The following is a 134,470-nucleotide window of genomic DNA, read 5'->3' on the forward strand; positions in this document are numbered from 1 at the left end:
CTAACCTCACCCTCTGTCTCTCTGCCCTCTCTGACTAATCCACTTTGCTTCCCAACCCCCTGGCTGAACCCCCATTCCTCCTTGGCACTGGGGTAAGGTAGGAGAGCCCTGCAGAGGGACCTGGACAGGCTGCATGGGTGGGCAGAGGCCAATGGGATGAGATTTAACAAGGCCAAGTGCAGGGTTCTGCACTTTGGCCACAACAACCCCAAGCAGCACTACAGGCTGGGGACTGAGTGGCTGAGAGCAGCCAGGAGGAAAGGGACCTGGGGGTACTGATAGAGAGTAGCTGAAGATGAGGCAGCAGTGCCCAGGTGGCCAAGAGAGCCAATGGCATCCTGGGCTGGCTCAGGAACAGTGTGGCCAGTAGGACAAGGGAGGTTCTTGTGCCCCTGTGCTCAGCGCTGCTCAGGCCACTCCTGGAGTGCTGTGTCCAGTTCTGGGCCCCTGAATTCAAGAGAGATGTTGAGGTGCTGGAAGGTGTCCAGAGAAGGGCAGCAAGGCTGGGGAGGGGCCTGGAGCACAAATCCTATGAGGAGAGGCTGAGGGAGCTGGGCCTGTTTAGCCTGGAGAAGAGGAGGCTCAGAGGTGATCTTATTGCTGTCTACACCTACCTGAAGGGACATTGTAGCCAGGTGGGGGGTGGCCTCTTCTGCCAGGCAACCAGCAATAGAACAAGGGGACACAGTCTCAAGTTGTGCCAGGGTAGGTATAGGCTGGATGTTAGGAGGAAGCTGTTGGCAGAGAGTGATTGGCATTGGAATGGGCTGCCCAGGGAGGTGGAGGAGGCACCGTCCCTGGGGGTCTTCAAGCAAAGCCTGGATGAGGCACTTAGTGCCATGGTCTGGTTGATTGGTTAGGGCTGGGGGATAGGTTGGACTGGATGAGCTTGGAGCTCTCTTCCAACCTGCTTGATTCTATGATTCTATGATTCTATGATTCTGAGGGGGGGCAGTTGGGAGCTGTTGTGTTTCTGGACTGCCTTTTACCTTGTCTGTTTCTGTCTCTAGCTGTGTGTGCTGTAAATGCCTGCTCCTACATTCTGCTGGCTGTCAATAGAAGCTTCTTGCATCTCCAGAGCCGGCTGAGTCCGGGCTGGGTGATTTCCACAGTGGGGGGAGGCACGGAACACCCAAACCATCACATCACCAGAGCAAGAGAACCCCCCAGATGCCCATCCCCAGGGACAGTGTCCTGTCCCCCCAGCGCAGCTCCCGGCTGGGGGTCAGCAGCTGAGGGTGCTCCGGAGCCCCGGGGCTGGAGAGGGCAGCCACAGGGCAGCCGGCGGCAGGGGAGCGCCGTTCAGCCGCGGGCTCCCGCACTGCCAGCTCCTCCTCTGCTCACCCTCTGCTCCCTGCAGCTGCCTTAGACGCTCCAGCAGCCCTGAGTGTCGCTGCGAAGGGCTGAGCAGGGCCCTGAGGCCAAGCCACACTCCTGTTTCCAGCCCTCAGCCTGTTTTGCTTTGCACTCCTCAAGCTATTTATAAGGAGTCTAAGGACATCCTTGCTGCTGCCGGGCAGAGGCAGCTCACTGCCACCTGGCTGCTGCCTGGCTGCTGCCTGGCTGCCACCTCGCTGCCACCTGGCTGCTACCTGGCTGCTACCTGGCTGCCACCTGGCTGCCACCTGACTGCCACCTGGCTGCCGCCTGGCTGCTACCTGGCTGCCACCTGGCTGCCACCTGGCTGCCACCTGGCTGCTACCTGGCTGCCACCTGGCTGCTACCTGGCTGCTACCTGGCTGCCACCTGGCTGCCACCTGGCTGCTACCTGGCTGCTGCCTGGCTGCTACCTGGCTGCTACCTGGATGCTACCTGGCTGCTACCTCGCTGCCACCTGGCTGCTACCTGGCTGCTACCTGGCTGCCACCTGGCTGCCACCTGGCTGCTACCTGGCTGCCACCTCGCTGCCACCTGGCTGCTGCCTGGCTGCTGCCTGGCTGCCACCTCGCTGCCACCTGGCTGCTGCCTGGCTGCTACCTGGCTGCTACCTCGCTGCCACCTCGCTGCCACCTGGCTGCCACCTGGCTGCCACCTGGCTGCTGCCTGGCTGCCACCTGCTGCCACCTGGCTGCCATCTCGCTGCCACCTGGCTGCCGCCTGGCTGCTACCTGGCTGCCACCTCGCTGCCACCTGGCTGCCCAGACAGGCGGCAGGGGCTGATGCAGCAGGCACTTGCGTTGTGCTCCATCCCGCACGTCTCCTGGTGCCACCTCCCCTCCAGCCTTGTGGCTCCCTCCAGCCTGCTGCCAGCTGCTGGGTTCGCAGGAGGTCAGTGGGGCGAGCCCTGGGGGCTGGCTCCTGCCCGGGGCCTTCCTAAGCCCACCCAGGCAGCCCAGAGGCTGTGTCTGGAGTGAAGCCTCTGGCTTCCAGAAGATCGCTGCTGTGTGGAGGGGTCTTGGCTCTGCGGTGTGTGCTGTCCCCTGGCTTCATCACTCCTTGTCCCAGGGAAAGGCTGGGTATGGGGCAGAGCTTTGGGGCTGGCTGTGGGGCAGGGCTCTGGACCATGCCCTAGTTCAGAGCCCCTTGTGCCCAAAGCTTCTTGAGCTGTAGCCCTGTCACCCAGAGGGACAAGTCATGGCTGGAGCTCAGGACCCAGCAGGGGTGGGCTGGGGTCTCCCCTGGTCCCAGATCTGCACCCAGAACCCTTCCTATCTGGTTTGGGGAGCTCTGCTTTGCTTCACTGTTTGAGATGTGAAATGCTGGGGAGTGCAACCCCTGCACCCTCCCCACCCCAGCTGCTTCCCTGTAAACCCAGAGATCTTCTCCTGTTTGTTTCTGCAGGAGGCTCCTTCAAAGCCACTCAGCAGAGGCTGGGGAAGCTCAGAGCAGTGAGAATCCCCTCAGCACAAAATAACTGAGCCAGAGTTCACAGCTGGGGCAACAGCTGCAGCAGACCCTCCAGGGACACCCCTCACCCCATCCCCCCCAGGCCAGGCACCTTTACCAAGTGCTGCTACAGAGGACTCTGCACTGAGGCACAGCTGTGGCCCCAGGTATGAACCACTGCATTTCAGTGCTGCCCCCCAGGTTCCCACGAGCTTTGCACTCCCCTCCAGTGCCCTGTGCCCTGCTCACGGCAGCAAAGCAGCAGGTTAAAGGGGGATTACTATTCTATGATGTTGTCCAAGCCCTGCAGGAGGCTGCTGCTGCTGGGGCAGGTTGTCAGTGCCCTGCAGCTCACTCCCTGCAGTGATTTCCAGGCTGCTGAGGTCAGCTTTGGAGCCAGCACTGAACCTGCCTTTGCACTCCAAGTGGTCAACACCTTCCTCAAGCCAAAGCCAAGACCAAAGACTGTGAGTGGAATCTCATCACACAGAACCTCACAGAGGGGACACTGCTCTGTGAACACCTGTAGTCATCTCCCAGCATGACAGAGTTTATCCAGTGTGACCTGTTTGTTGCTCTCCAGAGTGAGAAGAGAAATCCCAGGAGCTGGATCCATATCCAGATGTCTGCATGCAAACACTCAGGAAGTGCTCAGACAGGACCAGGCTCCAGGTAGAAGCAAGCAGAAGTCACCAATGGCATGAGAGAAGGCCCAGCCACAGCCCCAAGGCTTCCTCACCAAAGAGAAAGGCTCACTCCAGGCTTTGACACTCGCTGAGAGCAGAGCAGCAGCCCTGAGCTGCCTTTGTCTGGTGTTGAGGTTGCACACACCTCTGATGGGGAGCAGGAAGCATAACAGCATGGAGGCATGGAACTGTTCAGCTGGAAGAGACTTGTGCCGTTAGCAGAAGCCAGGAGGTGTGGAATATGTTGGGAATGCTGGTGGGGAACATCCATGGGCAGCAATGTGCCCTGGGGGCCAAGAGGCCAATGGGGTCCTGGGGGGCATCCAGCAGAGTGTGTCCAGCAGAGCCAGGGAGGTTCTCCTGCCCCTCTACTCTGCCCTGGGGAGACCTCATCTTGAGCACTGCCTTCAGCTTGAGGCTCCCCAGTTGCAGAGGGACAGGAACTGCTGGAGAAGGTCCAGTGGAGGGCTATGATGAGGGGACTGCAGCACTGCCTGGTGAGGAGAGGCTGAGGGACCTGGGGCTGAGTCTGGAAAAGACTGAGAGGAGATTGGATCAATGTCTGTAACTGTCTGAGGCTGGGGGTCAGGAGGGGGGGACAGGCTCTGGGGTCAGGAGGGGGGGACAGGCTCTGGGGCTAGGCCAAGCAGCAGTGGATGGAAGCTGCAGCACAGGAGGTTCCAGCTCAGCACAAGGAGAACTTCTTGCCTGTGAGGGTCCCAGAGCCTGGCACAGGCTGCCCAGAGAGGTTGTGGAGTCTCCTGTGGAGCCTTCCCAGGCCTGTCTGGATGTGTTCTGTGTGCCCTGAGCTAGCCTGGATGGTGCTGCTCTGGCAGGGGTTGGGCAGGATGAGCTCTTTGGGTCCTTTCCAACCCCTCACCTCTGAGAGCTGTGATCTGTGAGTTTAGTGAAGGTGAATCTCTGCTCTGAGAGGTGTCCCTGCCAAGGGCAGAGGGTTGGGCACAGGCAGTCTGGAAGGCTGCTTCTGAACCAGGCTGGAAAAGGACCTCACAGAGCAGAGGCAGCTGCTGGAGAGGTCTCGGCACTCCCTCGCAGCAGCCACTGAACCGCGGTGCCGCCAGTCTGCAGCGCTTCGAGACTTCGTCCTTTCTCCCCCGGGAGCTCTGCTCACCGAACGATGGTGGCGGCTCCGTGCTCAGGCCCAGGGGCGCCAAGCCCCGGGAGGGCTCCAGCCGATGCCGCTCCTGCAGCGGGCAGGGTTCTGCCCAAAGGGGAGCTGCCGTCACAGGGCAACTTATCGCCGGCTGCCCCCACCCCGGCCCGCAGGGACCCTGCCCTCCCTCAGGGACCCTGCCCTCCCTCAGGGACCCTGCCCTCCCTCAGAGACCCTGCCCTCCCCCACGGACCCTGCCCTCCCCCACGGACCCTGCCCGCCCCCACGGACCCTGCCCGCCCCCACGGACCCTGCCCGCCCCCACGGACCCTGCCCTCCCCCACGGACCCTGCCCGCCCCCACGGACCCTACCCTCTCCCACGGACCCTGCCCTCCCCCGGCCGCCACCACCCCGAGCGCCGCTCCCGCAGCCTGCGGAGCGCACGTCGCGTGAGGGGAGCCGCAGCCACGCGCGCGGCGCCCCGACCAATCATAGCAGCGCTCCCGGATGACGTCTGAAGAAAGCCCTCCCCCCCCTCCGCTCGACCAATGGGCAGGCGCCGCCGGGAGATGCCCGTGCGGAACCGCCAATCCGATGCCTTCGGCCCTGCAAGGGGGCGTGACCGGCCCAGGAGGGCCCGCCCAGTCCCGCCGCAGCGCCTGCGTTGCACCTCCCCCTGGCGGCCGCGGGTGGTAGCGGCGCTGCGGCGGTGCGGGCAGGCGGCGGCGGCAAGATGGCGGGGAGGGTAAGTGCGGGGGGTACGGGGAGGGTAAGTGCGGGGGGTGCGGGGAGGGTAAGTGCGGGGGGTACGGGGAGGGTAAGTGCGGGGGGGAACGGGGAGGGTAAGTGCGGGGGGTACGGGGAGGGTAAGTGCCGGGGGGGAACGGAGAGGGTCAGTGCGGGGGGTACGGGGAGGGTCAGTGCGGGGGGGAACGGGGAGGGTCAGTGCGGGGGGGTACGGGGAGGGTCAGTGCGGGGGGAGCGGGGATGGACCCTGCCGGTCCCCCCCTCCTCCGCTCAGCCACCTCCGCTTCTGCTCCTCGCCGCTTGCCGGGGCGGCTCGGGCGCTTCTCGGTGTGGTCGCTCAGCCCTGGGCGGTTGCGGGGGTCCCCGGAGGGCGCTGCGGGGCTGCGGTGCCCCCGGCAGCGGTGAGGGTGCCCTGGGGCCGCGGTGAGCTCTGCCTTCGCGGGGCAGGCCTGGGGGGTCCCCGGGTGCTGCCAGGCTGAGCTGGCTCCTTGCCGATGTGGCATGTGGCACAGACTGGGGGTGCCCCCGGAGCGGCCCGCGGTGCCCTGCCCCAGGGGGGGTGAGGCAGGACTGTAGGGGCCCCCAGGGAGAGCTCTGTGGGGCTCCAGTGCCCCCCGGTGCTGCTGTCAGGGTTTAATGCCCCCTGGGGGTGCTGCCAGGGCTGCCAGGGCCCGTGGGGAGCTGGGCAGGACCCTGGGGGGCTGTGGGGCAGGACCCTGGGGGGCTGTGGGGCAGGCTCCTGCAGGGGGCTGTGGGGCAGGACCCTGGGGGGCTGTGGGGCAGGCTCCTGCAGGGGGCTGTGGGGCAGGCTCCTGCAGGGGGCTGTGGGGCAGGACCCTGGGGGGCTGTGGGGCAGGCTCCTGCAGGGGGCTGTGGGGCAGGGGTGGCCTCTTGGTGCTGTGGGGCTCCCTGAGGGGCTCCCCGAGGCTGGGGTGACCTCTGTCACTGTGGGGGGCGAGGCAGCACCTAAGGGTGCTGGGGGCGTGGGGCAGGTTTTAAGGCTCTTTGAGACCCTAGAGACTGCCCTGTGGGTGCCAGCGCCTGGCCGTGCAGTGAGCCCAGGCTGGATGTGAGAGCACTGTGAGGGCCGTGCAGTGGGTCCAGACTGTGCAGTGTCAGAGCACTGTGAGGGCTGTGCAGTGAGCCCAGGCTGGGTGTCAGAGCACTGTGAGGGCCGTGCAGTGTCAGAGCACTGTGAGGGCTGTGCAGTGAGCCCAGGCTGGGTGTGAGAGCACTGTGAGGGCTGTGCAGTGAGCCCAGGCTGTGGAGTGCCAGAGCACTGTGAGGGCTGTGCAGTGTCAGAGCACTGTGAGGGCTGTGCAGTGGGTCCAGGCTGGGTGTGAGAGCACTGTGAGGGCTGTGCAGTGGGTCCAGGCTGTGCAGTGTCAGAGCACTGTGAGGGCTGTGCAGTGGGTCCAGGCTGGGTGTGAGAGCACTGTGAGGGCTGTGCAGTGGGTCCAGGCTGTGCAGTGTCAGAGCACTGTGAGGGCTGTGCAGTGAGCCCAGGCTGGGTGTCAGAGCACTGTGAGGGCTGTGCAGTGTCAGAGCACTGTGAGGGCCGTGCAGTGTGAGAGCACTGTGAGGGCTGTGCAGTGGGTCCAGGCTGTGCAGTGTCAGAGCACTGTGAGGGCTGTGCAGTGGGTCCAGGCTGTGCAGTGTCAGAGCACTGTGAGGGCCGTGCAGTGTCAGAGCACTGTGAGGGCTGTGCAGTGGGTCCAGGCTGGGTGTGAGAGCACTGTGAGGGCTGTGCAGTGTCAGAGCACTGTGAGGGCTGTGCAGTGGTTTCATTCCCTGTTTATGTAACGACTTAAACCAAAGCCTCTTGGCGATCGTTTGGAGGACAGCAGCGAGGGGCCAGGAGGCCCTTGGGCACGGGAAGGAGCAGGTTTGGTTGCCAGGTCGCTTGCTGCAGTGCCCTGTGTGTCCCCTCTGCCTTCAGGTGCCCACCTCAAGTGCTGCAGGATGCAGCTGAGGTTGCAGGCGCTCCCTGGTGCTCTGCTGCCCGGCAGCTTGTGCAGGTCACGTTGTTCTGCCTGCCTCGGGCTGAAAGCTTCCACCCTGGCCAAGTAATGCAGCAAGGCAGATCCTGGGGACGAGGTTTTGCTGCCAGTGCTTTGGTGTGCTGTGCTTTGGTCTGGCGGTGCAGTGCTGTGGTGCAGAGCCCCGGAGGCTGCAGCAGTGGTGGGGAGCTGGGGCTGGGGGGCAGCTGTGCTGCGGCACAGGTGAGAGCATGCACTGAGTGCCCGCTCCAGAGCCCTGCTGATGAGAGAAGGATTGCACCTTCCATGGTCGCTCGTTCAGAGCTTTCCTTCTGCCCCGGACACTTTCTTCCAGGCACCTTTTCCCCCTTCCCTTCCCCCTTTGCTGCCAGCCCGGGAGGAAGCTCTGTTCTGGCTGTGGTTTTCCGTCTCTCTGCTGCCAGGGACAGCAGCCCAATGCCTTCCCCAGCGGGAGGATCAGTTTAGCCGCAGTGGATGCTGTTCTGAGACTCCTTGTAGCCTAAATCCGCCTCAGTGGTCTTGCCTTGCCCCCTCCGCCCTTGCTGCCCCAGTGCGGAGCGGACAGGGAAGCCTCTCGGTGTAGCCTGAGCCAGCTCGCAGCTGCCCTGCGCGCTGGAAGGTGTCAGGGAGCGCCCCGAGTGCGGCAGGAGGTGGCTGAGGATGTGGGGAGCAAGGAGAGGACTCAGCTCCGACTCCTGCCTGCTGCTCTGAGCCTTTGCGTGACCAGCCTGGGGCAGGCGGAGGAGAGGGAGGATTTAGGGGGGCGGAGGGGCGGCCGGAGCTCGGCTGCCTTGTGACAGGGCAGCTCGAGTGGGTGATGCCTGCCTTGGGGTCCCAGGCAGCTTCTCCCTCCTGCCTGCGTGTCCTGCGGGCAGCGGCGGGTCCGGGCGGGCAGCGGCGGGTCCGGGGGGGCAGCCCGGGTCGGGGGGGGCAGCGGCGGGTCCGGGCGGGCAGCACGGGTCGGGGCGGGCAGCAGCGGGTCCGGGCGGGCAGCACGGGTCGGGGCGGGCAGCAGCGGGTCGGGGCGGGCAGCAGCGGGTCCGGGCGGGCAGCGGGCTCGGTGCCGTGGGGGGAGCTGCCGGGCGCAGCGCTGGGGGCCATGTTCTGCGCCGGTCCCGCAGCCCGTGGGCTGCTCGGATGCTGATTAAAGCCGAGCTGCCTGCTCCTGCCGCCCCCGCGTGGGATGCCGGCGGCTCCGGGGGGAGGGGTCGGGGTGGGCAGGCAGCAGCCCCCGTGTCGGCCGTGACCCGCAGGGGAGCGGTGTGTGTCGGTGCGGCAGGTGCGGTGCTGGCGCTGCTGCCGCCGCCGCCTCCGCCCGCGGGGCGCCGAGGGAAGGCTGCAGGCACTGCTGCTGCCGCGGGGCTGGCTCTGCGTGGGCTGTGGGGGACTGGTCCCACGTGGGGCCAATGTGAGTGGGTTTGTGTGGGACTGGTCTCATGTGGGGCCCATATGATTGGGTCTGCGTCAGACTGGTCCTGCCTGGGGCTGGTGTGAGTGGGTCTGTGTGAGACTGGTCCTGCGTGGGGTCGGTATGAGTGGGTTTGCGTGGGACTGGTCCCACGTGGGAGCCGGTGTGAGTGGGTCTGTGTGAGACTCGGTCCCATTTGGGGCCAATGTGAGTGGGGATGGTATGCATGGGTCCACGTGGGACTGGTGTGAGTGGGGATGCTATGCGTGGGTCCACGTGGGACTGGTGTGAATGGGGATGGTATGCATAGGTCCACGTGGGACTGGTGTGAGTGGGGATGCTATGCGTGGGTCCGCGTGGGACTGGTGTGAATGGGGATGCTATGCGTGGGTCCACGTGGACTGGTGTGAATGGGGATGCTATGCGTGGGTCCGCGTGGGACTGGTGTGAGTGGGGATGCTAGGCGTGGGTCCGCGTGGGACTGGTGTGAGTGGGGATGCTATGCGTGGGTCCGCGTGGGACTGGTGTGAGTGGGGATGCTATGCGTGGGTCCACGTGGGACTGGTGTGAGTGGGGATGCTATGCGTGGGTCCACGTGGGACTGTCGTGAGTGGGCGCGTGTGGGGCCAGTCGTGCTGCTCCCGTGGGTTTGGCGGTGCAGCAGGGCAGAGGTCTCCCGGGGGCAGAGGCAAAGCCTGCAGGCTGCAGTGCGCTGGGCAGGTGCTGCCCCAGCCTGGCTCCCTGCTGCTCTGGGCTCGGCTCATCGCTCCGCTCCCTGCGCTGCTTCCTCAGGGGCAGGGCAGGGACAGTGCTTAGCAGAGACGGAGCTGAGGAGGGACAGCTGAGAGGGGTCAGGAGCTGTGGCAGCTTCTGCTCTGCGTTGCTCTGTCCCCGCAGGGTGGTCACTGGGCACGCAGAGCACTGAGTCTTGCCAGCCTCTGCTGCAGAGGGGGAAGGGTGCAGAGCTGCCCCTGCCCACCCGTGGTCACGGATCCCTTGTACCAAGAGCAGACCTGCTGCTCTCTGTGGCTAACTGGCTTGGGCCTCGTTAGGGATTGGCTGTCAGAGGGCTGTAGAGCTGCCCGGTGAGCTCTGCCCTGTTCCAGCTGATGGCCGAGTGTGGTCTGCCTGCGAGCTGCCTCCAAAGCGAACCAAAAGGCTGCCAGGAGACACCAAAGGAAACAGGAACTCGCCAACAGGAGCAGCATCAGCAGCCCTGACGATGTAAAACTGTTGCAACATCTGCTCCTAATGAGTGGACTTCACTCATTAACAGATCATTATGCTACTGAGACACCTCCCCCTTGAGCCCCTTGCCTGCAGGACCCCCCCTCAGAGCATGCACTGCTAATGTGGGTGTAGATGTTGTGGCTGTAGTTGGAGACCAAGAAGCAGGCCAGAGGTAGAGCAGTAGATATGCACAGGGAGGAGGGCAGCTTGAGGTTGGACATCAGAAGAAGCTTCTTCATTGAAAGGTTCTCAAAGCCTGGCAGAGGCTGCCCAGGGAGGTGGCTGAATGCCCACCCCTGGAGGTGTTTCAGAGAGGCAGAGATGTGGTGCTGAGGGCTGTGGGTTAGCCCCAGCCTTGGCAGGGTTGGGGAATCATAGAATCACAGAATCAACCAGGTTGGAAGAGAGCTCCAAGCTCAGCCAGTCCAACCTATCCCCCAGCCCTATGCAGTCAACCAGACCATGGCACTAAGTGCCTCAGCCAGGCTTTGCTTGAACACCTCCAGGGACAGTGCCTCCACCACCTCCCTGGGCAGCCCATTCCAGGGCCAATCACTCTCTCTGTGAAGAACTTCCTCCTAACATCCAGCCTAGACCTGCCCTGGCACAGCTTGAGACTGTGTCCCCTTGTTCTGTTGCTGGTTGCCTGGGAGAAGAGACCAGCCCCACCTGGCTACAGCCTCCCTTCAGGTAGTTGTAGACAGCAATGAGCTCTGCCCTGAGCCTCCTCTTCTCCAGGCTGCACACCCCCAGCTGCCTCAGCCTCTCCTCATAGGGTTTGTGTTCCAGGCCCCTCACCAGCTTTGTTGCCCTTCTCTCAACACCTTCCAGCACCTCAACATCTCTCCTGAATTGAGGAGCCCAGAACTGGACACAGCACTCCAGGAGTGGCCTGAGCAGTGCTGAGCACAGGGGCAGAAGAACCTCCCTTGTCCTGCTGCCCACACTGCTCCTGATGCAGGCCAGGATGCCATTGGCTCTCTTGGCCACCTGGGCACACTGCTGCCTTCTCTGCAGCTACTCTCTGTCAGTACCCCCAGGTCTCTTTCCTCCTGGCTGCTCTCAGCCACTCTGTCCCCAGCCTGTAGTGCTGCTTGGGGTTGTTGTGGCCAAAGTGCAGAACCCTGCCCTTGGCCTTCTTCAATCTCATCCCATTGGCCTCTGCCCACCCATCCAGCCTGTCCAGGTCCCTCTGCAGGGCTCTGCTGCCTTCCAGCAGATCAACACCTGCTCCTAGCATGGTGTCATCTGCAAACTTACTGATGCTGGACTCAATCCTGACTCGAGGGTCTCAAAGGGCTTTTCCAACCCAGACAAGCCTGGGGCTCTGTGCCAGTTTGTGTGGCACACTGCAGTCAGGTTGAGCCATGGAGGTCCCAGCTGGCTGCCTGCCTGGGCACAAACAGCTGCACTCTGTGTCCTTGGGTCTTTGCACAGCAGGTGACAGCACCAAGCTGTTGTCCAGAGCGAGCTGTGTTTCTGCTTGTGTCTGTTCCAGGCTGCAGAGCTGGGCAGAGCACTGGAGTGGGAGCTGAAGCAGGGCTGTGTGGCTGCAGCATTAGCCTGGGAGCTGGCAGGAGCTCTGCTTCCTTCAGAGATACTCTCAGGTGCTGGGTGGTGTCCCAGTGCTGTGGATCACAGAATCAGCCAGGTTGGCAGAGAGCTCCAACCTAGCACCCAGCCCTGCCCAGTCACCCAGAGCATGGCACTGAGTGCCCCAGCCAGGCTTTGATCCAACACCTCCAGCCACGGGCACTGCACCACCTCCCTGGGCAGCCCATTCCTGTGCCAGTCACTCTCTGTGAAGGATGTTGGTGGTGGTCCTGGCAGAGAGGCTGGAGAGAGCTTCAGGGAGTGTTCCAGTTGCTGTGTAGCAGAATCCCAGAGTGCCAGGTTGGAAGGGACCCCAAGGACCCTCTGGGCCAGGCTTTCCAGGTGCTGGTGGAGCTGGCAGGAGCTGGCCCAGCAGCCTGCCAGGCTGAGTCTGAAAGCTGCCCAGTGGAGGGCACCCTGGGAGGTGATGCCAGTGCCTGTGCTCACAGGGAACCATTTCCTTCTGCAGTCCAAAGGGAATGTCCCCAGCAGGGACTTGTCCCCATCAGCCCCATCTTCTCCGGGGCACCCCCTGCCAAAGGGAGTCTCCATCCTCCTGGTAGCCTCCCTTCCTGTCCTGCTCCGTGGCTCTCTCAGCCTCTCCTGCCAGGGCAGGGCTGCCAGGCCTGTGGGCACTCTGGAGCAGGCTGTGGTGGGCAGCAGCAGTGGCTGCTCTGTGTGGCACAGACAGTGTCCTGCAGCTGCTGCCTGGGGCTCAGTGGCAGTGGCACTGCTGTTGGCTCGGTGACAGGAGGCACTCACCTGCTTGCTTCTCAGCAGGGACTCCCATCGGGGCTGGAGATGGGTTTGGTGCCAGCCAGGCCCTAGCAGTTTTCCCTGGCACAGTGGTGCTGTGCCTGCTCCAGCAGGGGCTGGCTGCTCAGAGCCTCTGGGGCTGCCAGGCTGCTCCCCACAGTGTCCCCTGGTGCCGGTGGCATCGCTGCTGTGCCTCTGCTCTGCTCCTAGCAGCCCGGCCCAGGGCAGGGTTGGGTTGCAGTGGCAGACTCTGCGCTGGGGAGGGCTGCGTTCTGTGTCTGGTTGGAGCTGTCCAGGCTGAGTCGTGCTGCCAGCTGGAGCCAGCCTGCAGGGCTGCGGTGCCAGGCAGCCGAAGTGCCTGTGAGTCAGCCTGGCTCTTCCTGGCGCTGTGGGGCTGGTCCTGCTGGCAGCACTCAGCTTCTTGGGTGCTCGCTGATGAAGAGGCAGATCTTCAGCAGTCTTGCAAGGGAATGGGGGAAAGCTAAAGCTGAATCCCTGCTCTGGGGTCTCTGAAGGGCACTGAGCTGCTGAGGGCACTGCAGCAGCTCTGAGGAGAGGCTGAGAGAGCTGGCACTGGTGAGCCTGGAGAGAGGAGGCTGAGGGGGATCTGGTCAGTGCTTAAAGGGCAACTACTGATAGGACAGGAGGCATGAAGCTGTGGCAGGGGGGGGTTAGGTTGGGTATTGGGAAGCAGTTGCTGATGGAAGGGTGAGTAGGCACTGGGGTGGGCTGCCCAGAGAGGTGGTGGAGTCCCCATCCCTGGCTCGGCCGTGGCACTCGTGGCATGGCTTAGCTGCTGTGGGGGTGCTGGGCATAGGCTGCCCTGGGTCACCTCAGAGCTCCTTCCCAGCCTCAGTGGTTCTGTGAGATATCCACGGGGTGGGTGTCAGGAGGATGGGGCCAGACTCTTCCCTGTGGTCCCTAGTGCAGGACAAGAGGCAGTGAGCATAAACTGACCCTGAGCAGGGAGTTCTGCACTCTGAGGCTGGCAGAGCTCTGGAGCAGGCTGCCCACAGAGCTGGAGGAGTCTCTGCCTCCTGCTTGGACATGCTGCTGTGTGACCTGCCCTGGGGGACCCTGCTCTGGCAGGGCTTGGACTGGATGACCTTCAGAGATCTCTAAGCCCCAAAGCTCTGCAACTCTGCAGCTGTCTGAGGCCACCACGGGCAGGCTGCATCCTTGCTACAGCACTGCTGTGTTAGAGACCCACAGGAGCTCCAGAGCTGCCTCCACGTGGTGCAGCCAGAGAATCAGAATGGTTTGAGTTGGAAGGGACCTTCGAAGCTCATCCAGTGCCACCCTGCACCAGCAGGGACCTCCCCACCCAGGGCAGGCTGCTCACAGCCCCACACAGCCTCCCCTGCACTGCTGCCAGCCATGGGCAGCTCCCAGCTCTCTGGGCAGCCTGGCACAGGCTCTCCCCACCCTCACTGCCAAACATTTCTCCCTTCTCTCCACTCTCAAGCTCCTCTCTCACCTTCCAACCATCCCCCCTTGGCCTGGCCCAACATCTCCTGCTCACAGCTCTGTCCCCAGCTCTCTGCTGGGCCCTTCCAGCACTCCAAGGCCACCAGAAGGTCTCCCTGCAGCCTTCTCTCCTCCAGCCTGCCCAAGCCCAACTCTCCCAGCCTGGCCTCACAGCAGAGCCCTTCCAGCCCTGCCAGCACTGCTGTGGTCTCTTCTGGCCCTGCTGCAGCAGCTCCCTGCCTGTGCTGGGGCCTCCAGAGCTGCCCAGCACTGCAGGGAGGTCTCAGCAGAGCAGTGCTTCCTGTACCTCTCAGGATGCCATCTCGAATCAGGGCAGCTCTCTGGCAGAGATCAGAGCTTTGTGCCTCACCTCCATGTTGCCCATCTCCAAAAGCTGTTTTGGCTTCTAGGAACTGGCAGGTTGTGCTGGAGGATGTGAACAGCAAAGTCCACCCAAGGGCACAGATACCACAGCTAACAGAACAGCTTCCAGTGCACTCTGCTGCTGCCCTGGGCCTGAGCCAGCTGCTCAGAGCTGTGCTTGTTGGCTCAAGGCTGAACTGGTCCTTTTCAGGTGCTGTGTGGCCCTGCTTTGCCCAGCCCTGTCTCCATGTCAGATACTTGGAGGGGAACAGCAAATGTTTGCAGCACAAGAAGCCTGAAAGGGCTCCTGCAGTCCCCTGGGCTGCAGTAAAGCTGTGACCTCCTGTGCACAAGCTGCAGCCATCCATGGCCTGGAGCTGTGTCACAGACACACTTGCAGGGTCTTGTGTGTTAAACACAAACCACTTGGAGCTGGCTGCTCTCTGGGGCATTACTCAGGGTCCTGGGGAAGCTTTGTGCCAGGTGCAGCCCTTTGGCTGCAGAGGAGGCTCCAGGGAGACCTCAGAGCAGCCTTCCAGTAGCTGAAGGGGCTGCAGGAGAGCTGGGGAGGGACTTGGGACAGGGGCTGGGAGTGCCAGGAGGAGGGAGAATGGCTGTGAGCTGGGAGAGGGAGAGTGGAAATGGGGAAGAGATTGTTGAGAGTGAGGGTGGGGAGAGGGTGGCATAGGTTGAGGGTGGTGAGAGCCTGGCACAGGTTTGCCAGGGATGTTGTGGAGCACAGAAGCACCCAATGTGATCAAAGATCAAAGATCACATTGGGTGCTTCTGTGCTCCACAACCTCCCTGCAGGTGCTCAGGACCAGGCTGGATGAGTCCTTGAGCAGCCTGTACTGGTGAGAGCTGTCCCTGCCCGTGGCAGGAGGTTGGAACTGGATGCTCTTGAAGGTCACAGAGTGCCAGGGGCTGGGAGGCACCTCCAGAGCTCATCCAGCCCAAGCCCTGCAGAGCAGCACCACCTGGGGCAGGGCACACAGGAGCACAGCCAGGAGGGGTTGGGATATCTCCAGAGGGAGACTGCACAGCCCCCCTGGGCAGCCTGTACCAGGCTCTGGCACCCTCACAGGGAACAAACTTCCCCTCGTGTGCCCATGGCACTTCCTGTGCCTCAGCTGCCAGCACTGCCCCTGTGCTGCCAGTGGGCATCAGTGGGCAGAGCCTGGCTGCAGCCTCTGCCCTCAGCTGCACATCTTCAGCAGCAGTGCTGAGGTCACCTCTCAGCTGCTCTCTCCCAGCCCCAGCCCCTCAGGCTCTCCTCTCCAGAGCTGTTCCCTTCCCCTCAGCATCTCTGTGGCTCTGTGCTGGGCTCTCTCCAGCACTTCTGTGTCCCTCTTGAGCTGGGCCCAGCACTGGACACAGGACTCCAGATGTGGCCTCAGCAGGGCAGAGCAGAGAGGCAGGAGAACCTCTCTGCCCTACTCACCACAGCCCTTCTGACCCAGCCCAGGGTGGCACTGCCCCTCCTGCCCCCCAGAGCTCACTGCTGCCTCATGCCCACCCTCCTATCCACCAGGACCCTCAGGTCCTTCTCCCCTTTGCTGCCTTCCATCAGCTCAGTCCCAGCCTGTCCTGCTCCCTGGGGTGGTTCTTCCCCAGGTGCCAGACTCTGCCCTCAGCCTTGTTGCCTTTCATTCAGTTTCTCCCTGCCCACCCTCAGCCTGTCCCAGTCTGGCTGAATGCCAGCACAGCCTCCTCTGGCAGCCACTGCACCCAGCTCGGTGCCAGCTGCAGACTTGCTGGCAGTGCCCTCAGCCTGGGCACTGAATACCTTGAGCAGAACTGCCCCCAGCACTTCCCACCCAGCCCTTTCAGTGGCTCTGTGGTTCTGCAGGGCCCATGGCAGCCTCTCAGCCTGTCCCTGGGCAGCTTCCCCATCCGAGGGGGGGTTAGCCCTGTGGCTGCTGGCTGCCATTCCTACCCAGCTGAACCCCCCCTGAGTGTCCTCCCTCCCAGCTGCTGTGTCACAGCAGCCCAGGCTCTCCTCCTGGGCCTGCCTGGGTGATGCTTCATTCTCCTAAGCATTAAGAGGTTTAGATGAAGCAGAACAAGGAGCAGGTCCCTGTAATTAAATCGTTGCTCAGCTTGGCTCAGAGGAGTGTGAGGCAACACCCAGTGCAGAGCTGGATGTGTTAATTACAGATGCAGGCAGTCTGGCTCCTTGCTCACTGATTAGGGGTGGAGTGGATGCTGGTGCTGAGCTGTGAGGAAACAGCTCCCTGGTTCTGGGGCCCAGCAGCACAGGACCAGGGAGGGGATTCTGCTCCTCTGCTCTGCTCTGCTCAGCCCTCACCTGCAGCACTGCCTCCAGCTCTGGGCCCTCCAGCACAAGAAGGACCTGAAGCTGCTGGAGAAGGTTCAAAGGGAGCCACCAAGATGCTCAGAAGGCTGCAGAACCTCCTCTGCTGTGGGGACAGGCTGGGAGAGTTGGAGCAGTTGAGGCTAGAGAAGGGAAGGCTCCAGGGAGAGCTTAGAGCAACCTTCCAGTGCCTGAAGGGGCTGCAGGAGAGCTGGGGAGGGACTTGTGAGAAGGGCTGGGAGTGCCAAGAGGAGGGACAGTGGCTCTGAGCTGGGAGAGGGGAGAGGGAGAGTGGAGATGAAGAGGATGGTGAGAGCCTGGCACAGGTTGAGGGTGGTGAGAGCCTGGCCCAGGTTTGCCAGGGAGGTTGTGGAGCACAGAAGCACCCAATGTGATCAAAGATCACATTGGGTGCTTCTGTGCTCCACAACCTCCCTGGAGGTGTTCAGGACCAGGCTGGATGAGTCCTTGAGCAGCCTGTGCTGGTGGGAGGGAGTTCTGTGATGCCTGAGCTGCTGTGGACAGTCACATCCCTGAGCACAGCAACCTGTTAATGACCTCAGAGCTGCTCTCTGGTGCTGGCAGCTTGTACAAGTCCTCCTGTGGTGTCTTTGTTCCTTCTGCTCTTTTTAGGTCAGGCAACACCTCCCTGTCCTGGAGCTGTAAATCATCTCTGCTGTGACTGCAGAGCCATGGAATGGGCAGAGTCAGATTCCCACAGCCACCTCCACCTGAGCTGTGCTGGAGCAGACTCTGCTGGGGCTACAGAGCTCCTTTGGCTGTAAACTGTGCAAGCAAAGGGTGTAAACAGCTGGCACCACCCTCAGAATCAATACCCTCTGCTTGCTAAGGCTGGCACTTCCCTCCCCAGGGAGAGAGGGGAGGGTCTGTGGCACTGCCCAGCCCTGTGAGGGAGCACAGCCTGCACTGGGGTGAAGGAAGTGGAGATGTGGGAAGTGTCTGCTGTGTGTGGAGTTGGCTCTGCACTGCTGACCCCCACTGCCAGCTGGGCCTGACCTCCTCTGCTGCGGGGGAGGATTCTGTTATCAGTGGAGAAGGAGGAAGTTGCTGATGGTGCCAGCAGGGAACCACCTGGGGGAGAGTGAGTCAGGAGGAGCTGATCAGCAGCTCCTGCAGCCTGCCCTGGGAGTCCAGGCTGGGGATGAAGAGCTGGGGAGCAGCCCTGTGGAGAGTGACTTGGGGAGTGCTGGTAGGTGAGAAGCTGGACATGAACTGGCACTGGGCACTGCCAGCCCAGCCCCAGCCCTGTCCTGGGCTGAGCCCCAGCAGGGGCAGGGAGGGGATTCTGCACCTCTGTGCTCTGCTGAGACCTCCCTGCAGTGCTGGGCAGCTCTGGAGGCCCCAGCACAGGCAGGGAGCTGCTGCAGCAGGGCCAGAGGAGGCCACAGCAGTGCTGGCAGGGCTGGCAGGGCTCTGCTGTGAGGCCAGGCTGGGAGAGTTGGGCTTGGGCAGGCTGGAGGAGAGAAGGCTGCAGGGAGACCTTGTGGTGGCCTTGGAGTGCTTGAAGGGCCCAGCAGAGAGCTGGGGACAGAGCTGTGAGCAGGAGCTGCTGGGCCAGGCCAAGGGGGGATGGTTGGAAGGTGAGAGAGGAGCTTGAGAGTGGAGAGAAGGGAGAAATGTTTGGCAGTGAGGGTGGGGAGAGCCTGTGCCAGGCTGCCCAGAGAGCTGGGAGCTGCCCATGGCTGGCAGCAGTGCAGGGCAGGCTGTGTGGGGCTGTGAGCAGCCTGCTCTGGGTGGGAGGTCCCTGCTGGCTGCAGGGGGTTGGAAGGGATGACCTTTAAATGTCCCTTCCCACCCAACCCATTCCATGGTTCTATCTTGACTCTCCCTCTCCTGCTTTCAGCTGTGGCCTCTGCCCTGGGCAGCAGCTGCTGCGTGGGCACTGCTGCTGCTCTCCTCGGTGCCTCCTGCACTGCCTGAGCTGGCAGCAGCAGCAGCCTGGCACTGCTGAGTGTCAGCTTCGGGTGCGTGGGAAGGAGGCTGCCATCTCCTCTGTCCTCCTCCACTGAACTCTCTGTCCTGAGGCTGCCTTGGTGTTGGCTTGCTCTGAGCTCTGCCTGGCACTTGGATATGAGTTCTGAGCTTTCAGCTCCCCTGAGGTGTTCCTCTCCCAGCAGGGCAAGAGCATTGCTGCTCCTGAGCAGCCCCTCGGGAGGAGGAGAGGAGCTGGCAGCAAAGTCAGCTTGGGGTCAGATGTTGCTGATGGAAAGGCCAGTCCTGAGCAGCCAGGCAGGGCTGCCTGTCCTGGGCACAGGGCACTCGACCTGCTGGGCACAGCAGGGCCCCTGAGCCCCTGCAGGGCTGCAGAGCAGAGCTGCCTGGCCAGGCCTGCTGCCCGCTGAGCCCTCTGGAGGTCTTTGCTCTCTTCTTGCAGCTGCAGAGCTCTGCAAGCTTTGTTCTTTGCTTCTGAGATGTCCAGAAAAGCCTTTGCAGCCTGGGAGCTTACAGCAGCTGGGGCATCATTGTGCCTGAGCCTGGGCCTGCTGCAGCCATCATCATCATCATCATCATCTTCCTCTCCTAACCATCCCTGCAGGCTGCCCGGGAAGGAGCTCTGGAGGTGTCTTTGCTGTCCCCACTGCAGCCGTGGCAGGTTGGGACCCACTCTGAAGTGCCCTGCTGACTGGTGCCAGTTTCTTCTGTTTGGCAGAGCAGAGCTGTCTGTTCTCCCCAGCGTTCAGCTCAGTGGTCTGTGGTGCCTGCAGAGGAAGGCAGTCATCCTCCTCCTCCTCAGGCTTTCCTGTGCTGGGGGAGCTCGCTGTGGCTCCAGGCTGCTACTGACTCAGCCCTGCTGCTGCTGGTGGCTGTCAGCTGCGTGCAGCAGCAGGGTCCTTGTGCTTGCAGTTCTGACCTTCAGGCTCTGCTCTCCCTTGGTCTGGTGGAGCTTTGGGCCCAGGCTGTGCTGGGCTCTGCTCGGTGCTGCTCTGTGCAGGTCCAGAGGAGGGCGAGGAAGCTGCTGAGGGGCTTGGAGAGCAGGCGTGGTAGGGAGAGGCCGAGGGAGCTGGGGGGGTTAGCCTGGGGAAGAGGAGGCTGAGAGAGCTCCTCTGGCTCTGCAGCTCCCCGAGGGGAGGCTGGGGTGAGGCTGGAGTTGGCCTCTTCTCCCGAGTGACTGATGACAGAGTCAGGGGAAGTGGCCTCAAGGTCACTGGGGGGGGATTAGGTTGGAGATTAGGACAGAAACCTTTGCTGTGAGAGTGGTCAGGGATGGGCACAGGCTGCCCAGGGAGCTGTGGGTCGTGGTTTAATGGTCCCTTGATGATCCCCGAGGGCTTTCAGCCCTTAACGATGCTGTGCTCCTGGACAGCTTAGGCTCTGCCTGTCAGCAGCTCAGCTCCCTCTTTATCTCCAGAGCTCTTTAGCACCATAATTCTTCCTTCCTTTCAGCATTCAAACTGCATTTCCTCTGCAGGCTTTTAGCAGTGAAGGAGAGTTTTTGCTGAGCACCTCTGAGGCAGCCACACAGGCAGCACACATCTGCTTGGTCCCTGCTAAATGGGCACCAAACCTTCCCCAGGGTAGCTCCTGAGCAGGAGCTGAAGCTCTGAGCTTAAGTGCCACAGTGGCTGTAGCAGAGCTGGGCTGCTTTTTGGAGTGGGGATCCCCATTTCATGGCATCCCAGAACATCAGGGGCACCCCCAGAGCTCAGCCAGTCCAACCCTCTGCCGGGGCAGGGCACCCAGGGCAGGGCACCCAGGGCAGGGCACACAGCAAGACAGCCAGGGGGGTCTGGAATCTCTCCACACAAGGAGACTCCACAGCCTCTCTGGGCAGCCTGCTACAGGCCTCCACCACCCTCACAGGGACAAAGATTCCCCCCCTGTTCCCCTGACACCTCCTCTGCTCCAGCTGGCACCCAGTGCCCCTTGTCCTGTCCTTGGCCATCCCTGAGCAGATCCTGGCTGCATCCTGCCCACCCTGCCCTGCACATCTTTAGCACAGCACTGAGGGCAGCCCTCAGGCTCCTCTGCTCCCAGCCCCAGCTCCCTCAGCTTCGATACTGTCCCAGCAGCCTGCCTGCTGTGTGCCCTGAGGGATGCAGAGATGCTTCTGCCCAGCTCCTCTGCCATCATCTGCCCAGCTCTGGAGCAGAGATGCTTCTGCCCAGCTCCTCTGCCATCATCTGCCCAGCTCTGGAGCAGAGATGCTTCTGCCCAGCTCCTCTGCCATCATCTGCCCAGCTCTGGAGCAGAGATATTTCTGCCCAGCTCCTCTGCCATCATCTGCCCAGTTCTGCAGCACCCAGCACGTTTCTGGGCTTGCCCAGGCAGCTGGGTGCTGTGCTGGGTGCCATGCCCAGAGTGTTCACTGCTCACCCTTTACCCCAGCAGTGCTTTGCTTGGTTTGAAGTCCAGGAGGAGCAGAGGTGAGCTGGGGTGTGGGTGAGAGCACCCAGATAAGGCAGCATTGCTCTGAGTGCCCTCTCCTGAAGAGCCAGCACAGCTCAGGCTGCTGGTTCTGTGCAGGAAGACCTCAGTCCATGCATAGAATCATAGAATCAGTCAGGGTTGGCAGAGACCACAAGGAGCAGCCAGTGCCAACCCCTGCCATGCCCAGGGACACCCTACCCTAGAGCAGGCTGCCCACAGCCTCAGCCAGCCTGGCCTCAAACACCTCCAGCCATGGGGCCTCAACCCCCTCCCTGGGCAACCCATTCCAGCCTCTCACCACTCTCCTGCTCAACAACTTCCTCCTCACCTCCAGCCTCACTCTCCCCACCTCCACCTTTGCTCCATCCCCCCCACTCCTGCCACTCCCTCACAGCCTCAAAAGTCCCTCCCCAGCTTTTTTGGAGCCCCCTTCAGCTCCTGGCAGGCCACAAGAAGGTCCCCTGGGAGCCTCCTCTGCTCCAGCCTGCACAGCCCCAACTCTTTCAGGCTGTGCTCACAGCAGAGCTGCTGCAGCCTCTCAGCATCCTCCTGGCCCTGCTCTGGACACTCTCCAGCATCTCCACAGCCCTCTTGTCCCAGGGGCTCCAGAGCTGGATGCAGGACTCCAGGTGGGGTCTCAGCAGAGCAGAGCAGAGGGGCAGAATCCCCTCCCTGGCCCTGCTGGCCACACTGCTGCTGCTGCAGCCCAGGCTCTGGTTGCTCTCTGGGCTGCAAGTGCACACTGCTGGCTCCTGCTGAGCTTCTGATCCAGCAGCACCCCCAAGTCCCTCTCCCCAGGGCTGCTCTCCAGCCTGGCACTGCCCAGCCTGGATTTGTGCTTGGCATTGCCTCGACCCAGCTGCAGGACCTTGCCCTTGGTCTTGTTGCACCTCCTGAGCTTGGCTTGTGCCCACCTCTGCAGCCTGCCCAGCTCCCTCTGGATGGATCCTGCCCTCCAGCCTGGCTGCTGCAGCACACAGCTTGGTGTGGGCAGCAAACCTGCTGAGGCTGCACTCAGTGCCTCTGTCCATGGCACCCACAAAGGTGTTGAACAAGCCTGGTGCCAGGACTGATCCCTGAGGGACTCCACTGGGCACTGCCTGCACTTGGCCATGGAGCCATTGGTAGCCACTCCTTGCCACGCTGGGAAGGGAAGGCTGGGAGAGCTCAGGTGTTGTGCTGACTGCTCTTGAGAAGCTCTTTGCTCTCCAGGGTGGCTTTCACTTTGTCAGTGCAATGTCTCAGCACCACAGAGCCTCCTGGCACAGGGGTATCATGGCTGGCATCAGCTCAGCAGCAGGGGAGTGGAGGCAGTGCTGCTGCTGTGTCATGAGCAGCCTGGGCCAGTGGGAAGTGTCCTTGCCCATGGCAGGGGGCTTGGGTCTGGATGGTCTTTAAGGTCCCTTCCAACCCAAGCCAGTCTGGAGGTGAGGTCCTTAACCCTTGCAGCATGAGCAGTGCCTCCTGTGCTCTTCTTTTCCCTCCTGGAGCACAGGAGGAGCATCAGGGCAGGGCTCTGCATGGGCACAGCTTTGGCAGTACAGGGCACTGTGTGCAGTGCTGCAGCCCCCAACACAAGCAGGGCATGGAAGTGTTAGAGGCCACCAAGATGCTGGGAGGGCTGCAGCAGCTCTGCTCTGAGGACAGGCTGAGAGAGCTGGGGCTCTGCAGGGTCAGGCTGAGAGACTGGCACAGGTTGAGGGTGGTGAGAGCCTGGCCCAGGTTTGCCAGGGAGGTTGTGGAGCACAGAAGCACCCAATGTGATCCTGGAGGTGTTCAGGACCAGGCTGGAGGAGTCCTTGAGCACAGGACCAGGGAGGGGATTCTGCTCCTCTGCTCTGCTCAGCCCTCACCTGCAGCACTGCCTCCAGCTCTGGGCCCTCCAGCACAAGAAGGACCTGAAGCTGCTGGAGAAGGTTCAAAGGGAGCCACCAAGATGCTCAGAAGGCTGCAGAACCTCCTCTGCCGTGGGGACAGGCTGGGAGAGTTGGAGCTGTTGAGGCTAGAGAAGGGAAGGCTCCAGGGAGAGCTTAGAGCAACCTTCCAGTGCCTGAAGGGGCTGCAGGAGAGCTGGGGAGGGACTTGTGAGAAGGGCTGGGAGTGCCAAGAGGAGGGACAGTGGCTCTGAGCTGGGAGAGGGGAGAGGGAGAGACACTGGCACAGGTTGAGGGTGGTGAGAGCCTGGCCCAGGTTTGCCAGGGAGGTTGTGGAGCACAGAAGCACCCAATGTGATCTTTGATCAACCTCTCAACCTGTGCCAGGGTCTCAGCACCCTCAACCTGTGCCACCCTCTCCCCACCCTCACTCTCAAGAATCTCTTCCTCATCTCCACTCTCACTCTCCCTGGATGGGCTCTGGAGGTCCCTCCCAGCCCCTGGCACTGTGGCTCTGTGTGGGAGGCAGTTTGGCAGGGAGGATTAGAGCTGCAGCTGAGCACTGGGGCTACAGAAGGCTTAATGCAGCAGCTTTGTGCTCCAGAAATATCCCCACTAATGCCCTTAGCAGGGCTGGCAGGACATGCCCTTCCCTGGCTGTGCCCTGGCACGTGGGGGGAGAAAGCAGGAAGTGAAGTGCCCACAGGTGGTGAAGCTCAGTGGGCAGCTGGGGGCACTGGTGCCCAGGGGACCACTGAGGTTGTGCTGCAGGAGCAGGGGCACTCTGTGCTGGGCTAAGAACTGGCTGCATGGCTGGGCACAGAGAATGGTGCTGAATGGTGCCACATCCACTTGGCAGCTGGCACTGGTGGTGTGCCCAAGGGATCAGAGCTGGGCACAGTCCTGTTTAACATCTTCATTGATCTGGAGGAGAGGATTGAGTCCTGCAGCTGTGAGGTTGCAGATGACACCAAGCTGGCAGCGAGTGTGGGTCTGTTAGGGGGCAGGAGGGCTCTGCAGAGGGACCTGGGCAGGCTGCAGAGATGGGCACAGTCCAGTGCCAGGAGTTTGAACAAGGCCAAGGGCAGGTTCTGCACTTTGACCACAGCAACCCCAAGCAGCACTGCAGGCTGGGGCCAGAATGGCTGAGAGCAGACAGGCAGAGAGGGAGCTGGGGGTGCTGGCAGAGAGGAGCTGCAGAGGAGGCAGCAGTGCCCAGGTGGGCAGCAGAGCCAATGGCATCCTGGGCTGGCTCAGGAGCAGTGTGGGCAGCAGGACAAGGGAGGTTCTTGTGCCCCTGTGCTCAGCACTGCTCAGGCCACCCCTGGAGTGCTGTGTCCAGTTCTGGGCTCCTCCATTGCAGAGAGATGCTGAGGTGCTGGAAGGTGTTGAGAGCAGGGCAGCAAGGCTGGGGAGGGGCCTGGAGCAGAGCCCTGTGAGGAGAGGCTGAGGGAGCTGGGGGGGTGCAGCCTGCAGCAGAGGAGGCTCAGGGCAGAGCTCATTGCTGCCTGCAGCTGCCTGCAGGGAGGCTGTAGCCAGGTGGGGTTGGGCTCTGCTGCCAGGCAGCCAGCAACAGAAGAAGGGGACACAGCCTCAAGCTGTGCCAGGGCAGGTCTGGGCTGGATGTTAGGGGAAGTTGTTGGCAGAGAGAGAGATTGGCACTGGGATGGGCTGCCCAGGGAGGTGGTGCAGTGCCCATGGCTGGAAGTGTTCAGAAGGAGGCTGCATGAGGCCCTTGGTGCCAGGGGTTGGTGAATCAGAAGCTGTTAGGGGCTGGGTTGGACTCGGTGATCCCAGCCTGTGGCTCCCAATGGAGTCTCTCTCTGCACTTCCATCCAGCAGGGGAATGGCTCAGGGCTGGCAGTGGGAACCTTTGCTCACATGCCAGGGGCCACTGAGCAGCACTCAGGGAGGATGTTCAGCAGTGCAGTTCTGGGGAGCAGCAGCTGCAGGGCAGTTGGTAGAGCACTCAGCAGGTTGCCCAGGGCAGGTTGTTGAGGTCCCATCCCTGGAGGTATTCAGGGTGAGGCTCAGCAGGGCTCTGGGCAGCCTGATGGAGTGAAGGATGTCCCTGCTGAGTGCAGAGGGGGTTGGACTGGATGAGCTTTGGAGGTCCCTTCCAGCCACAGCCTGGCAGAGAAGGTTGGGCTGGGGAGGAATTTGCTGAGTCCTTTCCCCAGCAGCCCAGAGCAGCAGGAGCAGAAAGGTTCTGCAGGCTCCCAGGTTGCTTTGGGCTGGAAAGGACCTTCAAGAGTACCCAGTACCAACCCCATGCCATGGGCAGGCACAGCTCCCACCAGCCCCAGGGTGCTCAAGGCCTCATCCAGCCTGCTCCTGAACACCTCCAGGGAGGCTGTGGAGCACAGAAGCCTGCTACCTTCACCCTGCCACCTTCACCCTGGCACCCTCACCCTGGCACCTTCATCCTGCCACTTCCACCCTGGCACCTTCCCCCTGCCACTTTCATCCTGGCACCTTCCCCCTGCCACTTTCACCCTGGCACCCTCACCCTGGCACCTTCATCCTGCCACTTCCACCCTGGCACCTTCCCCCTGCCACTTTCATCCTGGCACCTTCCCCCTGCCACTTTCACCCTGGCACCCTCACCCTGGCACCTTCATCCTGCCACTTCCACCCTGGCACCTTCCCCCTGCCACCTTCCCCCTGCCACCTTCCCCTGCCACCTTCCCCCTGGCACCTTCCCCCTGGCACCTTCCCCCTGGCACCCACCCCGCAGGTAGCTGCAGACACTGCTCAGGTCCCCTCTCAGCCTTCTCCTCTCCACACTCAGCAGCCCCAGGGCTCAGCCTCTCCTCCCAGCAGAGCTGCTCAGGCTCCCCAGGCACCCCTGCAGCCTCCCCTGGGCTCTCTGCAGCAGGTCCCTGTCCCACTCGGCCTGGGGAGCTGAAACTGGGCACAGCATTGCAGGTGTGGTCCTGGCAGGGCAGGGCAGAGCAGAGGGGGAGCAGAACCTCCCCAGCCCTGCTGGCCACCCTGTTCCTGGTGCCCCCAGGCTGAGGTTCCTCCTGGCTGCTCCTGCCCTGCTCTTCCTGCAGGACCTCCCTTGCCTGCTGCTGCTCCTTGGCAGAGCTCTCAGGGGGGTGAGTGGTGGCAGCTGCTGGGGGCACAGCCTCGCCCTGGCGCTGCCAGGCTGCCTGCAGCTGCAGGGTGGCAGTGCAGGGGGGGCTGCCCCCATCCCCTGCTGCCAGTGCTGCCAGGGAGCAGCCGTGGAGCTCGGAGCTGAGCACCTGAGGAGGTTTCAGAGCAAGTCCAAGCACTAACCCAGTGCCAAACCATGCCCCAGCTGCCACATCCCCACGGCTCTGGCACCCCCCAGGCCTGGGGGCTCCACCCTGGGCAGCCTGGGCCGGGCCCTGACAGCCCTGAAAGGGACAAAATTGTTCCTCGTGTCCAGCCCAAACCTCCCCAGGGGCATCTCGAGGCCATTCCCTCTTGTCCTGTTCCCTGGCAGAAGAGCCCAACCCCCACCTGGCTCCAGCCCCCTCGCAGGGAGCTGCAGAGTGAGAAGGTCTCCCCATGGCCTCCCCAGCCCAACCTCTCCCTTCCCCCTTCCCCTCCCCAGTCTCTTGCACCCAGAGGAGCACCCAGAGGCACCCAGGGCTCTGCTGGCTCTGCTCTGCCTGGGGCTGCTTTGCTTTACCAGCTTCAAAACCATGCCAAGGTCTGTGCCTGCCTCGGGCAGTGCTGCTGGGGGCTGCCTGCACACCAGGGGCCAGCAGTCCCCTGCCAGCCTCTGACTCAGGGCTCCTGGCTCACAAGGGGCACAGTTTTGGGTGCAGTATGTGAGAGGCTTGGCAGTGCCACTGGGCTCTGCTCTCTCAGTGCTCAGGAGGCAGCTTCACAGAATGGGCTGGGCTGGAAGAGACCTCCAAAGCTCATCCAGCCCAACCCCCTGCAGTCAGCAGGGACATCTGCACTAGAGCAGGCTGCCCACAGCCTGTCCAGCCTCTCCCTGGCTACCTGCAGGGCAGCCAGAGCTGGGCACAGAGCCCTGGAGAGACAGAGCTGGGCACAGAGGCACCAAGTGAGGCTCAACAAGGCCAAGTGCAGAGTCCTGCACCTGGGGAGGGACAACAAACTGCAGCAGCACAGACTGGGAGGTGACTGCTGGAGAGCAGCCCTGGGGAGAGGGAGCTGGGAGTGCTGGGGGAGAACATCCATGGGCAGCAGTGTGCCCAAAGAGGGCAGGGGGGGCCTGGGGGGCATCCAGCAGAGTGTGCCCAGCAGACCCAGGGAGGTTGTCCCCTCCCTCTGCTCTGCCCTGGGAGACCTCATCTTGAGCACTGCCTTCAGTTTGGGGCTCCCCAGTTGCAGAGGGACAGGAACTGCTGGAGAGAGCCCAAGGGAGAGCTGTGAGGATGAGGAGGGGACTGGAACTGCCTGGTGAGGAGAGGCTGAGGGCCCTGGGGCTGAGAGTCTGCAGAGGAGAAGCCTGAGAGGGGATTGGATCAATGTCTGTAACTGTCTGAGGCTGGGGGTCAGGAGGGGGGGACAGGCTCTGGGGGTCAGCAGGGGGGGACAGGCTCTGGAGGTCAGGAGGCAGGGGACAGACTCTGGGGGTCAGGAGGGAGGGACAGGCTCTGGGGTCAGCAGGGGGGGACAGGCTCTGGGGGTCAGCAGGGGGGGACAGGCTCTGGGGGTCAGGAGTAGAGGACAGGCTCTGGGGGTCAGGAGGGAGGGACAGACTCTGCTCACTGCTCCCTGGGCTAGGCCAAGCAGCAGTGGATGGAAGCTGCAGCACAGGAGGCTCCAGCTCAGCACAAGGAGAACTTCTTGCCTGTGAGGGTCCCAGAGCCTGGCACAGGCTGCCCAGAGAGGTTGTGGAGTCTCCTGTGGAGCCTTCCCAGGCCTGTCTGGATGTGTTCTGTGTGCCCTGAGCTAGCCTGGATGGTGCTGCTCTGGCAGGGGTTGGACAGGATGAGCTCTGTGGGTCCCTTCCAACCCCTCACATCTGTGAGCTGTGATGGGGACCCAAGCACCTCCCTGGGCTGTTCTCTGGACCTGCAGCAGCTTGGAGGCTCAGGGGAGGCAGAGCAGAGCTGACTGTGATGTGCTTCTTGTCCTCTTCCTTCCTCCCAGCCTATGCAAGCTGCAAGATGTCCCACGGATGAGCTGTCCCTGACCAACTGTGCTGTGGTGAACGAAAAGGACTTCCCATCTGGGCAGTAAGTGTGGGCTGGGGCTGGGCTGAAATGTCCAGGTGGGGAGGGGGACAACGAGAGGGTAGGTCACAGAGCTGCTGCCTCTCAGGCACCCAGACACTGATTGTGCCTCTTGCTCCCAGCTGGAGGCACTGCAGGAGCTGAGATTTCCTCTGCAGCATTTCTGCCCTGGGCTGGAAGCTGCTGAGGGCCCTGAGAGCAGGGCTGGGAGCAGCAGCTGGGGGAGCTGGGGGGGTGCAGTGTGGGAGGAGGAGGCTGAGGGAGACCTCATTGCTCTCTGCAGCTCCCTGAGAGGAGGCTGCAGCCAGGGGGGGTTGGGCTCTGCTCCCAAGGCACAGGGGATAGGACAAGAGGCCTCAAACTGCACCAAGGGAGGCTTGGGTTGGACATTAGAAGAACTTCTCAGGGCTGTCCAAGGGCAGCACCAGGGGCACTGGGTGCCAGCTGGAGCAGAGGATGTGCCACAGGAACAGGAGGGGGAACTCTGTCCCTGTGAGGGTGCTGCAGGCCTGGAGCAGGCTGTCCTGAGAGGCTGTGGAGCCTTCTGGGCAGACTTCCCACACACCCCTGGCTGTGTTGCTGGGTGCCCTGCCCTGGGTGCCCTGCCCTGGGTGCCCTGCCCTGGCAGGAGCTTGAGCTGGATGAGCTCTGCAGGCCCCTTCCAGTCCCTGAAACTTCTCACTCAGAGGGTCCTCAGCCCCTGGCTCAGGCTGCCCATGCCTGGAAGCCATCCAGGGAGGCAGAGATGTGGTGCTGAGGGCTGTGGCTTAGCCCCAGAGCTGGAGTGAGAGAATGGTTGGACTCGAGGATCTCAAAGGGCTTTTCCAAGTGCAGTGACTCTGACTCTGTCACCTCATTACTGTCACTGTGTTCATGAAGGCCTGCAGGCCTTTTTGCATTGGCAGTGCTGCTGCTGCTGTGCCAGACTTGGATCTCTGAGCTGCCATTAACTGTGTGTCTGGGGGCATCTGCTCACCCCCACATCCCTCTGCAGTGCTGAGCAGGCACTGGGAGCTCTCTGCTGTCCTGGGGGCTTTGGTGCACCAGGACAGAAGGGGAAGGCAGCCTGAGGGTGGGCACAGTCTGGATTCCTTAATGCCAGTGCTGGGGCAGGCTGAGGGGAGCTGGGTCTGGGCAGTGAGGCAGCAGGCACAGAGTGCTCCAGCTCAGCCCACACAAGGGCTGGGTACAGGCAGCCAAGGCAGGTGGTGAGCACCTTCCCTGCTGTGGTGGCTCTGGCTGCAGTGGGAAGTCATCAGCTGCAGCAGGAGGAGAGGATCACCTGCAGCAGGAGGGGAGGATCACCTGAAGCAGGAGGAGAGGATCAACTGCAGCAGGAGGAGAGGATCACCTGCAGCAGGAGGAGAGGATCACCTGCAGCAGAAGGAGGAGAGGATCACCTGCAGCAGGAGAGGATCACCTGCAGCAGGAGGAGGAGAGGATCACCTGCAGCAGGAGGGGAGGATCACCTGCAGCAGGAGGGGAGGATCACCTGCAGCAGGAGGGGAGGATCACCTGCAGCAGAAGGGGAGGATCACCTGCAGCAGGAGGGGAGGATCACCTGCAGCAGCAGGAGGAGAGGATCACCTGAAGCAGGAGGAGAGGATCACCTGCAGCAGGAGGGGAGGATCACCTGCAGCAGAAGGGGAGGATCACCTGCAGCAGGAGGGGAGGATCACCTGCAGCAGCAGGAGGAGAGGATCACCTGAAGCAGGAGGAGGGGAGGATCACCGGAAGCAGGAGGAGAGGATCACCTGCAGCAGGAAGAGAGGATCACCTGCAGCAGGAGGAGAGGAGAGGATCACCTGCAGCAGGAGGAGAGGATCACCTGAAGCAGGAGGGAAGGATCACCTGCAGCAGGAGGAGAGGATCAACTGCAGCAGGAGGGGAGGAGGATCACCTGCAGCAGGAGGAGAGGAGAGGATCACCTGCAGCAGGAGGAGAGGATCACCTGCAGCAGGAGGGGAAGATCACCTGCAGCAGCAGGAGGAGAGGATCACCTGAAGCAGGAGGAGAGGAGGATCACCTGCAGCAGGAGGAGGGGAGGATCACCTGCAGCAGGAGGGGAGGATCACCTGCAGCAGGAGGAGGGGAGGATCACCTGAAGCAGGAGGAGGGGATCACCTGAAGCAGGAGGAGAGGATCACCTGAAGCAGGAGGGGAGGATCACCTGAAGCAGGAGGGGAAGATCACCTGCAGCAGCAGGAGGAGAGGATCACCTGCAGCAGGAGGAGGAGAGGATCACCTGCAGCAGGAAGAGAGGATCACCTGCAGCAGGAGGGGAGGATCACCTGCAGCAGGAGGAGAGGATCACCTGCAGCAGGAAGAGAGGATCACCTGCAGCAGGAGGAGGGAACAAGAGAAGGCCACAGAGGTGATCAGGGACTGGAGCACCTCTGCTGTGGGGACAGGCTGGGAGAGTTGGAGCTGTTGAGGCTAGAGAAGGGAAGGCTCCAGGGAGAGCTTAGAGCAACTTTCCAGTGCCTGAAGGGGCTGCAGGAGAGCTGGGGAGGGACTTGTGACAAGGGCTGGGAGTGCCAGGAGGAGAGACAATGGCTCTGAGCTGGGAGAGGGGAGAGTGAGAGTGGAGATGAAGAGGGTGGGGAGAGGCTGGCACAGATTGAGGGTGGTGAGAGCCTGGCACAGGTTTTCCAGGATCTTTGATCACATTGGGTGCTTCTGTGCTCCACAACCCCCCTGAAGGTGTTCAGGACCAGGCTGGATGAGTCCTTGATCACCCTGTGCTGGTGGGAGCTGTCCCTGCCCATGGCAGGGGGGTTGGCATTGGATGCTCTTGAAGATCTCTTCCAACCCAACCCAACCCATTCTGTCACTCTGATTTAATTCCTGTCACCTCTGCTGCACTCTGCCTTGCTCTGCCCTGGAGAGTTGTCCTGGCCCTCTCCCTTCATCAGCTGAGCTGTGACTTCACAAGCCCAGCTTTGGTGTAAAAAGCCAACCCAACCCAAACCTGTCCCCTCTGGAAAGAGCTGCAGGCCAGCAGCACTTCTGGAGCCAGGAGCAGGTTGCTGCTGCCCTCAGATGTTGCCTTCCCCAGGTAGGTTTTTCCAGAGGTGCCTGAGCCATTGCTGTGCCTCATGCACCAGAAACAAAGAGTCAAAGGATCAGGCAGGTTGGCAGAGAGCTCCAAGCTCCTCCAGCCCAACCTAGCACCCAGCCCTGCCCAACCAACCAGACCATGGCACTCAGTGCCCCAGCCAGGCTTGGCTGCAACACCTCCAGCCACAGCCACTCCACCACCTCCCTGGGCAGCCCATTCCAGTGCCAATCACTCTCTCTGACAACAACTTCCTCCTAGCATCCAGCCTGAGCCTGCCCTGCCACAGCTTCAGGCTGGGTCCCCTTCTTCTGGCCCTGGGTGCCTGGCAGCAGAGCCCAACCCCAGCTGGCTACAGCCTCCCTGCAGGCAGCTGCAGGCAGCAATGAGCTCTGCCCTGAGCCTCCTCTGCTGCAGGCTGCACCCCCCCAGCTCCCTCAGCTACTCCTCACAGGGCTGTGCTCCAGGCCCCTCCCCAGCCTTGCTGCCCTGCTCTGGGCACCTTCCACACCTTCAGGTGTGGCCTGAGCAGTGCTGAGCACAGGGCAGAAGGACTGCCCTGGTCCTGCTGGCCTCACTGCTCCTGAGCCAGGCCAGGATGCCACTGGCTCTTCTGGTCAGCTGGGCACACTGCTGCATGGGGCAGAGCTCCCTGTGCAGGTGCACTTGGCAGCTGAGGCATCACTGCCAGGGAGGGAAGGTGCCCAGGACCCTGGGCCTGTGATGTTAGTTTGCTTCCCCCAGCCCTTAGCTTCTGCCCGTGGGTGAGTGCTGGCGAGAGGGAGGTGCCCATGGGTCGGTGCCTCAGGTGCCCTCAGGTGCCCTGTGGGCAGTGAGTGCAGGCAGGGGGGAGGGTTGGTGGGAGCTGTTTCACCATGTCCCCAGCAGCTACACAGAGTCCCAGCAGGAGGGGGCTGGCAGGGACCTCTGGAGCTCATCAGTCCAGCCCCTGCTGGAGCCCCCCCAGCAGCCTGCCCAGGGGCACAGTGACCTGGGGCTTGGCAGCTCTGCAGAGGAGGCCTCAGCCTCTCTGGGCAGCCTGCTCCAGGCAGCCTCACACCAAACAGCTTTCTTCAGATGGAACCTCCTGGGCTCCAGTTTGTGCCCTCTGCCCCTTGTGCTGTCCCTGGGCACTACTGAGCAGAGCCTGGCCCCAGCCTCTTGCCCCCCACAGTGCTTTAGCTCTTGCTGAGCACTGCTCAGCTGCCCTCTGGGGCTGCTCTTCTGCAGGCTCTCAGCCTTTGCTCCTCGCAGAGCTGCTCCAGGCCCCTCAGCAGCTTTGTGGTGCTCTGTGGGCACATTTCCTGTTCTGCCCCTGCAGGGCAGGGCTCCCCTGGGCCTCTGCAGTGCCTGCATCGAGCTGTGGGTCTAAAGCCTTTGGCTTCCCCTTGCTAGCAGCAGGTGGAGGCTGCCTCTTGGCTGCTGCCTTCCCGCTGGGAGCAGTGCAGGGCCCCCCGGGCGTGCCCTGAGCCCTCTGCTCTCTCTTGCAGACATGTCCTTGTGAAGACCTCTCCCAACCACAAGTACATCTTCACCCTGAGGACACACCCCTCGGTCGTTCCCGGCAGCATCGCCTTCAGCTTGCCCCAGGTGGGTACCGCTGGAGCTCCTTGCACTGCAGCAGCAGCAGCAGCACCTCTGTGGCACCAGGGCCGAGCAGAGCTCCTGCCTGGGGCAGATGTCTGCAGGAGTTACCTGCTGCAGCCCTGAGCTCTGCCAGCAGCAGGGCAAGGATGTTCCACTGGGACTGAAGCAAACTTGCTCTGTGGCTTGGCTCTTAGTGCCTGGGGGGGCTAAAGGCAGCAGACACTTTGTCACTTGACCTTTCCAAAGCCACCACAGGCAAACTGTGGCAGAGAGAAAAGCCTCAGCAGGCTCTGCTGGTGCTGGGAGTGTTCATTGTCCCCTGGCTCCCCTCACCCTGAACAGTTTTTCTTTGCCTTGCTGCTGTCTTAAGGAGCTGCTGGGAGCTTTCCTGACTGCCTTCAGTCATGACTTTTAGAGGAGGAGTGCAGGGAAGTGCCTCCAGGAGCTGTCACCTGCCTCCTCTTCATGTCACTTGTCTCCTCCTGATGAAGTTGTCCCCTGCTCAGTGCTGGCTGCAGCAGCAGCTGAGCACAGTTCACTCCAAAGAGAGCAGTGGAACTTAGAGCCTCTGGCTCCTGGCACTGGCACAGCTACCTGCATGGACTGGGCACCTCCAGGGACAGCTCCCACCAGCCCAGGGTGGTCAAGACCTCATCCAGCCTGGTCCTGAGCACCTCCAGGGAGGTTGTGGAGCACAGAAGCACCCAATGTGTGCCCCCGCAGTGTGCCCCCGCAGTGTGCCCCTGCTGTGTGCCCCTGCAGTGTGCCCCTCAGTGTGCCCCTGCAGTGTGCCCCCGCAGTGTGCCCCTGCAGTGTGCCCCTGCAGTTTGCCCAGCAGTGTGCTCCTGCACTGTGCCCCTGCTGTGTGCCCCCGCAGTGTGCCCCTGCAGTGTGCCCCGCAGTGTGCCCAGCAGTGTGCCCCTGCAGTGTGCCCCTGCACTGTGCCCCCGCAGTGTGCCCCTGCAGTGTGCCCAGCAGTGTGCCCCCGCACTGTGCCCCTGCTGTGTGCCCCCGCAGTGTGCCCCGCAGTGTGCCCCCGCAGTGTGCCCCTGCAGTGTGCCCCTGCTGTGTGCCCCCACAGTGTGCCCCCGCAGTGTGCCCAGCAGTGTGCCCCTGCAGTGTGCCCAGCAGTGTGCCCAGCAGTGTGCCCCACAGTGTGCCCAGCAGTGTGCCCTCGCAGTGTGCCCCCGCAGTGTGCCCAGCAGTGTGCCCCTGCAGTGTGCCCCCGCAGTGTGCCCCCGCAGTGTGCCCCCGCAGTTTGCCCAGCAGTGTGCCCAGCAGTGTGCCCAGCAGTGTGCCCAGCAGTGTGCCCCCGCAGTGTGCCCCGCAGTGTGCCCCCGCAGTGTGCCCCCGCAGTGTGCCCCCGCAGTGTGCCCCGCAGTGTGCCCAGCAGTGTGCCCCCGCAGTGTGCCCCCGCAGTGTGCCCCCGCAGTGTGCCCCCGCAGTGTTCCCAGCAGTGCGCCCCGCAGTGTGCCCCGCAGTGTGCCCCCGCAGTGTGCCCCGCAGTGTGCCCAGCAGTGTGCCCCGCAGTGTGCCCCGCAGTGTGCCCAGCAGTGTGCCCAGCAGTGTGCCCAGCAGGATGCCCAGCAGTGTGCCCAGCAGTGTGCCCAGCAGTGTGCCCAGCAGTGTGCCCCGCAGTGTGCCCCCGCAGTGTGCCCCCGCAGTGTGCCCCCGCAGTGTGCCCAGCAGTGTGCCCCGCAGTGTGCCCCTGCAGTGTGCCCCTGCAGTGTGCCCAGCAGTGTGCCCAGCAGTGTGCCCCACAGTGTGCCCAGCAGTGTGCCCCGCAGTGTGCCCAGCAGTGTGCCCCCGCAGTGTGCCCCCGCAGTGTGCCCCCGCAGTGTGCCCCAGCACTGTGCCCAGCACTGTGCCCAGCAGTGTGCCCCGCAGTGTGCCCCGCAGCGGTGCCGGTGCCGCCGGGCACTGCTGCCCCCCGGGGCGCAGCGGAGGCGGTTCCGCGGCTGCAGTTGTTTGCTCTGCCCTGCGGCTCCGGAGGGTCCCACTCTGCCCTCTGCTGCCTCTGAGCCGTGCCCGGGGCTGAAGCTGTCCCGAGGCTGCCGGCGCCGGGCCCGGCCCTGCCCTGCCCTGCCCTGCCCTGCCCTGCCTTGCCCTGCCCTGCCCTGCCCTGCCCTGCCTTGCCCTGCCCTGCCTTGCCCTGCCCTGCCCTGCCCTGTCCTGCCTTGCCCTGCCCTGCCTTGCCCTGCCTTGCCCTGCCCTGCCCTGCCCTGCCCTGCCTTGCCCTGCTCTGCCCTGCCCTGCCCTGCCCTGCCCTGCCCTGCCCTGCCCTGCCCTGCTGCAGTGTCTCAGGAGTCTCTTCTCTCCACAGAGGAAGTGGGCAGGGCTCTCCATCGGGCAGGAGATCGATGGTGAGTGCGGGGCAGGGAGCTTTGGGGGGTCAGGGGGAGCTGTGGGGGGGCAGGGGAGCTGTGGGGGGGCAGGGGGAGCTGTGGGGGGCAGGGGAGCTGCAGGGGGGCAGCAGAGCTGTGCTGGGGGTCCCAGAGTCAGTCACAGAATCAGGCAGGTTGGCAGAGAGCTCCAAGCTCCTCCAGCCCAGCCTAGCACCCAGCCCTGCCCAACCAACCAGACCATGGCACTAAGTGCCCCAGCCAGGCTTGGCTGCAACACCTCCAGCCACAGCCACTCCACCACCTCCCTGGGCAGCCCATTCCAGTGCCAATCACTCTCTCTGCTAACAACTTCCTCCTCACATCCAGCCTGAGCCTGCCCTGCCACAGCTTGAGGCTATGTCCCCTTCTTCTGTCCCTGGCTGCCTGTCAGCAGAGCCCAACCCCAGCTGGCTACAGCCTCCCTGCAGGCAGCTGCAGAGAGCAGTGAGGTTGTGGCCAAAGTGCAGAACCCTGCCCTTGGCCTTGTTCAGTCTCATCCCCTTGGCCTCTGCCCACCCATGCAGCCTGCCCAGGTCCCTCTGCAGGGCTCTGCTACCCTCCAGCAGCTCCACAGCTGCTCCTAGCCTGGTGCCATCTGCAGGCTCACTGCTGCTGGGCTCAATGTCCTGCCCCAGATCATCAGCACTGCAGAGTGACTGCACAGGAACCTCTCAGCTGCTCTGCTGCTCTGCTGCCCCCAGCCTGGCTCCAAAGCCTGCAGGACTCTTTTGGCTGTGATCTGCAGGCTCCCAGAATGGTTCAGGCTGGAAGAGACCTTTGAGATCATCAACTCCCAGCACTAACCCAGCACTGCTGGGGCTGGAGCTGAGCCATGTCCTCAGCACCGACCCTCAGGGGCAGTGATGCAGCCACTGCCCTGTGCAGCCTGCTCTGGGCCTGGCAGTCCTGGCAGGGAAGAAATCATTCCTCATGCCCAGCTAAGCCCAAACCTGATTCCAGCTGTGGCCTCAGCACTGCCTAGCACTGGGCACAGGATTCCAGCTGTGGCCTCAGCACTGCCTAGCACTGGGCACAGGATTCCAGCTGTGGCCTCAGCACTGCCTAGCACTGGGCACAGGATTCCAGCTGTGGCCTCAGCACTGCCTAGCACTGCACACAGGATTCCAGCTGTGGCCTCAGCATTGCCTGGCACTGCACACAGGATTCCAGCTGTGGCCTCAGCACTGCCTAGCACTGGGCACAGGATCCCAGCAGGCAGAGCAGGGGCAGGAGAACCTCTCTGCCCTACTCACCACAGCCTTTCTAACCCAGCCCAGGCTGCCCTTGGCCTTTTGGCCTCCAGGGCACCTCGCTGGCCCCTGGGTATGCTCCTGCCCAGCAGCACCCCAGGCCCTGTGCCCAGAGCTCTGCCCAGCAGGGCAGTCCCCAGGCTGCACTGGTTCTGTGCTGCCAAAGCTCCTCCAGATGGAGGCAGCTGAGGGCTTTGGGAGCCTCTGGGCAGGGAGAGGATCCCAAGGGAGTGCTCCTTGGGCATGGAAGGGACTGCCCAAGGTCCTGCCGACCTCAGCCACGGCTCAGCACAGTGCCCCCCTTGGCTGGCAGCCTCCCTGGCACAGCAGGCAGCTCCTTGGCCTGGCTGCTGGCCCTGGCTGTGCCCAGCCCTGTGCCAGGGCACTCAGCACCTCACACTGCCCTGTGCCCAGCCCCTGTGCCAGGGCACTCAGCACCTCACACTGCCCTGTGCCCAGCCCCTGTGCCAGGGCACTCAGCACCTCACACTGCCCTGTGCCAGCCCCTGTGGCAGGGCACTCAGCACCTCACACTGCCCTGTGCCCAGCCCCTGTGCCAGGGCACTCAGCACCTCAAACTACCCTGCCCAGCCTGTGCCAGGGCACTCAGCACCTCACACTGCCCTGTGCCCAGCCCCTGTGCCAGGGCACTCAGCACCTCACACTGCCCTGTGCCCAGCCCCTGTGCCAGGGCACTCAGCACCTCACACTGCCCACAGCCCCCACAGCCCACCTTGCTCTAACCACTGCTGCCCTCTGCCCTCACTTCTGCCCTTCCACCCCCAAGTCCCAGCACTGCCTTCTCCAGCTGAGTGCCCCACACCTGCCCCAGCAGTGTCCCCATGGCACAGCCACAGCCTCCCTTGTGCCCTTTCCCACTGGACGTGGCACTTGGTGCCATGGTCTGGCCTTGAGCTCTGTGCTAAAGGGTTGGACTTGATGATCTGTGAGGTCTCTTCCAACCCTGATGATAACTGTGACACTGTGACTGGGCTGGCACCTGCAGACCATTCACCTCCAGGAACCTGCCCCTGGGCACTGCCCAGCTCAGCCCCAGCACTGCCTCTGCCCTCGAGAGCCTGCACCTTGCCTGAGCCGCCGGAGCACACCGCGGGGGTGTGAGTGAGGCATGCCTGGGGGGGGGCCCTACCTGCTGGCTGAGCCTTGCTGTCCCCTCCTCTCCCCTGCAGTGTCCCTGTACAGCTTTGACAAGGCCAAGCAGTGCATTGGCACCATGACCATCGAGATTGACTTCCTGCAGAAGAAGAACATCGACTCCAACCCCTACGACACCGACAAGATGGCAGCGGAGTTCATCCAGCAGTTCAACAGCCAGGCCTTCTCCGTGGGCCAGCAGGTCAGAGGGACAGGGTTCAGGTTGGGAGGGACCTCAGAGATCATCCAGAGACAGAGGTCACCAGCCCAGGGTGCTCAAGGACTCAGCCAGCCTGGTCCTGAACTCCTCCAGGGAGGTTGCGGAGCACAGAAGCACCCAACGTGATCTTTGATCACGTTGGGTGCTTCTGTGCTCCACAACCTCCCTGGGAAACCTGTGCCAGGGTCTCAGCACCCTCAACCTGTGCCAGGGTCTCAGCACCCTCAACCTGTGCCAGCCTCTCCCCACTCTCTCCATCTCCACTCTCCCTCTCCCCTCTCCCAGCTCAGAGCCATTGCTCCTCGTCCTCGCACTCCCAGCGCCTGTCCAAAGTCCCTCCCCAGCTCTCCTGCAGCCCCTTCAGGCACTGCAAGGCTGCTCTGAGGTCTCTCTGAAGCCTTCTCCAGGCTGCCCAAGGCCAAACTCTCCCAGCCTGTCCCCACAGGGGAGGTTCTGCAGCCCTCTGAGCATCTTGGTGGCCTCCTCTGGACTTGCTTCAGCGGTTCCAGGTCTTTGTTGTGCTGGGGTGGCAGGAGGTGCTATAGGGTAGGGAGGTGGGGAGAAAAAGAAGGGGAAGAAGTAAAGGGAAGGATGGAAAGGGAAGGAAGGGAAAGGAAAGAAGGGAAAGGAAAGAAGGAAAATAAGTGAAAGGAAAGAAGGAAAAGAAGGGAAAGAAGGAAAAGGAAAGAAGGGAAAGGGGAAAAGGAGAGAAGGAAAATAAGCAAAAGGAAGGAAGGAAAAGAAGGAGAAGAAGGAAAAGGAAAGAAGGGAAAGGGGAAAAGGAAAAGAAGGGAAAGGAAAGAAGGAAAAGAAAGAAGGGAAAGGAAAGAAGGAAAAGAAAGGAAATAAGGAAAAGGAAAGAAAGGAAAGAGGGAAAAGAAGGAAAGGGAAAGAAGAAAAATAAAATAAGGAAAGGGAAAGAAGGAAAAGAAGAGAAGGAAAGGGAAAGGAGGGAAAGAAGCCTTTTGTGAAGGGCAGGTTTTCCTCTGAGCGTTCGCAGTTGCCTCATGCTCTTCCACCCCTGCTCTGTCTCTGCTCCTCCACTCCTGCTCTGTCCCTGCCCTGTCCCTGCTCCTCCAGTCCTGCTCTGTCTCTGCTCCTCCACTCCTGCTCTGTCCCTGCCCTGTCCCTGCTCCTCCAGTCCTGCTCTGTCTCTGCTCCTCCACTCCTGCTCTGTCCCTGCTCCTCCACTCCTGTTCTGTCCCTGCTCTGTCCCTGCTCCTCCACCCCTGCTCTGTCTCTGCTCCTCCACTCCTGCCCTGTCCCTGCTCCTCCAGTCCTGCTCTGTCTCTGCTCCTCCACCCCTGCCTTGTCCCTGCTCCTTCACCCCTGCCCTGTCTCTGCTCCTCCACCCCTGCCCTGTCCCTGCTTCTCCACCCCTGCTCTGTCCCTGCCCTGTCCCTACTCCTCCACTCCTGCTCTGTCCCTGCCCTGTCCCTGCCCTGTCCCTGCTATGTCCCTGCCCTGTCCCTGCTCCTCCACTCCTGCTCTGTCCCTGCTCTTCCACCCCTGCTCTGTCCCTGCCCTGTCCCTGCTCTGTCCCTGCCCTGTCCCTGCTCCTCCACCCCTGCTCTCAGTGCTGTGTGCAGGGCAGGGCAGGGATGTGCTGAGCCAGCAGAGCTGTGCAGGGCTGAGGCTGCAGGGAGGTTTTTGGCCTCCTTCTCTTCAGCACTTGGTAGCTCTGCCAAGGTCCCTTCTTCTTTCTAAGGAGGTCAATTCCCCTCCCCTGCCTTCTCTCCACAGCTTGTGTTCAGCTTCAATGACAAACTCTTTGGCCTGCTGGTGAAGGACATGGAAGCTATGGACCCCAGCATCCTCAAAGGGGAGTCTGGAGCCAACAAGAAGCAGAAGGTAGGCTCCCAAAAGCCCTCTTCAGCCCCTGGGCCCTGCAGAGGCTCCAGCACTGAGCAGGTCTGGCTGCAGGGGGACTCTGGTAGCATCTGGAGGAGCTTTCACCTGGCTGCATCTTCTGCCCGGGAGGAGCTGAGGAGCCTTGGTTGCAGCTGGCTGCAGCCTCCTGGGCCTGGGTGGTTGGGAGCTTCGAGCTGCAGCCACTGACCTGCAGGACTGGGGAAGGCCTGAGGAGTGCCTCTTGTTCTCTAGGTGCTAATTCATGGGAGCAGCCTCCCCTGAGCCTTTCTGGCCTCCAGATCTGTGCAGTTTGTGTTTCCCTTCGGTGCAAGGGCCAGGCCTTGAGGCTCTGCACTGCCCAGACCTTGCTGAAGTAGAACAGCTGCTTTGAACCGAGCAAATGGCTTCAGGAAGCCAAGGTCTGAGCCCAGGGAGCTCCTGCATTCCCTGGTGGTGCTGCAGGAGGTGCTGGTGTTCCACTGACTCCTGTGCTGGAGCTTCTGCTGCTGTTCCCTCGGCGCTGGAGGTGCCCAGGGGGAGCAGTCTGAGGCTGAGCCTGAAGCCTTCAGCCTTTGTTTCCCTCCCTTCTGCAGATCGAGGTGGGCCTGGTGCTTGGGAACAGTCAGGTTGCCTTTGAGAAGGCTGAGAACTCCTCTCTCAATCTGATAGGTGAGTGCTGGGCTGGGGCAGTGCTGCCTTCTGGGCCCATCAGCTGCCCCCTGGCACTGCAGGCTGCAGCTCAGAAGGGATCTGCTTAGCAGAGAGCTGCAGTGGGCATCCCTTGGGAATTCTTAGGCTGGGGGCTGGAGGAAGGGATGGAGAGCAGCCCTGTGGAGGCCTTGGGGGGACTGGAGGATGAAGAGCTGGACAGGAGTCAGCAGGTCAAGGGAGGGAATTCTGCTCCTCTGCTCTGCTGAGATCCCTGCAGTGCTCAGCACAGGCAGGGAGCTGCTGGGGCAGGGCCAGAGGAGGCCACAGCAGTGCTGGCAGGGCTGGCAGGGCTCTGCTGTGAGGCCAGGCTGGGAGAGTTGGGCTTGGGCAGGCTGGAGGAGAGAAGGCTGCAGGGAGACCTTCTGGTGGCCTTGGAGTGCTGGAAGGGCCCAGCAGAGAGCTGGGGCCAGAGCTGTGAGCAGGAGCTGCTGGGCCAGGCCAAGGGGGGATGGTTGGAAGGTGAGAGAGGAGCTTGAGAGTGGAGAGAAGGGAGAAATGTTTGGCAGTGAGGGTGGGGAGAGCCTGTGCCAGGCTGCCCAGAGAGCTGGGAGCTGCCCATGGCTGGCAGCAGTGCAGGGGAGGCTGTGTGGGGCTGTGAGCAGCCTGCTCTGGGTGGGGAGGTCCCTGCTGGCTGCAGGGTGGATGCCAGCTGGAGCAGAGGAATTGCCAGGGAAACTTTGTCCCTGTGAGGGTGCTGGAGGCCTGGAGCAGGCTACCTAGAGAGGTTGTGGAGCCTCTGGAGAGATTCCAAACCCACCTGGATGTGTTCCTGTGTGCCCTGCCCTGGGTTACCCTGCTCTGGCAGGGGATTGCTCTGGATGATCTCTGGGTCATGCCAACCCCTGACACGCTGGGATTGAGAATTCTCTGAAGGCTTTGAGTGTGTCCAAGTGAGCACAAGGCTGCTCAGCCCCCCAGCTCTGAGGTGTCAAGGACAGAGGACAGCTCTGAGGAGGTCTCAAGGACAGAGGACAGCTCTGAGGAGGCCTGAAGGAGTGAGGACAGGTCTGAGGTGTCAAGGAGAGAGGACAGCTCTGGGGAGCACTTCAGTTCCTTTGCCTTCTGCCAGCCCTGCCCTGGAGGAGCTGCTGGCAGCTGCAGCAGGCAGCCCAGGGGCTGTGCCAGGGCTGTTTGCCTGCTCACAGCAGGGTTCTGGACACAGCTTTGTCTCAGGGGCTGCTGCAGCTCAGCCAAGCACATCTCAGGTACAGTTTCAGCCTTGCTTAGAGCATTCAGGGAGGAGCTGCTGTGTCCTGCACACAGCTGCTGAGAGCAGAGCTGGTGTGGGCAGGAAGCTCCTGTGCTCCCCCAGAGCCCCCAACCTGACTGCTGTGTGCCCTGCAGGACACAGCCCCCTGCCAGCCTGGCTCTGCACGACCAAGGTGGTGATGCCACACACCTGTGGGCAAGGCCCTGCTGCTGCTGCTGCTGTGGCTGCTCTCTGCCTCTGAGTCCAGCCCCTGGCAGCCAGCTCCAGGAGGGAGGGGCCCAAAACTGAACGCAGGGTTCGAGGTGTGCCCTCCCCAGCACCCACTGCAGGGGGACAACCCCTGCTGGCCACACCACTGCTGATCCAGGTGCCCACCTGGGCACTGACCCCTGGCTGGTGCTGGTGACTGCAGCCCATTTGTTTGTCCCAGTGCTGCCAGGGCAGCTGAGGGCAGTGTGGGCAGAGCAGCCCTGGAGTTGTCCTGGGTGGATGCTCAGGGCCTTGTGCGGTGGCTGGGACCCCCCTGGGAGCTGGGGGAGGTGCGAGGGCTGGTGCTGAGGGACAGCTGCAAGGCTGCAGGCAGGAATCCTCCTCCCCTGTGCCCCTGCAGGCAGGGCAGAGCTGCCTGTGGCTCCGCTGGCTCCCGGCAGGGGGGTGCTGTGTGTGCCCTCTCCTGCTTCAGCCTGGGCAGAGCCACTCCGGCTGCTCTGGGGGCCCCTGGGGCCTCGTAGAGTCCTGACTAATGAAGTGGTGAGAGGAGCTGAAGGTGCCCCAGAGCCTGGCCAGAGCCTTGCTGCACGCAGAGCCCTGCGGCTGCGCTGCCTGTGCGCGGCGGGGGGGGGGGCTGCAGCCCCGGGGCTCGCCTGGGCAGCAGCAAAGCTGGGGTGGGAGGCAGCCGGGGGGGGGCTGCAGCCCCGGGGCTCGCCTGGGCAGCAGCAGAGCTGGGGTGGGAGGCAGCCGGGGGGGGGGCTGCAGCCCCGGGGCTCGCCTGGGCAGAAGCAGAGCTGGGGTGGGAGGCAGCCGGGGGGGGGTGCAGGGCAAGCTCTGCCGGGGAGCCAGAGCCCTGCCGGAGCTCTGAGCCGTGCTGGAGCCGGCAGAGAGCAAAAGCAGCAGGAGCTGCTGCTCCCCAGCACCCCCAGGGCCTTTCTGCTGGCCACTTTCAGCCACTCTGCCCCAGCCTGGAGCCTTCCTGGGGTGGCTGTGAGCCAAGTGCAGGACCCAGCCCTTGGCCTTGCTGAACCTCCTCCCATGGATCCAGCCAGGCCTGGCCAGTGATGGAGGGAGGGAACAGCTCCCAGGGCAGCCCTGCAGTGCCCTGTGGCAGCCCAGGGGAACAGAGTCCTTCCAGCTCCTGCAGCAGCTTGGGATGATCCTCAGAGCCTCTGCTTCTGCTCTGGGTTTCCCTTGGGCTGCTGCTTGCCCTGGCAGCTGAGCACAGAGAAGTCCTCCAGGGTGCTCTGCAGGTTTGATCTAGGCAGGGGCAGTGTTTGTGAGCTCAGGGGCACAGACTGCACCGGCCTGGGGGGCACCCTCAAGGCTCACCTTGCCCAAGCCCCCTGCAGGCAGCAGGGACCCCTCCTAGGAGATCAGGCTGCTGAGGGCCACATCAGGTCTGACCTTGAGTGTCTGCAGGGATGAGGCCTCAGCCCCCTCCCAGGGCAGCCTGTGCCAGGGTCTTGCCACCCTCAACCTGTGCCAGTCTCTCCCCACCCTCACTACAAAGAACTTCCTCACACCCAGCTTCAGTCTCCCCTCTGCTACTTCAAACCCATTCCTCCTTCTCCTGCCATTCCCAGCCCTTCTCAGTAGTCCCTCCCCAGCCTTCCTGCAGCCCCCTTCAGATCCTGCAAGGCCACTCCAAGCTCTCCTGGAAGCCTTCTCCTCTGCAGGCTGCACAGCCCCAACTCTCTCAGCCTGTGCTCAGAGCAGAGCTGCTGCAGCCCTCTCAGCATCCTGGTGGCCTCCTCTGCACTGGCTCCAACACTTCCATGTCCTGCCTGTGCTGGGGGCTCCAGAACTGCCCCCAGGACTGCAGGTGGGGTCTGAGGAGAGCAGAGCCAAGGGGCAGAATCCCCTCCCTTGCCCTGGCCACACTGCTCTGGCTGCAGCCCAGCACAGGGATGGCTGCTTGGGCTTCAGAGCTACTCCAGCAAAGTTCTTCACTGAGGTTTCTTGAGAAAGAATTAACCCAGAGGTCAGTGGGAGGGCAGGGCCTGGCATGAGCAGATGAGTGGAGAAGGGCCAGAAGTACCTGGCTGGTGCCAGTGGAGTTCAGCCTGGCCCTCTGCTAGGGTCTTTGCTTTTCATTCCAGTTGCTAAGGTGGGACAAGAGTGAGGGCAGGACATGAGTGAGAGCTGGACAAGAGTGAGGGCAGGACATGAGTGAGGGCAGGACATGAGTAAGGGCAGGACATGAGTGAGGGCAGGACATGAGTGAGGGCTGGACAAGAGTGAGGGCAGGACATGAGTGAGGGCTGGACAAGAGTGAGGGCAGGACATGAGTGAGGGCTGGACATGAGTGAGGGCAGGACATGAGTGAGGGCAGGACAAGAGTGAGGGCTGGACATGAGTGAGGGCAGGACATGAGTGAGGGCAGGACATGAGTGAGGGCAGGACAAGAGTGAGGGCTGGACATGAGTGAGGGCAGGACATGAGTGAGGGCAGGACATGAGTGAGGGCAGGACAAGAGTGAGGGCAGGACATGAGTGAGGGCTGGACATGAGTGAGGGCAGGACATGAGTGAGGGCAGGACAAGAGTGAGGGCAGGACATGAGTGAGGGCAGGACATGAGTGAGGGCAGGACATGAGTGAGGGCAGGACATGAGTGAGGGCAGGACAAGAGTGAGGGCAGGACATGAGTGAGGGCAGGACAAGAGTGAGGGCAGGACATGAGTGAGGGCAGGACAAGAGTGAGGGCAGGACATGAATGAGGGCAGGACATGAATGAGGGCAGGACATGAGTGAGGGCAGGACATGAGTGAGGGCAGGACATGAATGAGAGCTGGACAAGAGTGAGGGCAGGACAAGAGTGAGGGCAGGACATGAGTGAGGGCAGGACATGAGTGAGGGCTGGCAGAGCTCTGTGGGGCTCAGGCACTGAGCAGTGCCACAGCAGAGGACCTGCAGTGTGAAGCCAGGGGAGGTGTGGGGGAGGGCAGTGCTGGCAGTGCTGGCCAGGAGCCCTGGCACGGTGGTTCCAAGGCAGTGCTGCTCGGAGCTGCTCAGTGCTCACTGAGGCCTTGCTCACGAGGAGCAGGAGCAGGAGCAGGAGCAGGAGCAGGCAGGGCACAGGCTTGGGCCTGCTTCAGACACAAAGCACAGTGGGGGTGGTTCTGGCCTGCCCTCTGCCAAAGGATGCAGGAGGCATGGAGAGGCCTGGGGGGAGGACAGGAGTGCTCTGGAGTTGCCCAGGGAGGGAACCAGTGGGGACTGTGCTGTCTGGAAGAGGCATGACCAAGGGGTCCCAGGGCAAGCCTGTTACCACCCCAGGCACTGAGAGAGAGCAGATCAGAGAAGGGTAGGGGTTGGAAGGGACCTCCAGAGATCATCCAGGCCAACCCTCTGCCAGGGCAGGGCACCCAGGGCAGGGCACCCAGGGCAGGGCACCCAGGAACACGACCAGGTGGGGCATGAATGTCTGCAGAGAAGGAGGCTCCACAGCCTCTCTGGGCAGCCTGCTCCAGGCTCCAGCAGCCTCACAGCCAACAAGTTCCTCCTGATGTTCAGGTGGAGCTTCTATGCCCAGGTCTGTGCCCACTGCCTCTTCTCCTGTCACTGGGCAGTGGAGCTGGCAGGAGCTGGAGCTGCAGGGGCCAAGCAGTGGAGCTGGCAGGAGCTGGAGCTGCAGGGGCCAAGCAATGCAGCTGGCAGGAGCTGGAGCTGGAGGGGCCATGCAGTGCAGCTGGCAAGAGCTGGAGCTGCAGGGGCTGTGCAGTGCAGCTGGCAGGAGCTGGAGTTGCAGGGGCCAAGCAGTGGAGCTGGCAGGAGCTGGAGCTGCAGGGGCCAAACAGTGGAGCTGGCAGGAGCTGGAGCTGCAGGGGCTGTGCAGTGCAGCTGGCAGGAGCTGGAGCTGCAGGGGCCAAACAGTGGAGCTGGCAGGAGCTGGAGCTGCAGGGGCCGTGCAGTGCAGCTGGCAGGAGCTGGCTGAGCACTGCAGCAGGGGTTCGGTGCTGCAGCAGCCCTGTGGAGCTCAGTGCCCAAGGAGCCTGTGGCAAGCTGGTGCCCAGAGGAATGTGCCGTGGGGGCTGCAGAGCTCCCCGCAGGGGTGCTGGGCAGGTTGGCACCATCCCGGAGCCAGCTGTGGCTCTGCTCTGCTGCCTGCCCCCAGCTGCCGAGCCTGAGCTGCACACGGCGCTGCCCTGCCACTTGTGCTGCTGCCTGCCCTGCGCTGCCCTGCCCTGCCCTGCCCTGTGCTGCCCTGCCTTGCTCTGCTCTGTGCTGCCCTGCCCTGCGCTGCCCTGCCCTGCCCTGCCCTGCGCTGCGCTGCCCTGCCCTGCGCTGCGCTGCCCTGTGCTGCCCTGCCCTGCCCTGCCCTGCGCTGCCCTGCCCTGCCCTGCCCTGCCCTGCCCTGCCCTGCCCTGTTCTGCGCTGCCCTGCCCTGCCCTGTGCTGCCCTGCTCTGCCCTGCCCTGCGCTGCCCTGCCCTGTTCTGCGCTGCCCTGCCCTGCCCTGTGCTGCCCTGCCCTGCCCTGCCCTGCGCTGCCCTGCCCTGAGCTGCCCTGAGCTGCCCTGCGCTGCCCTGAGCTGCCCTGCGCTGCCCTGCCCTGCCCTGCCCTGAGCTGCCCTGCCCTGCCCTGCCCTGCGCTGCCCTGCCCTGAGCTGCCCTGAGCTGCCCTGCCCTGCCCTGCCCTGAGCTGCCCTGAGCTGCCTTGCGCTGCCCTGCCCTGCCCTGCCCTGCCCTGCCCTGCCCTGCCCTGCGCTGCCCTGCCCTGCCCTGAGCTGCCCTGCTCTGCCCTGCCCTGCCCTGCCCTGCCCTGCCCTGCCCTGCCCTGAGCTGCCCTGAGCTGCCCTGCCCTGCGCTGCTCTGCCCTGCCCTGTCCTGCCCTGCCCTGCGCTACCCTGCCCTGCCCTGCCCTGCCCTGCCCTGAGCTGCCCTGCCCTGCCCTGCCCTGCGCTACCCTGCCCTGAGCTGCCCTGCCCTGCCCTGCCCTGCCCTGCGCTGCCCTGCCCTGCCCTGAGCTGCCCTGCCCTGCCCTGCTCTGCCCTGCGCTGCCCTGCCCTGCGCTGCCCTGCCCTGCCCTGCCCTGCGCTGCCACACCTGAAGCAGTGCCCTCTGTGTGCCAGGCAAGTCCAAGACCAAGGAGAACAGGCAGTCCATCATCAACCCCGACTGGAACTTCGAGAAGATGGGCATCGGGGGCCTGGACAAGGAGTTCTCCGACATCTTCCGCAGGGCCTTCGCCTCCAGGGTCTTCCCCCCCGAGATCGTGGAGCAGATGGGTGAGTGGGGCCGGGGGGGTACAGGGCTTTGGGGCTGGCACTGCTGCGTCTCACCCAGCGCCCTGCTGGGGCTCTCCCTCGGCTGCTGCTGGCAGCTGAGCAGCCCCCAGGAAGCCTTCTCCTGGCTGCTGCTGCCCCTTGGATTTCCCACTCTGGGCAGGGGAGCAGCAGCACTGCCCCACGCTGCCTGGAGTGGCAGCTGGGGGGGCACAGGAGCTGCCTGGGAGCTGCCTTGGAGCTTCTCTGGAAGCTTCTCTTGGAGCTGCTCTGGGAGCTGCCTGGGAGCTGCCTGGGAGCTGCCTGGGAGCTGCCTTGGAGCTGCTCTGGGAGCTGCCTTGGAGCTTCTCTTGGAGCTGCTCTGGGAGCTGCTCTTGGAGCTGCTCTGGGAGCTGCCTGGGAGCTGCCTTGGAGCTGCTCTGGGAGCTGCCTTGAAGCTGCTCTGGGGGCTCAGATCCTCCCTGTTGTTTTGGGAGCTCCACTGGCTGACAGCAGCGAGACTGAGAGGTCCTGGGCCCTGTTCCTGACCTGCTGCCAAGGAGCTGTGTGGGAGCTCAGGGGAAGCTGTCACAGAGTCACAGTTTGGGTTGGAAGCTCCAACTCCCTCCCACCAGCACAGGTTGCTCAAGGCCTCATCCAGCCTGGTCCTGAACACCTCCAGGGAGGTTTTGGAGCACAGAATCACTGAATGTGATTGAAGAAAGAAGTTTCTCCTCATGCTGAGGTGGAACCTCCTGGGTGCCAGCTTGTACCCATTGTGCCTTGTCCTGTCACTGGGCACCACTAAACAGAGCCTGGCACCTTCCCCCAGCACCTTCCCCCTGGCACCCACCCCGCAGGTAGCTGCAGACACTGCTCAGGTCCCCTCTCAGCCTTCTCCTCTCCATGCTCAGCAGCCCCAGGGCTCAGCCTCTCCTCCCAGCAGAGCTGCTCAGGCTCCCCAGGCACCCCTGCAGCCTCCCCTGGGCTCTCTGCAGCAGGTCCCTGTCCCCCTCGGCCTGGGAAGCTGAAACTGGGCACAGCACTGCAGGTGTGGTCCTGGCAGGGCAGAGAAAAGCAGAGGGGGAGCAGAACCTCCCCAGCCCTGCTGGCCACCCTGAGCAAGCCCTGCAGGCTCAGCCCAGTCCCTGCTCCATGCTATTCCCTTTCTGCTCCCTATGGATCCATAGCTGAGGACCTTGGGGCTGCTCTCTGCAGCTCTGGGCAAGTCCTGCCTCTGCCCCTGCTGGAGAGGATCAGATCCTTGCAGGAGTTCAGTGTTTAGCTGCTCTGCAGAGGCAGTGAGGGCAGTGGGGCTGGCTGTGGAGAGGAAACCTGGTAGCCAGAGAGTGCTGTGCAGGGCCAGGAAGGCTCTGAAGCTGGCCTGGGGCTGCCAGTGGCCCCTGCTGGGCATTCTGCCTGTTGCTGCAGCTCTCAGACTGCCCCTGGCTGCTGTGCAGTCCCTGGCTGGGCCCATGGCTGAAGCAGGACTCAGGCTTTGGGAGGTCTCAGCAGTGCCCCGGGGCTGTGGTGAGAAATGTGTGCAGAGGGGGGAGGCAGTCAGAGCTGTTCTCGCCTGTGTGGCTTTGCCTCTTGCCCCTGCCTGGCTGGGAGCTGGCAGCAGCCTGGGCAGTCGTGTGCCAGGCTGGGGCTGCCCTCTCCTGCTGCTAGCAGGAGCTGACTGAACCTGACAGCAGCTCTGGACGGCAGCCTGCAGAGCTGCCTCTGCCGTGCAGGACCTGCAGCCCCACGGGGCTGTGGAGCCTCCCCCTCCGGAGGGGCTCAGACCCCACCTGGATGTGTTCCTGTGTGCCCTGCCCTGGCTGATGCTGCTCTGGCAGGGGCTTGGACTGGCATTCTGTGGCCCCTCTGGAGAAGGTCAGGAAGCCTCTGGAGGGGGCTGCGGGGGGAGGCTGTGCTGCTCGGGTGGTTCCTCTGCTTAATTGCTGTTGCTTCATCCAGGAAGAGAAAGGTTGTGTGAAGGGCCACAGGTATTCGGATCGCCCTGGGCCATGAATTCAAGGCGTGCCGCGGTGTCTGCAGGAGCACAGCTCGCCCTGCTGCTGCCTGCCCACGGGCAGGGCTGCACAAAGAGCCCTTCTCTGCCTCCGGAGAGAGCTCCCAGCCCTCTGAGTAACCCCGGGGCTGAGCAGCTCCTCTGAGATGGGGGAGAGCAACACTTTGACAGTCATTTCTCTGCCTTCGTTGGGACTTGCTCTGAACCATATTTCAGATGTGAAATGTCAGCCTGACAGCTGCTCACCTCTGGCTGTGATTTACTGGCAGAGGAGCAGCAGGAGTCTGCCTGCTCCCTGCTGCTCTGCTGCTCACCTCCTGCCCCCACGCTCCCAGCCTGCAGCTCCCAGGCCAAGTGCAAGAAGTGCTCCTGTCTGTGGCTGCAGGGAGGCTCTGCAGAGCCCTCAGAACTCACCTGGAGCCTGTGTGCTTCAGCTGCCTTCCAAGGAGCCACAGAAGGGTTGGAAGGCTGAGGGAGACCTCATTGCTCTCTGCAGCTCCCTGAGAGGAGGCTGCAGCCAGGGGGGGTTGGGCTCTGCTGCCTGGGGTCAGGGGATAGGAGAGGAAATGTCCTGAGGCTGTGCCAGGGGAGGGGGAGGTTGGAGAGGAGGAAAATGTCTTTGGTGCCAGAGTGGTGAGGGCCTGGCAGAGGCTGCCCAGGGAGGTGGTGCAGTGCCCACAGAGTGCGAGGGGGCTGGGTTGGAAGGCCCCTCCAGAGGTCAGAGTCCAAGCCCAGGCTGGAGCAGGTCTCCTGGCTCCATGCTGGCTCTACCTTGACCCAAAGATGTTCCTTCAGCCACTGAAGTCGTTCAAGGAGCCAAGAAATTCCCTGGAGGTGTCCAAGCCACCTGTGGGCATGGCACCTGGGGGCATGTTTGGTGCCCATGGTGGTGCTGGGCTGCAGGTTGGCCTGGAGGAGCCCTGCTGTGGCTCTCAGGCAGTGGCACAGTGTGGCAGAGTTGGTTCCACAGCTGAGTGCCAAGGCTCTGGCTCTGGGCTGTCCTCTCTGCTGTGCAGGCAGGAGGTGAAGGGATCAGAACAGGCTCCAGGCTGCTCTCCCTCTCCAGCATCCTTCCAGGCTGCCTCTGAGCCAGCTTTGGCTGGGTGGGACACTGAGATCCCAGCTCCCTGCTCTAGAAACACCTCCTCCTCTCCATGCAGCATTCTGGGGGTCTCAGCACCGTGTCCTGCCTGCGGCCGTGGCGCTTGGGGCTGTGGCTTGGTGGCCATGGTGGGGCTGGCTGGAGGAGCTTGGAGACCTTTTCCAACCCAGGCTCTGCTGTGCTTCCCTCTTGGAGTTGCTGTCACTGCCAGCCCAGCCTCGTTTGTCATTGCAGTGCCTAATGAAGTGCCACTTTGCAGGCCTGACCTTTGCTTGGGGCTCCATCCCTGGGAGCTGAGCACTCATCAGTGCTGCTCCTGAGCTGCTCCTGCCTGCTGTGACATTTGGGCTGTGCTGGGCAGATCAGCCAAGGGGAGATAACCTTAATCAACATTCCAGTGTGGAGCTGGGGATGCTGCTGGGCTGGGAGCTCTAACATTTGGGGGCTGTCATCACCTGCCCATTTCACAGGGGCCTGACACTTTCAGCTCAGCCAGGTGAGATCCCCCCCCCCCGACAGACCCTTGTGGCCCTTTGCCTCGGAGGGGAACTCATTGCTGTGCTCTCAGGAATGTTCTGCCACCTGGCTTGAGGCCCAGCTCTCAATGTTGCCCATTCAGGGGCAGGCAGAGCTTGCAGCAGGTGGGCAGTCATGGCCTTGGTGCTCAGATGGGGGGCAGCACACACAGCTCCAGTGCTCAGGGGCTCATCCAGCCTGGTCCTGAACACCTCCAGGGTGGTTGTGGAGCACAGAAGCACCCAACGTGATCTTTGATCACGTTGGGTGCTTCTGTGCTCCACAACCACCCTGGGAAACCTGTGCCAGGGTCTCACCACCCTCAACCTGTGCCAGTGTCTCACCACCCTCAGCCTGACCCTGCACAGCCCCAACTCTCTCAGTCTGTGCTCAGAGCAGAGCTGCTGCAGCCCTCTCAGCATCTTGGTGGCCTCCTCTGCACTGGCTCCAACACTTCCATGTCCTGCTTGTGCTGGGGGCTGCAGAGCTGCCCCCAGGGCTACAGGTGAGGTGTGAGGAGAGCAGAGCCAAGGGGCAGAATCCCCTCCCTTGCCCTGTGCCCACACTGCTCTGGCTGCAGCCCAGCACAGGGTTGTGTCTGGGCTGCACTCTCACTGCAGGCTCCTGTTGAGCTTTTCCTCACCCCAGACCCCCAGGTCCTGCTCCTCAGGGCTGCTCTCAGCCATTCCCCACCCAGCCTGGAGCTGTGCTTGGGATTGCACCCAGCCAGGTGCAGGACCTTCCACTTGGCCTCATTCAATGCCATGAGGTTGGCTTGGGCACACCTCTGCACCCTGCCCAGCTCCCTCTGGGTGGATCCCTGCCCTCTAGCAAGTCACCTGTGCCACACAGCTTGGTGCCATCTGCAGACTTGCTGAGGCTGCACTGATTGCTCTGTCCATGGAGCTGACAAAGCTGTTCAACAGCACTGACCCCTGAGGGAGCCACTTGGTCTGCAGGGGGACACTGTGCCCTTGCTCACCACTCTCTGCCTGCCACCATCCAGCCCATTCCTCACCCAGCGGTGCCCCACCCATCCAGGCTGTGTGTTGCCAGTTTGGTGCCCAGGATGTCCTGTGGGACAGAGCCAAAAGCCTTGCTCAGGTCCAGGTAGATGCTCTCAGCTGCCCTTCCCTTGTCCACTGTTGCTGTGACTTCACCATGAAAAGCCACTGCATGTGCCAGGCACCACTCAGCACCAGGCTGTGCCCTGCCACTGCCCATCCTGGGCCACCTGAAACCTTTCCCCATTTCAGCACATGCCTGAGCTCCTTCACCTCCCCTGGCACTAACTCTGGGTGGGCATGGAGGGTTCCTCTCTGGCTTCCCACTCCTGTGACTCTGTTCTGTGTGGATTGGATTGGACACACAGGTTGAAGGTGGTGAGACCTTGGCACAGGTTGAGGGTGGTGAGACCTTGGCACAGGTTGAGGGTGGTGAGAGCCTGGCCCAGATTTTCCAGGGAGGCTGTGGAGCACAGAAGCACCCAACGTGATCAAAGATCACGTTGGGTGCTTCTGTGCTCCACAACCTCCCTGGAGGTGCTCAGGACCAGGCTGTTCAGCCCCCAGGGCTGGCAGGAGGTGTCCCTGCCCACAGCAGGGTTGCTTTCTGGGCTGCACTCCCACTGCAGGCTCAGGCTGAGCCTTTCCCCAGCCCAGACCCCCAGGGCCTGTGCCTCAGGGCTCTGAGCTTTCCTAGGTTGCAGTGGCTTGGAAGGGACCCTCAGAGCTCCTCTTGTCTGACCCCCTGCGGGCAGCAGGGACACCTCCAGCTGGAGCAGGCTGCCCAAGGGCACAACGAGGCTGACCTCGAATGTCTGCAGGGATGGGGCCACAGCCACCATCTTGGGCAGCCTGTGCCAGTGTTTGACTACACTCAACCTGTGCCATTGTCTCACCACCCTCAACCTGTGCCAGTGTCTCACCACCCTCAACCTGTGCCAGTGTCTGGCTACCCTCAACCTGTGCCAGTGTTTCACCACCCTCAACCAGTGCCAGTGTCTGGCTACCCTCAACCTGTGCCATTGTCTCACCACCCTCAATCTGTACCAGTGTCTGGCTACCCTCAACCTGTGCCAGTGTTTGACTATACTCAACCTGTGCCATTGTCTCACCACTCTCAACCTGTGCCAGTGTCTGACCACCCTCAACCTGTACCAGTGTCTGGCTGCCCTCAATCTGTGCCTGTGTCTCACCACCCTTAACCTGTGCCAGTGTCTGACCTCCCTCAACCTGTGCCATTGTCTGACCACCCTCAACTTGCCAGTGTCTGGCTACCCTCAACCTGTGCCAGTGTCTCACTGCCCTCAACCTGTGCCAGTGTCTGACCACCCTCAACCTCCCAGTGTCTGACCACCCTTAACCTGTGCCAGTGTCTGGCTACCCTCAACCTGTGCCATTGTCTCACCACCCTCAATCTGTACCAGTGTCTCGCTGCCCTCAACCTGTGCCAGTGTCTGGCTACCCTCAACCTGTGCCAGTGTCTGGCTACCCTCAACCTCCCAGTGTCTGACCACCCTTAACCTGTGCCAGTGTCACCAGACCTTGTCAGTAGTCCCTCCCCAGCCCTCCCGTAGCCCTCTCCAGATCCTGGAGGGCCGCTGCAGGCTCTCCTGGAGGCCTGCCCGTGCCAGCTGCTGGCTGTGCCCGCAGGCTGCAAGCACGTGAAGGGCATCCTGCTGTACGGGCCCCCGGGCTGCGGCAAGACGCTGATGGCCAGGCAGATCGGCAGGATGCTGAACGCCAGGGAGCCCAAGGTGGTCAACGGCCCCGAGATCCTCAACAAGTACGTGGGGGAGTCCGAGGCCAACATCCGCAAGCTGTTCGCCGACGCCGAGGAGGAGCAGAGGCGGGTAAGGGGCGGGGCTGGGATGGGCTGGGCTGGGCAGGGATGGGCTGGGCAGGGATGGGCTGGGCTGGGCTGGGCTGGGCTGGGCTGGGATGGGCAGGGATGGGATGGGATGGGCTGGGCTGGGCTGGGATGGGATGGGCAGGGATGGGCTGGGATGGGATGGGCTGGGATGGGATGGGCTGGGATGGGATGGGATGGGATGGGATGGGCAGGGATGGGATGGGATGGGATGGGATGGGATGGGGTGGGATGGGATGGGATGGGATGGGATGGGCTGGGCAGGGATGGGATGGGATGGAATGGGCAGGGATGGGATGGGCTGGGCAGGGCAGGGATGGGCTGGGATGGGAAGGGCAGGGCTGGGATGGGATGGGATGGAATGGGATGGGATGGAATGGGATGGGCAGGGCAGGGCTGGGATGGGATGGGCTGGGATGGGCAGGGCAGGGATGGGATGGGATGGGATGGGCTGGGCAGGGCTGGGATGGGATGAGATGGGCTGGGCAGGGCTGGGATGGCATGGGCAGGGCAGGGCAGGGCTGGGATGGGATGGGATGGGATGGGATGGGATGGGCAGGGCAGGGATGGGCTGGGCAGGGCAGGCATGGGCAGGGATGGGATGGGCTGGGATGGGCAGGGCAGGCATGGGCAGGGATGGGATGGGATGGGATGGGATGGGATGGGATGGGATGGGCAGGGCAGGGCAGGGCTGGGCAGGGCAGGGCTGGGATGGGCTGAGATGGGCAGGGCAGGCATGGGATGGGATGGGCAGGGCAGGGCAGGGATGGGCTGGGCTGGGCAGGGCTGGGCTGGGCAGGGCTGGGATGGGCAGGGATGGGCTGGGATGGGCTGGGCAGGGCTGAGCTGGGCTGGGATGAGCAGGGCAGGCATGGGCAGGGCAGGGCAGGGCAGGGCTGGGCTGGGCTGGGCTGGGCAGGGCAGGCATGGGCAGGGCAGGGATGGGCAGGGCTGGGATGGGATTGGCAGGGCAGGGCTGGGCCGGGCAGGACTGGGCCGGGCAGGGCAGGGCTGGGCCGGGCAGGGCTGGGATGGGCAGGGCAGAGCTGGGCCGGGCAGGGCTGGGATGGGCTGGGCAGGGCCAGGCAGGGCCAGGCAGGGCTGGGCTGCAGGAGGGGCTGCCCGGGGATGGCTGTGTCAGAGCCATGCTGCCTGTGTTGGCAGTGAGGCACTGGGGGCGCTGGGCCAGAGGTGCTCTCTGAGCTCACCCAGCCCCAGCCAGCAGCTCGGCAGTGCTGTGGCTGCTGCACCACGGCCCCAGGGGCTCTGCAGCACCTCCAGGCCTGCTGAGCCCTGCACCGACCCAGGCAGCACTGCCTCAGCCTGCACTCATCTCCTGCCACCTACACTCAGTTTTCTCTGCTGTGGATCAGTAACTCCTGAGAGGTTTTCTGGTGAAGGAGTCCCGAGGTCAGGCCAGGCACAGTCCCACGCAGGGGGCACAGGACCACAGAATGAACCAGGCTGGAAAAGACCTCTGGGAGCACTGAGTCCAACCTAGCCCCTGGCACCTTCTGATGTGCTGACCTCTGGCACTGAGTGCCTCACCCAGATTCCTTTTACACACCTCCAGCCATGGGCACTCCACCACCTCCCTGGGCAGCCCATTCCAGTGCCAATCACTCTCTCTGACAACAACTTCCTCCTCACATCCAGCCTCAACCTGCCCTGGCACAGCTTGAGGCTGTGTCCCCTTCTTCTGGCCCTGGCTGCCTGGCAGCAGAGCCCAACCCCAGCTGGCTACAGCCTCCCTGCAGGCAGCTGCAGGCAGCAATGAGCTCTGCCCTGAGCCTCCTCTGCTGCAGGCTGCACCCCCCCAGCTCCCTCAGCCTCTCCTCACAGGGCTCTGCTCCAGACCCCTCCCCAGCCTTGCTGCCCTGCTCTGCAAGAGGCCCCCCTTAAGTCCTGCATCCAGCTCTGGAGCACTCAGCACAGGACAGACATGGACCTGTTGGAGCAGGTACAGAGGAGGGCCACAAAAATGGTCTCTGCAGAAGGCATCAGCAGAGGACAGCCCCTGCAGAGACCTGGCAGGGCACTGTGTGGCTTCAAGCCCTTTTGTGTCCTGAGCAGTCCTTAGCAGGAGCTAAGGGCTGGGGGCAAGAGGCTGGGGCCAGACTCTGCTCAGTGGTGCCCAGGGGCAGCACAAGGGCAGGGGCACAGACTGACACCCAGGAGGTTCCATCTGATCAGGAGGAGAAAGTTGTTTGGTGTGAGGCTGCTGGAGGCCTGAGCAGGCTGCCCAGAGAGGCTGTGGAGTCTCCTTCTCTGCAGAGCTTCCAACCCTCCCTGGGCACTCTGCTGCTGGGCAGGCTGCTGTGGGTGCCCTGCTGGAGCAGGGGTTGGAGTGGATGAGCTCCAGAGGCCTCTTCCAGCCCCCCTTGCTGGGGTTCTCTCTGCTATGACCCTTCCCATCACCAGCAGTGTTGAGCAGTGTCAGAGCTGTGGAGAAGCTGTGGCTGTGCAGCTGCCTGCCCTCTACACCACGCAGCTGCCACTGTGGCGCTGCCAGCAGCTGGGGCTGGGCCTGCTGGCAAACTGCCAGGTTAGAAAGGTCCCCAAAGGTTGCTGTTGTGAGGCTGCAGCCTGCAGAAGAGGAGGCTCTTTGCTGGTGTCTGGGGCAGGTGACCTTCCCCATGGGCTGCCCACAGAAGGTGGTTTAGAGGTGGAATGTGGAGGGAAAAGGCTTCATAGCAGGGGCACAAAATGTGTCCTGTTCTGTTCCAGCTGCAGCTGCCTCACCTCTGAGTGACCCTGGGGAGGAGCAGCTCTGGCCCCAGGCACCAGGGAGCTGCAGGGCTCCTCAGGTGCAGGACCAAGCTGGGCTGGCAGGGCCTGTGCTTGCTGCCTGGAGCACAGCTCAGAGGGGCCTTGGTCCACACCTGCCCTGCAGAGCACTGCCCCAGACTGTCACCACCACACACACAGCTCCAGCCCTGGGCTTCTGCTTGTCCTCTCCACCCTCGGTGCTCTTCCTTGAGCCATGACTTCTCTCACCCACCAGTGGCAGCTGTCAAGCCCCACACTGGCTAGGGCCAGCAGGACAGCAGCTTGCCAGCCTGCAGAGCTGGGTGACCCTGGCAAGGTGGTGCACAGCACAGGGTGGGCCTCAGCACTTGGAGCTGGCAGTGTGCTCTGGGTGCACTGCCAGCCCAGAAGGCAAACCCCAGCCTGGGCTGCACCCAAAGCTGTGTGAGGAGAGATGGAGAGAGGGGATCCTGCCCCTCTGCCCTGCCCTGCTCTGCCCTGCTCTGGGGAGACCTCACCTGCAGGGCTGGGGCCAGCTATGGGACCCCTAAGGCAGGAGAGCCCTGGAGCTGATGGAGTGGGTCCAGAGGAGGCCATGAGGCTGCTCAGAGGCTGGAGAACAGGCTCCAGAGTTGGGGCTGTTCACTGGAGAAATGAAGGCTCCAGGGACGCCTTAGGGCTGCTTGCCAGCAGCTGAAGGGGCTGGGGAGGGACTGTGCAGGAGGTGACAGGACAAGGACTGGCTGAGGCACTTAGTGCCATGGTCTGGTTGACTGGATAGGGCTGGGTGCTAGGTTGGACTGGCTGAGCTTGGAGCTCTCTTCCAACCTGGTTGATTCTATGATTCTGTGATTCTAAGGAGCAATGGTTTGGGACTGGAGCAGGGCAGAGTTAGGTTGGACATCAGGAGGGTAGGGAGACACTGGCACAGGCTGCCCTGGGCTGTGGTTGTGGCCTCATCTTGGAGCCATCCAAGCTGAGCCCTGCTGTGTCCCTGTGCAGCCTGCTCTGGCTGGAGCTGGCCAAGATGCCCTTGGGTGAGTCCCTTGCGAGGCAGTGCCAGCTGTGGTCGTGTAGCCGCCTGGTGGGGCAGTGGCTGCTGCCCCTGGCACTGCTGACAGGGCTCTGTGTCCCCAGCTGGGGGCCAACAGTGGGGTGCACATCATCATCTTCGACGAGATCGATGCCATCTGCAAGCAGCGCGGCAGCATGGCCGGCAGCACGGGCGTGCACGACACCGTGGTCAACCAGCTGCTCTCCAAGATCGACGGCGTGGAGCAGCTCAACAACATCCTGGTCATTGGTATGCGGCAGCCTGCCCCAGGGCAGCTCAGGGGGCAGGGTTTGGGCAGCTCAAAGGGCAGGGCTGGGGCAGCTCAAAGGGCAGGGTTAAGGCAGCTCAGAGGATAGGGCTGGGGCAGCTCAAAGGGCAGGGCTGGGACAGCTCAAAGGGCAGGGCTGGGACAGCTCAAAGGGCAGGGTTTGGGTAGCTGAAAGGGCAGGGTTAGGGCAGCTCAAAGGGCAGGGTTAGGGCAGTTCAAAGGGCAGGGTTAGAGGAGCTCAAGGGGCAGGGTTAAAGCAGCTCAAAGGGCAGGGTTAGAGGAGCTCAAGGGGCAGGGTTAAGGCAGCTCAAAGGGCAGGGTTAAAGCAGCTCAAAGGGCAGGGTTAAGGCAGCTCAAAGGGCAGGGTTAGGGCAGCTCAAAGGGCAGAGTTAGGGCAGCTGAAGGGACAGGGCTGGGGCAGCTCAAAGGGCAGGTTAGGGCAGCTCAAAGGGCAGGGTTTGGGTAGCTGAAAGGGCAGGGTTAGGGCAGCTCAAAGGGCAGGGTTAGGGCAGTTCAAAGGGCAGGGTTAGGGCAGTTCAAAGGGCAGGGTTAGAGGAGCTCAAGGGGCAGGGTTAAGGCAGCTCAAAGGGCAGGGTTAGGGCAGCTCAAAGGGCAGGGCTGGGGCAGCTCAAAGGGCAGGGTTGGGGCAGCTCAAAGGGCAGGGTTAGGGCAGCTCAAAGGGCAGGGCTGGGGCAGCTCAAAGGGCAGGGTTGGGGCAGCTCAAAGGGCAGGGTTGGGGCAGCTCAAAGGGCAGGGTTAGGGCAGCTCAGAGGGCAGGGTTAGGGCAGCTCAAAGGGCAGGGTTAGGGCAGCTCAAAGGGCAGGGCTGGGGCAGCTCAAGGGGCAGGGTTGGGGCAGCTTAAAGGGCAGGGCTGGGGCAGCTCAAAGGGCAGGGTTAGGGCAGCTCGGGGCAGGGCTGGGGTGGCTCAGAGGGCAGGGTTAGGGCAGCTCAAAGGGCAGGGTTGGGGCAGCTCGGGCAGGGCTGGGGTGGCTCAGAGAATAGGGCTGGGGCAGCTCAAAGGGCAGGGTTAAGGCAGCTCAAAGGGCAGGGTTGGGGCAGGTCAGAGGGCAGGGTTGGGGCAGCTCAAAGGGCAGGGTTAGAGCAGCTCAAGGGGCAGGGTTAGGGCAGCTCAGAGGGCAGGGTTTGGGCAGCTCAGAGGGCAGGGTTAGGGCAGCTCAAAGGGCAGGGTTAGGGCAGCTCAAAGGGCAGGGTTAGGGCAGCTCAAGGGGCAGGGTTAGGGCAGCTCAAAGGGCAGGGCTGGGGCAGCTCAGGGGGCAGGGCTGGGGCAGCTCAAAGGGCAGGGCTGGGGCAGCTCAAAGGGCAGGGTTAGGGCAGCTCAAGGACAGGGTTGGGGCAGCTCAAAGGGCAGGGCTGGGGCAGCTCAAAGGGCAGGGTTAGGGCAGCTCAAGGACAGGGTTAGGGCAGCTCAAAGGGCAAGGTTAGGGCAGCTCAAAGGGCAGGGTTAGGGCAGCTCAAAGGGCAGGGTTAGAGCAGCTCAAGGGGCAGGGTTAGGGCAGCTCAGAGGGCAGGGTTTGGGCAGCTCAAAGGGCAGGGTTTGGGTAGCTGAAAGGGCAGGGTTAGGGCAGCTCAAAGGGCAGGGTTAGGGCAGTTCAAAGGGCAGGGTTAGGGCAGTTCAAAGGGCAGGGTTAGAGGAGCTCAAAGGGCAGGGTTAAGGCAGCTCAAAGGGCAGGGTTAGGGCAGCTCAAAGGGCAGGGTTAGGGCAGCTCAAAGGGTAGGGCTGGGGCAGCTCAAAGGGCAGGGTTGGGGCAGCTCAAAGGGCAGGGTTAGGGCAGCTCAGAGGGCAGGGCTGGGGCAGCTCAAAGGGCAGGGTTAGGGCAGCTCAAAGGGCAGGGTTAGGGCAGCTCAAGGGGCAGGGTTGGGGCAGCTCAAAGGGCAGGGCTGGGGCAGCTCAAAGGGCAGGGCTGGGGCAGCTCGGGGCAGGGCTGGGGTGGCTCAGAGGGCAGGGTTAGGGCAGCTCAAAGGGCAGGGTTGGGGCAGCTCGGGCAGGGCTGGGGTGGCTCAGAGAATAGGGCTGGGGCAGCTCAAAGGGCAGGGTTAAGGCAACTCAAAGGGCAGGGTTGGGGCAGGTCAGAGGGCAGGGTTGGGGCAGCTCAAAGGGCAGGGTTAGAGCAGCTCAAGGGGCAGGGTTAGGGCAGCTCAGAGGGCAGGGTTTGGGCAGCTCAGAGGGCAGGGTTAGGGCAGCTCAAAGGGCAGGGTTGGGGCAGCTCGGGCAGGGCTGGGGTGGCTCAGAGAATAGGGCTGGGGCAGCTCAAAGGGCAGGGTTAAGGCAACTCAAAGGGCACGGTTGGGGCAGGTCAGAGGGCAGGGTTGGGGCAGCTCAAGGACAGGGTTGGGGCAACTTAAAGGGCAGGGTTAGGGCAGCTCAGAGGGCAGGTTTAAGGCAACTCAAAGGGCAGGGTTGGGGCAGGTCAGAGGGCAGGGTTGGGGCAGCTCAAAGGGCAAGGTTAGGGCAGCTCAAAGGGCAGGGTTAGAGCAGCTCAAGGGGCAGGGTTAGGGCAGCTCAGAGGGCAGGGTTTGGGCAGCTCAAAGGGCAGGGTTAGAGCAGCTCAAAGGGCAGGGTTGGGGCAGCTCAGAGGGCAGGGTTAGGGCAGCTCAAAGGGCAGGGTTGGGGCAGCTCAAGGGGCAGGGCTGGGGCAGCTCAAAGGGCAGGGTTGGGGCAGCTCAAAGGGCAGGGCTGGGGCAGCTCAAAGGGCAGGGTTGGGGCAGCTCAAAGGGCAGGGTTAGGGCAGCTCAAAGGGCAGGGTTGGGGCAGCTCATAGGGCAGGGCTGGGGCAGCTCAAAGGGCAGGGTTGGGGCAGCTCAAAGGGCAGGGCTGGGGCAGCTCAAAGGGCAGGGTTTGGGCAGCTCAAGGGGCAGGGTTGGGGCAGCTCAAAGGGCAGGGTTGGGGCAGCTCATAGGGCAGGGCTGGGGCAGCTCAAGGGGCAGGGTTGGGGCAGCTCAAAGGGTTCCTCCCAGCCTCACCTCTCTGCTCTCTGCTCTCTGCTGCTGTGCTGGAGCTGTTCAGGCCAAGGCAGGCTGCAGGGCAGGAGTCAGCAGGTGTGAAGGGGGGGGGCAGAGCCTGGAGCAGCTCTGTGAGGAGCAAAGGCTGAGCCCTGGGGTTGAGAGCCTGCAGAGAGCAGCCCCAGAGGGCAGCTGAGCAGTGCTCTGCAGGAGCTAAGGGCTGAGGGCAAGAAGCTGGGGCCAGACTCTGCTCAGTGGTGCCCAGGGGCATGCCAAGGGTCAGTGGGCACAGACTGGAGCCCAAGAGGTTCCATCTGATCAGGAGGAGAAAGTTGTTTGGTGTGAGGCTGCTGGAGGCTTGCAGCAGGCTGCCCAGAGAGGTTGTTTGCAGAACTTCCAACCCCCCCCTGGGCATTGTGCCCCTGGGCAAGCTGCTGTGGGTGCCCTGCTTTGGCAGGGGCTCGGCTGGATGAGCTCCAGAGGTCCCTCCAAGCCCCCATGCTGAGGTGCTCTGCTCTTGCCCTTCCCACCATGGAGCTGCTTTCTCACCAGCCCCTTGCTGGGTTTCTGTGGTGTTGCTGCCTTCAGCCCTTTCCTCCTCCAGCTGTCACTCACAGCTGTGCCCCAGGCTGGCAGTGCCCAGGGCAGTGGGTGTCCTGTGCTGGCATGGGCAGCAGTGAGGCCTCTCTGCCCTGACCCTGCCACGGGGCTTGGCTCTTGCCATGCTCCTGCAGAGCTCTGAGCTGCTCTCTTGGGCCTCTCTGAGGGATCTCAGCTCTGGGGCTGCACTCAGCAGTTGGAGGCCTGCTTGGGAAGCTCAGGTGATGCTGATTTCCTCTTTCCCTTTGGATTCAGGAATGACCAACAGACCTGACCTGATTGATGAGGCTCTGCTGAGACCTGGGAGGCTGGAGGTGAAGATGGAGATTGGTAAGCATCCAGCCTCAGCTCAGCACCAGTCACTGCTGCCCTGCCAGCACTCCAGCAGGGTGCCAGAGGGGCTCAGCTTCCTGCAGCCCCCCCCAGACTGTGGCATGGAAGGTTCAGATGGACCCTCTGAGCAGGCATTGCCTGATGCCAGCTTCTGCCCAGAAGAGTGGAGAGGCATTGGCAGGCAGGGCCTGGGAGCAGCTTTGGGACCCTTACTCCTAGAGGGGCATTGAGAGGCTGTGAAGTAGGTCCAGAGGAGGGCAACAAAGGTCTGGAAGGGTCTGGAGAACAGGGCTGGGAGAAGCAGCTGAGGGAGCTGGGGGTGCTCAGCCTGGAGGAGGCTGGGGGCAGAGCTCATTGCTCTCTGCAGCTCCCTGAGAGGAGGCTGCAGCCAGCTGGGGGTTGGGGCTCTGCTCCCAAGGAACAAGAGGAGATGGCCTCAGATTGCCCCAGGGGAGGTTCAGGCTGGCCATGAGGAGCAGTTTCTTCCCCAGAGGGCTGTGAAGGCCTGGCCCAGGCTGCCCAGGGCAGTGGTGCTGAGGGCCGTGGGTTGGTGCTGCCCTGGGGCACTGCTGCCTTAGGGTTGGCCTGGATGACCTTCAAGAGCTTTCCCAACCCAAATGGTTCTGCAGTGCCCAGAAGGGACACCTGAGACAGGAGCATGCATTGGGTGGGGCATGGTCAGAGCCAGGCTGGCACCAGTGGTGGAGGCAAGTGGCACTGTGGCACTGGCAGCTCCTGTGGCAGACACAACCTTGGCAAACCAGCACAGCTGCAAGGAGCTGAAGGAAAGATGCAACCAAGCAGGCTGGGGAAGTGGAGCCACAGGGACTGCCACCCCTGGGCACCCTCATACCTGGCAACTGGCACCAACTGCCTGCCAGTGACTGCTGCTGGGCACACAGGAGATGCTCCTGCAGCCCCTGCAGAGGAGATGCTCCTGCAGAGATGCTCCTGCAGAGGAGATGCTCCTGCAGAGGAGATGCTCCTGCAGCCCCTGCAGAGGAGATGCTCCTGCAGAGATGCTCCTGCAGAGGAGATGCTCCTGCAGCCCCTGCAGAGGAGATGCTCCTGCAGAGATGCTCCTGCAGAGGAGATGCTCCTGCAGCCCCTGCAGAGAGGCTCCTGCTGCTCCTGCAGAGGAGATACTCCTGCAGAGATGCTCCTGCAGAGGAGATACTCCTGCAGAGATGCTCCTGCAGCCCCCTGCAGAGGAGATGCTCCTGCAGAGGAGATGCTCCTGCAGAGATGCTCCTGCAGCCCCTGCAGAGGAGATGCTCCTGCAGCTGCTGTGCCTGCAGCTGTAGCTGCCGAGAGCTGCTGCTGAGAGCATTGCAGGAGCTGAGCAAGGCCCCCCTGGAGGTGTGGTGAGGCCTGAGCACTGCAGGGTCCCTTCAGGGTGCCCTTTCCCACCCCCCAGTCAGTGCCCACTGTCAGAGCCCCGAGGGCAGCCCCAGGAGCACCATGTTCAGGTTGAGTGGTGCCAGCGGCCAGGGCAGGCCTTGGCTCCTCCTCACCTGCATGGCAAGGTGGTTGAGGGTGGTGAGAACCTGGCACAGGTTGAGGGTGTGAGAGCCTGGCACAGGTTGAGGGTGGTGAGAGCCTGGCACAGGTTGAGGGTGGTGAGAGCCTGGCACAGGTTTCCCAGGGAGGTTGTGGAGCACAGAAGCACCCAACGTGATCAAAGATCACGTTGGGTGCTTCTGTGCTCCACAACCTCCCTGAAGGTGCTCAGGACCAGGCTGGCTGAGTCCTTGAGCACCCATGGGAGGTGTCCCTGCCCATGGCAGGGTGGTTGGCACTGCCTGAGCTTCGAGGTCCCTTCCAACCCAACGCCTTCTGCGTGCTCAGAGCCCAAAGCGCTGCCACATACTGGACGAATGAACTGGCCACAGTGAGAAAGAGCCTTTGGGGAAGGGGCTGGGGGGAGAGAGAAAGACCTGGGGGGAGAGGGAAGGGCCTGGCCCCCATCCTGAGGCCTGCTGCCTGCCCCCCCCAGGGCTGCCAGACGAGAAGGGTCGGTTCCAGATCCTGCACATCCACACGGTGCGCATGAGGGAGCACCAGCTGCTGGCTGAGGACGTGGACATCGCTGAGCTGGCTGTGGAGACCAAGAACTTCAGTGGGGCTGAGCTGGAGGGGCTGGTCCGGGCTGCCCAGTCCACTGCCATGAACAGGCACATCAAGGTCAGTGCCAGGGCAGTGCCAGGGAGGATGCTTGGTGGCTGCAGGTTGCCTCTTGGATGCTTCCGCGTGGGTGGGGGCAGCTCAGCCTGCCTGAGGAGGTGGCACTGGTGTGGGCACCACCTTCTCACCATGCTGCTGTGTGCTCCTGGTGGGGGCTGTGCTGTGGCACGTAAGGAGGTGCTGCTGCTGTGCTCAGCACTGGTTAGGGCATCCTGGGCTGGCTCAGGAGCAGTGTGGGCAGCAGGAGCAGGGCATCCTTCAGCTCTGTGCTCAGCACTGCTCAGGCCACCCCTTGAGTGCTGTGTCCAGTTCTGGGCTCCTCCATTGCAGAGAGCTGTTGAGGTGCTGGAAGGTGCCCAGAGCAGGGCAGCAAGGCTGGGGAGGGGCCTGGAGCACAGCCCTGTGAGGAGAGGCTGAGGGAGCTGGGGGGGTGCAGCCTGCAGCAGAGGAGGCTCAGGGCAGAGCTCATTGCTGCCTGCAGCTGCCTGCAGGGAGGCTGTAGCCAGCTGGGGTTGGGCTCTGCTGCCAGGCAGCCAGGGCCAGAAGAAGGGGACACAGCCTCAAGCTGTGCCAGGGCAGGTTGAGGCTGGATGCTAGGAGGAAGTTGTTGTCAGAGAGAGTGATTGGCACTGGAATGGGCTGCCCAGGGAGGTGGTGCAGTGCCCATGGCTGGAGGTGTTCCAGAGGAGGCTGCATGAGGCACTTGGTGCCAGGGGTCAGTGAATCAGAAGCTGCTGGGGGTAGGTTGGACTCAGTGATCCCAGAGGTCTTTCCAGCCCAGTCCATGCTGTGAGTGTGGCTCTGGGGCCCTGTGGCTGGAGCCCTGTGTGGTTCACACACACAATCTGCACACAGCTGTTTGCAGCCCTGCACAGGTTAGAAGTGAAGCAGAAGTTCAGAGCCCTGCCCAGCAGCAGAAGCTGCCCAGGAGGCTCCCAGTTCACTCCTCTCTCTTTGGCTTTTCCCAGCCCTCCCTTACCCCAGAGACATCACCTGCAGGGGCAGATGCCAGACAGGAGTTAGAAGAGTGATTGCTCTGCCCTGGGGAGACCTGCTCTTGAGCACTGCCTTCAGCTGGGGGCTCCCCAGGTGCAGAGGGACAGGAACTGCTGGAGAGAGCCCAAGGGAGAGCTGTGAGGATAAGGAGGGGACTGGAACTGCCTGGTGAGGAGAGGCTGAGGGCCCTGGGGCTGAGAGTCTGGAGAGGAGAAGCCTGAGAGGGGATTGGATCAATGTCTGTAACTGTCTGAGGCTGGGGGTCAGGATGGGTGGGACAGGCTCTGGGGGTCAGGAGGGGGGGACAGACTCTGGGGGTCAGGAGGGGGGGACAGGCTCTGCTCACTGCTCCCTGGGCTAGGACAAGCAGCAGTGGATGGAAGCTGCAGCACAGGAGGTTCCAGCTCAGCACAAGGAGAACTTCTTGCCTGTGAGGGTCCCAGAGCCTGGCACAGGCTGCCCAGAGAGGTTGTGGAGTCTCCTGTGGAGCCTTCCCAGGCCTGTCTGGATGTGTTCTGTGTGCCCTGAGCTAGCCTGGATGGTGCTGCTCTGGCAGGGGTTGGGCAGGATGAGCTCTGTGGGTCCCTCCCAACCCTGACGTCTGTGAGCTGTGAGCCTCCAGGTCAGGGGTTAGGAGCAGACAGATTCGTTTGAGCTGTGCAGGTCCAGGCAGGGGAATCAGTGGGGCCGGTGGCAGGCAGAGGCTGCCTGCCTGCCTGTCTGCCTGCCTGCCTGCCTGCCTGCCTGTCTGCCTGCCTGCCTGCCTGCCTGCCTGCCTGCCTGCCTGTCTGCCTGCCTGTCTGCCTGCCTGCCTGTCTGCCTGTCTGCCTGTCTGCCTGCCTGCCTGTCTGCCAGCCTGCCTGCCTGTCTGCCTGCCTGTCTGCCTGCCTGCCTGCCTGTCTGCCTGCCTGCCTGTCTGCCTGCCTGCCTGCCTGTCTGCCAGCCTGCCTGCCTGTCTGCCTGCCTGTCTGCCTGCCTGCCTGCCTGTCTGCCTGCCTGCCTGCCTGCCTGCCTGTCTGCCTGCCTGCCTGTCTGCCTGCCTGTCTGCCTGTCTGCCTGCCTGTCTGCCTGCCTGTCTGCCTGCCTGCCTGCCTGTCTGCCTGCCTGCCTGCCTGCCTGTCTGCCTGTCTGCCTGCCTGTCTGCCTGCCTGTCTGCCTGCCAGCCTGCCTGCCTGTCTGCCTGTCTGTCTGCCTGTCTGCCTGCCTGTCTGCCTGCCAGCCTGCCTGCCTGCCTGTCTGCCTGTCTGCCTGCCTGCCTGCCTGCCTGCCTGTCTGCCTGCCTGCCAGCCTGCCTGTCTGCCTGCCTGCTGCTGCTGCTGCTGCTGCTGCTGCTGCTGCCCCCCTCGGTGTCGCTGCTGTTCCCTGTCGCCGCCCAGGGGCTGATGCCTCCCGTTCAAGTGCTCCACTTAGCCTGAGGCCAGCCCAGCTGCGGCAGCTCAGCCTGCCTTGGGAGGGGGCACTCCTGTGGGCACCACCTTCTCGCCCTGCTTGGGCATGCTCCTGGTGGTGCCTGTGCCAAGGCACGGCAGGAGGTGGTGGTGGCAGCCAGCAGGGCCTGACAGAGGGCAGGTCCTGCCCCATGGACCTGGTGGCCATCTGCAGCAGCAGGGTTAGAGCTCTGCTGGCCCTGGGGAGAGCAGCTGAGGGCATCCCTGTCTTGGGCAAGGCTTCTGGCACTGCCCTGCAGGACACCCTTGTCCCAGGGTGGAGGGGCCTGGGCCTGGTGGCTAAGGACCTGGCTGCCTGTGCCCAGCAGCTGCTGGCAGTGCAGGGCAGTGCCAGGTGGAGTCCCTCGGGCTCTGTCCTGGGCCTGGTGCAGGAGCAGAGCTGTCAGCAGCAGGGGCAGTGGTTGCTGCTGGCACCAGGCTGCTGCCCTGGGCTCCCCTGAGGGCAGAGAGGGCATCCAGGAGGAGCTTGGCAGGCTCAAGAAGTGGCCTAAGGCAGCTGAGTGCTGGCTGCAGCCAGAGCAGAGAGGGCAGAGGGCAGGAGAGGGCATTGTGCCCCTTGGCTCTGCCCAGACCTCACCTCCAGTCCTGCCTCCAGCTCTGCTGGCCCCAGCAGAAGCACTCAGAGATGCTCCAGGGGCTGGAGCAGCTCTGCTGTGGGCACAGGCTGAGGGAGCTGGGGGAGGAGAAGGCTCCAGGGGGACCTCAGAGCTGCTGCCAGTGCCTGGAGGGAGCCTGCAGGGAGGCTGCAGAGAGACTTTGGCTGAGGGGGTCTGAGCCAGGCCCAGGGGAATGGTTTGGAGCTGAGGCAGAGCAGGCTGAGAGTGGAGCTGAGGAGGAAGCTCTGCAGTGTGAGGGTGGTGAGAGCCTGGCACAGGCTGCCCAGGGAGGCTGTGGCTGCCTCCTGCCTGGGGGTGTTCAGGGCCAGGCTGGGTGAGGCCTGGGGCAGCCAAGTGTAGCTGAGAGCTGCCCCTGGGCACGGGGGGGAGGTTGGAGGAGCTGAGCTCTGAGCTCCCTTCCAGCCTGAGCCATTCCAGGGATTACCTCTGGCATCTCCTGGCTTCCAGGTGGGCCTTGGGAGCTCAGTGGCAGTGGGAGGTGGTTCCCTGCCAAGGTGCTGGGCTCAGTGACTGGCCTGGGCACAGGAGAGGTGAGGAGGAGCTGAGAGCAGCCCTGGGGGCTGTGCTGGAGCCCACACAGCTGCAGTGTGAGGTGCTGAGTGCCCTGGCACAGGAGCTGGGCACAGGGCAGTGTGAGGTGCTGAGTGCCCTGGCACAGGGGCTGGGCACAGGGCAGTGTGAGGTGCTGAGTGCCCTGGCACAGGGGCTGGGCAGGGCAGTGTGAGGTGCTGAGTGCCCTGGCACAGGGCTGGGCACAGGGCAGTGTGAGGTGCTGAGTGCCCTGGCACAGCGGCTGGGCACAGGGCAGTGTGAGGTGCTGAGTGCCCTGGCACAGGGGCTGGGCACAGGGCAGTGTGAGGTGCTGAGTGCCCTGGCACAGCGGCTGGGCACAGGGCAGTGTGAGGTGCTGAGTGCCCTGGCACAGGGGCTGGGCACAGGGCAGTGTGAGGTGCTGAGTGCCCTGGCACAGGTGCTGGGCAGGGCAGTGTGAGGTGCTGAGTGCCCTGGCACAGGGCTGGGCACAGGGCAGTGTGAGGTGCTGAGTGCCCTGGCACAGGGGCTGGGCAGGGCAGTGTGAGGTGCTGAGTGCCCTGGCACAGGGGCTGGGCACAGGGTAGTGTGAGGTGCTGAGTGCCCTGGCACAGGGGCTGGGCACAGGGTAGTGTGAGGTGCTGAGTGCCCTGGCACAGGCTGGACAGGGCAGTGTGAGGTGCTGAGTGCCCTGGCACAGGGGCAGGGCACAGGGCAGTGTGAGGTGCTGAGTGCCCTGGCACAGGGGCTGGGCACAGGGCAGTGTGAGGTGCTGAGTGCCCTGGCACAGGGCTGGGCACAGCCAGGGCCAGCAGCCAGGCCAAGGAGCTGCCTGCTGTGCCAGGGAGGCTGCCAGCTGAGGGGGGCACTGCGCTGAGCCGTGGCTGAGGTCAGCAGGACCTTGGGCAGTCCCTTCCATGCCCAAGGAGCACTCCCTTGGGATCCTCTCCCTGCCCAGAGGCTCCCAAAGCCCTCAGCTGCCTCCATCTGGAGGAGCTTTGGCAGCACAGAACCAGTGCAGCCTGGGGACTGCCCTGCTGGGCAGAGCTCTGGGCACAGGGCCTGGGGTGCTGCTGGGCAGGAGCATGCCCAGGGGCCAGCGAGGTGCCCTGGAGGCCAAAAGGCCAAGGGCAGCCTGGGCTGGGTTAGAAAGGCTGTGGTGAGTAGGGCAGAGAGGTTCTCCTGCCCCTGCTCTGCCTGCTGGGATCCTGTGCCCAGTGCTAGGCAGTGCTGAGGCCACAGCTGGAATCCTGTGCCCAGTGCTAGGCAGTGCTGAGGCCACAGCTGGAATCCTGTGCCCAGTGCTAGGCAGTGCTGAGGCCACAGCTGGAATCCTGTGCCCAGTGCTAGGCAGTGCTGAGGCCACAGCTGGAATCCTGTGCCCAGTGCCAGGCAATGCTGAGGCCACAGCTGGAATCCTGTGCCCAGTGCTAGGCAGTGCTGAGGCCACAGCTGGAATCCTGTGCCCAGTGCCAGGCAGTGCTGAGGCCACAGCTGGAATCCTGTGCCCAGTGCCAGGCAGTGCTGAGGCCACAGCTGGAATCCTGTGCCCAGTGCCAGGCTGTGCTGAGGCCACAGCTGGAATCCTGTGCCCAGCTCTGGGCCCCTCAGCCCCAGGAGGAGCTCAGGGAAGTGCTGCAGAGAGCCCAGCCCAGAGCCAGAGCTGCTGCAGGCAGTGAGCATCTCCTGTGGGGCCAGGCTGAGGAGCTGGGGCTGGCAGCTGGCAGCAGAGCAGCCTCAGGGCTGCCCTCAGAGCTGTGCCAGAGATGTGCAGGGCAGGGTGGGCAGGATGTGCCCAGGGGTGGCCAAGGGCAGCACAAGGGGCACTGGGTGCCTGCTGGGGCAGAGGAGGTGCCAGGGAACAGGAGGGGAAGCTTTGTCCCTGGATGGTGCTGGAGCCTGGAGCAGGCTGCCAGAGAGGCTGTGGAGCCTCCTGCTCTGGAGCCTTTCCAACCCCCCTGGGTGTGCTGCTGTGTGCCCTGCCCTGGCAGAACTCTGGGGGTGCCCCCCAGCCCCTGGCACTGCAGGACTGAGCTGTCCCGGAGCAGCTCGGCACAGCTCAGCCCCTGGCAGCTGCGGCCGCGGAATTGCCTGGTGCTGACAGCAGCTGCGGGGGGCAGGAGGCTGCCAGGCTCGGCCCCGGCGCTGCCTGCCAGGGGCTGCGGCGCCCAGCGCAGGGCAGAGGCTGCACAGCTGCGGCAGCGCCCGGGGGGGGCCCGGGCTGGAATGCGACCGGAGCGGAGCACTGCCCGGGGGCGCTGCGGGGGGGAGCTGGGGGGGAGCTGGGCAGGAGCTGGAGCTGAGCTGGCTTCTGGCAGGGGCTGTGCTCGATGGGCTCTGGAGGTCCCTTCCCACCCCTGCCATCCTCTGAGCTCCTTGAGCATCGGAGCCTCCCAGCAGGCTGGCACCAGAGGCAGCTCAGGGGGCAGAGGATGTTCTCTGCCCTGGTGCCAGCTGTGTGCTCTGCAGGGTGCTTGGTGCTGCCCTGGTGCCAGCTGTGTGTCTGGAGGGTGCTTGGTGCTGCCCTGGTGCCAGCTGTGTGTCTGGAGGGTGCTGAGTGCTGCCCTGGTGCCAGCTGTGTGTCTGGAGGGTGCTGGCTGCTGCCCTGGTGCCAGCTGTGTGTCTGGAGGGTGCTTGGTGCTGCCCTGGTGCCAGCTGTGTGTCTGGAGGGTGCTGAGTGCTGCCCTGGTGCCAGCTGTGTGTCTGGAGGGTGCTTGGTGCTGCCCTGGTGCCAGCTGTGTGTCTGGAGGGTGCTTGGTGCTGCCCTGGTGCCAGCTGTGTGTCTGGAGGGTGCTTGGTGCTGCCCTGGTGCCAGCTGTGTGTCTGGAGGGTGCTGGGTGCTGCCCTGGTGCCAGCTGTGTGTCTGGAGGGTGCTGGGTGCTGCCCTGGTGCCAGCTGTGTGTCTGGAGGGTGCTGGGTGCTGCCCTGGTGCCAGCTGTGTGTCTGGAGGGTGCTTGGTGCTGCCCTGGTGCCAGCTGTGTGTCTGGAGGGTGCTGAGTGCTGCCCTGGTGCCAGCTGTGTGTCTGGAGGGTGCTGGGTGCTGCCCTGGTGCCAGCTGTGTGTCTGGAGGGTGCTGGGTGCTGCCCTGGTGCCAGCTGTGTGTCTGGAGGGTGCTTGGTGCTGCCCTGGTGCCAGCTGTGTGTCTGGAGGGTGCTGGGTGCTGCCCTGGTGCCAGCTGTGTGTCTGGAGGGTGCTTGATGCTGCCCTGGTGCCAGCTGTGTGTCTGGAGGGTGCTTGGTGCTGCCCTGGTGCCAGCTGTGTGTCTGGAGGGTGCTGGGTGCTGCCCTGGTGCCCAGGAGGGGTCCTGCTGGGCAGCACTTGGGTCGTGCAGGGCAGGGCTCGGGGGCTGTGTGCTGCTGTCCCTCAGGCTCTCGTTGCCCCCCAGGCCAGCACCAAGGTGGAGGTGGACATGGAGAAGGCAGAGAGCCTGCGAGTCACCCGCGGGGACTTCTTCGCCTCGCTGGAGAACGACATCAAACCGGTGAGAGGTGCCCGGGGCCATGCCCTGTGTGCCCTGCTGCAGCTCCGGGCAGGGAGCCTCCGCCTGGGGCCTGCTCTTGCCTGCAGGGCTCCTCACAGGGAGCAGGGCAAAGAGCAGCTCTGGACAGCCTCAGGCTCAGCAGGGCAGAGGCAGAGTCCTGCAGCCAGGCCAGGGCAGGCTGTGGGGAGGGCACTGAGAGCAGCCCTGCAGGGCACCTGGGCTGCTGGTGGGGGAGGAGCTGGGCAGGAGCCAGCAGTGGGCACTGCCAGCCCAGAAAGGCAGCCTGGGCTGCATCCAGAGCAGCATGGGCAGAGCTGGAGAGAGGAGATCCTGCCCCTCTGCTCTGCTCTGCTCTGCTCTGCTCTGCCCTGCCCTGCCCTGGGGAGAGCTCAGCTGCAGCCTGGGGCCAGCCATGGGGTCCTCAGCACAGGAGAGGCCTGAACCTGCTGGGGAGGGTCCAGAGGAGGGCTGGAGAGGCTCTGCTGGGAGCACAGGCTGCAGGAGTGGAGGCTGTTCAGGCTGGGGAAGAGAAGGCTCCAGGGAGACCTCAGAGCAGCTTCGAGTAGCTGGGGAGGGGCTGCAGGAGAGCTGGGGAGGGACTTGTGCCAAGGGCTGGGAGGGACAGGAGGAGGGACAGTGGCTTGAAGCCCGAGAAAGGGAGATGTGGGTTGGGTGTGGGGAACAAGTTCTGCACCAGGAGGGTACTGGAACACTGCAGCAGGTTGCCCAGGGAGGTGGTTGAGGTCCCACCCCTGGAGCTACTCAAGGTGAGGCTCGATGGGACTCTGGGCAAGCTGATCCAGTGCAGATGTCCCTGCTGAGGGCAGGGGCTTGGGCTGGGTGAGCTTTGGAGGTCCCTTCCAGCCCAACCCTTCCTGCCTCCTGGTTGATGTCCCTGCTCTGGCAGGGGCTTGCACTGGATGAGCTCCAGAGGGTGGAGGCCTGGAGCAGGCTGCCCAGAGAGTGGATGGATGTGGTGGATGTCCCTGCTGAGGGCAGAGGCTTGGGCTGGGTCAGCTTTGGAGGTCCCTTCCAGCCCAACCCTTCCTGCCTCCTGGTGCATTTCTGCTCTCCCTCTGAAGCTGCATCACTGCCTGGAGGACATCCTGAGTGTGGGCTGCAGAGGAGCTGAGCACTCACTGCCAGCTTGCAGTGGGCAGAGCCTGTGCTGAGGGCAGATGAGAGCTGCCTCCTGCTCTGCCTGGTCCCCAGCAGCACTGCTGGCACCCACCCTGCTGCCAGGTGGCACTGATCGTGGGCAGCACCTCCCAGAGCCTTTGCTGCTGCTCTTTTTGAGTCCCTTTTGAGGGGTGGTGAGAGCCTGGCACAGGTTGAGGGGTGCTGAGAGCCTGGCACAGGTTTCCCAGGGTGGTTGTGGAGCACAGAAGCACCCAACGTGATCAAAGATCACGTTGGGTGCTTCTGTGCTCCACAACCACCCTGAAGGTGCTCAGGACCAGGCTGGATGAGGCCTTTTCCAGTGGGAAGTGTCCCTGCCCATGGCAGGAGGTTGGAACTGGCAGAGCTTTGAGGTCCCTTCCAACCCAAACCATTCTCTGCTTCCTTGCCTCATGGTTTTTGTTCTTCTAACTCCTTCCGACGTGATGCAGAACTTCTTGGGTAAATAAAGACCTTTCCCTCTCCTCCTCCTCCTCCTCCTCCTCCTCCAGGCTTTTGGAACCAACCAGGAGGACTATGCCAGCTACATCATGAATGGCATCATCAAGTGGGGTGACCCAGTGACCAGGGTGCTGGATGATGGGGAGCTGCTGGTGCAGCAGACCAAGAACAGCGACCGCACGCCGCTGGTCAGCGTCCTGCTGGAAGGTACCTCCGGGGGCTGCTGCTCCCCTGCCACTGCCTGTGGCCTGCAGCTGACAAACCCAAGGCAGGGAGAAGCAGCAGCAGCAGCAATCTGCTTCAGCTGCTTGGGTGAAGCTTACAGTGGAGGGGTTGGAAGTGATCTCTGCAGATCATCCAGTCCAAGGCTCTGCCGGGGCAGGGGCACCCAGGGCAGGGCACCCAGGAGCACATCCAGGTGGGGCTTGAAAGCCTGCACAGAAGGAGACTGCAGAAGCTCTCTGGGCAGCCTGCTCCAGGCCTCCAGACAATGGATTCCTTCTCCTGGCATCTGCTGCTGCTGCCCTCACCTTGAGTGCTGCTGCTCAGCCTGGAGGTGCAGCCCTGGCAGCAGCCTGGCTGGAGAAGCTTCCCCAGCCCTGCCCATCACTGCCCCACAGCTGCCGCAGGGAGGGAGGCTCCACACTGCCTGGGGCACAGGGACACTGCTCTGCTCCACACCTCCCTTTTCAGAGGCTGCTGGGGGCTGGGAGAGACCTCTGGAGCTCAGCCAGTCCAACCCCTGCCAGAGCAGGGCACCCACAGCAGCTTGCCCAGGGGCACAGTGGCCAGGGCAGGTTGGAAGCTCTCCAGAGGAGACTCCACAGCCTCTCTGGGCAGCCTGCTCCAGGCCTCCAGCAGCCTCACACCAAAGAAGCTTCTGCTGATGTTATGTGGAGTCTCTCCTGGGCTCCAGTTTGTGCCCTCTGCCCCTTGGCACAGAGTCACAGGAGCAGTGAGGCTGGCAGGCAGCTCTGAGATCAGTGCAGCCCATACCCAGCAGCAGCACAGCAGCTCAGCCATGCCCCCAAGTGCCACAGCCAAGCTTCAGTTCAACAGCTCCAGGGATGGGGACTCCATCACCTCCCTGGGCACTGCATCCCAGTGCCATTCCATCAGGAAGTGCTTCCTAATGTCCATCCTAACCCTCCCTTGGCACAGCTCCAGGCAATGCCCTCTTGCCCTGTCACCAGCTGCCTGGAGCAGAGCCTGACCCCACCTACAGCTTCCTTTTATGTGGCTGTAGAGAGTCCTAAGGTCCCCCTGAGCCTCCTCTGCTCCAGGCTGCACCCCCCCAGCTCCCTCAGCCTCTCCTCAGCAGCCTTCCCCTCCAGGCCCTCCCCAGGCTTGTCTCTCTCCCCGGGCCCTGCTCCAGCCCCTCAGTATCCCTGCAGTGAGGGGCACTGGGTGGCAGTGGCAAAGGCCTGGCACCTTCCTCCTGCCCCCCACCCCTCACCTCTGTGTGAACATCCATAAGATCCCCCTCCAGGCTGCCCAGCCCCAGGGCTCCAGCCTCCTCCAGTCCCTTCATCACCCTCACAGCCTCCATGGGCACTGTCCTGTATTGCCCTGCCCTTGAACCGGGCACAAGAGTGGGCACAGTGCTCCCCTGGTGCTGGCTCCCTGGCAAAGCAGTCTGCCCCTGCTCAGTAGCTGTGTCCATTCCCTGCCCCCGGGGGCAGCAGGAGCTGCTGTGCTGCTCCTGCAGGGAGGGGCAGAGGACAGCTCCAAGTGCAGAGAGCTCTGAGATGCAGCATCCTGCAGGAGCTCTCCAGGCAGGGCCCTGCCAGGGCTGCCTCCTCCCTTCACTTCCCCACAGCAGGCTCAGCTCCTCTGCAGACCAAGGCCTCACCTGGGTCCTGCCAGCAGCCACCTCCTGGGGCTGTGGAAGCAGCCAGCAGCAGGGCACTGAGTCTGCACACTCACAGCATGGGCTGGGTTGGAAGGGACCTTCGACATCATCCAGCCCCAGCCCCCATCCACTCCCTGCTCCCACGGGCAGGGACTCCTGCACTGGCCCAGGCTGCCGAGGGCAGGGGCAGATCCTGACACCCACAGTGGCTGTGCTGGCACACAGCAGCTCCTCTGCTCCCACCCGGGGCATAGCTGCAGCCAAGCCTCACACTGGAGCCTCCACCTGGCTCTGAAAGCTCACTGGGAAAGGTCTTCATTGTGCCAGGGCCTGGGGCACAGCAGCTGACTCCAGCTCCCAGAATGCCAGGTTGGCAGAGAGCTCCAAGCTCCTCCAGCCCAGCCTAGCACCCAGCCCTGCCCAGTCACCCAGAGCATGGCACTGAGTGCCCCAGCCAGGCTTTGATCCAACACCTCCAGCCTTGGGCACTGCACCACCTCCCTGGGCAGCCCATTCCTGTGCCAGTCACTCTCTGTGAAGGATGTTGGTGGTGGTCCTGGCAGAGAGGCTGGAGAGAGCTTCAGGGAGTGTTCCAGTTGCTGTGTAGCAGAATCCCAGAGTGCCAGGTTGGAAGGGACCCCAAGGACCCTCTGGGCCAGGCTTTCCAGGTGCTGGTGGAGCTGGCAGGAGCTGGCCCAGCAGCCTGCCAGGCTGCCCAGGGTTGGGCACTGCCCCACTGCAGAACATCTGCTGCATCCTGTGTGCCCCTGTTGCAGGCCCCCCCCACAGTGGGAAGACAGCCCTGGCAGCCAAGATAGCAGAGGAGTCCAACTTCCCCTTCATCAAGATCTGCTCTCCCGACAAGATGATTGGCTTCTCCGAGACAGCCAAGTGCCAGGCCATGAAGAAGGTAACTGAGCCCTGCCCCCTCCTCTGCTGGTCAGCTCCCTGGGCTGCAGTGGGAGCAGAGGCAATTCCCCTGCTGCTGCTGCCTGCTGCTCTCTCAGCTCCTGGGTTCCTGGGCACGGATTTGGGTGTGGAGCTGAGTGAATGTTGTTGTGGTGCTGACACTTGAGTGACTCAGGGAACGTTCCCAGCTGGATCGTGGGATCATAGAATCAGTCAGGGCTGGAAGGGACCTCAAGGAGCATCCAGCTCCAGGCCCCTGCCATGCCCAGGGACACCTCACACCAGAGCAGGCTGTGCAGAGCCTCACCCAGCCTGGCCCTAAACACCTCCAGGGATGAGGCTTCCAGCACCTCCTTGGGCAACCTGTGCCAGGCTCTCACCACCCTCATGCTGGACAACTTCTTCCTCACCTCCAGTCTGAATCTCCTCATTCCCAGCTTTGTTCCACTCCCCCCAGTCCCCACAGCCTAAAAAGTCCCTCCCCAGCTTTCTTGAGATCCTGAAAGGCCACAAGAAGGTCACCTCAGAGCCTTCTGTCCAGCCTGCACAGCCCCAACTCCCTCAGCCTGTCCCCACAGCAGAGCAGCTCCAGCCCTCTGCTTGTCCTCATGCCCCTTCCCTGGACCTTCCAGCATCTCCAGATCTTTCCTGCCCCAGGGGCTCCAGAACTGGGCACAGTGCTCCAGGAGTGATCTCAGCAGTGCAGAGCAGAGGGGCAGGATCACTTCCCTCACCCTGCTGCCCACACTGCTGCTGCTGCAGCCCAGGCTCTGCTGCCTGAGCACGTTGAGGCAGCTGGTCTGAGATGGCTCAGTCTGCAGAGATGGAGGCAGGAAGGGCTCTGGGCTCTGCTGGGAAAGGATTGATGCAGCACAGCCCAGAGCCCCAGATCACCTTTGGTGCTTCTGTGCTCCACAACCTCCCTGGAGGTGCTCAGGACCAGGCTGGATGAGGCCTTGAGCACCCTGTGCTGGTGGGAGCTGTCCCTGCCCATGGCAGGGGAGCTGGAACTGGCTGAGCTTTGAGGTCCCTTCTGACCTAACCCATTCTCTGATCCTCTGACTGCTGTCTGTGTCTCAAAGCACCTCAGCAGGTCCTGTCATGACTGCAGCTGGGTGCTGAGGGCTGCACTGAGTCACTTTGCTCTTTTCCAGATCTTTGATGATGCCTACAAGTCTCAGCTCAGCTGCGTCGTGGTGGACGACATCGAGAGGCTGCTGGGTGAGTCCTGCTGCTGAGAGCTCTGCTGTCTGCCCTGCAGCCCTGCTGGAAGCCTGCAGGTTGGAGAGCAGCTGCAAGCCTTTGCCTGGCAGCCTGGAGCTGCTTTTGGCACAGCTCAGGTGGTTTGAAGAACCCTTCAGCTGCTCAGTGGGCACTGAAGTGCAGTTCTCCTTTGCAGATTATGTCCCCATTGGGCCTCGCTTCTCCAACCTGGTCCTGCAGGCTCTCCTGGTGCTGCTCAAGAAAGCCCCTCCCCAGGTAAAAGAAGTGCTGGAGGAGTGAGCTGCCCTCTTCCTGGGGGGCACTGTGCCATGCTGAGAGCTGCTGTGCTGCCAGTGGTGCTGTTGCTGTTGCCTGTGATTCAGCCAAGCTAACCTCAGCCTGCTGCTGCTGGCTCAGGGAGACATTGCTGGCTGGGCACAAGGTCTTGTAATGCCAGGAGGAGGAGGAGGAGGAGGAATGGGTTTGGACTGGTTGAAAGTGGATGTTAGGAAGAAGTTCTTGAGAGTGAGAGTGGTGAGAGCCTGGCACAGGTTGCCCAGGGAGGTTGTGGAGCACAGAAGCACCCAATGTGATCAAAGATCACATTGGGTGCTTCTGTGCTCCACAACCTCCCTGAAGGTGTTCAGGACCAGCTTGGATGAGGCTTTGAACCTGGCAAGGTGGTGCCAGCAGAAAGCAGAGGAGCACAGCCTGGATGAATTGGGGGTTTTGGTCCTTCTGAATGCCCTGGGAAGAGGAAGGTGTGTGGGGAAGTGTTGATTTCCTTGGGGCTTGGGGAAGAGCTTTCAGATAGAGAACTCCATACAGAGTGGGCAGCAGGAGCAGGGCAGGGATTGTGCCCCTGGGCTGGGCACTGGGGAGGCCACAGCTGGATGCTGGGTGCAGGTTTGGGCTCCTCACTGCCAGAAGGACATTGAGAGGCTGCAGCAGGGCCAGAGAAAGGCAACACAGGTGGAGAAGGGTCTGGAGAAGAGAGCCGGGGAGGAGCAGCTGAGGGAGCTGGGGGGGTGCAGTGTGGGGAGGAGGAGGCTGAGGGAGACCTCATTGCTGTCTGCAGCTCCCTGAGAGGAGGCTGCAGGCAGGGTGGGGGTTGGGCTCTGCTCCCCAGTTGCAGGTGGTAGGAGAGGAAATGTCCTCACCAAGGGAGGGTTAGGTGGGAGAGGAGGAAAGATTTGTTTGGTGCCAGAGTGGTGAGGGATTGGCAGAGGCTGCCCAGGGAGGGGGTGCAGTGCCCATGGCTGGAGGTGCTCAAGCAACTGTGGCCATGACTCTTGGGGCCAGGGTTTGGTGCCCATGGTGGGGCTGGGCTGCTGGTTGAGCTGGAGGAGCCTGGAGGCCTTTTCCAGCCCAAACACTGCTCTGCTTCTGTGCTAACCTTGGAGTCAGCTGCTGTGCCCCAGGCCCTGGCACAATGAAGACCTTTCCCAGTGAGCTTTCAGAGCCAGGTGGAGGCTCCAGTGTGAGGCTTGGCTGCAGCTATGCCCCGGGTGGGAGCAGAGGAGCTGCTGTGTGCCAGCACAGCCACTGTGGGTGTCAGGATCTGCCCCTGCCCTCGGCAGCCTGGGCCAGTGCAGGAGTCCCTGCCCGTGGGAGCAGGGAGTGGATGGGGGCTGGGGCTGGATGATGTCGAAGGTCCCTTCCAACCCAGCCCATGCTGTGAGTGTGAGACTCAGTGCCCTGCTGCTGGCTGCTTCCACAGCCCCAGGAGGTGGCTGCTGGCAGGACCCAGTGAGGCCTTGGTCTGCAGAGGAGCTGAGCCTGCTGACCTGCCCAGCTCAGCACTGCAGGCTCTGGCAGGGCTCTGCTGCCCTGCCCAGGTGCCCTTTTGCTGGCACCGCAGTGCCCCACAGGCAGGACGTGGGCTGGAAGCTCTGCGGTGTCTGGGATGCCCTAGGGGGAGGTTCTGGGTTGACAGCAAAGTTGTGGAGACCTAAGGCAGGAACTGCTGGAGGGCAGGGAGGGCTCCCTGAGGCTGTCACTGCCTGATGGATGGCCCAGGGCTGGGCTTTCCCTCGCTGCTTGGAGGGGCTGCTGTGGAAGTCGAGGCTCTGGGGCAGACACAGCCTTTGGGCTGCCCTTGCTGGGCACTTCTGCTGCTCAGCCTCTCCCCGAGGTGTTTCCTGTGAGCCTCCTCTGACAGTCCTGGCACCTGGGGACGCTTCCACTACGAACCCCAGAGCAGAGCACAAGAGGCAGAGCTGAGCAGGGCACTCTGGGGGGGTTGAACATCAAGGCAGGAACCCACCAGAGAGAAACCTGTGGCTGATCTGTGGCCTTCAAGGTGCCTCTGAGGTCCCTGGGTCCTCTGGAGCAGGGTCTTTGGGGGCTGTGGCAGCTGGGAGGTGCAGCCCAGGAGCTTCCACTGCACAGCAGTGGTGCCAGTCTGCCCCGTGGGGTCAGGCCAGTGCCAGTGCTGTGGCACTGGGACTGTGGTTAGGCTCACTCCTCGTGAGAATGGAGTGTCCTGGGACCTGTGCTGAGGGGAACCACAGAATGGGTTGGAAGGGGCCTTTGAAGGTTGTCCTGCAGGCAGCAGAGACACCTCCAGCTAGGGCAGGCTGCTCAGGACCTTGAATGTCTCCAGGGATGGAGCCTCAACCACCTCCCTGGGCAGCCTGTGCCAGTCTCTCCCCACCCTCAGTGTGCAGAACCTCCTGGTGTGAGCCTGCTCCAGTTCCAAAGCACTGCCCCAGGCCCTTCTGACCACTGCCTGTGCAGCTCTGCTTGGCACTGCCCCTGCAGAGGCTCTTGGGCCAGAGGGGGATGGGACAGGCAGCAGCTTGGAGGAGCTTAGGGAGTGAGGAAGCAGCTGGGACCACAGGCACAGAGCCAGTGGGGAGTGGTGAGCAGGGGGTGAGTGGGAGGGGAATGGAGGAGTGGGGGAGTGGAGCAGTGGGGGATGAGAGGAGCAGTGGGTGGGTGGGAGCAGCGGGGGAGTGGAGCAGTGGGTGGGTGGAGTGGGTAGGGGCAGTGGGTGAGGAGAGCAGTGTGTGGAAGCAGTAGGTCAGTGGAGGCAGTGTGTGTGGGCAGTGTGTGGTGGCAGTGCATGGGGGCAGTGTGAGGAGGCAGTGCGTGGGTGCAGTGTGGGGGCAGTGGGTGGGTGCAGTGTGGGGGCAGTGGGTGGGTGCAGTGTGAGGGCAGTGGCTGTGCCCCAGGTCTCATCCCGGTGCCGCCGATGGTGCCCAGGCACAGGCTCGGTCCCGCAGCCGCCGTGGGCTCGGTGTGCCCAGGCAGCAGTCGCTGCTGCCAGCTCCCTGCTCGGTGCCCGCCCGGGGCTGTGCCTCTGCCTGGCAGCAGTGTGGGAGCTGCCTGCCAGGCTGCAGTGCTGCGCTGGGGGAGGGCTCCGGCAGGTGCAGCAGGCACAGGCTTGCAGGAGCCATCCCTGGAGATGCTGTGCAGGTGCAGCCCCAGGGCATGCTTGGTGCCCTCAGCAGTGCCCTCAGCAGTGCCCTTGGCAGTGCTTCGGCAGTGCTTCGGCAGTGATGTGCAGCACAGCAGCCGAGGGGCACTGAGGAAGGCTGCGTGCCCTGAGCAGCTTCTAATAGCTCAGTTAAACCCTTCCTGCAGTGGATGGGAGAGGAGCAACCAAACCAACCCAACCCAGGAAAACCAACCAACCAAACCAACCCAACCAACCAACCAAACTAACCCAACCAACCCAACCAACCAAACTAACCCAACCAACCAACCAAACTAACCCAACCAACCCAACCAACCAAACTAACCCAACCAACCAACCAAACTAACCCAACCAACCCAACCAACCAAACCAACCCAACCAACCAACCAAACTAACCCAACCAACCAAACCAACCCAACCAAACTAACCCAACCAACCAACCAACCCAACCAACCCAAGCCAGGAAAACCAACCAACTAACCCAACCAACCAAACCAACCCAACCAAACTAACCCAACCAACCAGCCAACCCAACCAAACTAACCCAACCAAACTAACCCAACCAAACCAACCAACCAACCCAACCAACCCACCCAACCAACCAAACCAACCAAACCAACCCAAGCAACCAACCAAACCAACCCACCCAAAGCCACTGAACCCTCCAAACCCAAGTCCTCCTGGGCCCTGCTTGCCAGCAGTTTCCCTGCCTTGTGCAGCAGAGCCTGGGGGAGGGGTGGGGGTGGGGGGCACGGCAGGGAGCCAGGCTGCAGAAGAGGACCCCTCTGAGAGCCGAGCAGCAGCAGCAGCACCAGGGCTGCCTCAGCGACATGCAGAGGCACACAGGGCAGGCAGGCACTGCCCAGCCCCACAGGGGGGCACACAGGGCAGGCAGGCACTGCCCAGCCCCACAGAGGGGCACACAGGGCAGAGAGACACTGCCCGGCCCCACAGAGGGGCACACAGGGCAGGCAGGCACTGCCCGGCCCCACAGAGGGGCACACAGGGCAGGCAGGCACTGCCCAGCCCCACAGAGGGGCACACAGGGCAGAGAGACACTGCCCGGCCCCACAGAGGGGCACACAGGGCAGGCAGGCACTGCCCAGCCCCACAGAGGGGCACACAGGGCAGAGAGACACTGCCCAGCCCCACAGGGGGGCACACAGGACAGAGAGGCACTGCCCAGCCCCACAGAGGGGCACACAGGGCAGGCAGGCACTGCCCAACCCCACAGGGGGGCACACAGGGCAGGCAGGCACTGCCCAGCCCCACAGAGGGGCACACAGGGCAGGCAGGCACTTCCCAGCCCCACAGAGGGGCACACAGGGCAGGCAGGCACTGCCCAACCCCACAGGGGGGCACACAGGACAGAGAGGCACTGCTCAGCCCCACAGAGGGGCACACAGGGCAGGCAGGCACTGCCCAGCCCCACAGAGGGGCACACAGGGCAGGCAGGCACTGCTCAGCCCCACAGAGGGGCACACAGGACAGAGAGGCACTGCCCAGCCCCACAGAGGGGCACACAGGGCAGGCAGGCACTGCCCAGCCCCACAGAGGGGCACACAGGGCAGGCAGGCACTGCCCAACCCCACAGAGGGGCACACAGGACAGAGAGGCACTGCCCAGCCCCACAGGGGGGCACACAGGGCAGAGAGGCACTGCCCAGCCCCACAGAGGGGCACACAGGGCAGGCAGGCACTGCCTGGCCCCACAGGGGGGCACACAGGGCAGGCAGGCACTGCCCAACCCCACAGAGGGGCACACAGGGCAGAGAGGCACTGCCCAGCCCCACAGGGGGGCACACAGGGCATGCAGGCACTGCCCAACCCCACAGAGGGGCACACAGGGCATGCAGGCACTGCCCTGCCCCACAGAGGGGCACACAAGGCAGGCAGCTTCCTTACAGCTTCCCTGCTGCTTCCCTGCTGCTTCCCTGCAGCTTCCCTGCAGCTTCCCTGCTGCTTCCCTGCAGCTTCCCTGCTGCTTCCCTGCTGCTTCCCTGCAGCTTCCCTGCAGCTTCCCTGCTGCTTCCCTGCTGCTTCCCTGCTGCTTCCCTGCAGCTTCCCTCAGAGGCTGGCAGTGGCCTGGCAGCTGCATGGCAGAGCTGTGCTGGCTGCTGGCTGGCCCAGCAGGATGCTCTCCACACTCCCTGCCACGACTCCCAGAGCCCCCACCCCAACAGTCCCCTGGGTCAGTGGAATCTCAGCAGCATTCCTGCCTCCACCTCAGCTTGGTGGCAGCTGGAAGCCACTCTGGTGACAGTGACATTCCCTCTGCACCTGCAGCTGAGCCCCAAACCCAGCCATAGCAATGCACAAGGACCCAAAGCTGGGTGAGCAGCTCCTGGGTGACCCCCACACACTTCAGTGCCCACCACCACTGCCCAAGGGCACAGCTCACAGAGTGCAGAATGGCTTGGAAGGGACCTCAGAGGTTATCTGCTCCAATCCCCTGCTGTGGGCAGGGACACTTCTCAACTAGAGGCCTCATCCAGCCTGGTCCTGAGCATCTTCAGGGAGGTTGTGGAGCACAGAAGCACCCAACGTGATCAAAGATCACGTTGGGTGCTTCTGTGCTCCACAACCTCCCTGGGAAACCTGTGCCAGGCTCTCACCACCCTCAACCTGTGCCAGGCTCTCACCACCCTCAACCTGTGCCAGGCTCTCACCACCCTACCCTCAACCTGTGCCAAAGTCTCTCTGCAGCCTTCCTGCAGGCTCCCTCCAGGCACTGGCAGCAGCTCTGAGGTCCCCCTGGAGCCTTCTCCTCCCCCAGCTCCCTCAGCCTGTGCCCACAGCAGAGCTGCCCCAGCCCTTGGCTCATCTTTGTGGCCTCCTCTGGCAAGCTCCTCCTTACTCAGGAGTTCCTCTCCTGTTCTGTCTGGTTGTTGGCAGCTCAGCCTGAGCTGAGTTGGAGGGTGGCAGAGCCCTGCAGAGGGACCTTGCCAGGCTGAGGGTGGGCAGAGGCCAATGGGATGAGAGTGAGCAAGGCTGAGTGGAGGGTTCTGCACTCTGGCCACAGGGAGCCCAGGCAGTGCTCTCTGAGGCCAGCCTGGCACTGCTGAGTGCTGCTGGTTGGAACTCAGAGCCTGCCAGGCCCTGCACTGTCCCTGCAGTGGGGGGCTGGGGGTCTGGGGCAGCCTCTGCTCTGGCTGCCTGAGCTGGGAGGGTGCTGGAGCTGTCTGCACTGAAGCCCTGGGGCTGTGCTCTCCAGCTCAGCTCTGCTGCTGGTGGGAGGTGGCTCCTGCTCCTCTGTGGTGAGGGTTCAGCTGTTCACAGAACCACAGCAGTGCTTGGGCTGGAAAAGGCCTCCAGGATCCTCCAGTCCAACCAGCAGCCCAGCACCACCATGGGCACCAAACCACGGCCACAGGTTGCCTGAGCACCCCCAGCCGTGGGCACTCCACCCCCTCCCTGGGCAGCCTCTGCCACTCCCTCCCCACTCTGGCCCCAAACAAATCTTTCCTCAGCTCCAACCTACTCCTCCCTTGGTGAGGACATTTCCTCTCCTACCACCTGAGACTGGGCAGCAGAGCCCAACCCCCCCTGGCTGCAGCCTCCTCTCAGGGTGCTGCAGAGAGCAGTGAGGTCTCCCTCAGCCTCCTCCTCCCCACTCTGCACCCTCAGCTGCTCCTCCCCAGCTCTCTTCTCCAGACCCTTCCCCACCTTCCTGGCCCTTCCTGGCCCTGCTGCAGGTCACAGTGGTGAAGCAGAAGCAGCTCTAAGGCCAAGTGTGGGCAGCCTCCTGGGTAGGTGATTTCTGCCCCCCCTTGGTGGCAGAGCTGCAGCTTCTGGCGCCTGCCCCCAGCCTTGCGTGCTCGATGCTGCTGCCTGTGGCTGTTCTCTGGCGGTCAGGTGGAGCCTGCAGCCTGCCCGGGCCGGGCTCTGCTGCCTCCCCTGAGCACTGCTCCCGGCGCAGGGCCGCAAGCTGCTCATCATCGGCACCACCAGCCGCAAGGACGTCCTGCAGGAGATGGAGATGCTCCACGCCTTCAGCACCACCATCCACGTGCCCAACATCGCCACCGGCGAGCAGCTGATGGAGGCTCTGGAGGTGAGCAAGGCTGCCAGGCAGGCAGAGCAGCTCGGAGTGGCTGGCAGGCAGCCCTGGTGCTGCAGCTCTGCCCCTGGCTGGGTGTCACAGCAGCAGCTCTGAGGCTGCTCCAGGTCCCTTTGTCATGCAGTGAACTGAGGCACAGGGAGAGATGAGTGGGGCTGGGGAAAGAGCTTGTGGGTTGGACTGGAAGGTTCTGAGGGCATGGCAGTGGGTGGTGAGCAGAGTTGGGGCACTCAGTGAGCGTAATGAGGGCACTTCAGCTGAGCATGCCTGGAGGGTGCTGAGCTCTCAGCACCTGGAACATCAGGTGGAGGTGCTGGGAGCTGAAGAGGTCATAGGCACAGTGGTGCCCTTCATGGCTTCTGCTTGGAGTGACAGCTGAAGGCTGCTGCAGGAGCATGACCAGCCAGGCCTGTGGAACTGCCCCGCTGGGGGCAGCAGCAAAGCCTGAGGGATGTGGACATGTCTGCAGCAGCTCTGAAACCAGACTGGGGCTTGGGCCACTGTGTCCTGCCAGAGCCTCCTGGGGCTTGGAGCTCTGTGTCCTGCCAGAGCCTCCTGGGGCTTGGAGCTCTGTGTCCTGCCAGAGCCTCCTGGGGCTTGGAGCTCTGTGTCCTGCCAGAGCCTTGTGGGGCTTAGAGCACTGTGCCCTTCCAGAGCCTTGTGGGACTTGGAGCTCTGTGTCCTGGCAGACCCTCGTGGGGCTTGGGGCCCTGTGCCCTTCCAGAGCCTCATCTGGAGCATGCCTGCCATGGGTGCCAGCAGGGCCTCAGCAGCTGTTGGCCTGGAGATGCCATCCGCAGGCTCCTCACGGAACAAGCGCCTGAGTGCTCTGCCTTGCCCAGAAACACTGCAGCAGAGTTCCCTCCTGACACAGTTTGAGCCTCTCAGTGCCCTTTGCAGGGCTGCTGGCAGTGTCCCTGCTGGCAAGCCCCTGTGGGGGTGTGTCTGACCCTGGTGCTCCCCCCAGCTGCTGGGTAACTTCAAGGACAAGGAGCGCAGCACCATCGCCCAGAACGTCAAGGGGAAGCCTGTCTGGATTGGCATCAAGAAGCTGCTGATGCTGATAGAGATGTCACTGCAGGTAAGGCTGTGCCCAGGAGGGCAGGGGTCACAGCAGCACAGTGCTGTGTGTGAGCTGCATCAGTGCTCTGTGTGCTGCATCAGTGCTCTGTGTGCTACAGCAGTGCTGTGTGTGAGCTGCAGCAGTGCAGTGTGTGTGCTAGGTCTGTGCAGTGTGTGTGCTGTGTCAGTGCTGTGTGTGTGCTGCGTTAGTGCAGTGTGTGAGCTGCAGCAGTGCTGTGTGTGAGCTACAGCAGTATAGTGTGTGTGCTAGGTCTGTGCTGTGTGTGTGCTGCATCAGTGCAGTGTGTGTGCTGCGTCAGTGCAGTGTGTGAGCTGCGTCAGTGCTGTGCGTGTGCTGCATCAGTGCAGTGTGTGTGCTGCGTCAGTGCTGTGTGTGTGCTGCATCAGTGCAGTGTGTGTGCTGCGTCAGTGCTGTGTGTGTGCTGCGTCAGTGCTGTGTGTGTGCTGCATCAGTGCAGTGTGTGTGCTGCGTCAGTTCAGTGTGTGTGCTGCATCAGTGCAGTGTGTGTGCTGCATCAGTGCAGTGTGTGTGCTGCGTCAGTACAGTGTGTGTGCTGCATCAGTGCTGTGTGTGTGCTGCATCAGTGCAGTGTGTGTGCTGCATCAGTGCTGTGTGTGTGCTGCGTCAGTACAGTGTGTGTGCTGCATCAGTGCAGTGTGTGTGCTGCATCAGTGCTGTGTGTGTGCTGCATCAGTGCAGTGTGTGTGTGCTGCATCAGTGCTGTGTGTGTGCTGCATCAGTGCAGTGTGTGAGCTGCATCAGTGCTGTGTGTGCTGCATCAGTGCTGTGTGTGAGCTGCAGCAGTGCAGTGTGTGAGCTGCAGCAGTACAGTGTGTGTGCTGCATCAGTGCAGTGTGTGAGCTGCGTCAGTGCGGTGCGTGTGCTGCAGCAGTGCGGTGTGTGAGCTGCGTCAGTGCAGTGTGTGTGCTGCAGCAGTGCTGTGTGAGAGCTGCATTAGTGCAGTGTGTGTGCTGCATCAGTGCAGTGTGTGTGCTGCAGCAGTGCTGTGTGAGAGCTGCATTAGTGCAGTGTGTGTGCTGCAGCAGTGCAGTGTGTGAGCTGCAGCAGTACAGTGTGTGTGCTGCATCAGTGCAGTGTGTGAGCTGCGTCAGTACAGTGCGTGTGCTGCAGCAGTGCAGTGTGTGAGCTGCGTCAGTGCAGTGTGTGTGCTGCGTCAGTGCTGTGTGAGAGCTGCATTAGTGCAGTGTGTGTGCTGCATCAGTGCAGTGTGTGTGCTGCATCAGTGCTGTGTGTGAGCTGCATCAGTGCAGTGTGTGTGCTGCGTCAGTGCTGTGTGTGTGCTGCATCAGTGCAGTGTGTGTGCTGCGTCAGTGCTGTGTGTGTGCTGCGTCAGTACAGTGTGTGTGCTGCATCAGTGCAGTGTGTGTGCTGCGTCAGTACAGTGTGTGTGCTGCATCAGTGCAGTGTGTGTGCTGCATCAGTGCAGTGTGTGTGCTGCGTCAGTACAGTGTGTGTGCTGCATCAGTGCTGTGTGTGTGCTGCATCAGTGCAGTGTGTGTGCTGCATCAGTGCTGTGTGTGTGCTGCGTCAGTACAGTGTGTGTGCTGCATCAGTGCAGTGTGTGTGCTGCATCAGTGCTGTGTGTGTGCTGCATCAGTGCAGTGTGTGTGTGCTGCATCAGTGCTGTGTGTGTGCTGCATCAGTGCAGTGTGTGAGCTGCATCAGTGCTGTGTGTGCTGCATCAGTGCTTTGTGTGAGCTGCAGCAGTGCAGTGTGTGAGCTGCAGCAGTACAGTGTGTGTGCTGCATCAGTGCAGTGTGTGAGCTGCGTCAGTGCGGTGCGTGTGCTGCAGCAGTGCGGTGTGTGAGCTGCGTCAGTGCAGTGTGTGTGCTGCAGCAGTGCTGTGTGAGAGCTGCATTAGTGCAGTGTGTGTGCTGCATCAGTGCAGTGTGTGTGCTGCAGCAGTGCTGTGTGAGAGCTGCATTAGTGCAGTGTGTGTGCTGCAGCAGTGCAGTGTGTGAGCTGCAGCAGTACAGTGTGTGTGCTGCATCAGTGCAGTGTGTGAGCTGCGTCAGTACAGTGCGTGTGCTGCAGCAGTGCAGTGTGTGAGCTGCGTCAGTGCAGTGTGTGTGCTGCGTCAGTGCTGTGTGAGAGCTGCATTAGTGCAGTGTGTGTGCTGCATCAGTGCAGTGTGTGTGCTGCATCAGTGCTGTGTGTGAGCTGCATCAATGCAGTGTGTGTGCAGCGTCAGTGCAGTGTGTGAGCTGCATCAGTGCAGTGTGTGCTGCGTCAGTGCAGTGTGTGAGCTGCAGCAGTGCTGTGTGTGAGCTGCATCAGTGCAGTGTGTGCTGCGTCAGTGCTGTGTGTGTGCTGCAGCAGTGCTGTGTGTGAGCTGCATCAGTGCAGTGTGTGTGCAGCGTCAGTGCAGTGTGTGAGCTGCATCAGTGCAGTGTGTGCTGCGTCAGTGCAGTGTGTGAGCTGCAGCAGTGCAGTGTGTGAGCTGCATCAGTGCAGTGTGTGCTGCGTCAGTGCAGTGTGTGAGCTGCAGCAGTGCTGTGTGTGAGCTGCATCAGTGCAGTGTGTGCTGCGTCAGTGCAGTGTGTGAGCTGCATCAGTGCAGTGTGTGCTGCGTCAGTGCAGTGTGTGAGCTGCAGCAGTGCAGTGTGTGTGCTGCATCAGTGCAGTGTGTGCTGCGTCAGTGCAGTGTGTGTGCTGCATCAGTGCAGTGTGTGTGCTGCGTCAGTGCTGTGTGTGTGCTGCAGCAGTGCTGTGTGTGTGCTGCAGCAGTACAGTGTGCTGCAGCAGAAGATGCTGTGCAGCTGCAGTGCTCCTGCCCTGCAGAGGAACAGTCTCAGGCTCCTCAGCTGCTCCTCCCTTCACTGCCACCTTCAGCAGCTTCAGGGGTAGAAATCTGCAGCTCTTAGCCCTCCCCCACAGCCACCAACGCTGCTTGCAGCAGCCTCTGTGTGCTGCAGAGGAGAGGCTGCAGTGCACCCCTGAGCCCCCCACTGACAGCCCCTAACCCTGCACTCAAATGCAGAGTGCCCTGAGTGAGCTGTGCCCACCTAAGCTGTGCCCAGAACAGCATCTCTTGGTGATCTGTGCCCCTGAGTTGTGCCCGAGTGAACAGTGCCCCTGAGTGACTGTGCCCAGAACAGTGTTCCTTGGTGATCTGTGCCCAGAGCTGTACCCTGAGTGAGCTGTGCCCGAGTGAACAGTGCCTGGAAGTGAGCTGTGCCCAGAACAGTGTCCCTTAATGAGCTGTGCCCCTGAGTGAGCTGTGCCCAACTCCACTGTGCCCAGAACAGTGTCTCTGAATGAGCTGTGCCCAGAGCTGTGCCCCTGAGCGAGCTGCCCTCAGAGCTGCCCAGGAGAGGCTTAGCTGGAGCTCAGCAGCAGCTGGGCCCTGGCTGGCAGCTCTGCCGGGACTTGCTGGGCCGGGGCTGGCTCTGCCTGGCTGTCACCCGGGGCTGAAGGCATTCATCTGCTCTCGCTGCTGCTCTAATCCCTCCCTGCAGGCAGCCATCAGTCACTGCTCGCCACTGCCTCTGCCGCAGTCCCTCTCAGCCCTGACAATGGATTCCTTCTCCTGGCATCTGCTGCTGCTGCCCTCACCTTGAGTGCTGCTGCTCAGCCTGGAGGTGCAGCCCTGGCAGCAGCCTGGCTGGAGAAGCTTCCCCAGCCCTGCCCATCACTGCCCCACAGCTGCCGCAGGGAGGGAGGCTCCACACTGCCTGGGGCACAGGGACACTGCTCTGCCCCACACCTCCCTTTTCAGAGGCTGCTGGGGGCTGGGAGAGACCTCTGGAGCTCAGCCAGTGCAACCCCTGCCAGAGCAGGGCACCCACAGCAGCTTGCCCAGGGGCACAGTGTCCAGGGCAGGTTGGAAGCTCTCCAGAGGAGACTCCACAGCCTCTCTGGGCAGCCTGCTCCAGGGCTCCAGCAGCCTTACACCCAAGAAGCTTCTGCTGATGTTATGTGGAGTCTCTCCTGGGCTCCAGTTTCTGCCCTCTGCCCCTTTTGTTGTCCCTGAGCACCACTGAGCAGAGTCTGGCCCCACACAGTCACCAAATGATTAGAGTTGGAAGGGACCCTTAGAGCTCACCCAGTGCACCTCTTGCAGTCAGCAGGGACCCCCCCAGCTGGAGCAGGGCTGGTGCCCATGGTGGTTACACTGCTCTGGGACTGGAGGCTCTGTAAGGTCCCTTCCAGCCCATTCTCTGCTTTCACTCTTGGGCTGCTGGAGCCTTGCAGCAGGCCCCTGGAGCTCTTCTCTCTGCCCTTCAGATGGATCCTGAGTACAGGGTGAAGAAGTTCCTGGCGCTGCTGAGGGAAGAGGGCACGTAAGTACCAGGGGTGCCCTGGCCTGGGGGGCAGCTGCAGTGTCTGTCTGAGCTGTGGCTCCAGAGCTGTGCCAGATCAGTTCTCCTCACTGCCAGGTGGCTTGGGAGGGGGAGGTCCTGCAGGCTCTTCGGGCCCCTGAGTTCTCTGCTTTCCCTGACTGCCCTCTGAGCAGTTCAGTGAGCTGCTGGAGCAGCTCCTTCAGCTGGGGGCAGGCTCCAGAGGCTCTGCAGGAGCTGAAATCCAGCTGAGGAGCTGAGCTCTGGGGCTTTGGCTGCTCTGTGTCTGCTGTCTGAGAGGAGGATCTCCTGCTCTTTCCCCTGTAGGTGTCACAGGGAGTAGTTGAGCCCAGTCCTGGCAGTGGCATCTCCCAGAGCAGGACTCTGTAGTGGCTGCAGGGCAGTGCCCGCGCTGGGGCGGCTCAGCGGTGCCCTGGCTGGCGCTCAGTGGGCACAGTGTGTGCGTGGTGCCCTGGGGCTGTGCATGCTTGCAAACGGCTTTGGCTTCTCTTGCAAGAGTCCCCACCCTGGACTGAAGCTGGACCAAGCGCAAGAGATCAGCTGGAAGGTGACCAACCCGGAAAGGCTCCCTGGGACCTGCGCTCGTCCTGCTGGACTCAGTGAAGTGCTGCCCTCGTCCCGACAGCCCTGCCCGGGACCTGCATGTGTAGTGCCCTCAGCATCTCCACCCCTGTCCCAGTGCCCTGGTGTCGTGTGTGGCTCTCTCCCGGCGCCCTGCTGCTGGCCCTCTGCAGCCTCTGCAGCACAGGCTGCGGCCTCCTGCGCGCTGGGCGCGGGCAGTGCCCCGCGGGCTCGCAGCGTAACCCTCCCCTGTGTGCAGCTGCCCTGGCAGGGCAGAGCTCCTGGCTCCTGCCGGCTCCAGCTGGCTCCTGCCGGCTCCTGCCTGCTCCTACTGGCTCCTGCCAGTTCCTGCCTGCTCCTACTGGCTCCTGCCCGCTCCTACTGCCTCCTACTGGCTCCTGCCGGATCCAGCCAGCTCCTGCCTGCTCCTACTGGCTCCTGCCCGCTCCTGCTGGCTCCTGCCGGCTCCAGACAGCCCCTGCCTGCTCCTGCCTGCTCCTACTGGCTCCTGTCAGCTCCTGCCGGCTCCTGCTGGCCCCACAGCCTGAGCTGGAGGCATGCCCAGGTGCTGCTCTGTCCTACCTGGTCTGGTGGTCACCCCACAGCTCACCCAGCACCGAGCCAGCCCACGCCCTGCAGCCAGTGCCCACCAGGTGCTGTCTGCTGTGCTCCAGCAGCTGCGCCGTGGCCGCAGGGCAGAGGTGGGCTGCAGGGGCCGGGCTGGGAAGGCAGGGGCCTGCTGCTCAGAGCAGAGGCAGCTCCCAGGTGCAGTGCTGAAGGCTTTGGAGCTGTTAGCTCAGCACCAGCCCCGCAGGAGCTGAGTGCAGGCTGAAGGCTGCTGCTGGGCGCAGTGCAGGTGGAGCCTCCTCGGAGCCTTTTTCCCTTTTCCAGCTTACCAAAGGTTGAGTTCCTGCCTGGGGCCCGGAGGGGCCCGGGGCTGCTGGCCAGGTTTTTGCACTGAAGTCAAGGAATGTACCAGGCTGTGCTGTGTGCCCCGCCCCCAGCAGCCCCCTCCTGGCACCGAGGTGGCGATGCCGGTGCCAGGCTGCTCCCCTCTGCTCCCTCAGCTCCAGGCCATGGTGAGCCCCACGGAGCACCCCTCAGGTGGAGGTCAAAGCCATGGGGGGTCACTGTGGCTTCCCCACCCTGCACAGAGGCTGCCAGCTGCGCCCAGCCCAGCTCCCCGGGCAGCTCCCCGTCCTGCCAGCCCCAGGGGAGGTGCCCCAGCCCCACTGCAGCTGGTTCCCCCCCCGTGGCAGTGCTCTTGTGTTGTGCTGACGTCGCCAGCCCCGCGGTGGTTCCCCCTCTCCTTCCCTGTGCTCTCGTGGGGTCCTGTGTTCACTTCTGTCCCCTGCTGCTCCCAGCCAGGAGCACTCCGCAGCAGCTCTCGGTGTCAGCCTCGTGTCTGCCCTCCGCTGTGCTCCATCAGCAGCCGAAGCTGCGCACTCAGTGCTCAATAAAGCACAACCTCTGGTGGCGAGCTGCAGCCTGCCGTGTGCGCGGGGCTGGGAGTGGGCGTGGGGCTGGGAGTGGGGCTGGGAGTGGGAGTGGGGCTGTGGGAGTGGGCGTGGGGCTGGGAGTGGGCGTGGGGCTGGGAGTGGGAGTGGGGCTGGGTATGTGTAGGGTGCTGCTGGGACAGGGCTCTGATTGTGTGCTGTAGGACAGAGCTGGGTGTGTCTGTGTCTGAGGGTGTCTGGGTGTGTCTGGGCGTGTCTGGGTGTGTGCTGTAGGACAGAGCTGGGTGTGTCTGGGTGTGTCTGGGTGTGTGCTGTAGGACAGAGCTGGGTGTGTCTGGGCGTGTCTGGGTGTGTGCTGTAGGACAGCTGGGTGTGTCTGGGCGTGTCTGGGCATGTCTGGGTGTGTGCTGTAGGACAGAGCTGGGTGTGTCTGGGTGTGTGCTGTAGGCCAGAGCTGGGTGTGTCTGGGTGTGTCTGGGTGTGTGCTGTAGGCCAGAGCTGGGTGTGTCTGGGTGTGTCTGGGTGTGTGCTGTAGGACAGAGCTGGGTGTGTCTGGGTGTGTCTGGGCGTGTCTGGGTGTGTCTGGGCATGTCTGGGTGTGTGCTGTAGGACAGAGCTGGGTGTGTCTGGGTGTGTCTGGGCGTGTGCTGTAGGACAGAGCTGGGTGTGTCTGGGCATGTCTGGGTGTGTGCTGTAGGCCAGAGCTGGGTGTGTCTGGGTGTGTCTGGGTGTGTCTGGGCGTGTCTGGGTGTGTGCTGTAGGCCAGAGCTGGGCATGTCTGGGCATGTCTGGGTGTGTCTGGGTGTGTGCTGTAGGCCAGAGCTGGGCGTGTCTGGGTGTGTCTGGGCATGTCTGGGTGTGTGCTGTAGGCCAGAGCTGGGTGTGTCTGGGCGTGTCTGGGTGTGTCTGGGTGTGTGCTGTAGGCCAGAGCTGCACAGCTGGTGTGACTGCAGCAGGTCCCTTGCAGCTGCAGAGTGCCAGAGGGGTGCCCAGCCTGTGCCCAGTGTGTGCCCATGTGCATGGATGGAATCTCCCTGCTGGCAGCTTGCCCACAGGAGGCCTTAGAGGAGTTGGCTGAGAAGACTTCTGGGCCAGCCCAGTCTGAAGCTGTTTGTTGCTGGCAGTGCTGAGGAGGCCCCAGCAGTGCCCAGCTGTGTGCCCAGCTGTGTGCCCATGCTGGAGAACCAGGCCAAGCTGGAGCTGCACATCCCACCCAGCGCAGCCTGGCCCAGGATCTCTACCCAGGATCTTGGCTGCAGCTGGCAGAGAATGGCTCTGGGCAGCACCTCCCAGCCCCTGCCCATCCCACCCTGCTGGGCAGGAGCAGCTCTGCACTGGCACCTGAGGCACCTTGCACAGCTGTGCCCACTCTGGAACACGGAGGGCCTTGGCACTCAGCTGTGGAACCAACTCTGCCACACTGTGCCATTGCCTGAGAGCCACAGCAGGGCTCCTCCAGGCCAACTTGCAGCCCAGCACCACCATGGGCACCAAACATGCCCCCAGGTGCCATGCCCACAGGTGGCTTGGACACCTCCAGGGAGTTTCTTGGCTCCTTGAACGACTTCAGTGGCTGAAGGAACATCTTTGGGTCAAGGTAGAGCCAGCATGGAGCCAGGAGACCTGCTCCAGCCTGGGCTTGGACTCTGACCTCTGGAGGGGCCTTCCAACCCAGCCCCCTCGCACTCTGTGGGCACTGCACCACCTCCCTGGGCAGCCTCTGCCAGGCCCTCACCACTCTGGCACCAAAGACATTTTCCTCCTCTCCAACCTCCCCCTCCCCTGGCACAGCCTCAGGACATTTCCTCTCCTATCCCCTGATCCCAGGCAGCAGAGCCCAACCCCCCCTGGCTGCAGCCTCCTCTCAGGGAGCTGCAGAGAGCAATGAGGTCTCCCTCAGCCTCCTCTCCCCCACACTACACCCCCCCAGCTCCCTCAGCTGCTCCTCCCCAGCTCTCTTCTCCAGACCCTTCCCCACCTTCCTTGCCCTTCTCTGGCCCTGCTGCAGCCTCTCAATGTCCTTCTGGCAGTGAGGAGCCCAAACCTGCACCCAGGATCCAGCTGTGGCCTCCCCAGTGCCCAGCCCAGGGGCACAATCCCTGCCCTGCTCCTGCTGCCCACTCCACTGCTGACCCAGGCCAGGCTGCTGGTGCCCTCCTTGCCCACCTGGGCACCTCCTGGCTCATCTCCAGCTGCTGTCACCCAGCACCCCCAGGGCCTTTCTGCTGGCCACTTTCAGCCACTCTGCCCCAGCCTGGAGCCTTCCTGGGCTTGCTGTGAGCCAAGTGCAGGACCCAGCCCTTGGCCTTGCTGAACCTCATCCCATTGGGCTCAGCCCCTGGCTCCAGCCTGCCCAGGGCCCTCTGCAGAGCCTCCTGCCCTGCAGCAGATCACCACTGCCCCCAGCTTGGTGCCACCTGCAGCCTCCTTGGGGGTGTCTCAATCTCCTCACCCAGCTCATGGCTGCAGACATTGAACAGAGCTGACCCCAGGAACACCTCCTGTGCCCTGCCACCAGAGGTTGAGGGAGGTGAGAGCATTGGGTGCTTCTGTGCTCCACAGCCTCCCTGGAGGCGTTCAGGACCAGGCTGGATGAGGCCCTTGAGCAACCTCTTCTAGTGGGAGGTGTCCCTGCTTATGGCAGAGGGTTGGCACTGGCTAAGCTTTGAGGTCCCTTCCAGCCTAAACCATTCTCTGGGTCTATGAACTGTTGCTGCCTGGGCCTGGGCACCTGCTTGCCCTGCAGATGCTGTGCCATGGCATTCAAGGTGATCTGATGCATCACCACCACTGGCACCAAAGTCAGCTTGACCCTAAAAACAAAACCCTCAGCTTTCAGCTGTGGAATCTCCTTTCTTGGTCACCACTGTCCCACATTCAGGTGCTTGTCACCACCTGTGAGCTGGAGGTGTCCAGCTCTGGGCCCCTCAGCCCCAGGAGGAGCTCAGGGAAGTGCTGCAGAGAGCCCAGCCCAGAGCCAGAGCTGCTGCAGGCAGTGAGCATCTCCTGTGGGGCCAGGCTGAGGAGCTGGGGCTGGCAGCTGGCAGCAGAGCAGCCTCAGGGCTGCCCTCAGAGCTGTGCCAGAGATGTGCAGGGCAGGGTGGGCAGGATGTGCCCAGGGGTGGCCAAGGGCAGCACAAGGGGCACTGGGTGCCAGCTGGGGCAGAGGAGGTGCCAGGGAGCAGGAGGGGAAACTTTGTCCCTTTGAGAGTGCTGGAGCCTGGAGCAGGCTGCCAGAGAGGCTGTGGAGCCTCCTGCTCTGGAGCCTTTCCAACCCCCCTGGGTGTGCTGCTGTGTGCCCTGCCCTGGCAGAGCTCTGGGGGTGCCTCCCAGCCCCTGGCACTCTGTGTGAGTGGAGAGGAGGCTCTGAGCATCAGCAGCAGGGAAAATGAGGAGCAGCAGGGGAGAGCTTGCACAGGAGGAGAGGGAAGGGCAAGCTTGGCACAGGTCAGCCAAAGCAGAAGGCTTCCTGTGCCTGGCTGAGAAGCTTCACCCCATGGGTACCTGCCTAGGGCAGCCTCTACCCCTGCCAGGGACCTCTGCACACAGCAGCTCCTTCCCCAGCCCCCAGCCAAGGGACCCAACCTGGCTGCACAGCTGGGGCTGGGCCTCCCGGGCAGGGAGGGCTGCAGCGAGGCTCGGGGGGGGTTGAAGAAGGGATCTGAGCAGGGCTGAGCCTGCGAGAGGAGAGGCTCTGCCAGAGCTCCCCAGGGCTCCATGGGCAGCCCCAGCCCCACCTGCCCAAGGCCACTGCTGCTTCCTGGGGGCTACCTGAGGGCTGCACCAGCTCAGCCAGCCCAAGCCTGGGCCAGGTTTACCCCAGGGAGCTGCAGCAGGAGCAAGCAGTGAGCCGTGGGGTGAGGCTGCCAGGCAGCAGCCCAGGGCAAGCCCTCACCACTGCCCAGCACAGAGCCACCAAGGTGCTGCAGGAGCTCTGCTGTGGCACAGGCTGGCAGGGTTGGGGCTGCTGCCTGGAGAAGAGAAGGCCCCAGGGAGACCTTGGAGCAGCCCTGCAGTACCTGAAGGGCAGCTCCAGGCATGGCAGGGAGGAGCTGCTCAGAAGCCCTGGGGGTGCTGTGGGCAGAACTCCCCCACGGAGCAGAAGGTGCCACAGAGCAAAGAGAACCACTGGGGCTGCACAGGGACACTCACTGCCAGGAGGCAGGGGACCTCAGCTGGAGTGCTGTGCCCAGCTGTGGACTGCCCAGCACAGGAGCAGTGTGGAGATGCCCAGGCAGAGCTCTGGCCCTTGTCTGTGCTGGCATCTGGCCTGTGAGGCTTCTGCCCTGGGGGCAGTGGAGTCACAGCTCACAGCTCACAGCTAAGAGTGGTTGGGAGGGACCCAGGCAGGGAAACCTTTCCAACCCCCCCTGCATGTGCTGCTGTGTGCCCTGCCCTGGGTGCCCCTGCCCTGGCAGAGCTCTGCAGGTCTGCAGCTCTGCTGCTCTGCTCTGCTCTGCTGCTCTGCTCTGCTGCTTTGCTGCTTTGCTGCTCTGCTGCTCTGCTCTGCTGCTCTGCCCTGCTGCTCTGCTCTGCTGCTCTGCTGCTCTGCTCTGCTGCTCTGCTCTGCTCTGCCCTGCTGCTCTGCCCTGCTGCTCTGCTCTGCTGCTCTGCTGCTCTGCTGCTCTGCTGCTCTGCTGCTCTGCTCTGCTGCTCTGCTGCTCTGCTCTGCTGCTCTGCTGCTCTGCTCTGCTGCTCTGCTGCTCTGCTGCTCTGCTCTGCTGCTCTGCTGCTTTGCTCTGCTGCTCTGCAGCTCTGCTGCTCTGCTCTGCTGCTCTGCTGCTCTGCTGCTCTGCCCTTCTGCTCTGCTTCTCTGCTCTGCTGCTCTGCTCTGCTGCTCTGCTGCTCTGCTCTGCTGCTCTGCCCTGCTGCTCTGCTTCTCTGCTCTGCTGCTCTGCTCTGCTGCTCTGCTTCTCTGCTCTGCTGCTCTGCTTCTCTGCTCTGCTGCTTTGCCCTGCTGCTCTGCTGTGCTGCTTTGCCCTGCTGCTCTGCTGCTTTGCTCTGCTACTTTGCTCTGCTGCTCTGCTCTGCTGCTCTGCTGCTTTGCCCTGCTGCTCTGCTGTGCTGCTTTGCCCTGCTGCTTTGCTCTGCTGCTCTGCTCTGCTGCTCTGCCCTGCTGCTCTGCCCTGCTGCTCTGCTGCTTTGCTCTGCCCTGCTGCTCTGCTCTGCTGCTCTGCTGCTCTGCTGCTCTGCTGCTCTGCTGCTCTGCTCTGCTGCTCTGCTCTGCTGCTCTGCTGCTCTGCTCTGCTGCTCTGCTGCTCTGCTGCTCTGCTCTGCTGCTCTGCTGCTTTGCTCTGCTGCTCTGCAGCTCTGCTGCTCTGCTCTGCTGCTCTGCTGCTCTGCTGCTCTGCCCTTCTGCTCTGCTTCTCTGCTCTGCTGCTCTGCTCTGCTGCTCTGCTGCTCTGCTCTGCTGCTCTGCCCTGCTGCTCTGCTTCTCTGCTCTGCTGCTCTGCTCTGCTGCTCTGCTTCTCTGCTCTGCTGCTCTGCTTCTCTGCTCTGCTGCTTTGCCCTGCTGCTCTGCTGTGCTGCTTTGCCCTGCTGCTCTGCTGCTTTGCTCTGCTACTTTGCTCTGCTGCTCTGCTCTGCTGCTCTGCTGCTTTGCCCTGCTGCTCTGCTGTGCTGCTTTGCCCTGCTGCTTTGCTCTGCTGCTCTGCTCTGCTGCTCTGCCCTGCTGCTCTGCCCTGCTGCTCTGCTGCTTTGCTCTGCCCTGCTGCTCTGCTCTGCTGCTCTGCTCTGCTGCTTTGCTCTGCTGCTTTGCTCTGCTGCTCTGCTCTGCTGCTTTACTCTGCTGCTTTGCTCTGCTGCTGTGCTCTGCTGCTTTGCTCTGCCTTGGCTCTGGGGTTGTTTTTTCCCACCTCCTTTCCAAAGCCCCCCCAAAGAACTGCAGGAGGCTTTTTCTTTTCTCCAAATATAGATATTTATATAATATAGACTCTGCCTTGGCTCAGGTCTGTACAGTGTATAATAAATAATGCTTATAAAAAGAGACTTTGTCTTTTTTCTTTCTTTCTTTCCTTCTTTCTTTGTGTTTTTTTTTTCCTCCTCTTGCTCTGAATATAAAATAAAATAAAATAAACCCAAAGCCAAACCCAAACCTCTCAACCTCTACCACTTTGTACAAAACTTTGGATCAAGCAGGTTGCTGGAAGGAGCTCTTCCCTTCAGTGCTAGGAGATAGCCTGGCTGGGAGGACAGGAATGGCAGGGCAAGGGAGTGCTCCAAGTGAGCCTTCTCAGGGCACCCCCGAAGGAAGGATTGGTTTGGAGCTGGCTCCTCGGAGTCTTTCCAGCTGCAGGCATCCAGAGGGAGTTTCAACAGGAGGACTCCTGCTGCGGCAGGTCCTGGAGCTCTCCTGGCACCTTGAGCTCCAGCAGGCTGCTGCTCAGGCTGGCTGGGCCCAGGAGCTCTTCGCTGTGTGCTCGGCACGGAGGGACCAAGAGCTCTGCTCTGCCTCTGCCCAGCCGCAGCACCAGGGGCAGTGGTGCCCAGCAGGGAGCTGCCAGCCCCTTGGTGCTCTGGGCGCGGCTGGGCACTGCTCCTGCCCGCGGGCCAAGGACACAGGCAGAGCTGCTGGGAGACAGCTCTGTGCTCAGCCCCTGCTGCCTGAGCAGTGCTGCTGGGCCTGGGGCTGGGTGCTCAGCATCTGTGCAGGAGCCCAGCAGGGCAGGGGGCGTTTGCCACATCGGTGCAGCTGGAGAGCCCCAGCCCAGAGAGGAGGAGCTGCTGGAGGGAGGGGGCTGAGGCCTGGGCAGGGGGTGAAGGTCTCCCTTGGGTGGGTGAAGGAGTCCCCTGGGGTGGGTGAAGGAGTCCCCTGGGGTGGGTGAAGGTGTCCCCTGGGGTGGATGAAAGTGTCCCCTGGGGTGGGTGAAAGACTCCCCCGGAGTGGGTGAAGGTCTCCCCTGGTCTCTCCTGCTGCAGGGAGTGGGTTGAAGTCTGTCTGGTGGGGAAGGCTGCTCAGGAATCTCCTCATGCCATGGCTGTCGCCTCCCTGCCCATCACTGCTGCTCAGAGCTGGGGTGCCCTGGCCACAGGGAGATGCTCTGAGCTCCCCCTGGCCTCTGAAGTCCCCTTGGGGAACCCTGCTGAGAAGCTGCAGCACCTTGGGGGGCTATGCCCAGGCCCATGGGCAGCTTGCAGGGCAGGGAGGCTGTGGGGCACTGAGACATCCCCACCTCAGAGGTTGTGCCAGCCTTACCACCTGCCTGCTGCTGTCACCCCAGGCAGCTGCAGAGGGGCTCAGGGGGGTGACAGGAGATGATCTGAGGCCATGGGAGGCAGAGAGGGCAGAGGGGAGGTGAAAGGAGATGCTGGCAGTGAGGCTCTGCTCAGGCAGATTTGTGTCACCAACAGCTTCTCCTTGGAGGAGGAAGGGAGGAGCAGTGGGGAGCTGGCTCCTTTCCTCCTCCTCCTCCTCCTCCTCCTCCTCCTCCTCCTCCTCCTCCTCCTCCTCCTCCTGATCCTCCTCCCCATATCTGCTAAGAACAGGATGGCCATGCCAGCAAGGAGGCCATGCCAGCAGGGAGGCCATGCCAACAGGGAGGCCATGCCAGCAAAGAGGCTATGCCAGCAGGGAGGCCATGCCAGCAGGAAGGCCATGCCAGCAGGGAGGCCATGCCAGCAGGGAGGCCATGCCAGCAGGGTGGGGAGCCTGGAGCTGCTCAGGTTCTGTGCAGCAAAGTTCCTTTCCACCTGAAGCCTCCACAGTGGCGTCTCCCTGAGCCAGACCTGGAAGCTCTGTGCCTGCTGTTGGCAGCACAGGGCCTGGTGTGGTGATGCCTCCCTTCGACCTCTGCCATCCCTGTGCCTCCCCAGCCGGCGGTGAGGCGGCTCAGGGACCCAAGGTGCCAGTGCCAGCCTCAGCTGCCTGCTGCGGGCAGGGTGCTGGGAGCTGCTCTGCTGCTGGCGGCATGGAGGGGCTGCCCGGACCGAGGGCTCTGGGGCTCTTCTGTGCCATCCCCAGGAGTGCCAGGGCACTCCCTGGGCACTGCTCACAAGGCTGCCACCTCCCTGGGCACCGCTTGCAGGGCAGCCAGCTCACTGGGCACTGCTCTGCAGCCAGGCTGCCAGCCCCCTGGGCACCACCCTCAGGGCTGCCAGCCTCCTGGGCGCCGCTCTGCAGCCAAGCTGCCAGCAGCCGGGGCGCGGGCAGGGGCTACTTGCAGGTGTGGACGTCGTAGACGCGGGTGCACTCCTGGCAGCTGACGTAGCAGCACCAGTGGAACACGCAGTGGCACTTCTCCTTGCGCCGCTCGGTCCGCGTGTTGTGCCCCCGCCCGCAGCACAGCAGGTCGCAGCCGTCGATGCCGTGCGAGGTGAGGTTGCAGGTCCTGTCCCTGGTCCCGAAGGAGCCTGTCTCGGGGTTGGGCTCGCAGAAGTTGGGGGAGTTCTCGTAGTAGACCAGGTCCCGCTCGGTGGGCGGCTTGAAGAGCGCGTACTTGGCGCGCAGCGTCTCCACCCAGCCGCGGGACTCGCGGTGCTTCTCCACCACCATCTCCGAGGCGCTGTCGTATTTGTCCTTCAGGTAGTCCCCGATGGCCCTGAAGTCAGGCTGTGCCCACCAGCAGGTCTTCACCTCGCAGCTGCCCGACAGCCCGTGGCACTTGCACTTGAGGTGCATGTGGTCCAAGATGGTCTGGCCAGGGGACACGAAGCAAAGCGGTCAGGGGCAGCTGGCGGTGCCCCCTGCCACCCACCCCTGCTGCCCTGCCTTGAGTGCCCAACCTGGGCCAGGGGACACGAAGTAAAGTGGTCAGGGGCAGCTGGTGGTGCCCCCTGCCACCCACCCCTGCTGCCCTGCCCTGGGCCAGCCTGGAGAGCGAGGGCTGGCTGAGGGTGTCTGAGAGCTTTGGTGCATGGCACAAACATCTCCAGGCAGGGACATGGCACTAGGGAGGCATGGCTGAGGTGGGTACCTGCTCAAATCTATTCCAGCCCAGCCCAGTCTAATCTAATCCCAAGGTCCAATCCTCTCAGTGGGGTCCTCCCCAGCTCCCTCAGCTGCTCCTCCCCAGCTCTCTTCTCCAGACCCTTCCCCACCTTCCTTGCCCTTCTCTGGCCCTGCTGCAGCCTCTCAATGTCCTTCTGGCAGTGAGGGGCCAGAAACTGAACCCAGCACTCAAGGTGTGGTCTCCTGGTGCCCAGCACAGGGGCACAATCCCTGCCCTGCTCCTGCTGCCCACTCCGTTGCTGATCCAGGCCAGGCTGCTGGTGCCCTCCTTGCCCACCTGGACACTCCCTGGCTCATCTCCAGCTGCTGTTCACCAGCACCCCCAGGTCCTTTTCTGCTGGGCGGTTTCCAGTCACTGTGCCCCTAGCTTGGAGTGGTCATGAGGCTATTGTGACCCAAGGGCAGCACCCAGCACCTCCAGCTGAACCTCCTCCCATTGGCCTCAGCCCCTGGCTCCAGCCTGGCCAAATCCCCCTGCAGAGCCTCCTGACCCTCCAGCAGATCAGCACTGCCACCCAGCTGTAGCCAGAAGGCTCCTGCCTGGGCATTGCCATGGCCAGAAGGCTCTTGTCTGGGCATTGTGGTGGCCAGAAGGGTCTTGCCTGGGCATTGATGTGGCCAGAAGGCTCTCACCCTGGCATTGCCATGGCCAGAGGGCTCCCTCCTGGATACTGTTGCTCGCCCGAGCCCGCAGAGGAGTGCTGCCCATGGCACTCACTGCCCTGCCCGGGCACTCACCCTCCTGCCCGTGGCACTCACCCTCCTGCCCATGGCACTCACCACCCTGCCCATGGCACTCACCGCCCTGCCCATGGCACTCAAAGCCCTGCTCGGGCACTCAAAGCTCTGCCCATGGCACTCACCACCCTGCCCATGGCACTCAAAGCCCTGCCCATGGCACTCACCGCCCTGCCCATGGCACTCAAAGCCCTGCTCAGGCACTCACCCTCCTGCCCATGGCACTCAAAGCCCTGCCCATGGCACTCACCGTCCTGCCCATGGCACTCACTGCCCTGCCCATGGCACTCACCCTCCTGCCCAGGCACTCACCCTCCTGCCCATGGCACTCAAAGCCCTGCCCATGGCACTCACCACCCTGCCCATGACACTCACCCTCCTGCCCGTGGCACTCACTCACCCTCCTGCCCATGGCACTCACCGTCCTGCCCGGGCACTCACCGCCCTGCCCATGGCACTCACCCTCCTGCCCGTGGCACTCACCACCCTGCCCATGGCACTCACCCTCCTGCCTGGCACTCACCGTCCTGCCCATGGCACTCACCCTCCTGCCCATGGCACTCACCGCCCTGCCCATGGCACTCACCGTCCTGCCCATGGCACTCACCACCCTGCCCATGGCACTCACTGCCCTGCCCATGGCACTCACCCTCCTGCCCATGGCACTCACCCTCCTGCCCGGGCACTCACCGTCCTACCCATGGCACTCACCCTCCTGCCCAGGCACTCACCGTCCTGCCCATGGCACTCACCGCCCTGCCCAGGCACTCACCGCCCTGCCCATGGCACTCACCCTCCTGCCCGTGGCACTCACCACCCTGCCCATGGCACTCACCCTCCTGCCTGGGCACTCACCCTCCTGCCCATGGCACTCACCGCCCTGCCCATGGCACTCACCCTCCTGCCCATGGCACTCACCGTCCTGCCCATGGCACTCAAAGCCCTGCCCATGGCACTCACCCTCCTGCCCATGGCACTCACCGCCCTGCCCATGGCACTCACCGTCCTGCCCATGGCACTCACCCTCCTGCCCATGGCACTCACCCTCCTGCCCATGGCACTCACCGCCCTGCCCATGGCACTCACCCTCCTGCCTGGGCACTCACCCTCCTGCCCATGGCACTCACCGCCCTGCCCATGGCACTCACCGTCCTGCCCATGGCACTCACCCTCCTGCCCATGGCACTCACCCTCCTGCCCATGGCACTCACCGCCCTGCCCATGGCACTCACCGTCCTGCCCATGGCACTCACCCTCCTGCCCATGGCACTCACCCTCCTGCCCATGGCACTCACCGCCCTGCCCATGGCACTCACCGTCCTGCCCATGGCACTCACCGCCCTGCCCATGGCACTCACCCTCCTGCCCATGGCACTCACCCTCCTGCCCATGGCACTCACCGTCCTGCCCATGGCACTCACCGTCCTGCCCATGGCACTCACCCTCCTGCCCATGGCACTCACCGCCCTGCCCATGGCACTCACCGTCCTGCCCATGGCACTCACCGCCCTGCCCATGGCACTCACCCTCCTGCCCATGGCACTCACCGCCCTGCCCATGGCACTCACCGTCCTGCCCATGGCACTCACCGCCCTGCCCATGGCACTCACCGTCCTGCCCGCCTCGTTGTTGTGCCGGTTCATGGCCGAGCGGGCATCGGGGCGGTTCTCCCGCGCGTCGGCGAACTCCCTCGACACCAGCACCCCGAAGTCGGCGTCCTCGCTGCAGCCCCCCCACTTCCAGCCCTCTCCCGGGGGTCCTTTGTGGTGGGAGTCGCAGCCGCAGATGGTGGAGGTGCCCTCGGCGCAGGAGCGGGTGACGGCGAAGGCCACCCCGGCCGAGGCGATGGCGTGGACGAAGGCGGACTCGCGGGTGGCTGGGGACAAGCAGAGCCCTGGGGTTAGCTTTTGCTCTCCTGCCCACTCCCCTCCTCCCCGCTTCGGCACCATCCGCAGCTCAGCATCGCAGCTCAGCACCCGCAGCCCGAGCCGGAGGCTGCTGGCACCGCCCGCGGGCAGGAGGAGCCGCAGCGAGGTCTGGCTCCGGCTGCGGGGATCTCGGGCGCAGCATTGAGCCATGGAATGGGTTGTGTTGGGAGGAATCTGAAAGCTCAGCCAGTGCCAACCCCCCCTGCCGTGGGCAGAGACGTCTCCTACCAGCCCTGGGGGCTGATCCAGCCTGGTCCTGAACACCTCCAGGGAGGATGTGGAGCACAGAATCACTGAGCCGATGAGAGCTGCCTCCTGCTCTGCCTGGTCCCGAGCAGCACTCAGTGCTCTGCCGTCACCCGCCCTGCTGCCAGGTGGCACTGGCTGTGGACAGCACCTCCCAGAGCCTATGCTGCTGCTCTTTGAGCCTCTTTTGAGGGGTGGTGAGACCCTGGCACGGGTTGAGGGATGATGAGAGCCTGGCACAGGTTTCCCAAGGTGGTTGTGGAGCACAGAAGCAGCCAATGTGATCTCCGAACTCCAGCTTTTGGTTTGGTGCCTCCCTGGTGTGCCACAGCCTGCCTAGGTGCAGCACCCTGGAGTGTGCCACAGCCTGCCTAGGTGCAGCACCCTGGAGTGTGCCACAGCCTGCCTAGGTGCAGCACCCTGGAGTGTGCCACTGCCTGCCTAGGTGCAGCACCCTGGAGTGTGCCACAGCCTGCCTAGGAGCAGCACCCTGGGGTGTGCCACAGCCTGCCTAGGTGCAGCACCCTGGAGTGTGCCACTGCCTGCCTAGGTGCAGCACCCTGGAGTGTGCCACAGCCTGCCTAGGAGCAGCACCCTGGGGTGTGCCACTGCCTGCCTAGGTGCAGCACCCTGGGGTGTGCCACTGCCTGCCTAGGAGCAGCACCCTGGGGTGTGCCACAGCCTGCCTAGGAGCAGCACCCTGGAGTGTGCCACTGCCTGCCTAGGAGCAGCACCCTGGGGTGTGCCACAGCCTGCCTAGGTGCAGCACCCTGGAGTGTGCCACAGCCTGCCTAGGTGTAGCACCCTGGAGTGTGCCACAGCCTGCCTAGGAGCAGCACCCTGGAGTGTGCCACAGCCTGCCTAGGAGCAGCACCCTGGAGTGTGCCACAGCCTGCCTAGGAGCAGCACCCTGGGGTGTGCCACAGCCTGCCTAGGAGCAGCACCCTGGAGTGTGCCACAGCCTGCCTAGGAGCAGCACCCTGGGCTGTGCCACTGCAGAGCCTGAAGCCATCTTGCAGCGATGGAGACTTCAGGCTCTAAGCTCGGCGCAGGTGTTGGAGTCTCCCCCAGTGAGCTGCCCAGGGCTGTGCCCAGGGCAGGTGGCCAGGGACTGCAGTGTCTGCGGTGCCTCTGCTGCTGGGTGGTGTCCCTGGGTGCTGGAGCTGCCTCCAGCTGCCTCATGGGTGCAGCCTGGCCAAATGATCAGTGCCTGAGGGACAAGCCTGGACTCTTCTGCTGGCTTAAGCCAGCCACGGCCCTGCAGCCCACCCCCTCCTTCCTTCCAGAGCAGGAGCCAGGAACCATCTCCGCTGCCCCAGGCACCCCTGGCATGCTCCTGCTCCTGCCCTGGGCAGGCTTTCACTGCAGCAGGTCCTGCTCTGTGCCCGGTGGATCTGAGCTCTGCCTTCCAAGACCCAGGGACGTCCAAGCGAGCTGATTTTGCCCATGCAGGCAACTGCAAGAGGCAGCTCGTGGGTGCGTGTCGGCTGTGGAGGGGGCAACGTGGATCTGGATGCCAGACGTGGTCCTACACCAGGGCTGCTCCGTCCTGCCTGTGCTGGTGCGGCCTCGCTGTGGCTTTCACCTCCTTTCATTCAGCCTCTTCTCTCCTTGCCCTTCCCACCTCTGCCCGCAGCCGGGACCCAGCCTCCCCCTGCCCAGCCTCTCCTCAGCTGTCCTGCCCCAGCGGCTTACGGCTGCAGAGGACTGCTCCGGCCTGGGTGCTTGGTCTGACAAAGGCTCTTTGGGTGGGCTGCGAGCAGATCACAGGAGCCAGGGAGCCCTTCTGGCTCGGCCCGGGCCGGCTCGGGGCACAGGGCAGGACACGACTCGCTCCCCCGGGGCCGCGCTGCGGCAGCGGCGGGACGGGGCCGTGAGCCGCCCCGGGGCGGGGGGAGGCTGCGCCCAGCTGCCAGCGGCCCCCCAGCCCCCGCTCGGTGCCGGGGCGGCGGCGGCGAGCTGCGGGCACCAAGTGGCCGCCCGGAGAGGCTGCCCCGGTCCCGGGCCAGGCGCCGGCAGTTTCCCAGAGACGAGCGGCGGCAGCGGCGTTCCCAGAGCCAGGGGAGGGGCCGGGAGGGAGGATTAGAGCCGCCTTGACAGGGCACCACTGCGCCTGTCCCCCAGCCGGGCCGGTACCTGCTGGGACGCTCAATCCGCCTTTGTCCCCGCCGTGTCACACTCCATTACCCGCATAATGCCGAATGTTTCCGCCGGCCAGCGTACCCACGGCACGGAGCGCTGGCATTCCCCAGGAGCACCTCGTAGCAACGGGGCAATGTTCCCCTGTCCTGCCGTCACCCTCCAATCCCGCCAGCCCGGCTGGGAAATCCCTTTTGATGGCGCTCCCCGGCCCCCCGGCCCCGGCTCGGAGCGGCTAAAGGGCGTGTGAATGCGGCCGCCGGCAGCGGCTGCGGCGCGGCGCTGCCTGCGCTCGCCCTGCCTCACAGTAGGGGAGGAAGCTTAGCTCTTTCTCAGCGCTATAAGCTTATTTTTCTCTCCCCTGCTCTGCTTTCCCTCCCCCTCCCCTTAAGCTGCTGCGTTTATATCAAGACGGCCCCCTGATCCCACACACCCCTGTTTAGATGCAAATGACTGCGGGTGTCATGGCTGAGAAAAGCGCTGGGTTATCGTGGAGCGGCTCCTGCCTTTCACAGCTCGTGTCAGGGGCTTAGCCCGACACAGAGGACCCCCAAAGGCAGCCCAGACCCAGCTGCCCGGCCTGCACCTGGCCCCTCGCAGCCGCGCACAGCGAGGCGCTGCCCCGCCCGGCGCCGCTGGCAGGGGGGTTGAGCCCGACTGGGGCTGACGATGAACCTTCCTGGAGAGCCAGTGGCACCCCCCTGGACAGCCGATGGCACCTCCCTAGAGAGACAGTGGCACCCTCCTGGAGAGCCGATGGCACCTCCCTAGAGAGACAGTGGCACCCTCCTGGAGAGCCGATGGCACCCTCCTGGAGAGCAGGTGGTACCCTCCTGAAGAGCTGATGGCACCTCCCTAGAGAGCAGTTGGCACCTCCCTAGAGAGCTGATGGCACCTCCCTGGAGAGCAGGTGGCAATTCCCTGGAGAGCAGGTGGCATTCACCTGGTAAGCTGATGGCACCCCCCTAGGGAGCAGGTGGCACCCCCCTAGGGAGCAGGTGGCACCTCCCTGGAGCGGCAGCACAGGGCCGGGGGGCAGCGGCCGTGGCCGTGCTCAGGACGCAGGGCGCTGGATGAGCTTGGGACGGCTCCTGCCCAGCTCACTCCTTGCAGATTCAGTCCTGCCTGCGGCTCCAAGACTTCTCCTCTGCCCCGGGCTCTGCCTGCAGCTGCCTGCGGGCCCTGCCTGCCTCCTGCACTCCCGAGCAGCCCTTCCTGGGAGCCAAGGCGCCGAGGTTAGCACTGCCCGGGGCGGTTGGAGTCGCCCACCCTGGAGGTCTTTTCCGACCTGGTCTGTTCTGCGGCAGCAATCCCCTGCCCTGCAGAGCAGCAGCGAGGCACCGCCCGGGCTCGGCCCTGGCCTCGGGCAGGACTCGGCTGGAAGAGGCTTTGGCTGCTGCTGGAAACTGCCCTGGTGCGGGAAGGGAGGGAGCAGAGCTGGAGGGAGCAGAGCTGGAGCAGGCTTTGCCTCTCCCCTGGCCCCGGCTGCACACCTGCAGCATAAATCATCCCGGGGAATGTGCTTGTAAAGACAGGAGCTGAGCCCACGGTGTGGGGCTGGGCTCGGGGCTGCTCTCATCGCCCAGGGCAGGGGAAGAGACAAGCAAAAAGGAGGAGGAAGGCAACCAGAGAATCACAGAGTCAGGCAGGGTGGAAGAGAGCTCCAAGCTCAGGCAGCCCAACCTAGCACCCAGCCCTGCCCAACCAACCAGACCATGGCACTAAGTGCCCCAGCCAGGCTTGGCTGCAACACCTCCAGCCACAGCCACTCCACCACCTCCCTGGGCAGCCCATTCCAATGCCAATCACTCTCTCTGACAACAACTTCCTCCTCACAGCCACCCTCAACCTGCCCTGGCACAACTTGAGGCTGTGTCCCCTTCTTCTGGCCCTGGCTGCCTGGCAGCAGAGCCCAACCCCACCTGGCTACAGCCTCCCTGCAGGCAGCTGCAGGCAGCAATCAGCTCTGCCCTGAGCCTCCTCTGCTGCAGGCTGCACCCCCCCAGCTCCCTCAGCCTCTCCTCACAGGGCTGTGCTCCAGGCCCCTCCCCAGCCTTGCTGCCCTGCTCTGGGCACCTTCAGCACCTCAGCATCTCTCTTGAATAGAGGAGCCCAGAGCTCAGTGGCCCTCAGAAGCCAAAGCCTCAGCAGCTACCACAGCTTCTATGCAAACCTCACGAGTCCGAATCTGGAGGAGGGGACATGGGAGGGAGTTGGGTTGGTGTCCAGCAGCAACCAGATGGGAGCACATCAGGCCCCCAGGTTGCTCTGGACTGTGTTTGGGTTTGCTGCAAACTTGGAGCCACAAGTCTGAGGAAGGAGAGATCAGAAGCTGGGAAGAGAAGAGAGGTGGAGGTGTGGTGGGGGTCTGTGGAGTGGCCTGGAGCAGGAAGCCCCTGGGCTTGGTGCTGGAAGCCTGGAGGAGCTGGCCAGGAGTGACCAAGAAAGGCCTGAAGATGGTCCCTGAGAGGGTCTGCACAGATGAACCACTGCAGCCAGCTCCACACTCCCCACTCCTCTAGCTAAGCCCTCCTGGGATGGAGCTGGCTGTGAGGAACATTTCTGCAGCTCCTTTAAGGGGAAATTCCTGCATTCCTCTCAGTTTCTCCCCAGGCTGCATCAGAAATCAGTTCTGTGATGCTGCAGTGAGAGCTGCACCTTTGATGTTGCCTCCAAGACAGCTTCAACCTACCTAAGGGAGCAGGGCTGAGATCAACCCGAGTGGGGCTCCTGGTTTCACCCACAGCTGAGCTCTGCCTGGGGCTGAGCACTCCGAGCTCCCTGGCCTGCTGCACAGGGCAGGCTGCAAGGGGCTGGGGCTCAGCCTGAGCCTTGGCACTCACAGAGCCCTCTCTGGCTGAGGGCTGCACCCTGCAAGCCACCCAGAGGGTGCTGAGGGCTCAGCCCGATGGAGGCAACGCAGCCAGAGCTGACCACAGACCTCGGATCCTAGGGGCTCAAAACTCTTCCTTTCAGCTGAGCAAGTTGGGACAACAGCCTGGGAGAGGACCAGCCTGGAAGTGTCCAACCCTAACCCTGGTCCCCAGGGTCATGACAGCCACAGAGGTCTATCAGGGCAGGACAAAGGCCTTCTCCTTGCCAACGTTCTTCAGCTGCAAGCAGTGCCTGGAAGGGTTTTGTTTTCCTGCTCCTGCTGCAGACTTTGGGGTCTCAGAGGCTTTCCCTGGTGCTACCTGGATGAGCTGAGCCCCAGCCCATCTCTGCTGGCTCCCTGTCAAGGCAGCAGAGAAAAGCCATTAGCAGATGAGAGCAATGCAAATCAGGAGCAGGGGGAGCTGGGCTGGGCTTGGATGTGTCCTCTGCAGATGCTGCTGTTTATTTTTAGCTGTCCCACTTACAGGTGAGGGAGAGGCAGAGCAAACACAGGCCCCAGCTGACTGCCTCTCTGCTGGGCTGTGGCTTGGCTGGGAGGGCTGGGGTGAGGAAGGTGCTCAGTCAGGGCTGGGATGGTGCCAGGTGATGCCCACTGACAGCACAGGGGCAATGGTGGGAGCTGAGGCAGAGGAAGTGCCATGGAAATATGAGGAGGATTTTTTTCCTTATGAGGGTGCCAGAGCCTGGCACAGGCTGCCCAGGGGGGGTGTGGAGGCTCCCTCTGGAGATATTCAAGAGCTACCTGGATGTGTTCCTCTGTGACCTGCTCCAGGTGATGCTGCTCTGGCAGGGGTTGGATTGGATGAGCTTTGGAGGTGCCTTGCAGCCTCTGACACTGTGATTCTGTGATAACAGAGGAGCTCAGGGAGGGCTGGGATGAGGAAGGTGCTCAGGGAGGGCTGGGGTGAGGAAGGTGCTCAGGGAGGGCTGGGATGAGGAAGGTGCTCAGGGAGGGCTGGGGTGAGGAAGGTGCTCAGGGAGGGCTGGGGTGAGGAAGGTGCTCAGGGAAGGCTGGGATGAGGAAGGTGCTCAGGGAAGGCTGGGATGAGGAAGGTGCTCAGGGAGGGCTGGGATGAGGAAGGTGCTCAGGGAGGGCTGGGGTGAGGAAGGTGCTCAGGGAGTTCTCTCCATCTGTCAGAGGAGCTGCAGGGCTGTGGGTGAGGTTTGGCTTTGCCAGCTTGGAGCACAGGGCAATGCCAAGGTGTGCCCACACACCAGGCTCTGCTCCAGCCCCTGCAGCCCAGAGCATCTCAACACCTTCTTCACGCACCCAGAGCTCAGCCTGCTCTTTGTGGGGAGGGTGCTTCAAGGCCAAGCTTTAGAGTGCTGACAGTGGTGAGAGATGCTCAGTGCCTGAGGCCTGCTGCAGCTCTTTCTTGAGCTGCTCAATACTTTAATGCCCTGTAGGGGCAGGATGAGGCCAATGGCTTCAAACTACAGAGGAGCAGGATTGAGACTGGATGTGAGGAACAAGTTCTGCACCAGGAGGCTGCTGGAACTCTGCAGCAGGTTGCCCAGGGAGCTGGTTGGGACCTCATCCCTGCAGATACTCAAGGTGAGGCTCAGCAGGGCTCTGAGCAACCTGCTCTAGTGCAGATGTCCCTGCTGAGTGCAGGGGGTAGGACTGGATGAGCTTTGGAGGTGCCTTCCAGCCCAGAGCACTCTGTGATGCTGTGAGGCTGTGGCAGAGCTTTTGTTGTTGTTGGATTTTTTTAGGATTGCTTTTAAGGAACTCAAAACTTTCTGCTCTTGCAGGTGCTGAAGTTTAGGATGTTCTTTGTTAGGCAGCAGGTTAGAGTGTAGAGAGCCTTGGTGAGAAGTTATTGGATGGGGTTGGGTTGGATTAGAGTTGAGGTTGGATTGGAGCTGAGGTTGGATTGGAGCTGAGGTTGGATTGGAGGTGGGGTTGGGTTGGAGGTGAGGTTGGGTTGGATTTGAGCTGGGGTTGGGTTGGAGGTGAGGTTGGGATGGAGCTGGGGTTGGGTTGGAGGTGAGGTTGGGTTGGATTGGAGCTGAGGTTGGATTGGAGCTGAGGTTGGATTGGAGCTGGGGTTGGGTTGGATTGGAGCTGAGGTTGGATTGGAGCTGAGGTTAGATTGGAGCTGGGGTTCAATTGGAGCTGGGATTGGACTGGAGACGGGGTTGGATTGGAGCTGAGGTTGGATTGGAGCTGGGGTTGGGTTGGATTGGAGCTGGGGTTGGGTTGGAGGTGAGGTTGGGATGGAGCTGGGGTTGGGTTGGAGGTGAGGTTGGGTTGGATTGGAGCTGAGGTTGGATTGGAGCTGAGGTTGGATTGGAGCTGGGGTTGGGTTGGATTGGAGCTGAGGTTGGATTGGAGCTGAGGTTAGATTGGAGCTGGGGTTCAATTGGAGCTGGGATTGGATTGGAGACGGGGTTGGATTTGAGCTGTGGTTGAATTTGACTAGGGCTGGGGTTGGATTGGAGCTGAGGTTGGATTGGAGCTGAGGTTGGGTTGGATTGGAGCTGAGGTTGGGTTGGATTGAAGCTGAGGTTGGGTTGGATTGAAGCTGAGGTTGGATTGGAGCTGAGGTTAGGTTGGATTAGAGCTGGAGCCACTGGGGAGGCCACACCTCGAGTGCTGTGTCCAGCTCTGAGCTTCACTCCAAGAAGGACATTGAGGTGCTGAAGCCTGTCCAGAGCAGGGCAGCAAGGCTGGAGAAGGGCGTGGAGCAGCTGGGGGTGAGGAGGAGCTGGGGATGTGCAGGTGGAGAAGAGGAGGCTGAGGGCAGAGCTCATTGCTCTCTGCAGCTGCCTGCAGGAGGTGGCAGTGAGGAGGGAGCAGCCTCTGCTCCTTGGGGGCAAGGGACAGGAGCAGAGGAAATGGTTCCAAGCTGCCCCAGGGCAGGTTCAGGCTGGAGCTCAGGAAGTATTTCTGCCCTGGAAGGGCTCTCAAAGCTTGGCACAGGCTGCCCAAGGCCATGGTTCAGAGGTGACCTTGCAGTGCTGGGTGGAGGCTTGGGCTGGAGGAGCTTGGAGCTCTCTTCCAGCCAGAGCAGTTCTGTGACTGTAAATGCAGGAGTTACCCCAAAATGCATCCTGCCAAAGCAGAGGGGAGCTGCACCTCCTGCTCCCTGTTGCTTTCTGCTGTGACTTTACAGCCCTGAGTTCTGCAGCTCGTGTCACTGTCACCCAAACCACAGACCCACACAGTGGCTTGGGTTGGAAGGGACCTCCAAGCTCAGCCAGCTCCAGACCCCCCTCTGCCATGGGCAGGGACAACTCCTACCAGCACAGGGTGGTCAAGGACTCATCCAGCCTGGTCCTGAACACCTCCAGGGAGGTTGTGGAGCACAGAAGCACCCAATGTGATCTTTGATCACATTGGGTGCTTCTGTGCTCCACAACCTCCCTGGGAAACCTGTGCCAGGGTCTCAGCACCCTCAACCTGTGCCAGTCTCTCCCCACCCTCCCTCTCTCCACTCTCACTCTCCCCTCCCCCAGCCCAAAGCCATTGTCCCTCCTCCCGAGTCACCTTCCCTGGCTTGCATGGCTGCTGCTGGAGGGAGCTGAGCTGGTAGTGGAAGGCTGAAGCTTGGAAACCACACAGCATGAGCCTGACTTTGCTGTGAGAAAGGTTCAGCAGGAGCTGTGCAACAGCCCAGGGCAGCCCTGGGAAATGTCAGTTCCTGGAGTTCAGCTTTGGGTTCTTGGAGGCTGAAGGAAAGGAGGCTGAGGGGAGACCTTCTCAAGCCCCTACGACTACTCGAAAGGAGGTTGGGGCCAGGCAGAGGTTGAGTCTCCTCTCCCAGGGAAGAAGCAGTAAGAAAGAGGAAACAGCCTCAAGTTGCCCAGGGGAGGCTCAGGTTGGCCATGAGGAACCATTTCTTGCCCTTGAGGCTTGCCAAGCCCTGGCCCAGGCTGCCCCAGGGCAGTGGTGGAGTCTTTATCCCTGGAGGGGTTTGAAAGCTGTGGAGATGTGGTGCTGAGGGCCATGGGTTGGTGGTGCCCTGGCACTGCTGGGGTAGCTCCATGATCTTCAACTCCATGATCTTACAAGTCCCTTCCCACCAAAATGGGTCCATCATTCCCTGAGATTCCCAAAGCCTCACTGGAGTGACCAAATCCTGCTCAAGCAGCAGCCCTGCCTGCACTGCAGAGCCCTGGGGCACCTTGGCTCCAGCAGAGGTCAGCTGAGGGAGTGGGTTTGGGTGGTAGATGGAGCTGTGGCATCCAGATGGGCTCTGTGGATGCCCCTTGTGCCAGGCTGGGCATGGAGGCAGCAAAAGGCCAGGATGGGATGGAGGAAGTGGGAGCTTTGCCTCCTCCACATGGCTCAGCTCCATGGCAATGCTTTTTCACCTGAGGGCTTCCTCTGCTGACTGAGATCTGCCTGGGGTGAGTAACTGCCCCCAGAGCCCTCCAGCAGCCTCCTTTCAGGCTGTGCTCAGCTCAGGCTGGTGGTTAGGTGCCCAGCTGTGCCCTCACTGGGAATGCCAACGTCCTCCTGCCTCATCAGCACTCCAGTGTGCCAGATCCATGCCAGGGGGTTTAGCAAGGTGGGAGACCCAGGGAGGTTCTCCTCCTCCTCTGCCCTGGTGAAACTGTGCTCAGTTTGGGGCTCCCCAGGAGCAGAGGGACAGGAACTGCTGGAGAGGGCCCAAGGGAGAGCTGTGAGGATGAGGAGGGGACTGGAACTGCCTGGTGAGGAGAGGCTGAGGGCCCTGGGGCTGAGAGTCTGGAGAGGAGAAGCCTGAGAGGGGATTGGATCAATGTCTGTAACTGTCTGAGGGCTGGGGGTCAGGAGGGGGGGGACAGGCTCTGGGGGTCAGGAGGGGGGGGACAGGCTCTGGGGTCAGGAGGGGGGGACAGGCTCTGGGGTCAGCAGTGGGGGACAGGCTCTGGGGGTCAGGAGGGGGGGACAGGATCTGGGGGTCAGGAGGTGGGGACAGGCTCTGCTCACTGCTCCCTGGGCTGGGACAAGCAGCAGTGGATGGAAGCTGCAGCACAGGAGGTTCCAGCTCAGCACAAGGAGAACTTCTTGCCTGTGAGGGTCCCAGAGCCTGGCACAGGCTGCCCAGAGAGGTTGTGGAGTCTCCTGTGGAGCCTTCCCAGGCCTGTCTGGATGTGTTCTGTGTGCCCTGAGCTAGCCTGGATGGTGCTGCTCTGGCAGGGGTTGGACTGGATGAGCTCTGTGGGTCCCTCCCAACCCTGACATCTGTGAGCTGTGATCCTTCAGGAGGGGGTGATGAAGAGGAGCAAGCTCATGTGTCTGGAGAGGACAGGCTTTGGTCTCCCTCTCTTTGCTCCCAGCCCTAACTGCTCTGGGCTCCTGAGCTGGTTTGAGGCTAATTGGGGTACTTTAATGAGAGGAAGAAGCTCATTGGCTGTGGAAAGGAGCTAATGCTGATGTGTGCAGCATCCTCTGCTTTGCTGAGAGGGACAAAAAGCTGAAATACAAACAAGGTCTTTTCACTGTGTCCTGGGACCTTGCCCTGCTCCTTTCTCCCTCTGCTCTGTGTGCTTGGATCTAATCACTTCCTTTTATCCCAGACCTGCTCTGCTCTCTCACCTCTAACACACACACACAGCCCAGACACAACCCTGTGCTGGGCTGCAGCCAGAGCAGTGTGGGCACAGGGCAAGGGAGGGGATTCTGCCCCTTGGCTCTGCTCTCTTCAGACCCCACCTGCAGTCCTGGGGGCAGTTCTGCAGCCCCCAGCACAAGCAGGACATGGAAGTGTTGGAGGCAGTGCAGAGGAGGCCACCAAGATGCTGAGAGGGCTGCAGCAGCTCTGCTCTGAGCACAGGCTGAGAGAGTTGGGGCTGTGCAGGGTCAGGCTGAGGGTGGTGAGACATTGGCACAGGTTGAGGGTGGTGAGAGCCTGGCACAGGTTTGCCAGGGAGGTTGTGGGGCACAGAAGCACCCAACGTGATCTTTGATCACGTTGGGTGCTTCTGTGCCCCACAACCTCCCTGGAGGTGACCAGGACCAGGCCTGAAACAACCTCTTCTAGTGGGAAGTGTCCCACTGGATGCACCACAACCTCCCTGGGCTACCTGTGCCAGTGTCTCCTCACCCTCACTGTGAAGAATTAGTGTGTGTGGGGGGAGGAAAGTTCCTAACCCACTCATGGCAAGTGCAGAAATGCCTCCTGAGCCTGGCCAGGAGCACACATTTCAGCCCTGGCTTCTCCCTGCTGGGCAAACCTCTCCCCACTGCCTGCCAGGGTGGAGGGCATGCTGCAGAGGCCTTGCCTTGGCACTGGGCACAAGGCCTCTGCTTGGCTTTTGCCCTGGATCTGCTGGACTGTGTTGTTTGGAAGGGACTGCAAGCTCTGGGCAGGGAGGACCCCAGAGCAGGTGTGGGGCTTGATCATCTTCTTTTCCTTCACCCTGCTGGGAGGTCCTGGGGTGGGCACAGACCCTCCTCTCATTGTCCCTTTCCATAGAGTCACAGAATGCCAGGGGCTGGGAGGCACCTCCAGAGCTCACCTGGTGCAGCCTCCTGCCAGGGCAGCATCACCCAGAGCAGGTCACACAGGAGCACATCCAGACTGCTCTGGAACATCCCCAGAGAGGGAGACTGCACAGCCCCCCTGGGCAGCCTGTGCCAGGAAAAAGATCCTCCTCAGGTCCACATGGAACCTCCTGTGCCTCAGCTGCCAGCACTGCCCCTGTGCTGCCAGTGGGCATCAGTGGGCAGAGCCTGGCTGCAGCCTCTGGCCCTCAGCTGCACATCTTCAGCAGCAGTGCTGAGGTCACCTCTCAGCTGCTCTCTCCCAGCCCCAGCCCCTCAGGCTCTCCTCTCCAGAGCTGTTCCCTTCCCCTCAGCATCTCTGTGGCTCTGTGCTGGGCTCTCTCCAGCACTTCTGTGTCACTCTTGAGCTGGGCCCAGCACTGGACACAGGACTCCAGATGTGGCCTCAGCAGGGCAGAGCAGAGAGGCAGGAGAACCTCTCTGCCCTACTCACCACAGCCCTTCTGACCCAGCCCAGGGTGGCATTGCCCCTCCCCAGGGCTCACTGCTGCCTCATGCCCACCCTGCTGCCCCCCAGCACCCCCAGGTCCCTCTGCCCTTCCCTGCTCTGCAGCAGCTCTGTGCCAGCCTGTCCTGCTCCCTGGGCTTTGGTGCCACTCGCCAGAGCTCCTGGCACGAAAGCAGCTGGGAGCAGGCAGGGCCGGGGGGAGGAGGTCACTGCCCCCCCCCCGCAGCGCTGCGCAGCAGTGCCCTGCCCCCGCCCGGGCTGCGCTGTCACCTTTGTCCAGGACGGGCCCGAAGATGGCCAAGCTGTCGTCGATGGTGGTGCAGTTCCAGCGGCGGCCGCGGAACTGGTGCTGGCACTCCTGGATGCCCAACTTCACCCCCTCGGCCACGCTGGGCATGATCTCGATGTAGTTGCGGCAGAAGCGGAGCTGCTTTGGCACCAGCCCGGGGATGGAGCCGCAGAGCAGCGGCTGGGAGCCCAGGGAGCTGTACTGCTGCCCGAGGGCCAGCGACCTGCGGGGCACAGAGCACAGCCTGAGGGGCAGGGCACGGCGGGCACCCAGGCTCCTGCCCCCACCCCCCCAGGGGCAGCCAGAAGTCTCCTGTGCCCACGGTGACACCACCTGGAGGCTGGGGGCAGCCTGCGGAGGCTCAGCCGTGGCCCCGGTGGGAAGTGCCCTGCCCGGTGCCAGGCTCGGTGGCAGAGGGGTCCCCATTCCCCGGAGGGGGGCTGGGCAGGGCCAGGCAGGGCAGTGCCACACGCCCCAGGCTGGCCTGGCACCTGTGCAGTGGCCTCAGCAACGACTCCAGCACCGTGGTGCCATCCTGAGGGCATCAGCCTCCAGCTGCAGCTGTGAGCTGGGCAGGGCTGGGGGCACTGGGTGAAGGTGCAGGAGGGCAGGTCGGAGAGGACCTTCTCCTGCTGCCCCCCCAGGCTGAACATCTGGGCCAAGCTGCTGCTGTGGCAGGGCTGGGCACGGGGGAGAAGGCAGAGCCTTGTGTTGGGAAGCAGCAGACACCTGCTGCAGACAGGGGCAGCCTGGCCCAGCATCCAGCTGTGCTGCAGTGGCCCTCCAGAACATCTGCACAGCCTCTGGGCCAGCAGCTGGCTCTGCAGCAGGGCAGATGGGAGAGACCTGGGGGGCACCCAGCAGAGTGTGCCCAGCAGGCCCAGGGAGGTTCTCCCCTCCCTCTGCTCTGCCCTGCTGAGACCTCCTCTTGAGCACTGCCTTCAGTTTGGGGCTCCCCAGGTGCAGAGGGACAGGAACTGCTGGAGAGAGCCCAAGGGAGAGCTGTGAGGATGAGGAGGGGACTGGAACTGCCTGGTGAGGAGAGGCTGAGGGCCCTGGGGCTGAGAGTCTGGAGAGGAGAAGCCTGAGAGGGGATTGGATCAATGTCTGTAACTGTCTGAGGCTGGGGGTCAGGAGGGGGGGACAGGCTCTGGGTGTCAGGAGGAGGGGACAGGCTCTGGGGGTCAGGAGGGGGGGACAGGCTCTGGGGGTCAGGAGGGGGGGACAGGCTCTGGGGGTCAGCAGGGGGGGGGACAGGCTCTGGGGGTCAGGAGGGGGGGACAGGCTCTGGGGGTCAGGAGGGGGGGGACAGGCTCTGGGGGTCAGGAGGGGGGGACAGGCTCTGGGGGTCAGGGAGGGGGGGACAGGCTCTGGGGGTCAGCAGGGGGGGGGACAGGCTCTGGGGGTCAGCAGGGGGGGACAGGCTCTGCTCACTGCTCCCTGGGCTAGGACAAGCAGCAGCACACTTCTGCCCAGCAGCACCCCCAGGTCCCCTCCTGCTCTGCTGGGCTCTGTTCTTGCCACTGCTCCCCTGGCTCCCTCTCTGCTGCTCCCTCATTCCTCTTGGCCCATCCTCATCTGCCCGGGGCCCTGCACTCAGGTCAGAGCATGGCAGCTGAGCTCTGCTCTGGCCTCCTGGTCCCACAGACAGACTCTGTGGTGCAGAGAACCTGACTGAAATCCAGCCCTGAGATGCCAGAGGCACCTCTGGGCTCCCTGTGCCTCTCAAGAGCTGGTGGGGAAGAAGCAAGGAAGTGCTTGAGGCCACAGGAGCCCAGGAGGCCAATGGGCTGCTGGGGGGCATGAGGAAGAGTGTGGGCACCAGGGCTGGGCAGGTTCTCCTCCCCCTCTGCTCTGCCCTGCCCTGGTGAGGCCACACCTGCAGTGCTGTGTCCAGCTCTGGCTCCCCAGCTCAGGGCAGGGAACTGCTGGGCAGAGCCCAGGGGAGGCTGTGCTCAATCTGCTCAGTTGCCCTGGGCTGGGAGGGACCCCCCAAGGGCATCTTGTCCCAGCCCTGCAGGCAGCAGGGACACCTCCAGCTGAAGCAGGTTGCTGAGGGCCACATCGAGGCTGACCTTGGATGTGCCCAGGGATGGGGCCTCAAGCACAGCCCTGGGCAGCCTGTGCCAGTGCCTCACCCCCAGTGCCAATGCTCAACTCCTATGAAGGGACCTGAAGCAACCTGGAGAGGAGAGGCTGAGCCCTGGGGCTGGTCAGAGTGGAGAGGAGAAGGCTGAGAGGGGACCTGAGCAGTGCCTGTAGATACCTGAGGGGTGGGTGCCAGGATGAAGGTGCCAGGGTGAAGGTGCCAGGCTCTGCTCACTTGTGCCCTGGCACAGCACAAGGGCCAATGGGCACAAACTGTCACCCAGGAAGTTCCACCACTTCCTTGGTGTGAGGCTGCTGGAGCCTGGAGCAGGCTGCCCAGAGAGGCTGTGGAGTCTCCTCTGTAGCCTTCCAAGCCCCACCTGGATGTGTTCCTGGGTGCCCTGCCCTGGGTGCCCTGCCCTGGCAGGGGCTGGGCTGGATGAGCTCTGCAGGTCCCTTCCAGTGCCTACCCTCCTGTGGGTCCATGGAGCAGAGGATGAAGCCTGCAGGGGTCAGTGTGGGGTGGGTGGAGGCCGTGGACAGTTCTCAGGGCACAGCTCCAAGCTGGCAGCTGCTGAGTGCCAGGCCCCACACTCCCTCTCCTCCTCTCACTCCTTGTGCCCCCTCCTTGCTGCCCAACCCCCCATTTCTCTGCTCCCACCATGCCACAGGTGCCAGCCTGGTTGTCCCCTGGGCCCCTGCCCCCAGCAGGTGACAGCTGCCTGCTCCCAGCCCTGCTCTCTCCCAGCTGCTCTGCAGGCTCAGGGACAGGACCCTGGGCACTGCCAGCTCTGCCCCTTCCAGGGCTGCACACATGGGCTGAGTTGCAGCTCCAGGAGGGCTCTGTGTGCCCACACACAGCACCAGCAGCAGGAGGGCCTGAGGCACAGGCACAGGAAGTCCCTTTGCTCCTTCATCCCCCTCCCACCCCCCCCAAAGAAGCCCCCACACTGCCACCAGGCCACTGACCCCTATTGCCCACCCAGCAGTGCCAGGATCCAGCAGCCTCAAAGTGACCTTCTGTGGTTCACCTTGGCCTGGGATCAGCTTTGGCAGCCCTGGGAGCAAATGGCCCCTGGCAGAGCCTCCTCCTGCACACAGCAGTGGAGAGCATCCTCCAAGAGGTGACTCAGCTCAGAGAGGCACAGGATGGGTTGGGATGGAAGGGACCTCAAAGCTCAGCCAGTGCCAACCTCTGGGCAGGGACAGCTCCCACCAGCTCTAGGGGTGCTCAAGGGTCTCACCCTGAACATCTGCAGGGAGGTTGTGGAGCACAGAAGCACCCAATGTGATCTTTGATTGATCACACTGGGTGCTTCTGTGCTCCACAACCTCCCTGGGCAACCTTGTGCCAGGCTCTCACCACCCTCAACCTGTGCCAGGCTCTCACCACCCTCAACCTGTGCCAGAGTCTCCACCCATGGCACCCAGAGAAACGTTGGAAGGGACCTCTGCAGCTCATCCAGTCCATGCCCCCTGCTCCAGCAGGGCACCCACAGCAGCCTGCCCAGGGGCACAGTGCCCAGGGGGGGCTGGAAGCTCTGCAGAGAAGGAGACTCCACAACCTCTCTGGGCAGCCTCCTCCAGGCCTCCAGCAGCCTCACACCAAACAACTTTCTCCTCCTGATCAGGTGGAGCCTCCTGGGTGCCACTCTGTGCCCTCTGCCCCTTGTGCTGCCCCTGGGCACCACTGAGCAGAGTCTGGCCCCAGCCTCTTGCCCCCCAACTTTCTCTCTTGCTGAGCACTGCTCAGCTGCCCTCTGGGGCTGCTCTCTGCAGGCTCTCAGCCCCAGGGCTCAGCCTTTGCTCCTCACAGAGCTGCTCCAGGCCCCTCAGCATCCCCAGAGCCTCCTCTGGACTCTCTCCAGCAGTTCCCTGTCCCTCTTGACCTGGGGTTCAGGTCCCTCGTGTGGAGCTGGAGATGATTGTTGAGTCACTGCTCACTGGGTCCCTGCTGGGTGCTGTTTCTCCTCCCCTGGCCACTCTGCAGTGCTGGCAGTGTGCTGGCCAGAGGTGAGCAGCCTGCAGCAGCTCTGCTCTCTGCCTCTTTGCAGCCCTCTGCTCTCAGCCTTTGCTCCTCACAGAGCTGCTCCAGGCCCCTCAGCACCTCCAGAGCCTCCTCTGGGCTCTCTCCAGCACTTCTCTGTCCCCCTCAAACTGGGGAGCCCAGAACTGGACCCAGCACTCCAGATATGGCTTCACCAGGGCAGCACAGAGAGGGAGGAGAACCTCCCTTGCCCTGCTGCCCACCCTCTGCTGAATGCCCCCCAGGAGCCCCATGCCCTCCTTGGCCAGGAGGACACCCTGCTGGCTCCTGGACCTCGTCCCTTGCTCAGGGGGGAGCTGCCCTCTTGCAGCAGGAGCTGCTCTCCCGAGCTGGGCTTCAGCAGGCAGAGGCTGGCAGAGATGTGCAGCTCCCCTGAGCTGGGGGCTTCAGCCCTGCCCTGGGGGTGCTGCCCTGCCTGGCTGCTGCCTGGCACAAAGCAGCTCCTCGCAGAGGTCTGTGCACCCTCTGCTGCCTGCGCAGGAGGTGGTGAGGGCTGCCCTGAGGGCTTTGCTCATCCTGTCTCATGGCTCAGTTTCATGACAAGCCCCCGAAGGCAGGAGGGGATCAGCTCCCCTGGAACCCCCCCGGGCTGGGCAGCCCTTCCCCTGCAGCCCAGAACCTGCTGCCAGCTTCGGTGAGTCCTGGCAGCCCAGCTGGTGCCTGGAGCCTGATCTCTGCTGGCTCAGCCAGTGTGAGCTGTGTGAGCCCCAGAGTGGGACTGTGAGCTCCTGAGGGGGGCTGTGAGCCCCAGAGGGGATCTGTGAGCTCCTGAGGGGGGCTGTGAGCTCCTGAGGGGGGCTGTGAGCCTCAGAGGGGGGCTGTGAGCTCCTGAGGGGGGCTGTGAGCCTCAGAGGGGGACTGTGAGCTCCAGAGGGGAGCTGTGAGCTCCTGAGGGGGGCTGTGAGCTCCAGAGGGGGGCTGTGAGCCCCAGAGGGGGGCTGTGAGCTCCAGAGGGGAGCTGTGAGCTCCTGAGGGGGGCTGTGAGCTCCAGAGGGGGGCTGTGAGCCCCAGAGGGGGGCTGTGAGCTCCAGAGGGGGGCTATGAGCTCCAGAGTGGGGCTGTGAGCCCCAGAGTGGGACTGTGAGCTCCAGAGGGGGGCTGTGAGCCCCATAGGGATGCTGTGAGCCCCAGAGTGGGACTGTGAGCTCCAGAGGGGGGCTGTGAGCCCCATAGGGATGCTGTGAGCCCCAGAGTGGGACTGTGAGCTCCAGAGGGGGGCTGTGAGCCCCATAGGGATGCTGTGAGCCCCAGAGTGGGGCTGTGAGCTCCTGAGGGGGGCTGTGAGCTCCTGAGCTCCCTGCTGCATCTCAGCTTGAGCTGCCAGGGCAGCCCTGGGCTGTGCAGCTGAGAGGATCTCCTCTGGCTCTGAGCTCAGCAGCTGGGAGCAGCTCAATCTCCAGAGCAGTTTTCCTTTCTCCCCACTCCACCGAGGGCAGGTCCAGCCCCTGGCCAGCCTGGCAGGAAGGCTCTGGGTCTCCGAGGGGGTGTCCTGTGCCATGGAGCTGCACACTCCCTGCTTGGCTGAGGGGGTCTGGGGGAGCCTGTGCCCACTGTGCCACTTGCCCTGCCAAAGCCCTGGGAAAGCTCAGCCTGGAGCTGGCAGCATGGCAGGAGGTGCCAGCAGCCACCGTGCCCGTGGGACACGCAGGCTGGTGCCAGCCTGTGCTCACACACTCAGGCTTCCTTTGGCCTGCCCCAGCCCTGCAGGCAGAGCAGAGCTGTGCAAAGCCCATGTGAGTGCTGGGCAGCCACCGCAGCACCACCTCTGCTCCTGCAGAACCGCAGCTCAGAGGAGGTGAGGGCTTGGAAGGGACCTCCAGAGCTCATCCAGCCCCACCCCTGCCAGAGCAGGGCCACAGAATCCAGCTCAGGGCACACAGGAGCACATCCAGGCAGGCCTGGGAAGGCTCCAGAGGAGACTCCACAACCTCTCTGGGCAGCCTGTGCCCAGCTCTGCACCCTCACACTCAGAAGTTCCTCCTCATGCTGAGCTGGACCCTCCTGGGCTGCAGCTTCCACCCAGTGCCTCTTGCCCTGCCCCAGGGCACAGCGCAGCAGAGCCTGTCCCTGCCTCACAGGCTCACAGAGCCACCCAGGCTGGCACAGCCCCTCAGGGGCACCGAGCACAACCTCTGGCCCTGCTCTGCAAGGCTCTCCCAAACCACAGCCCCAGGCAGCACATCCAGGCCACCCTGACACACCCCTGGCTGGGTGACTCCAGCACCTCCCTGGGCTCAGCCCGGTCCTGACCACTCTCTCCCTGAGAAACTTCCTCCTAATGTCCAACCCAACCCCCCCAGCCCCAGCCTGAGGCCATTCCCTTGTCCTGCCTGCAGCTGCCTGTGGGCAGAGCTCAGCACCTCCCTGTGCCCCCCAGCCTCAGCCATTCACAGGCTGCTCAGGTCCCCTCTCAGCCTTCTCCTCCCCAGGCCAAGCAGCCCCAGGTCCCTCAGCCTCTCCTCACAGGCACTGCTCAGCCCCTTCAGCATCCTCACAGCCCTGCCCTGGCCTCTCCCCAGCAGGTCCCTGCCCCCCTGAGCTGGGGAGCCCAGAGCTGGATGCAGGATTCCAGGTGAGGTCTGAGCAGGGCAGAGCAGAGGGGGAGGAGAACCTCCCTGGGTCTGCTGCCCACACTCCTCTTAACGCCCCCCAGGACCCCATTTGCCTTCTTGCCCACCAGGGCTCATTGCTGCCCATGGAGAGCTTCTTGCCCAGCAGCACCCCCAGCTCCCTCTCCACAGGCTGCTCCCAGGGGGCTGCTCCCCAGGGCTCTGCTTGGGAATCACAATGAGCACTCAGGGCTGCCAGGCCCTGCTGGGGCTGAGGCTGCTGTAGCCCAAGAGATTTCCTCCCCAGCAGCTCAGGCTGCTGCAGCAGGATGGTGCTTGGCAGGGGTCTGCCCTGCTTGTGCCACTCAAGGAGCTGCCCCTGCCCCTGCCTCGCTGGGAGAGCTGCCACAGAGCCACTGAGTGGGTTGGGTGGGAAGGGACCTTCAAGACCACCCAGTTCCAACTCCCTGCCATGGGCTGGGACACCTCCCCCCAGCCCAGGCTGCTCAGAGCCCAGCCTGGTCCTGGCACTTCCTAGAAGGGATCCACAGCTCCCCTGGGCAGCCTGTGCCAGTGTCTCACCACCCTGCCAGGAGGAGTTCCTTCCTAATCCCCACTCCAAATCTGCCTTCTGCCAGCTCAAAGCCATCACCTCTCAGCCTGCCACCACCCTGCCTGATCCAGGTCCCTGCTCAGCTCTCCTGCACCCCTGCTAAGTGCTGCAAGGCCACCTGGAGGTCCCCCTGGAGCCTCCTCCTCTCCAGGCTGCACCAGCACAGCTCCCAGCCTGGGCTGCCCCCAGCCTCCCCGCGGGGCAGCAGCAGAGTGCCAGGCACAGCTCAGGTGCCCTTTGCCAGCAGCTCTCCAGGAGGAGACATTTCTCTGCCTGGGAACTTTGACTCCATCTCCCTCGGGTCAGAGCCCTTCAGTGCCCTCCAGCTCTGGGCCATGCCCTGCTGCATCAGCTGGCTCAGGACTCCTGCTCAGCCTCCCTGCTCTGCAGTGCTGGGCAAGCCCCTCCCAGCTCCACCTTTCCCCTCCCTGGCAGGACACCTCCACCCCCCTGCTCCTCAGGTGGGGCAAGGGCCCTGCAGAATCCCTGCCAGGGGAAGGGCAGGATGAGGCCAGGCCCTGCCTGCTTTGCCCTGCTGCCTGCTGCAGGGCTCAGAGTGCTGCTCCCGGGGGCAGAGGCTGATTCCCAGCCCAGGGCTCTTGGCTCGGCCAGAGCTGTCCTGGCACACCAGGCAGTGCCTGCTCTGCTGCCTGCCCTACTGCCTGCCCTGCTGCCTGCCCTTCTGCCTGCTCTCCTGCCTGTTCTGCTGCCTGCCCTGCTGCCTGCTCTCCTGCCCATTCTGCTGCCTGCTCTGCTGCCTGCTCTGCTGCCTGCCCTGCTGCCTGCTCTGCTGCCTGCCCTGCTGCCTGCTCTCCTGCCCATTCTGCTGCCTGCTCTGCTGCCTGCTTTTCTGCCTGCTCTGCTGCCTGCTCTTCTGCCTGCTCTGCTGCCTGCCCTGCTGCCTGCTCTGCTGCCTGCTTTTCTGCCTGCTCTGCTGCCTGCCCTGCTGCCTGCTCTGCTGCTTGCTCCACTGCCTGCTCTGCTGCCTGCTCTGCTGCCTGCTCTGCTGCCTGCTCCACTGCCTGCCCTGCTGCCTGCCCTTCTGCCTGCTCTGCTGCCTGCTCTTCTGCCCACTCTGCTGCCCGCTCTGCTGCCCGCTCTGCTGCCTGCTCTGCTGCCTGCCCTGCTGCCTGCTCTCCTGCCCATTCTGCTGCCTGCTCTGCTGCCTGCTCTGCTGCCTGCTCTTCTGCCTGCTCTGCTGCCTGCTCTTCTGCCCATTCTGCTGCCTGCTCTGCTGCCTGCTCTTCTGCCCATTCTGCTGCCTGCTCTGCTGCCTGCTCTGCTGCCTGCTCTGCTGCCTGCTCTTCTGCCCACTCTGCTGCCTGCCCTGCTGCCTGCTCTTCTGCCCACTCTGCTGCCCGCTCTGCTGCCCGCTCTGCTGCCTGCTCTGCTGCCTGCCCTGCTGCCTGCTCTCCTGCCCATTCTGCTGCCTGCTCTGCTGCCTGCTCTTCTGCCCACTCTGCTGCCTGCTCTTCTGCCCACTCTGCTGCCTGCTCTTCTGCCCATTCTGCTGCCTGCTCTGCTGCCTGCTCTTCTGCCCATTCTGCTGCCTGCTCTGCTGCCTGCTCTGCTGCCTGCTCTGCTGCCTGCTCTGCTGCCCACTCTGCTGCCTGCTCTGCTGCCTGCTCTCCTGCCCATTCTGCTGCCTGCTCTTCTGCCTGCTCTGCTGCCTGCTCTTCTGCCTGCTCTGCTGCCTGCCCTGCTGCCTGCCCTGCTGCCTGCTCTGCTGCCTGCTCTCCTGCCTGCTCTCCTGCCCATTCTGCTGCCTGCTCTTCTGCCTGCTCTCTTGCCTGCTCTCCTGCCCATTCTGCTGCCTGCTCTTCTGCCTGCTCTGCTGCCTGCTCTTCTGCCTGCTCTGCTGCCTGCCCTGCTGCCCACTCTGCTGCCTGCTCTCCTGCCCATTCTGCTGCCTGCTCTGCTGCCTGCTCTCCTGCCCATTCTGCTGCCTGCTCTTCTGCCTGCTCTGCTGCCTGCTCTGCTGCCTGCCCTGCTGCCTGCCCTGCTGCCTGCCCTGCTGCCTGCTCTGCTGCCTGCTCTGCTGCCCATTCTGCTGCCTGCTCTTCTGCCTGCTCTCTTGACTGCTCTCCTGCCCATTCTGCTGCCTGCTCTTCTGCCTGCTCTGCTGCCTGCCCTGCTGCCCACTCTGCTGCCTGCTCTCCTGCCCACTCTGCTGCCTGCTCTGCTGCCTGCTCTGCTGCCTGCCCCCAGCTGGGGCTGGACCTGCTCTGAGCTCGGCTCCTGGGTGTCTGCTGGCTCTGCCCTTCGCGGGAGCCTGAGGCACAACCCCCTGGGGCTGTCTGCGGCCCAAGGGCAGCAGGAGGGAGATGCCTGCTCGGAGCAGGCAGCTGAGCCCGGGGGCTGCCAGGTCCTGCCGGCTGCGGGGATCTGGCAGACGCCAGAGCTGCAGCAGGGAGGAGCCCAGCGAGGGAGCCCTGCAGCCGGGATGGGTCCTGTGCCAATGCCCAGAGCTCAGCCCCTGCTGCATGTGCCTGGGGCTCTGCCCCGTGCCCCGGGCTGAGCTGTGCCTGCTGCCAGAGACAGGCAGCAGCTTCCTCCTGCCCGGGAGAGCCTCAGCTGCTGAGCACCAGCGGCTGAGCCCCCGGGCAGGGCATGAGCCCCCTGGGGAGTGCCCTGCAAAGCCTCTGGGGATGCCACCAGCAGCATGGCTGTGGCCTCTGGGCCAGGAGGGCTTCTCCCCAGCTCAGTGGGAAGCTCTCCTCACCCTGTGGTGCTCCTGAGCTGCAGAGGTCACAGCAGCCCACGGGGCCAGCTCCTGCCCAGGCGAGACTCTGCCTCGCTCAGTCACACCTCAGGGCTGCAGACCTCTCTCAAGCCTTCACCCAGCGACCACTGCCAAGCCTCTGCCTGCCCTGGGCTCTCCCCGAGGCACAGCCCAGCCTGTGGCAGCTCCCCCAGCTCCTGGGTGGGCTCTGTGGCCCACGCACACCCGTGGAGCCTCCCGGAGCTGTGCCCTCCCTCCAGCTGCAGACCTCTGCCAGCAGCCTCTGCCGGGAGGGCTCAACCCTCCCTGCAAACGCCTCGGGACAGAGAGATGCTGCCGGTGGCAGAGCAGGGCCCCGGGGGGCAGCTGGAGCTGCTCCAGACCCACCTGGGTGTGCTCCTGTGTGACCTGACCCAGGTGGTCCTGCCCTGCGGGGGGGTTGGGCTGGGTCAGCTCCGGAGCTCCCTTCCAGCCCCTGACCCTGATCTTGCAAAGAGCTGGGGGGGGGGCACCCAGGGCATGGGGGGGCACAGTGCAGCAGCTGCTTAGATCTGTGAGAGCTGGGGAGGGTCTCCAGCAGGGCAGGGCAGAGAGCAGGTAAGGAAATGCTCTGCCCAGGCTGGGCTTGCTCTGCCCTCTCTGTGTCTGGAGCAGCAATGGAGTGGGCAACAGGGCAGGGGTTGTGCCCCCGGGCTGGGCACTGGGGAGGCCACAGCTGGATGCTGGGTGCAGGTTTGGGCTTTCACTGCCAGAAGGACATTGAGAGGCTGCAGCAGGGCTAGAGAAGGGCAAGGAAGGTGGGGAAGGGTCTGGAGAAGAGAGCTGGGAAGGAGCAGCTGAGGGGGGTGCAGTGTGGGGACGAGGAGAGGAGGCTGCAGCTGGGGGGGGGTTGGGCTCTGCTCCCTAGGAACAAGAGATGGAAGAAGAGGAAATGGCCTCAGGTTGCCCCTGGGGAGGTCCAGGTTGGCCATGAGGAACAGTTTCTTACCCTTGAGGGTTGCCCAGGCCTGGCCCAGGCTGCCCAGGGCACAGTGGAGCAGTGCCCGTCCCTGGGGGGTCTCAGAGCCCTGCAGCTGTGGTGCTGAGGCCATGGCTTGGTGCTGCCCTGGGGCAGTGCTGGATGACCTCTGAGGTCTCTTCCAACCCTAAGCACTCCGTGGTAGTTCCTCAGACACTGCCAGGAGGACAACCACAGCAGAGCAGTGCTGGGGAGAAGCTGCTGAGGGGCTGAGGAACTGGGGGAGGTGGTTTGGGGTGCCCCTCAAGCAGCAGTGGTGGGGAGGGAGCTCCAGCAGCACATCCCAGATGAAAAGCCCCAGACAGAATCATTGCCTCACCGAGGGGCAGGAGCCCTCCAAGCTCAGCCTGCCCAGCCCTGCAGCCAGCAGGACACCTTTGGTGCCAGGCTGCTGGGGCCCCCCAGGCCTCACCTGGAGAGCCTCTGGGGCACAACCACCCCTCCAGGGTGCCAGCACCCCCACGGCGCAGAGCTGCCTCCTGATGTCCAACTTGAACGTGCCCTGTCCCAGCCCCAAGCCACTGTCCCTGCTCCTGTCCCTCCCAGCCCAGTGCAGAGCCCCTCCCCGGCTCCCCTGCAGCCCCTCCAGGCACTGGCAGGCAGCTCTGAGCTCTCCCTGGAGCCTTCTCCAGGCTGCACAGCTCCAACTCTCCCAGCCTGTCCTGCAGGGCAGCTTCTGCAGCCGCTCAGCATCTCTGTGGCCTCCTCTGGACCCTCTCCAGCAGCTCCAGGTCCTTGTGCTGGGGAGTCCAGAGCTGGCCCCAGCACTCTGCACCTACTCTGCCCTCGGGAACAGCAGCACCCCTGGCGTCCTGCCTGCACCTTTAGTGTCCTGCCAGCACCCCTGCTGCCATGCCAGCACCAGCTCAGGCTGCAGGACACTGGTTTGGGCTGCAGGGCACTGGCTCAGACTGCAGGGCACTGGCTCAGGCTGCAGGGCACTGGTTTGGGCTGCAGGGTACTGGCTCAGGCTGCAGGACACTGGCTCAGGCTGCAGGGCACTGGTTTGGGCTGCAGGGCACTGGCTCAGGCTGCAGGGCACCGGCTCAGGCTGCAGGGCACTGGCTCAGGCTGCAGGGCACTGGCTCAGGCTGCAGGGTACTGGCTCAGGCCCCTGGCACCTGCTGGCAGAGGACAGAGAAGGGCAAACAAGCTCTCTGGGCTGCTCTGGGTCCCAGGAGCTCCAGCTTCTTGGGAAGTGCAGCAGTGGCTGGCAGCAGTGGTGCTGAGGAGCACTCAGGTCAGACCTGCCTGGAGGTCAGCCTGGGCTGGCAGAGGAGGCAGAGGAGAGGGCAGGCCTGGGCAGGCAGAGGCTCTGCAGGCAGGTGGAGCATGGAGCAGGCAGCTCCTCTGGCCAGATGTGGGCTGCACACCAGGCTGGACTGCAGGCATGCAGGGCGAGGGGGAGAGATGGCACTGCCCTGCCCAGCTCGGGGGTTGCCATCTGGGCACTCCTCACTGTGCTGCCTCCTGCCCAGCTCTGGGTGAGGGTTCCTGCACAGGCCACTCCGGGGTGAAGGCTGAGCTCTGCCCCCCCAGGGGCAGCCTGCTGGCAGGGGAGGGGCTCCTGGGGCTGCTGGGCTGAGGCTCCCATTCCATCCCCTAAGGGCTCCACAGGCCCTGCCCGGGTTGCTGCCGGCTGGCAGTGAGGCTGGCACGGGCAGCACAGCAGGAGCAGCAGATGCCAGGGGCGGATGCCAGAGGAGGCAGGAGGAAGCTGCCCTGGCAGGGGCTGGGCCAGCCGCAGCTGGGAGCAGCTAATCCCAGCAGGCAGGGGGGGGAAGGAGCTCAGAGGGGCAGGGATATGGCCGGGAGGGAAGGGCAGGGCAGGAGAGAGGCAGGATGAGGCTGGAGGGAGCACCCAGGGCAGCGCTGGCAGGAGCTGGCCCTGCTCAGCCTGAGTGGGGCCCGTGGGTGTGCCACTCAGGGCAGTGTTAGTCCCCAGCTCAGCTCTCCCTCTGTGCCCCAAGCGCTGCCAAGGGAGGCTCAGTGGCACAGAGCATCCCTCCTGAGGACCTTCCCCTTGGCTTCTGCCCTCCTGCTGCTCTCCCCCCTGCGCTGCTGCCCGTGGGCTGTGCCCCCCCAGCCCACTGCAGCCTGACCCCGCGGGAAGCTGAGGGCAGAGGGGCAGGGGGGGGGAGGTGGCACTCGGCCCCAGGGCCCTGCTCCTGGCCCCGCAGCTGTTTCCATGCTGAGAGTGTGGAGGGGGTGGGTGGGGGCGGGTGGGCACTTCCCTCAGCATCTCACCCTCAGATGTGCTCTCCTCAGCCTCCTGCTCTCTGGGCAGCCCCTGCCAGGTACCCTCCACCTCCCTGCCCTCCCCCAGGGCCAAGCCTGTACTGCTCCCATGGCAGCAGGGTGCTGGTGCCCAGGGTCTGCTGCTGGCCTCACTCCTGGGCACTCACAAGGTAGGGCCAGGCTGCACCAGTGCCAGGCTGAGCCCAGCTGTATTGAGCAGCCACAGGACGCGCTGCACTGGCACAAGAGAGGTGCCAGGCTGAGCCCCAGCCCTGCCCGGCAGGTGCAGGCTTGGTGCCAGGGGAGCTGTCCCCGTGCTGAGGCAGTGACTGGCTCAGGACCACCTCCTGAAGCGGGTCCCAGGTGTGCAGGCACTGCACTGCTGCGCTGGCTTTGGGCAGTGCCAGGGGCTCCCCATGCCCTGCAGCCTGATTATGCCACAGCTCACCCTGGGGTGGTGGAACGTGGAGTGGTTTGGGTGGGGAGGGACCGAAGGCTCAGCCAGTGCCACCCTGTGCAGCCAGCAGGGACAGATGCTCACAGCCCCAGACAGCCTCACTGCACGGGCAGTGCCCACTGCCTGGCTCAGCTCACCCTCCCTGCTGCCCTGGCACCGAGGGGCAAAGAGAGGAGGTGGAAAGTGGAAAGTGGAGTGGCAAGGGGGGAGTGGAGGGGCACAGGCAGCAGCTGTCCAGTCTCAGCCAGGTGCTGAGCACCAGTGAGAGCAATCCTGAGAACGTTTCCCCTGGCATCCTGCCCTCTCTCCTTCCTTTCCAGTTGGCATTCCTGAGCACTCCACAGGGTGATGAAGGATTCATCCAGCCTGGTCCTGAGCACTTCCAGGGAGGTTGTGGAGCACAGAAGCACCCAATGTGATCAAAGATCTGTGCTCCAATGTGATCAAAGATCTTCAGTGCTCCACAACCTCTCTGGCAAACCTGTGCCAGGCTCTCACCACCCTCAACCTGTGCCAGCCTCTCCCCACCCTCACTCTCAAGAGCTTCTCCCTGCCCTGCCACCACACTGCCTGGCACAGCTGCCTCCAGCTTTCCTCATCTCCCTTTCAGCCCTGAAAGGCTGCAATGAGCTCTCCCCAGAGCCCTCCCTGCTCCAGGGCAGTCTCACAGCCTTCTCTCAGAAGATGCAGGCCCAGCTCTGCCCCCTGCCAGTGCCAGCTCCTCCCTGCCATGCTCTGCCCCCTGCCAGTGCCAGCTCCTCCCTGCCATGCTCTGCCCCCTGCCAGTGCCAACTCCTCCCTGCCATGCTCTGCCCCCCTGCCAGTGCCAGCTCCTCCCTGCCATGCCCTCTACCTCTGCCAGTCCCTGCTCCTCCCTGCCCAGCCCTCCCACCCACTCTCTAAAGTCAGCTCTGGCATCTCTGCATGGGCAAAGCCCAAACCAATTCGAGTTTGTTGTTTAGCCTGGGGGGGTGCAGCCTGCAGCAGAGGAGGCTCAGGGCAGAGCTCATTGCTGCCTGCAGCTGCCTGCAGGGAGGCTGTAGCCAGGTGGGGTTGGGCTCTGCTGCCAGGCAGCCAGGGACAGAAGAAGGTGACACAGCCTGAAGCTGTGCCAGGGCAGGTCTAGGCTGGATGCTAGGAGGAAGTTGTTGTCAGAGAGTGATTGGCACTGGGATGGGCTGCCCAGGGAGGTGGTGCAGTGCCCATGGCTGGAGGAGTTCAGAAGGAGGCTGCCTGAGGCCCCTGGTGCCAGGGGTTGGTGAATCAGAAGCTGTTAGGGGCAGGTTGGACTCGGAGATCTGGAAGGGCTTTCCCAGCCTGGTCCATGCTGTGAGTGAGAGCTGCCAGCTGAGAGGATCACAGAGCTTCAGAGGCTGGAAGGGACCTCCAGAGCTCATCCAGTCCAGCCTCAGCATCCCAGGCTGGAAGGACCTCAGGGATCACCTGGTCCAAGCTCTCTGGCCAAAGCCCACTCCAGGCAGCAGGCTCCAGCTCCTGCCCAGCTGCAGTGCCTGTGCTGGGCACTCTGCCCCCTCCCCGGGCAGATGCTGCCAGTGCTGATCCTGCTCCGTGTCAGACATTGCCCCTGGTGCCCGAGGCAGCCTCCTCAGCACTGACTGTCCCCCAGCTCCTCTGGCCCCTGGCATCCCCTGGCAAGTGGCAGCCTGCAACTGCTTTGCAGCCACCCTTTGAACACTGGCACATGGTGAGGAGGCCTCCCCTGAGCCTCCTCTGCTCCAGGCTGCACAAACTCTGCTCTCTCAGAGCCTGGCAGGCTGGAAGGGACCTGCAGAGCTCATCCTGCCAAGGCAGCACCCCCCAGGGCAGGGCACACAGGAATGCATCCAGGCAGGTTTGGAAAGGCTGCAGAGGAGACTCCACAGCCTCTCTGGGCAGCCTGCTCCAGGGCTCTGCACCCTCACACCAAAGCAGTTTCTCCTCCTGTGGAGCTGAAACCTTCTCTGCTCCAGTTTGTGTCCATTGCTCCTTGGCTCATTGCTGCTGAGCACCCAACAGAGCCTGGCCCCAGCCACTGCCCCCCACCCTCAGCCATCTGCACTCCCTGCTCAGATCTCCTCTCAGCCTCTCCTCTCCAGGCCAATCACCCCCAGGGCTCTCAGCCTCTCTCCACAGGTTGGTGCTCAGCTCCCCCAGGCACCCTCCTGGCTCTCTGCTGGACTCTCTGCAGCAGGTCCCTGAGCACCAACTCAGCCAAACCAAAGTGGGGCAGGGGCAGGGACATCCCCTGGGACGTGCCAGGAGGGCAGGTGACAGCTCCTGCTCTGCCTGCTGGCAGCAGGCTGGCAGCTAGGTGAGGCTGGCAGGGTGGTGCAGGGGGTGGGTGGTGGTGGGAGGTCTGCAGGGGGGTGCAGCTCAGGCTGTGCCCCAGCAGCAGCTAAGGGGGGACAGGAACAATCAACCAGGTTGAGCTCAGGCCATGGGGCAAAAATCTCTCCTCAGCCCTTCTGCCCCTGCTCAGAAGGTGGAGGTCTGCCCTTGCCCACCCTGCTCTGCCTTCACCCAGCCAAGCCCACCTGGGTGGCACTGCCTGGGACTCAGCTGACCCAGTCTGAGAAGTCCTTCTGCACTCTGGGGGCAGTGGAGCTTTGCTGGCCTGTGGCATCTCTGCCCTCCATGGGCCTGATCAGCTGAGTCTGTGCCCCTGCAGTGCCTGCCTGCCCAGGGAGCTGCACTGCAGCCAGCAGGAGAGGGGAGCCTGCTCCCACTGACAGGAGAGCAGGAGGTGCCCACAGTGCCCTGCCAGCCACACTCATCTTGGCAGGACAGCAAAGAGACCCAACAGGGACAGGAGTCCTGCTCCTGGGAAGCAGCAGCCCCTGGGAGCAGCACAGGCTGGGACTGCCCTGCTGGAGGGTAGCACAGAGGCAGAAGTGTGTCCAGGAGCCAGCAAGGTGCCCTGGTGGCAACAAGGCCAAGGGCAGCCTGGGGTGGGTGAGTAGGTCAGAGAGGTTCTCCTGCCCCTGCCCTGCCTGCTGAGGCCACAGCTGGAATCCTGTGCCCAGTGCCAGGCAATGCTGAGGCCACAGCTGGAATCCTGTGCCCAGTGCTAGGCAGTGCTGAGGCCACAGCTGGAATCCTGTGCCTAGTGCTAGGCAGTGCTGAGGCCACAGCTGGAATCCTGTGCCCAGTGCTAGGCAATGCTGAGGCCACAGCTGGAATCCTGTGCCCAGTGCTAGGCAGTGCTGAGGCCACAGCTGGAATCCTGTGCCCAGTGCCAGGCAGTGCTGAGGCCACAGCTGGAATCCTGTGTGCAGTGCTAGGCAGTGCTGAGGCCACAGCTGGAATCCTGTGTGCAGTGCTAGGCAGTGCTGAGGCCACAGCTGGAATCCTGTGCCCAGTGCCAGGCAGTGCTGAGGCCACAGCTGGAATCCTGTGCCCAGTGCCAGGCAGTGCTGAGGCCACAGCTGGAATCCTGTGCCCAGCTCTGGGCCCCTCAGCCCCAGGAGGAGCTCAGGGAAGTGCTGCAGAGAGCCCAGCCCAGAGCCAGAGCTGCTGCAGGCAGTGAGCATCTCCTGTGGGGCCAGGCTGAGGAGCTGGGGCTGGCAGCTGGCAGCAGAGCAGCCTCAGGGCTGCCCTCAGAGCTGTGCCAGAGATGTGCAGGGCAGGGTGGGCAGGATGTGCCCAGGGGGGTCCAAGGGCAGCACAAGGGGCACTGGGTGCCAGCTGGGGCAGAGGAGGTGCCAGGGAGCAGGAGGAGAAGCTTTGTCCCTGGATGGTGCTGGAGCCTGGAGCAGGCTGCCAGAGAGGCTGTGGAGCCTCCTGCTCTGGAGCCTTTCCAACCCCCCTGGGTGTGCTGCTGTGTGCCCTGCCCTGGCAGAGCTCTGGGGGTGCCCCCCAGCCCCTGGCACTCTGGGACTCTCTGCAATCAGTTTTCTGGGGCTGGCCCTGGGGAGTAGCACCCAACAGGTCCTGGCCCTTGCACCCATCTCACCTCCCAGCTGAACCTTTGCCCACTCCAGGCCTCAGCCTGGCCCTGCTCTGGCAGTGTTTGCATTTCCCACTAGAGAACTCCTCTGCTGGCACCCCCTGGAAGCCCCCAACCCCTCCAGGGCCCCGGAGTTCCCTGGCACTACCCAGCAGGGCAGAGCAGGGTTGGCATCCCTGAGGGTCAGGCACCCTGTGCTCAGCTGCAGCATCCTGTGTCTCCCAGAGCTGGATGCTGCCCACGGGTGCTGGTGGCTGCCCCCAGCCCCTCAGAGGGCACAAGCTGTGCCAAGGCTTTGCCCAGGAGCTGCTCTCTGCCTATCCTCCACCCAGCCCTGCCCACACAGCTGCTCAGCTGCAGGTGTCTGCAGCCTTCCCCACCCTCCTGGGACCTGTGTTCTCTCACCCTCCTCCTCCTCAGCCCCAGCTGTGCTGCCCTCCTCGTGCAGCCCGGGTGGCAGCTGTGCCACCAAGGGAGCAGCTGCTTCCCCCTCTGCCCCAGACCAGAGCACAGCAGTGCAAGGGGCCCTGATCCAAGCCCAGCCCCACCCCGGGCAGCAGGGACTGTGCCCAGCTGAGCCCCACAGGGTGGCACTGGAGGAGACTGCTCTGCTGTGCTGGGCTCCTGAACAGACCTCTTCCTAGTGCCCAACCTGACCTTCCAAGCTGCACTTCTGCTTGCTGCCCCTTGTTGTGCCCCTGGTGCCCTGGGCAGAGCCTGGCTCCAGCACTGCTCTCAGACCTCCCTCAGCCTGTCCCCTGCACACCAAACCCACCCTGGGCCCCCACAGCCTCTCCTCACCTGGCCCCCATGGCCACAGCCCCTGGCTGCTGCCCACTTTCTGCTGCTCCCTGGTCCCTGGCAGGCCTAGCCCAGGATGCAGAGTTCCCAGCTCAGTGCCAGCAGCACCAGGGAGAGCAGAGGACTGCCCCTGGGGTGCTGACCCCACACTGGCATCTGCCCTGGTGCTGAGAGCAGCCTGTGCCTGGGCTAAGCTGCTCAGCCACTTCTCCACTAGCATCTGGGAGTGGAGCTTGCAGCAGGAGACCCCAAAACTGGCACCAGTCAGCCCAGAGCCTAGGAAGGTTTTCAGGGCTGTGTGGGGCAGGGAAGGTCTTGCTGGTGGCACCCTGGGGAAGCTCCAGTGGGCATTGCCTGTGCAGCCAGTGGGGGGAGGGAGTCCAACTGGAGAGAGTCCAGAGGAGGCTACAGGAAGAGCAGGGCAGGAGCAGCCAGGAGGAACCTCAGCCTGGGGGCACCAGGAACAGGGTGGCCAGCAGGGCTGGGGAGGTTCTGCTCCCCCTCTGCTCTGCTCTGCCCTGCCAGGACCACACCTGCAATGCTGTGCCCAGTTTCAGCTTCCCAGGCCAAGAGGGACAGGGACCTGCTGCAGAGAGCCCAGGGGAGGCTGCAGGGGTGCCTGGGGAGCCTGAGCAGCTCTGCTGGGAGGAGAGGCTGAGCCCTGGGGCTGCTGAGTGTGGAGAGGAGAAGGCTGAGAGGGGACCTGAGCAGTGTCTGCAGCTACCTGCGGGGTGGGTGCCAGGGGGAAGGTGCTGGGGGAAGGTGCCAGGCTCTGTTTAGTGGTGCCCAGTGACAGGACAAGGCACAATGGGTACAAGCTGGCACCCAGGAGGTTCCACCTCAGCATGAGCAGAAA

At 63.3% G+C, this 134,470-nt stretch overlaps 2 protein-coding genes across 4 annotated transcripts in view; one reads left to right on the plus strand and one right to left on the minus strand.

The window, feature by feature from the left end:
• Positions 1-5,283: 5,283 nt before the first annotated feature.
• Positions 5,284-91,029, plus strand: NSF (N-ethylmaleimide sensitive factor, vesicle fusing ATPase). Of its 3 annotated transcripts, none has more exons than XM_064174568.1 (21): positions 5,284-5,372; positions 27,869-27,954; positions 32,500-32,599; positions 34,920-34,959; positions 37,421-37,587; positions 39,349-39,456; positions 40,050-40,125; positions 46,660-46,815; positions 53,081-53,280; positions 57,183-57,348; positions 61,184-61,258; positions 63,258-63,445; positions 70,423-70,518; positions 72,189-72,345; positions 74,767-74,900; positions 76,054-76,120; positions 76,299-76,378; positions 83,442-83,576; positions 84,550-84,663; positions 88,915-88,970; positions 89,485-91,029. In XM_064174568.1, exons 1-21 carry the CDS (start codon positions 5,361-5,363, stop codon positions 89,501-89,503), a joined length of 2,232 nt encoding a protein of 743 aa, XP_064030638.1. In that variant the 5' UTR covers positions 5,284-5,360; the 3' UTR covers positions 89,504-91,029. The 3 variants fall into 3 exon arrangements, with proteins under 3 accessions (XP_064030638.1, XP_064030636.1, XP_064030637.1); XM_064174566.1 differs by lacking the exon at positions 5,284-5,372 and adding an exon at positions 17,653-17,715; XM_064174567.1 differs by lacking the exons at positions 5,284-5,372; positions 89,485-91,029 and adding exons at positions 17,653-17,715; positions 89,295-89,478.
• Positions 91,030-98,612: 7,583 nt separating this feature from the next.
• Positions 98,613-134,470, minus strand: part of WNT3 (Wnt family member 3) — a 69,552-nt gene continuing 33,694 nt past the window's right edge. Inside the window, exons 2-4 of the mRNA XM_064174572.1 lie at positions 115,117-115,358; positions 102,302-102,567; positions 98,613-99,638 (exon numbers count right to left, since the gene is read on the minus strand). Of these exons, the coding sequence (XP_064030642.1) occupies positions 99,159-99,638; positions 102,302-102,567; positions 115,117-115,358 (988 nt within the window). The 3' untranslated portion in view covers positions 98,613-99,158. The remainder of the gene's footprint in view (positions 99,639-102,301; positions 102,568-115,116; positions 115,359-134,470) is intronic.

The sequence above is a fragment of the Pogoniulus pusillus genome, chromosome 40 (genome assembly GCF_015220805.1).
Source record: "Pogoniulus pusillus isolate bPogPus1 chromosome 40, bPogPus1.pri, whole genome shotgun sequence".
NCBI lineage: Eukaryota > Metazoa > Chordata > Aves > Piciformes > Lybiidae > Pogoniulus > Pogoniulus pusillus.

Bases quoted from the DNA above. Each gene is read 5' to 3' on its own strand.
- NSF (XM_064174566.1), top strand. From the start codon at position 17,668: ATGAAGAGCTGGGGAGCAGCCCTGTGGAGAGTGACTTGGGGAGTGCTG. The intron at 32,600-34,919 runs GTGGGTACCGCT...TTCTCTCCACAG, and splicing joins TCGCCTTCAGCTTGCCCCAG to AGGAAGTGGGCAGGGCTCTC. The intron at 57,349-61,183 runs GTATGCGGCAGC...CTTTGGATTCAG, and splicing joins CAACAACATCCTGGTCATTG to GAATGACCAACAGACCTGAC.